Source organism: Pleurodeles waltl, chromosome 3_2, assembly GCF_031143425.1.
Source record: "Pleurodeles waltl isolate 20211129_DDA chromosome 3_2, aPleWal1.hap1.20221129, whole genome shotgun sequence".
Lineage (NCBI taxonomy): Eukaryota > Metazoa > Chordata > Amphibia > Caudata > Salamandridae > Pleurodeles > Pleurodeles waltl.
Window position 1 is genome coordinate 209,280,948 of NC_090441.1, and position 144,179 is coordinate 209,425,126.

Below are 144,179 nucleotides of genomic sequence, written 5' to 3' on the forward strand. Positions count from 1 at the left end.
CCTCATGGTCGGAACTAAGGCACCAAAGGCAGTTTTCGTGGGGGTCGGTAACCGACATCCGAACCCCGCACTGGCTACAAGGTTTAAAGCCGGATTTTCTAGGTTGCGACATCGTAACCGCCGTTGGAAACAGTAGCTCCCTGTGAGCCTCGAAGAAGTAACCGTTATTCGGGCACGGAAAAAAGGGAACTGACGTCTGCACGTCGACGAGGGCTTCTTATTGCCTGGATGACGTCATACGGCGCCGCGTGGAGTCGGGCGATTGTGACGTCATCGTCGCCGTGCAGAGCTAGAAGAAATTTCCGTCGAGGCTGGTGCGAGGGGAGAATTCTTTTGGTGAGGAATCCACAGGTAGGTGTATCCATCAGAATATGTACTAATATGAATCCTGGGATAGAGAAGATGGCGAGACTACAACAAGTTGAATCTCTACCAAACAAGGGTAGTTTGTCTTAATTCTATCAACTAAATAAATGCTTCTTTGTTTAACAGAGATGAGCTCATATTCCTCTGCATCAGGAACGCTCAGTGTCTTTCTGGTAAGCTGTCCATCAAGCTGGAAAAAGGCAGGAACACCGATGTATACCAAATGGGAAGTGCTTTGTGGTCATTTTGCATATTTTTACTAATTTAAAGGATGAACGATGGACTCTGCTCTCTACAGGAGACAACGGGAAAGATCACAGTCACTACAGAAGAGATTACACTCTGATAGCGCAAGAATGCAGTCCTGTGTATTGAGCATCGGTGCCAGGATGAATCCTCACATGCTTATTTTTCCAAGCAAAGTCCACAGTTTTGCAGTAAACTGTGGGCTCTTACAGACTGCGGGGGGAGCCTCAATTCCCCCGAGGCCCATTGCTCCCGCATGTGGGAGCAAGTGTTTCATCCGTTCTCATGCCCACTTAACAGTGGGCAGTAAAACACATGAAAAGTTTGCTCCCAGTGGGTGGAAGGAGTTTTCTTGGCGGGAGTTGTCATGGCTCCCGCCATTCAACAGCAAACTACTGTATCTCGAGGGTGGGCACCTCGGGACATAGGGAGTCAGCACCTAGGCAAGTGTAGTGTGTAGAGGGGCGCTGAGAGTACTAGAAAGACCCAAAGGTAAGTACCACAACCAACCCCAGTGACCAGGAAAGCAGGAGTAAATCACATTAACTTTCCCAGAACACACAGAAACGAGAAGCAGAATTATGCAAAACCCAGAAGAGACTGCAAAACACCAACAGTGGATTCCTGGACAAGAAGACCTGTGGAAGAAAGGGACCAAGTTCAAGAAGCACAGAAGAGTCCAGGAAGAGCAGGAGCCCCTGCTAACTTGGATGAAGGTGCAAAAGGAGAACCACCGGTGAAGAAGAAAAGTCATCACTGCACCCAAGAAGACGAAGTTGGGTTCCTGGAGGGTGCAAGTGATGTTCCACGCTGGATGGAGGACTGCAGTCTGGCTTGCATCACCGGAGTCCACCAACAAGCCTTGGTACATGCAAAGCTCACAGTTAGTGGAAAATGGCATTGCCTAGTACCAGGAAGGACCAGGTGGACTCTACCCAGGAGGGGGAGTCAGAGGGGGCCTCGGCAACTCAGAGCGCCCACAAAAGACCAGGCAGCGCACACAAGAGTCCCACAGCATGGGGACAAGAAAGTTGCATAAGAGGCCCACGCAACACTATGACAAAGGCTCCCACGTCACTGGAGAACCACTCAGGAAGCTGTGCATCGCAGGATGGAGTGCAGGGGGCCAGAGCTACAACATGCACGAAGGTCTTGGAGGAAGGATGCCAACAAGCCTTGGCAGCTACAAAGGACGCAGTGCACGGGGTCGTACCTCCACCAAAGTGGGACAGCTGGAAGAGAGGACCGTTGGGACCACTTCAGTCCACCACCCGTGATGCAGGATCCACACAGCTCAGTAGGAAAGGGGATCCACGCAGCCGGACCTCGTCGCAGTTGGTGCCTGCAGAAGCAGGGGAGTGACTCCTTCACTCCAGGGGAGATTCCTTCGCTCTTCTGATGCAGGCTGAAGACGGGCTGTCCACAGAAGATACACGACCGGGAAACTGTTGCAGTTGCTGGCAGGAGCCGGAGATACAATTTTGCAGAAGGCGCCTTGTTTTTTGTTGCAGCTTGGAGAGTTCCTGGAGGATCTAGATGCAGTTTCTTCAGTGAGAAGTCGAAGTGGAGGATGCAGAGGATTCCTGCTGGAGTCTTGCAATCCGAATCTGAGGAACCACCCAAAGGAGAGACCCTAAATAGCCCTGAAAGGGGGATTGGTCACCTAACCAGGTAAGCACCTATCAAGGGAGGGCTCTGACATCACCTGCTGGCACTGGCCACTCAGATGCTCCCAGAGTTCCCTGCCGACCTTAAATCCAAGATGGCAAAACCCAATGACCCTCTGAAGGAGCTCTGAGCACCACCCCTGGTGATGGACAGGAGAGTGGTCACTCCCCTTTCCTTTGTACAGTTTCGGCCAGAGCAGGGACTGGGGGGTCTCTGAACCAGTGTAGACTGGTTTATGCAAGGAGGGCGCCAAATGTGCCCTTCAAAGCATTTCCAGTGGCTTGGGAGGCTACCCATCCCAAGCTTGTAACACCTACTTCCAAAGGAAGAGTGTGTAACACCCCTCTCCCAAAAGAAATCCTTTGTTCTGCCTTCCTGGGCTTGAGCTTTTCAAGCAACAGGAGGGCAGAAACCAGTTAGTGAGGTGTCAGCAGCTGGGGCTGCCTGGAAAACCGAAGATGGCTGAAATGCCAATACTGGAGATCCTCTAAGGAGCCCCGAGAGCGCATGGATTCATACAACCAATGCTTGCAAAAGCCTTGAGGTTTGATTCCAACATGTTTGATACCAAACATGCCTATGTTCGGAGTTACCATTATGTAGCTGGACATAGGTAGTGACCTATGTCCAGTACACGTATAAAATGACGTCACGGGACTCACAAAGTCCAGGAAAATGGGCCTGGAGTTCATGGGAGCACCTCTGCTAGTGCAGGGGTGCCCTCGCACATAGATACTTTGCACCCTGCCCTCAGGGCTGGAGGGCCTGCCATAAAGGTGACTTACAGTGACCTGGTGCAGTGTAAATGGCAGTGAAAGGATACTTGCACCTTTTCACGCAGGCTGCAATGGCAGTCCTGCACAAGCCTTTGCATGGGCTCCCCATGGGTGGCGAAATATATGCTGCAGCCCATAGGGATCACCTGGCACCCCAATGCCCTGGGTACCATATACTAGAGACTTATAAGGGGGCACCAGTATGCCAATTGTGGGTGAAATACTGTGTTAACAGTAACCAACAACCAAATTTAAGGGAGAGAGCATAACTACTGGGGTCCTGGTTAGCAGGATCCCAGTAGACACAGTCAAACACACTGATAAACAGGCCAAAAGTGGTGGTAACCAAGCTAGAAAGAGGCTACTTTCCTACAGAGCAATTCTGAGATGTATCTTTATTGAAGCAGTGGGATCACTGTCAGAATACTGGAAACAAAAATATTGTGTAAGCAGAAGATTGTGTCAAAAATATCGAGGGCCAACATATTGAAAGATAAGTGCAAATAGTTAAGAATTGATGTACTATTCTTAACTCCACAATTATGTACCTTGAAGATATATATGTAGTCAAGGTACATACAGGAAGAGTTATATCTCGTTAAACTTTGCTTACCTATAGAAACATACCTTCATGATATTTTTGTCCTCAATATTCTTGACACAGTATTTTGATCCATGATATTTTTGTTTCGGATATTCTGTCTAAACACCGAAGGAGTGTGTAGGAGAATCTACACATCGACTTGGCATATGAGGGCTGTATGGAGGTGATGGTTGAGTAGGCCTCTGTGGCCTTTCTGGCTGACTGGGTAAATGCTGGAGACTAGCAATCCTTTGAAGTAAAGTAGGAGGAACAATTCTGACCAAAAGTCAAGTGCACTACTCTTCATCCATGTCCTCCTCGACCAGTTCCTGCTCATCTCCACTTTCCTCATCTTCTTGAGCAGTGCTGGCCACAGATCGCGATGAATGGAAAACAGCAGATGCTCTCCTCAGTTTGCCTGCTGCCCTCTGCTTATAAATGGTTCTTTCTCATTGGCCGACTCAGGGTAACCAGTACCTGAAAGAAGAAGATTACAACAGATGTAGTACTTCACATACAAGCTTAAATGCTAAAACACAACAGATTAATGGAATACATCTTCAGTTGTATTAGAAGTTACATTTAATATGGGGCTTGTGAAACACACAGGGCTTACCACCTTTGAAACTCGACCCCCAGGCCTGCTGCTAGCAGCAGATGGTCACCCCCTTGGCAAACTCCCACTTTTGGAGGGAGCAAAGGTGGGAAACTCCACAAAAGAAAGGAGGAGTGGCCCTATCTGGCATGCACCACCCCTACGGTGTTGCCTGCGAAGTGGGCAGAACATTTTATTTTTCTCCATCTTGGATGGAAGAGAAATTGCCAATCGGGGATAGGGAAGCGATGCTAACCACAGGAAGTGGTCACTTTTAGTGGAAGTAGCCACCCAAAGGTAGGTGACCCATTGGTCACTACCAGGTTCCCCCTAAAAACGCCCACTAAATTCAGTATTTAGTGGGCATCCCTAGACCAGGAAATCAGATTAGACAAACAAAAGAAGACCAGCACCAGTAAGATCCAAGGAACGAGAACTGTGGACCTGCTGCAACAAAGAAAAGGCGCCAAACCCCGCCTGCTGCACCCAGGACCGGACAATCGTCGCTGAGGATCTGCTGGACAACTGAAAAAACTCTAAAGAATGCGAGAGGACCCCCAGGCTTTGAAAATCACCATAGAACTCCCTCCAGAGTGGAGGTACCACTCTACAACAAGAAGTCGCCAGCAAGCCGGTGAGGGTCACTTCACTGACCTGCTAACTTCAGAACCAGAAGCTACAGCTAGACCAAATGACACTCTGAAGACCGCAAGGACAAACCCTGCAAGTGTGCCAAGTTTGGTGGCAGTGCTCCCTCCAGTGGTCAAACTGTACCTATACCCTTGGCATTGGTCAGCTAATGTTGGACACCATGAAAACTAGCCCAAGCACGGCTGAAAAAGAACCAGGAGGAAGCCCCAGTCGAGGGACTTCAGGAACACCCCAGAACTCCTTCCTCCCAGAGTGCTCACTTTGCATAATTACGCATAAGACTATTTTGTATTAAACTTCGAAAATTCTCAAAAAGTACTTAACCAATTTCGATAGTCTTGGTTTTAAAAATTACATAAAAATCTGAAGTATGAGTTTGAGTGTGTAAGTTGCAAGAATGATGCTGTAAATACAACAAATGTGTTGCACTTCTCCAAGATTGGCCTAACTGCTCAACCAGGCTTCCTTAAAAATTAAAGCATTAGGTGATCTAGGTTTTACCCATTTAAAGTAACATGTGGTTGCCTTTGACCCCCTCCACGGTGTGCCTAGCTTTGCACCCTACATAGAGGGAAAGCCTCCTACAATGAGTACTTAGATAGCAAGGTTTGTCACCTGTGAGGCTATCCAGGCGCTGGATTGCTGGGCTTAATTGAAGAGCCAGGTCTTGAGTCTCTTCCTGAATTCTGTCAACAAGGGTGATGTTCGGAGGTGGGGGCGTTCTAGGATTTGGCGGTGAGGAGGGAGAAGGAGTGGCCTCTACTGTGGCTAGGCAGATTTGCGGTCTGTGCAAAGGTTTCTGGATGGTAGGTGGTGTCGCGCCGCGCGTTCTCAGGACGCGGCGCGCCCGAGCCTTCTCTGCACAGCGCGAGGCCCCAGATTTTACTTGGGGCCTCGCTCTGCCTTCTGTTGCGTCCCTGTTTTCCCCTGACCCCTCCTTACCTGTTTCTTTTTCTTCTTTTTCTTCTTTACTTTCTGAGGCATTTTTCTGTCCTTTCTTTATGTCTTTCCCCCTTTCCCATGTTACCTTTTTCTTCCCAGCATTCCTTGTTCCCTATTTTCTATGGTTCCTGTTCTATTCTATTCTATGTACTTCTTCCCTATCTAAGATGGTGTCTTTTTACTTCCTGTTGGTCACTTCCTGTTTCTTGGTATATAAGGGCTCTGTTTTCTCCCTTTCCTTGCGCTGCAACACTATCTGCTCTGATTGTGTCTTCGCTCCTGATTCTTAGCCTTCGGTTCTGAGTCTTGTCAAATTTGTATTTACCTGCATTTTTGTTTCTTTTTGATTCCTGGTTTTGTTCTTGTTTCAGGAATCCTCTGTTTGGAGGTTTTTTCCCCTTTTTTGTTTTTTTTTCCCTCTGGCACTATTTCTAAAGGGCACGGTCTGTTCCTGGCGGTTCCATTGCCGACAGCACTGTGGCTACTAGAAAGAGTCGCCCCTTTCTGGGCCAAAGCCGAAGCTTCAAGACCCACGCCACTAGATCTGCGGTTTCCAGGTGCAAGCAGCACGTAAGTCGTGACAGGTGGAAGTTCAGGCGGTTGGTCATGTATGCTGGTCCTTGGTCGTGGAGAGGTTTGTAGGTGTGTGCCATTAACTTGAAATGGCATCTTTTCTAGATGAGGAGCCAGTGGAGGTTTCTCAGGTGTTAGGTGATGTGGATCTATTTGGGCCGATTGAGGATGAATCTGGCTGCTGTGTTCTGTATTGCATGGGGCCTTCTCATGAGTTTGGTGGTAGTCCCTGCGTGCAGTGAGTTGCCATAGTCCAGCCAGTTGGTGAGTAGGGCTTGCATGACTGTTTTTCTCATGCTGATGGGGGGGCCATTTGAAGATTCTTCAGAGCAGGCGGACAGTGGGGAAGCTGGTGGAGCAGACTTTGTTAATCTGTCATTTTATGGTGAGTTTGCTGTCCAGGATGATGCAGAGGTTGCAGGCATGGTATTTTGGTGTGGGAGTGGGTCAGAGTTTGGTGGGCCACCAACTGTCGTTCCAGGGGGAGGCGTGGTTGCAAAGATCAGCACTTTGGTCTTGTCAGTTTAGAGCTTCTAACAGTTGACCATCCTCCAGTCCATGACCAACTTCATTCAGTTGTGGAAGTTGGTCTATGTTGTGGCGCAGCCTGCTGAGACCGAGAGGATGAGCTGGGTATTGTCAGCATAGGATATGATGCTGAGATCAAGGGTTCTGACGATGTTGGCTAGAGGAGACATATAGGTGTTGAAGAGGGTGGGCCTGAGGAATGACCTAAAGGTATGCTTCAGATAGTACTCATGGGTTCTGAAGTGAAGTGAGGTAAGCAGATTCTCTGCCTTTGTCCCGTGAGGAATGATGCAAACCACTTCAGTGCACCTCCCCTGATCCCAATCAGGTGCGGTCTTTTGGTAAGTGTGTGGCGGGACACGCTGTTGAAAGCTGATGGAAAGGTTGCGGAAGATCAGAGCCATGTGTCATCAGTGATGGCAATCAGTGCGCTCTCGGTGCAGGGGTTGGCGAGGAATCCTCATTGGGAAGTGTGTAGCAGGTTGTTTTTCTCCAGGTGTTTGGTGAAGTGACAGTTGATGGCCTTCTCCAGGACTTTGGCAGAGAAAGGGTGCAGCAAAATGGGACAGTAGTTCTGGAGTTCGCTTGGGTGGCCAGAGGGTTTATTGAGGAGAGATCTGACTTCTGTGTATTTCCATGCGTCTGATAAAGTGGGTTTGGCCTTGGATGTGCGGAGGATGGTGGTTAGTTGCTGGCGGATCTTATTGCTGGCTGGGCTGATGAGGCAGTGTGGTAGGGGTCTGTGGGTGCTCCCAAGTGAATGGAGTTCATGATGGCTGTGGTGTTTGGTGTGGTGAGCTGTTCCCATGTGGTGAGTTGATGGACGGGGAGGCTTCCTTTAGGGTGAGGAGGCTGAGTGGGTCGGTGGGTTGGGGCTCGAAGTTCCTGTAGATTGTGGATATTTTGTTGTGGAAGTCATTTGCTAGAGTGTTGCAGAGATCCTGTGAAGGAGGACTAGTGTTCTAAGTGGCTGTTGGGTAGGAGAATTCCGACGATGCTGAAGAGTTCCTTGGTGTGGTTGGCACTGTTCTCAAAGTCGTCTGCAAGGGCACTGTTTTTCACATCTGAGTTGGTGGTGGTATTCGTTGAGGGATGAGTTTAATGTGGCTAGGTCTTTGTTGGCGCATCATCTTCTCTCCAGTTGCTTGCAGCTGCGTTTCAAACTATTTAGTTCTGGTGTGTACCAGCTGGCTTGTTCAGTGATTCATTGGTGATCCAGGTGTTGAAGTTCTGAACTGCTTGTTCCAGGCTGGTTGTGACGTCGGACTGGGTGGTGTTGAGGCATCCATTCACTGGGTCTCTGTACTTTACTCCAACTGCGGAAGGGGATTTTGGGGGGCTAGGCATGGTGCACCTGCAATGGTGAAGCGCACGATGGAGTGGTCAGTCCACGTGAGTTCTGTAGCATGGCTGAATTTGACCCTGTTACTGGACATGAAGACAGGGTCCAGTGTGTGTTCTGCTATGTGTTTGGGGTCTGTGACCAGCTCAGTGAGGTCTATGTTGTTCATATGTTCTTGGAGGTTGACAGAGTTAGTGTCTGTAGAGTCATCCAGGTAGATGTTGAGGTCACAGAAGAAGATGTAGTGCTTGGACTCAATGACAAGTGAGGCATGGAGTTTGATGGTGGTGTTTGAGGCCAGTGCGTGGTCCTGGGGGTCTGTAGGCGAGGGTGCCTTTAACAGTTGTTTTGTTACTGAGGTTTTCCATGATCAGTGTGGTGGCATCTTTGGTGGTGGTGCAGCAGATTGTTTCGTTATGGATAATGGTGATGCCTCCTCTGTGGTTGTTGTAGGCATTGGGCACTGTGGTTGTGAGGAGGAGGAGGAGAGCCAGGCCTCTGTGATAAAAGTTGCTGCGTTAGGGGGAAAAGGTGGAGATGGTGTCCCAGACTTTGGTGGCGTGTTTGCAGAGAGATCTGGCATTGATTGGGAGGCATCAGAAAGGTTCCGGGGTTGTCTCAGTAGGTGGAGTGGGAGTGGTGTGGGTTTCTGTCATGTTGGGTGGTCCTAAGTTGCAGGCGAAGTGACAGCTGTGGAAGGTGAATGGTCCTGCTGTGCAATGAGGAGATGCGAGGCCGCAGTTGTTTCGGCGTCGAGGGCTTGGAGATCTGCGGTGGGGAGCCTGATTGCTCCTGCCAGTATATCTCCTGGTGGCATAGATATAGATTTTTCAGAGGTTATGAGCAGGGACTTGTTCTTGATAGAAGCTGAACTTAAGGAGACACATACATATTGGGGCAACTAAGTGTAGGAGTTAAAGAAGACATTAGGAAAACTCACCTTAAAAAAACACAATATTAATTACTTGTAAAAACAGACTAAAATTTATGAGTGAAAAGTTAGGGCATACACTCACATTGGAGAACTTGTGATAAAACGAAAAAAAGGGTTCACACCATTTAAACAATTATCTTGCATACCGAGCATGGTGACAACAGGGTTGTGTGAAAAAACACATACTGCTAACATGTCAGACATTAAATCAGGAGACTGGTCATTTGAGAAATAATAAGTGCCAACTTACTAGTGTCTACCATCCCCCAGCTGTGTGGTGCCTGACCAGATGTGATCTCTTTGTGAGGAGCCGAAGTCACTATTGCCTGAGATGCGTGTAGGTCCAACATCACAAGGCCTAAAAAAATATAAGTGAAATTTTAATTTAAAAAAACATTTAAAATGTGAAACACATATATACAAGTAACTGTATGTTCAAAACAGACATGACAAAATATATATAACGAAGGAATAATATTTTGGTTCTATACTTATTGTTAACAAATGCACATACCAGTTCTTGCTGGTTATTGGTGCTGAACTGGTCCTAGATATTCAGTTCCTGCTGGTGCATGCACTTCTTCACCAGCTGAAGGATTTGCTCTCGCTGCATGGGAAAAATAAAAATAGAAAGGTCAAAAATGTTAAAATTAAATATGTTTTATTTTATAAATCAACATATATATGGTGTAAACTAAACAATGCAGCTATGACAGAAACACAAACAAGGATAAATGTATGAACCTTTAATTCCTGATTAATTTACAGGTAGAAAATTGACAGATTTTACACGATGAGCAAGGAACTTTGTTTTTTGTTTGCAAAGATTTCTGGGACTTGCAGTGTGAAAAAAACAGAAATTCACAATATGGTATAGATCTAATATGGAGGGGCTTCCATAGCCACACATTCACTTTCTTACATATATTATGGATGTTTGCTTAATGTGTTACCTGACACCACATTACAGTCATCTGTAACAGCCAGCCAATGTAGCAGGTGGGGGTGCATAGTGAAGAGGGTGGGTGTTCTTGTCGAGTGGGATGAGACAGAGACGACATCCAGTTTGCCAACCTGGTAGAGTTATAGCCTCCTTGATCAGTATAGGGAAAGGTGCGGAAGACATTGTGACGCAAAGGGTTAATTAGTTTGATCAGTGTAGATGAGCGTGATGCCTGCTGAAACCTCCGAACAACGTGGAAAAGTTCATGATATTATTTTCAAGCTTGTTTGTGTAGAAGACTCCGTCTCAACCTCGAGAACGAAAGTACAGGGAGAAGATGGAATGAAAACAATGGCTGGGGAAGGGCAGAGCAGCCAAGTGCTGATAACATAGCTAGAAAATACCAGAAAGAGATAGAATCCAAGCATCGAGTTATTTAAGCACTGAAGTGCGGGTGAGGGATTTGAAACTCGCAGATGGAGTTGTGAAAACTGTCATCACAGACCCAGAGCTGCCTCCCTGTTGTGCTGTTCAGAGACCGTGACGCTCGAGGGGAAGAGAGGTCCAAGCGGACAGTAGAGGGCTTCCCAGCATTTCGTGGACTAAGTTAAATTCCACCCAGGGATGAAAGGCATTTGTTTCTCTGCTCTATTATTATGGTTCATTATTATGCTTGCACTGTGTTTATAATCTGAACTATTCAGCTTATTTATATTTTGCTTTTTAAACATCGTAGTGTGAGCCTGCTACAGTAATTGAGATATACATTTTGGTATGCAGTTAAGCAAAGCTAATCTGAAGAATTCAGCTTGTTTATATTTTGCTTTCTGAACATCGTAGTGTGAGCCTGCTGCAGTAATTGAAACATGCATTTTGGTGTGCAGTAAATCAAAGCTTACCTGAAGTATTCAACTTGTTTATATTTTACTTCCTGAATATCGTAGTGTAACGCATTTTTGTATACAGTTATTCCAAGCTTATATCTGTACATGAACTCTTTGCTCATATGTATACCTAGATGCGCTTTTTCATTGTAGAGTACATATATATATATTATTGCTATTTTTATTCTGCCATTGTTGAAGTGCTAAATTAATACATTTCCCTGAAATTCTAGTAAAGCTAAATTGTATTCATAATTGGCGTGTGGTCCTTCATTCAGCGTCCTTTTTGACTTATACAAAACAGGTGTCAACCAATCACCTGGATAAGACACTCCTCTATCCCAGTGAACTTCTCCTTCACCCATCTCCTCCCATCCTATCATTTTTTTTAAATATCCCACACAGTCCAGACATTCTCCCCCAATGTTTTCACCCCATTAGCCAGCTGCTGCCATAAGGCTGCCCTTTGTACCGGGGCAGGCCATGTAACTTTGTTTAGTTACCCACTACAAAGAAGTCTATATTTTCTGTCTCCTTCTCAGAGAAATTATGCTTTCTCTTCAGCACAGGCAGCATATGTGAACACAAGATCCCAAGAAAGCAGCCAGATAGCAGTGTGGAAAAGATAAAAAGTGGTGGATGTAAATGATTTCAGTGTAATTAAATGATTTCAGATGTATGTCATGTGTAGTTCTTACCTTCATTGCCATCCGGAGTCCTCCGCCCCAAGAACGGAGTCCCTACCCTGGCTGCAGAAACTGTGCCATGAGTGCGAGTATCCGCAGTCGTACAAATACCACTCGTAATCTTACACCCGTAGTTTGTGAATACCAAAAATAGTAAACTTTTAAAAAAGTGTAAGCTTAACTTTGTGAATCAGGCCCTCAGTCTCAGAACTTTACTTGGGTGGGCTGATAGGAACCCCTCCAATGTCAAAGGTCGAAATACCTGTTCTCACTACTGCTTCCTATGAAGCTCAAACATATATACTGTGCTCATGTGACTGAAGTCCAGGTAATAGCTGCAACCCTCTAACATTCTGAGGATAGTACTTGGTGCGCCCCTCCCGGTCCAAGACTTCATCACTTTGAGACAGGCCTAGGTTGACATAAAGGGGGTCATTCTGACCTCGGCGGTAAAAGCCGCTTACCGCCGGTCAGAAGGCCGCCACAATACCGCCGCGGTCAGCCGCCACGGACATTCTGACCCACAACTGCAAAACCTCTGAAAATCCGCCCTCCACATCAGCGGCCAGCGGTAAACTGGAGAAGACCAAACCTCCACCGCCACGCCAACAGAAATACGCTCATCCCATTATGACCCCCAAATCCACGCGGCGGTCATTCAACCGCGGTATTCCATTGGCGGTACACACCGCCGCGGTCAAAATACACACACCTTTACAAACCCCTACCACATTGGACAATTTGAAAGGCACACACCTGAAACCCATACACACACCACTCCCACACATCCAATACCATATAAAACACACACCCACATCACCCACAAACCCCTACCAACAAAAACCAGAGACGAAGGAGAGAGAGACACACATCAGAGAATAGATAGCCATACACACAGAGGCACACCGCAACATCACACACACCACATAGAAGCACAAAGCACCACACACCAACACACACATCACATACACCACCCCACACCTCATACACACCACCCCATGGCACCACAAAGGCACCCACGCTTTTCGGACCAAGAACTCCGGGTCATGGTGGAGGAGATCATAAGAGTGGAACCCCAGCTCTTCGGCTCACAGGTCCAGCACACCACCATAGCGAGGAAGGCGGAGCTCTGGCAGCGGATCGTGGACAGGGTCAACGCGGTGGGACAGCATCCCAGAAATAGAGAGGACATCCGCAAACGATGGAACGACCTACGGGGGAAGGTGCGCTCGATGATCTCGCGACACAACATCGCAGTGCAGAAGACTGGCGGGGGACCCCCACCCACTCCACCCGAATTCACAACATGGGAGCAGGAGGTACTCAACATCCTGCATCCTGATGGCCTCGCTGGAGTACACGGAGGAATGGACTCTGGTAAGTACAAGGCCAACCACTTCACCCCACCCCCAGCATGCTAACCCCCACCGTCACCCCCAACCCCCCAGCACACATCCTCCCTGAGAATGTCTCCCCAGCACAACCCACCCAACACCAACCCCTGCATGCCACCCCCAAACTATGGACACCCATCACCTAAGCATGACCACTGCACATACCCATCACCCCCCCCCCACAAAACACCCTCACAACACCTCCCCCAAGGGAATGCCAGCACTGGGGGACAAGGGCACCTATAAAACGCAAGCTAATGCACACACAGAAACAATAACCATACCCTCTTACCCCATGCAGGACCCGAACGACAACACACCGGTCAGGAGGGACCAGAAATGTCCATCCCACCCCCGGAACAGGCCACTAGTGATGACAGCAGCTCTGTCGACCTGGAACCTGACGACCAGCCCGGACCATCGGGGACCTCTGGGCAGTCGGTTCCCCTCACCCAGACACAGGCCACTGCAGACCCAACCCCCTCTGGGAACAACCGCACAGCTCCCACCTAGCGGGCCCATGCCTCTGTCTCTAGGACAGGTCAAGCAGCGGTGTGTCTACCACTACATGGCCCCCAGGGTAACCCACCAACCCAACAACAACAGGGACCTGGGGGCAGTGGGAGTGGGCACACCGTCCAGGGGACAGAGGCCCAGGGAAACAGGGCAACTCGGAGGGCTGCTGTGCGACAGGGGGGGGAGGAGAGGCCCAGGGAACCCACTCTCCAAAAGGCCCTCACCACCATCATGGCTGCCTACCACCACTCACAAGAGACGATGGCGACGGTACTGGCCAGGTTCCAGGAGATCCAGGCACAGCAGGAGCAACGCTACATGGGGTTCAGCGACCAACTAACCAACATCTCAACCGCTATGGGGAGCATAGTCCAGGCCCTGAACCGCATACAGGACACGTTTCGGGACCATGTGGCATCACACCGGGCCCCTGTCACTACCCAGGAACAGGAACAGCCTACCACCTCCGCCGGCGCTAGTGGACAGGAGGCCCCACCACAACGACAGCCCCCCAGAACCCCACCTCCTGCTGAACAACAACCGCCCGCAAAAGGAGCCTGAGATTAAAAAAAACGACAGAGTAGGATGTCAAGTCCCCCGCCAGCATCACATACCCCCTGAAGTCCTCCCACTGTCCCACATGGCCACCCTGTCAAACCTTGAACTGCCCCTGCTCCATCCTGCCACAGGCGTATGGACAATGCACCTGTGAGACTGAGAACTGGACTCCGCCATGGACATTACTCCACCCCCACCCATCACTGTTTCACCATCATGTACCAATATCTATGCACTAATAATAAATCACACATTGCACTGAAATCAATCAGGACTCTGGCTGTCTTATTTACAAAAGTATGACACATTACATATCAATTACGTATTGTGAACATTGTGAATTACACATACCGAGGTAATTTAGCATTAGTCCATGGGCCAACCAAGCCGAGGTCACGCAGTGGCCCATACAGCACAGAAAAGGCAAGGGAAATTCAAACATCATGTCCATAGGTCTGGGGGGAAACCGACAAAGTTGAGATGCAGGAGGCTTTCAGGAAATGTAAAATGGCATGGGTGATCATTACCTGTGTGCTACTGGAAATACTGTGCTATTACTCTGTCCCTGTTGTCTGTGTCGTCCTCTGAGTCTTCCTCCTCTTCACTCTCCGCAGGCTCCACAGCTACTTCAACACCACCATCTGCACCATCCTCCTGCAGGAAAGGGACCTGACGTCGCAATGCCAGATTGTGAAGCATACAGCAGGCCACGATGATCTGGCACACCTTCTTTGGTGAGTACATCAGGGATCCCCCAGTCATATGCAGGCACCTAAACCTGGCCTTCAGGAGGCCAAAGGTCCTTTCGATGATCCTCCTAGTTCGCCCATGGGCCTCATTGTACCGTTCCTCTGCCCTGGTCCGGGGATTCCTTACTGGGGTCAGTAGCCAAGGCAGGTTGGGGTAACCAGAGTCACCTATTAGCCACACACGTTGTCTCTGTAGCTGCTCCATCACATAGGGGATGCTGCTATTTCGCATCACATACGCGTCATGCACTGACCCTGGGAACTTGGCATTTACATGGGAGATGTACTGGTCAGCCAAACAGACCACCTGGACATTCATCGAATGATAACTTTTTCTGTTTCGGTACACCTGCTCATCGTCTTTTGGGGGTACCAAAGCCACATGTGTCCCATCAATGGCACCAATGATGTTGGGGATATGTCCAAGGGCATAGAAATCACCCTTCACTGTAGGCAAGTCACCCTCCTCTGTACCATGGGAAATGATGTAGCTCCGCATGAGTTTCATCAGGGCAGACAACATTCTACTCAAAATCTTTGAAAACATAGGCTGAGACATTCCAGATGACATGGCCACTGTGGTCTGGAATGACCCACTCGCCAAAAAATGGAGGACTGACAAAACCTGCACCAGAGGGGGAATCCCTGTGGGTTGGCGGATGGGGGACATCAGGGCTGGCTCCAGCTGGGCACACAGTTCATGGATAGTGGCTCGGTCAAGTCGGTATCGTAGTATGATGTGGCGTTCTTCCATTGTCGACAGGTCCACCAGCGGGCGGTACACGCGAGGATTCCTCCTTCTCATCGCAAGTCCCAGCGGACGGTGCCTAGGAAGGACAACATGGAGCACAGAGTCAGCCAAACCACAGGTACGTACAGACAGCTTGCACAGTTAAAGAATGGCAATGGGTTGAAAGGCGTGTATGTGTGGCAATGCAAGGCCTAGGCCTGTGTGTCGCAGTCAAAATTTAAGCCATGTAGGCCCTTGAAATGGCGGCTGCCTGACCTGTGAAGTGGGACAATGGGATGTGAGGTCAATGCGCTGGCGGGGCACACCGTGGCGGTAGGCGGTCGAAGACCGCGGCGCAAAGCCGCATTGGTTAACATTGAGGCCTATGGGTTTCAGGAGCCAATGACGAAGTGCGCCGGCGGTCGCGGTACGCACCGCCGCGGGCGTGACCGCCATTTTCTATCTGCTTAATCACTCGAGACCTGATCATCCACAGGAGAGGACCTATACTGCAAGTGCTGCTGTGACCTCGGTCTGGAAGATACAATGGCTGCTGCGACTGGGGAAAGGGCCCCTGCCTTCACGTCTGAAGAGTTGGAGAAGCTCGTGGATGGGGTCCTCCCCCAGTATGCGCTACTCTACGGTCCTCCAGACCAACAAGTGAGTACACCGGGTGCACATGGAATGGGCTATGCCTGTGTGGATTGGGGTGGATTTAAGTTGGTGGGGTGGGGGGCGAATGAGGAGTGCAACGCCCGACACATGAGAGCATGTGCCATATGGCAAAGTTGGTGGGGGGGGCCAATCACATCTAACATGCAGGTCATTGATGAATTCCTCCTTTCCACCCTGTACATGTCAAATAGGTCAGCGCCCATCAGAAGATCGAGATTTGGCGTGCCATCGCCAAGGAAGTTTGGAACTTGGGGGTCCACAACAGACGGGGCACCCACTGCCGCAAGAGGTGGGAGGACATCCGCCGCGGAACAAGGAATACCGCAGAAACACTGCTGGGGATGGCCTCCCAACCTAGGAGGGGTGCCAGTCGCACCATGACCCCCCTGATGTCCCGGATCCTGGCGGTGGCTTACCCAGAATTGGATGGGCGCTTTAAGACATCACAGCAGACACAAGGGGGTGAGTATCAGCACATTCTCCTATCTTTCTGCGCAGTGGAGGCGTCTGGGTGGGGGAGGAGGGCTGTGGGTGACATTAGGCCAGGGCGCTTCCTGTAGTGTAGTCCTCTCCCTTAGGCATGGCCCTGTGACCCCGGCCCCCACCTCGGTAGGGTGACAAGTACAGCCATTGAAGGTCCTGCATCTCCCATGTGCGCGTTTGACGTCTCTTGGCCTGTTGTCCTAGTCAGTAGTACTGAGTAGTGTACCCCGAATGCGCGGCTTAGTGCATTAGGCTCCTGTGTCTGTCCTCTCCGCCAACGGTGTTGACATTGCATGCACTCAACCTGGTCTTCTTTTTCCCCCCCCCACCCTTTCTCTTCATCTTCTTGTGCATGTGTGCATTAGCATCATCAGGCGGAGGAGACTTGGCATCGGAGCACGAGGGAGCTGCAGGACACAAGGCCCCGGTGGGCCCAGGAACAGACACCGAGGGCACCAGTGATCCGGAGGGCGAGGGGAGCACCACGACGGGGACCGCTGGTGAGAGCAGCGAAAGCGACACGTCCTCGGACGGGAGCTCCCGAGCGGGGGCGGCAACATCCGTGCCCCCCGCCTCTACAGGTACAGCCGCCACCCAGCGCACCAGCCCCGCCCTCCCAGCAGCCCCTCAGTCTTCGCTCCGTGCCGGTTCGCCCAGGAAGGCGCGCGTCTCCTTCGCCCCAGGCACCTCAGCCCCTGCCCCTGTTGCCCCTGCTGCCCTCAGTGCGGAGCTCATTGACCTGGTAAGGACGCTCATTGTTGGGCAGACGACCCTTTTGAATGCCATCCAGGGTGTGCAAAGGGAGGTGCAACAGAGCAATGCGTACCTGGAGGGCATTCATTCGGGTCAGGCTGCCCATCAACGAGCGTTCACTGCTCTGGCCTCAGCACTGACGGCAGCCATTGTCCCTGTTTCCAGCCTCCCTCTTCTTACTGCCTCCAGCCTTTCTCTGTCTCCTGTCCCTCAGCCTATCCCATCCACACCATCAGACCAGCCTGCACACACCTCAACACCCAAGAGCAGCTCATCCAAACACAAGCACCACAGATCCCACAAACACTCACCCAAGCAACACCCAGATGCAGACATGCCAACAGCCACTGCAACCCCTGTATCCCCCTCCTCCTTGTCTCCCTCCTCCCTCCCTGTGACGTCTACACTCACACCTGCATGCACCCCAACATCAGCCAGTGCTTCCATCACCACCTCACCCTCCAGTACAGTCCACACTCGTGCAGTCACCACCCCCACTGCCATTTACACGTCCCCTGTGTCCTCTCCCACTGTGTCTGTCACCCCCTCTTCCAAGACACACAAACGCAGGCAGACACCCACCCAACAGCCATCCACCTCACGCCAGCCTACAGCACCAGCACCTTCACCCAATGACAGCACACCTGACTCTCCTACAACCACCTCCTCTACCTCCACTTCCATCTCTACTTCTCCTCCTTTTTACCTTGGCCCTAAAAAACTTTTCCTGGCTAACCTTGACCTCTTTCCCCCCGATGAGCTCCCCCATCCATCTTCAAAGAGTCCCAAGAGCACCGCAGCCACCACCAGCCCAGCTTCGGGTGTCACTGTTGTGCATGGGTTCTGGAGCCCACCCTTTGCCAGCAGTGACACATCCATCAGCAGCAAGGACACGTCCAGCCCCCCCCCCCGGCAAGAGGACCCGCAAAAACAAGGGCCGCCGTGCGAGGACCGACAGGGCTGCCCCCAAGGAGCAATGTGCGGCCACTTCACCACCCACACCATCTAGGGGAGGCAAGGGCCCGAGAGACCCATCAAAGGAGCGGAAGGGCAGCAGGAGCGCAGAGAAGGTGGACCCCACATGCCACATCCCAGCTGGGAAGGAGGACACTAAGGAGGCCAGGAGTCCGTCCCCGAAGGGTCCAGAAACGTCACGGTCCGAGGGCGACTGAGACGGGAGTCGAGGCCAGGTCTGGCTCCCTTGACCTGCTGGATGAGCACCGCTGAACCGGGCCCGCGGTGCAGAAGAGCACCGCTGAACAGGGCCCCGCCGTGGAGATAGGCACCGCTGAACAGGGCCCGCGGTGCAGAAGAGCACCGCTGAACAGGGCCCCGCCGTGGAGATAGGCACCGCTGAACAGGGCCCGCGGTGCAGAAGAGCACCGCTGAACAGGGCCCCGCCGTGGAGATAGGCACCGCTGAACAGGGCCCCGCCGTGGAGATAGGCACCGCTGAACAGGGCCCGCGGTGCAGAAGAGCACCGCTGAACAGGGCCCGCCGTGGAGATAGGCACCGCTGAACAGGGCCCGCAGTGCAGAAGAGCACCGCTGAACAGGGCCCCGCCGTGGAGATAGGCACCGCTGAACAGGGCCCCGCCGTGGAGATAGGCACCGCTGAACAGGGCCCGCGGTGCAGAAGAGCACCGCTGAACAGGGCCCCGCCGTGGAGATAGGCACCGCTGAACAGGGCCCGCGGTGCAGAAGAGCACCGCTGAACAGGGCCCCGCCGTGGAGATAGGCACCGCTGAACAGGGCCCCGCCGTGGAGATAGGCACCGCTGAACAGGGCCCGCGGTGCAGAAGAGCACCGCTGAACAGGGCCTCGCCGTGGAGATAGGCACCGCTGAACAGGGCCCGCGGTGCAGAAGAGCACCGCTGAACAGGGCCCCGCCGTGGAGATAGGCACCGCTGAACAGGGCCCCGCCGTGGAGATAGGCACCGCTGAACAGGGCCCGCGGTGCAGAAGAGCACCGCTGAACAGGGCCCGCCGTGGAGATAGGCACCGCTGAACAGGGCCCCGCCATCTCAAGCACCGCTCCGCTGGGCCCTTCATCTCAAGCACCGCTCCGCTGGGCACCGCCGTCTCAAGCACCGTTCCGCTGGGCCCTTCCTGTCATGCACCGCTGGGCACCGCCGTCTCAAGCACCGCTTCGCTGGGCCCTTCATCTCAAGCACCGCTCCGCTGGGCACCGCCGTCTCAAGCACCGCTCCGCTGGGCCCTTCCTGTCATGCACCGCTCCGCTGGGCACCGCCGTCTCAAGCACCGCTCCGCTGGGCCCTTCCTGTCATGCACCGCTCCGCTGGGCCCTTCATCTCAAGCACCGCTCCGCTGGGCCCTTCATCTCAAGCACCGCTCCGCTGGGCACCGCCGTCTCAAGCACCGCTCCGCTGGGCCCTTCATCTCAAGCACCGCTCCGCTGGGCCCTTCATCTCAAGCACCGCTCCGCTGGGCACCGCTGTCTCAATCACCGTTTAAGGTTCACTGTGCCCACCATGCCTCCTCCTTGACCAGTGGAGACTGTCATCCACCTGATGGACTGTGGCTTTGCACTCCCCAGGATGGTCCAGTGGGCAGCCCACCCACTGTAGAGACACTGAGAGACTGTGGCTTTGCACTCCCCAGGATGGTAAAGTGGGCATGGTGGCTCCTCGTGGATCTGGCGTCGTGGACTCATGTGGCTGTGGTGCACCCCCCTTACCTTCCCCCTGAGGTGCCTGTAGTTTTTACATCTGATGCCCCTGCAGTGTTCTCTCCAAAGGACTCAGGTCTCCTGTGTGGGCTTTGCCCTTATTTCTCAAGACTTTGGCCCACGGACATGATGAATTCGTAGGATGTGCAGGACTTGGTACTTCAGTTATACACTGATGTGTATGTCATTAGTTTTCTTGTGAATATCTTTCATGGTTGTACGATAATTTTCTGGAGCTTTTTGGTACATAAATATTTATTCCAAATTTGATTATGTCCTAGCATTTTTCAGGGGTGTTTGGGTGGTGTCACTGTGACTTGTTGCTCTGCATTGGTGTGTACATAGTTGGGGGGGGGGTCGCATATGTGGGTGCCCGTAACCTTTCGTCCTCCCCCTCCCGTGTGTCGTAGGTGCAGTACTCACCGTTGTCGTCTGCGCCAGACTTCGTACTCGTGGTAGATGAGAAGGTAGACGAGAGCAGGTAGGATGTTTAATTCGGGTTCCATGCTGTCCTCCTTCCTCCTGGAGTGCGTAGTGGTGAGCGTTTTCCCGTCCGTAGTCTTTTTCCGCCGTGTTTTTATCGGCGGAGCTCCCGCCCCGGAAAAGGTGGCGTATTGGTGAGTTGGAATAGTGTGGGCGGTACATTGGCTGCCGCCTGGCTGTTGGCGGTGACCGCTGCGCTGTTTGTTTGTACCGCCGTGGCGGTCGGAGTGTTAAAATGGCTGTCTGTGTTGGCGGTTCCCGCCAGGCTCAGAATCCCATATTTTTTACCGCCAGCCTGTTGGCGGGTTGGCCGCCGCTTTAACACCGACCGCCAGGGTTAGAATCACCCCCAAAGTCCCTAAGGCCTGACTCCATTCCGGTCAGAAACTCTAATCCATCTTAGACCACACTCCTTCCAAATGTTGTCATATCTCTTATGAACAATAATACTATGAATGTCTTCGATTCTTATAATTCACTGAACAGAGAAGGGGACAGAGAGTGCCAAGGCATTTTGATAATGACACAGATATAACGCCTGATGAGACATGCAGTCTGGAACAAGTATTCCTTTATCAATATGTCAAGGCCATTAATAAATATCTCTAGATAATTCATCAAAGAGGTCTAGTTCAGATTGGCATTCCTTTGTTTCTCATGTATTTGAAGATATTCCTAGGCCCCTTCTTCTTGTGCCTGTAATCTATATATCACATTCCTAATTCTATGTCATAGGTTTTCATCCCTGATAACGTTTAGTATTTAACGATCCCATTCATGATTTGTGTTTGCCTAGGACTAAAAATCAGTTGCAAGGAACCAGATATCCACGCAGTTGGGTCACTCAGTGCCAGGGTACACGTCTATCACCATGCAAGGGACTTCTCCATCCTAACAAATGTGCCCATACTCTGTCTATTAGAGAAAAATCCAGTGTGGAGTATATGCCATATGCTTCTACGTGATGTGAAAATCCCAGGATCCAAGTATGGGTCAACCAGTTGTCCCAGTCTGGGATAAAATTCCTGATTATCTGCATTTGGAGCAAATAACACAATTATAGTTAAATCTCTGCCGTCCATGGCGACATGAGAACGCAGAGATAACAGCCTATCACTATTTCACCGCGGAGGTACAAAGACAACGTAACTCATATGGCAAGGTGTAGGAAAGTACCATCTTGCCTGGCATGTTACCCCCATATTTCACTGTATATATGTTGTTTTAGTGTATGTGTCACTGGGACCCTGCCAGCCAGGGCACAAGTGCTCATAAGTGTGCCCTGTATGTGTTCCCTGTGTGATGACTAACTGTCTCACTGAGGCTCTGCTAACCAGAACCTCAGTGGTTATGCACTCTCTGCTTTCCAAACTGTCACTAACAGGCTAGTGACCAATTTCACCAATTCACATTGGCATACTGGAAGACCCTTATAATTTGCTAGTATATGGTACTGAGGTACCCAGGGTATTGGGGTTCCAGGAGATCCCTATGGGCTGCAGCATTTCTTTTGCCACCCATAGGGAGCTCTCACAATTCTTACACAGGCCTGCCACTGCAGCCTGAGTGAAATAACGTCCACGTTATTTCATAGCCATTTACCACTGCACTTAAGTAACTTATAAGTCACCTATATGTCTAACCTTCACCTAATGAAGGTTGGGTGCTAAGTTACTTAGTGTGTGGGCACCCTGGCACTAGCCAAGGTGCCCCCACATTTTTCAGGCCAAATTCCCCGGACTTTGTGAGTGCCGGGACACCATTTCACACGTGCACTATACATAGGTCACTACCTATGTATAGCGTCACAATGGTAACTCCGAACATGGCCATGTAACATGTCTAAGATCATGGAATGGTCACCCCAATGTCACTGGGGAGACAATTCCATAAGCCCCCGAGTCTCTAGCACAGACCTGGGTCCTTTCAAACTACCTTTCACTGGGTTTCACTGCAGCTGCTGCCAACCCCTCAGAAAGGGTTTCTGCCCTCCTGGGGTCCAGCCAGGCTTGGCCCAGGAAGGCAGAACAAAGGACTTCCTCAGAGAGAAGGTGTTACACCCTCTCCCTTTGGAAAAAGGTGTCAGGGCTGGGGAGGAGTAGCCTCCCCCAGCCTCTGGAAATGCTTTGATGGGCACAGATGGTGCCCATCTCTGCATAAGCCAGTCTACACCGGTTCAGGGATCCCCCAGCCCTGCTCTGGCGTGAAACTGGACAAAGGAAAGGGGAGTGACCACTCCCCTGACCTGCACCTCCCAGGGGAGGTGCCCCAGAGCTCCTCCAGTGTGCTCCAGACCTCTGCCATGTTGGAAACAGAGGTGTTGCTGGCACACTGGACTGCTCTGAGTGGCCAGTGCCATCAGGTGACGTCAGAGACTCCTTCTGATAGGCTCTTACCTGTGTTACTAGCCTATCCTCCTTCCTAGGTAGCCAAACCTCCTTTTCTGGCTATTCAGGGTCTCTGCTTTGGGGAATTCTTTAGATACCGAATGCAAGAGCTCACCAGAGTTCCTCTGCATCTCTCTCTTCACCTTCTTCCAAAGGATCGACCGCTGACTGCTCAGAACTCCTGCAAAACCACAACAAAGCAGCAAAGACGACTACTGCAATCTTGTATCGCTGATCCTGATGCTTTCTCGACTGTTCCCTAGTGGTTCATGCTCTGGGGGTAGCCTGCCTCCTCTCTGCACCAGGAGCTCTGAAGAAATCTCCTGTGGGACGACGGAATCTTCCCCCTGCAACCGCAGGCAACAAAAGACTGCATCACCAGTCCTCTGGGTCCCCTCTCAGCATGACGAGCGTGGTCCCTGGAACTCAGCAACTCTGTCCAAGTGACTCCCACAGTCCAGTGATTCTTCAGTCCAAGTTTGGTGGAGGTAAGTCCTTGCCTCCCCACGCTAGACTGCATTGCTGGGTACCGCGTGATTTGCAGCTGCTCCGGCTCCTGTGCACTCTTCCAGGATTTCCTTCGTGCACAGCCAGGCCTGGGTCCCCAACACTCTAACCTGCAGTGCACAACCTTCTGAGTTGTCCTCCGGCGTCGTGGGACTCCGTTTTCTGACTTCGGGTGGACTCCGGTTCACTCCTCTTCCAAGTGCCTGTTATGGTACTTCTGCGGGTGCTGCCTGCTTCTGTGAGGGCTCCCTGACTTGCTGGGCGCACCCTCTGTCTCCTCGTCCAAGTGGCGACATCCTGGTCCCTCCTGGGCCACAGCAGCATCCAAAAACCCTAACCGCGACCCTTGCAGCTAGCAAGGCTTGTTTGCGGTCTTTCTGCGTGGGAACACCTCTGCAAGCTTCTTCACAACGTGGGACATCCATCCTCCAAAGGGGAAGTTTCTAGCCCTCTTCGTTCTTCAGAATCCACAGCTTCTACCATCCGGTGGCAGCCTCTTTGCACCCTCAGCGGGCATTTCGTGGACATCTGCCCACTCTCGACATTGTCGCGACTCTTGGACTTGGTCCCCTTGTTTCACAGGCACTCAGGTCCGGAAATCCACTTTGATTGCTTTGCTGGTGTTGGTCTTCCTTGCAGAAACCCCCTATCACGACTTCTGTGCTCTGTGGGTTATAGGTGCACTGTACACCTACTTTTCAGGGTCTTGGGGTGGGCTATTTTTCTAACCCTCACTGTTTTCTTACAGTCCCAGCGACCCTCTACAAGCTCACATAGGTTTGGGGTCCATTCGTGGTTCGCATTCCACTTTTGGAGTATATAGTTTGTGTTGCCCCATACCTATGTGCTCCTATTGCAATCTACTGTAACTTTACATTAATTGCATTACTTCCTTTTACTATTACTGCATATTTTTGGTATTGTGTACATATATCTTGTGTATATTTGGCATCCTCATACTTAGGGTACTCACTGAGATACTTTTGGCATATTGTCATAAAAATAAAGTACCTTTATTTTTAGTATATCTGTGTATTGTGTTTTCTTATGATATTGTGCATATGACACCAGTGGTATGGTAGGAGCTTTGCATGTCTCCTAGTTAGCCTAAGCTGCTCTGCCATAGCTAACTTCTATCAGCCTAAGCTGCTAGAAACAACTCTTCTACACTAATAGGGATAACTGGACCTGGTCCAGAGTGTAAGTACCCCTTGGTACCCACTACAAGCCAGGCCAGCCTCCTACACAAGGTGAAGCAACGCCTAAGGGAGGTAAACCTTAAATATGTGCTCTTATTCCCAGCCAAAATGAGAGTAGTAGATGGTGAGGCTACTCGGATGTTCTCCGCCCCTGAAGATGTATGGACATGGCTACACACCAGGGGTTTGGTATGCACCCCAGGGGAAAAAAAGGATGTGACGACCTAGATGACTCCCCAAGATAAAGGACGACCTCGCAGACCGCAAAGAATCAAACCGACTCGAGCATAGACGGCTAAAGAGAGAGCAGAGGCGGTACTGAAGGCCTTGCAAATGACACTTAACCCTTTCCATGTCCTGGATGACTGACCAGCGGGAGACCCGGGCTCTGAGATAGACACTCTGGTTTCCTCACAGACCTCCGAAGGAGAAGGGCCGGTGCTTACTCCTCGTACAGCTGATGACCTATAGAGACAGGAACAATGATTCATGTTGCGCCCCATGGACTCCCTACCAGAAAGGTGCCTATGTTATGGCAGGCTCGCTTGCTGGTTGCCTGCATTCCCCCATGCGGGCACCGGCTGCCTCAGTGCTCTTCTTCTACGGGCCCGTCCCTGCGGAACTTCCTTGATAGAACGTCCTCTGTCGCACCAAGAAGGTGTGGAATAGTGTGTGGTCCGCTGCCCCCGCATGGACTAACAGTGTTTGATAATCACCGTTTTGCATTGGTTGCAGTTTGGGAAGTTTTGGCATGCTGCTTGTTATGGTTCACGCCTGGGATCAGGGACTTGTTCAAAACGTTTTTATAGTTCAGATGTGTCAGGTTGACCGGGGAAGCCTTCGACATCTGTGGAGCATGATGGGAGCAGGGGGAGGGGATTGGGGATTGCGATGGTCATTGTATACTGCTATTAGGGGTTCTGATTACGCTGCATTGACATGGAATGTTCGGGAATGGGAACCCCAGCTAAGAGAGACAGGGTGTACGCCTATCTCAGGCACAGGCAGGTACATTTTGCGTGCCTACAAGAGACACACTTGACACACGGCGAACTGCTTAAACTTAGTTGAAGGTGGAGAGGGCAGATATATGGTACAGGATACTCTGTCTATGCTAGAGGAGCTTTTATTTGGATTGGGCCAAAGGTGCCCTTTGTTAAACAGATGATTCATGTAGAGAAGGCCGTTACGTCCTTATAGAAGGCACATTAGATGGGCATTCTATTATGATTGCGTCAATATATGGCCCCAATACAGCACAAGGCGCCTTCTTAAATATGTTCTCTCCAGCCCTCCTGCAGAACCCCGGAGCACCGGGACTATGGGGAGGGGACTTCAATTGCATACATGATACAGAATTAGATTGGTCAGTACCTCCCCTCCTGAAAACCCCAGGTATACAGAATCATCAGATACTTCAGGCAGTGGTCTTCCTCTCTAAATTTACACAATATCTGGCGCCTCCATCACCCCAGTGACAAGGAATAGTCCTACTACGCACCGGGACACCAGATTCATACCTGACTACACTATTTTGTCTGTAATTTGGAGGGTTGGCCTATGATGCAAGACTCTATTTGGGCAGGACGTTATCAGATCACAACCCCCTTAAACTCACATTTCAGTGGGGGAAGAATCCGGCCTTCCATCCCCACGTGGAGAATGAGAGTGGAGGCCCTGCGTGATACTGCATGGAGGAAATCGATAAGGAATTGTATCACAAATTCCTTCACTATCAATTCAGGTTCACTGGATGACTCAAGGGTGGAATGGGATGCCGTGAAGGTGGTATTATGAGGCCACTGTATAGCTACTTCCTGGGGAGCGAGGTCTTCCCTCTTACACAGTGGCAGATTTAGAAGATAGTATTCATAAGCATGAAAAGGAGGCGATCCACTGCCCCTGCGCGCCCTCGCTTTACAGCTAAACAGTGCCTAGACCTTGAGAAGCTGCAGTGCCTTTGCAACATAGATTATAAGTCATATTTAGTTCTACAACACATGGAAGGCAATAAGCCTGGATGCACATTGGTGTGGCTGTTGCTGTCTGAGAGACCCCACACTATTCTGGGAGCAATCCGCGATTGTAGAGGCCAGGTGGTAAACACACAAGAGGCAATAAAACCCTTGCTCTTTATTATGAGCAACTTAACTCTTCACAAGCTTGCTCCACCCCCTATCACACCCAGTTGTTTTTGCAGGATCTCACCATACCTCATTTAACGCAGCCCCAGGTGAGGGAGTTGGAAAAACCTCTTGGAAATAGACGAGATTCATTTAGCAATTCAACAAATGGCTAGGGGGAAGACACCAGGCACGGATGGGTTCCCAGTTGAATACTATGCCATCTTCAGGGACATCACTACACTGCAACTATTGGACATGTATGAAGTTGCCCACCAATAAGGGAAACTACCAGACTCACTTTGTGAGGCACTTATAGTAGTGCTACCTAAACCGGGCAGGGATCCCCTTGACGGGAGATCATACCGCCCATTGTCAATGTTAAACATTGACTACAAAATTCTGAGTAAAATCCTTGCAAATAGATTGATACCGTTAACTCACCACCTGACACACCCTGACCAATGAGTTTGTATCGCGCAGGGCCACACATCATAACATTAGACGATTGTGCCATATTATGGACGCAGTGTCGAAGGAGACGGGCCACCCAGTAGCCATCTCTCGACTTCGAAAAGGCGATTGATACCTTGGGTTGGCCATATTTAACGAAGGTCCTTAGGCGCTTTGGGCTGGGTCCCAATTTTTGGTGCTGGGTGAAACTATTATACACCGCCCCACAAGCGCAGGTGCGCACCGGCACCCATATCTCTTGCTCATTTCCTATGCAAAGAGGTACACGCCAGGGCTGTTCCCTCTCACTGGTTATTTGCACTAGCAATGGAATCCCTGGAAATATATCCCCGGAATAGGAGACTTGATTGGGGAATCCAGGTGGGACGACAGTGGCACATAACCTCAATGTATGTAGACGATGTTCTGATATATTTGAGAGACGCAGCGGGCGCACCCCCGACTTTTTTGGACCTGTTGGATGGGTTTGCCAAGGCATCAGGCTTAAGGGTGAACTGGGGGAAATTCTGTGTTTTCCCGCTGTGTGCTACAGATAATCCACAATCTACGCACTTGGGATGCAGGTAACTTCCTTGGACACAAGGGACCTTCCGATACCTAGGGGTGCATATATATATATCATACTGGGGCCGCTCTACTTGAGGGCAATCATGGCAGGGCTCTGATGTCGATACTCCACTCCCTACCCTTCTAGACACGACTCCCCCTATCTCCCATGGGAAGAGCATTTATAGCTAAGATGCTGGTGCTGTCCCGACTTTTATATTTTTTCGCGGCACTGCCGGTAACCCCTATGAAATCCTTTTTTTCGAGCTTTAAGAAGCTTACTAACGGTACTTATATGGGGACAGGGTTGGAAGAGGGTTTTTCTCAATGCGCTCCAGGAACCAATGGGGGAGGGAGGAATGGTCCCTGACATGGAATGCTACTTTGCAGCAGCACAATTGCAATGGCCCATGCGTTGGATAGCCGGTGACCAGTCGATGGAAGGGGACATAGCATGGGCCGTGCTAGGCGAGGGAGGGGTGCTTGAATGACTACTAGACACTGGGTAGCGACGCCCTGCTCCCGGCCTGCTTATGTGGACAGCACGGTTAGTGTGGAAGCGATATATCCAACCATCAAAGGTATTGATGCCGTACTCCCCGCAGCTCGCGTTGTGGGAAATACCTTGATTGAGAAGCCTTCAGCGACTGTACAATTTTGCCCCCTGGGAAGTCAGCGAGATACGATGTCTAGGGGATTTGTACAGTGATGGTTTGCTGTTACCTTTCCAGGACCTTATGGAAACACATAGCCTGGGCCCGGGAAAATTCCTTGCCCACAATGCAGTGAGTACGGTGGTAGGCAAAATATGGCAGTTGGGACAAGCTGAACCTCCAACCCACAGCAGACTACAATTTATGTTATCTCATGCACAAAACCACAAAGCAATCTCTGCACTATATTTAGCACTGCGAGAACCTCAAACTGTCAGTCACCCGCGAAGTAAAGCCACGTGGGAAGATTGCTTAGGCATGAATTTAACGAACGAGCAATGGGAAATGGCATTTGAACGGGTGAAGTATGTTTCACGTAACAGTAGACTGAAGTATACACAATTCAACTATTTACACCAAACATACCTAACACCGCATTCCCTACATAAAATATTTCCGGGGACCTCATCCCACTGCCCAAGATGTGGGCACGATGATGCCACTTTTTTTTGTTGTTGTTGTTACACATGACAGGGGAGTGTCCTACATTACGCCCTGTGTGGTGTCTCTAGTCCTACTATATGTGTCAGAGATCAGATACGTCGCTCACACTAGACCCACTCCATTGTCTTCTAGTGCTCACAAAAAGAACTAAGACGACTAAACATTATCTAAAATTTGTAGACTTAGCATCAATACTGTTTAGGAGGATTACTGCCATGTCATGGAAGGCAGCACAACCTCCCAATATTGATAATTGGCTACATACAACCTCGCCATGGGCCACGGCAACCAGTGCAATGGAACACGATCACAGACCCCGAGGCGGGAGTGGAGTGGCCACATTATAGGACACTTACCTGCTCAAATTAGCAGAAATACAAGCTTCACAATCGACTGCTGTGGCTGGAACCCAGAACATATCCCCAGTAGCTGCAGCACTGCCGTCGCCCTAAACACTAATATCGCCCTGTTAAGGGCCTCGAAAACACTCTTCCTTATGAACCTCAACCAAAGACGTGATTCTTCCCATAACCCCAAAATAATGATACCACAGGCCTGGCGCATAGCAAGGGCCATCGCTACCCTCCTCCCCCCATTGTGTTGCTCCCACAGTGCAGAACCCCCTTATGAATAGGTGGTATTTCCACCATCTCTTATCACAACAGACTAGACACTAGTAAAGTTGTTTATAACCCCCGTTGATCCCTCCTATCTCCCACCATGATTGGTGGGGGCTGTCAACATGTATACATTCTAAAGATGCTATGATGGCACAAATTATTGACGCAGGGTGGTGATTATTGTTTACTGTTAAGAATTCCAAGTAGAGCCAAGATTATGTGTGGATTATGCTGGTTTATATATGTTGGCGTGTCATATATTATGTTCACCACCTAATGCAATGTTATAGCCATATGTTATCTAATTGTCATTGCTGTCAACTGATGTTGATGATTGTTTATAACCTTATATTGAAAATTCAATAAAAGATATTTTTTTTAAAAAATAGTTCGATCTCTGCCATTTCATTTATCATTTACTGTCACATAGCATCTTTTGCTTGTCGTTCTGACAACAGTGGCATATGTTATTTCGGACCCTTCAGTCCATGCAGCTTGCACTCGTCGACCAGGGTGGATGAGCTTTGCAAGTCTTCCGGTGACTTCTGCCCTAGTGTTTGGGGACCTGGGTTGGAGCAGAGCTTGGTGGACTTTCTGGTGTTGGCTTCACTACCAGGCCATTCAGTCCATGGAGCTCACTCTGGTTGTTGAGGGCAAGGGCCGGTGGAGGTTGGTGGATCAAGTACTGGAAGATTTTTTGCTAAGCCCTTCAACTCTTAGAGTTGTCTTTGTCATTAGTGGACAGGGGTTGGAGTAGTTTGGTAGATCCACTGGTGGCAGTATCACTGCCAGGATATTCAGTCCATGGATCTTGACATGTGTTGGTGAACCAAGTTAGGCCATATGCTTGGCAAATTCACCTGTGATGGTTTTGCTGCCAGACCCAGAGACTGTGAAGTTTGCTCTGGCATTGGTGCACTGGGTTAGATAAGGCTTGGCAGATCTGCCACTGGTGGTTTCACCATCAGGCTTTTCAGTCTGTGGGGAATGTCCTGGCACTGGGTTGGGGAAGGATGTTTGGTGAATCAGCCAGAGATGAATTCAAAGCTAGGCACTTCAGTTCATACAGCATGCCCAGTCTTTGGTGTTCCTGTGTGAGGTGGAACTTGATGGATTTACCAGAGGCAGTGTCACTGCTGGATCATTCAGTCCGTGGAGTATGTTCTGGTGTTGGTGGACAGGAGTGATGAGAAATTTAAAGGACCTGCTGGGGCAGTTTAAAAATAAAATAAAAAATGAATTGATTTTGCAAGTGTTACAATATCCATGGCCGAATGCTCACCATAAGCTTAGTCGTTCATATCATGTCACATCCAAAAAACATTCCAACACAAAAAAAAGGAGCACAGTTTTACCCCCTCCTTGTCTATCGATCCCAACTCTGATTACTACAGTGTTTCTTCAGTAAATTCAGATATGATTCTGGGCAGTCCGCTGCCTCTCATGGTAACCTGACAACCCTCCCTACTTCATCTCAGGTCTTGGTGGAGTCCTGCGATCCATCAGTGTTCACCATCCATGTTTCGCCACCTTGTTGGGTTGGATTGTTAATCCTCTGCTTTCTGCCACTCCCAGATTTTCCCCAAACTTTTTGGAGCACCCTCGGTTCTCATATACCAGTTTTTCTATTGTATGGCACATATTCATTTCTATCACCCAGTCCGCGACTCAAGGTCAGTTTGTCCTTCCCCATTTTTGTATAACTTCTATTTTGGCTAACAGTAGTCCCAGGTTGACTAGTAGTTTCTGCTTTGATGTAATGTCTGAGCCAATCCATACACCTAAAAGTACTGGTGTGGGCATGTCCTATTTGTGAGCCCACTGTGGCTTCTAGTTTTGACTGCAGCAAGGCACCCGAAGCGAGAGGGCCCTCGCTGCTGCTGCTGCCTGCCTCTCCTTCCACCCCTACGAGGTGATAAGTCAGCCCCAGAGCTCGCCGGCGATTAAAAGTCGGCCGCAAGCAGAGGCCAGGGCACCAGGAGCCACTAGACAAAGGAATTTTAACAGTAAGGCCCCGGGGGCACAAACAAAGATGCACATGGGATGAGTTTGCGAGGGACCCGAACGTCAATACAGCAGAGGGAGGGGACCAAACAGTTAAAGCGAGTGCTGGTGTAGGCCAGGCAGCGCGGTGAGAGACACACCTCATGGCCTGAACCCTGCTAATACACCGAGAGAGTGGGACAGGGGGAGATCCGCCAGACTGCATTCGGGTCAAACGGTGGGGCGGGGAGAGGGCACCGGGAGACACAGGATAAACAAAGCAAAACAGTGAAGGCCCCCGGGGCATGAATGACGATGTACATGCGGTGAGCCTGCGAGGGACCCGGGCACACGCACAGCTGGGAGAGGGGTACACATAGTAGAAAACATAAGCTGGTGGAAGCAACACCTTGAGGGCCTGATCAGAGAGGCATTTTAAGGGGGACAGAGCGGAGGCACGCAGCTACAAACAGCCTGGATAGGTACACAGTGTGAATGGAGCCGGCGGGGGGGCTCCTCCGAGAGAGGGCCTGAGTCCGGGGACAGACACCTCACTGAGAACAATCATGGCAGCCATACAGAAACTCCAGCGCTCCATTGCCCCCCCGGAACTGAAGCTAGACAGTCCAGATTGATGTCAGTCTCCTCAGGGCAGATATGAGCAAGATCTCCGCGAAAGTTGCAACCGCAGAAACTCACATAGATGGCCTACAGGCTACAACAAAACGACTAGAGGAGCAGGTCCGGTCACTTACCAAAAAGAGCGAAATAATGGAAGCCAGGCTGGAAGATCAGGAGGGACGATCCAGAAGGAACAATGTGAGGGTGGTGGGTGTTCTGGAGGGCATGGAAGGCCCAAGTACGGACCTATTTGTGGAGGACTTGGTCCTAAACAAGCTCAAACTGAAACGCCTGTCTAACTTCTTTTCGGTGGAGAAGGCACACAGGGTACCTGGCCCCCCACCAAAACCATGAGCACCTCCATGGATAATAGTCACCAGGATCCTCAACTATAGAGACAGAGATGCCATACTACAGGTGGCCAAAACCTTCGGGGACCTACGACAAGACACCGCTGTCATTCGCTTCAGGTACAATGCCAACTGAAACATTTTGAAGAAGTTAAAAGAGCGCTGAGGGCCAAGAAACTGAGATACATGATGCTATTCCCAGCTAAACGAAGAGTGGAAGCTGAGGGAAAGACTTGGTATTTTGGCACCCGTGAAGAGAAGAGGGACTGGCTGGAGGCCAGGAAACCGGCAAGGGGGTGGAAGGAGAGCTCGATCCGATGGTGCAACGGGAACGGGCAAACCCGGACCAGAAGGGAAGAATGGAAAGTGCCCAACACAAGAAGAGGACTAAGACCAACCAGATCATGCGGACACTGGTGTGACTAAATTCCTTCACGCAAGAGGAGTCGATAAGGAATGTTTGAGTTTGCCTCAATATATAGTAATCAGGGACATGGTAATTAGCCAGCGTAAAGGGGGAAGACATTGGGCTTGTGCCCAAATAAGATCCACAGAGCAACACCTCATAGTTGGCGGCACATCCCCGGTGAAGTATAGTTTGTTTAGGGCGACAGGTGTGCTACAAGTTGGTGGGGTGGGCAGTTCAGAGCTCACAGAGCAGAGTAGCAGGGAGGGGGGAGTTGGAGATGCGAGCGTTTTCAAGTAAGGGCTTAGGTATAGTTATGTTCTTAGAGCCACATTTTGGGGGCACCTGGGGTTCACACAGCACGGTTCAAATGGAGGGATTTCTCTGCAGGGAGTAGGAGGATGAATCAAGAGGCAGGAGGGTCATACTCTTTACGGAATCAACGATGGGAGATGGATGGTCCGGTACATAATTTGACCATATGGCCCTGGAACATAAATGGGCTGGCGAGCAGGATAAAGCGCACCTTAGTTTTACACCACACAAAGCGCCCCTCCCCAGACATAGTCCGGCTTCAGGAAATACACTTTAAAGGCAACCACTATAAGGTACTGGACAGATTTGGCTACATGCTCAAAGCACATGCAGGGTACACTACGGATAATAGGAGAGTGGGCATTCTGGTGAAAAAAAAAATACCTCTGATCATCCACCAGTTGTGGCATGACCATATCTGCCGCTATGTGGCTCTCTCGGGCACTTGGAAGGGCACTACGCTCAACCTGTGCTCCATATACCTCCCCCCTCGATTACAGGCAGCGACCCTAGCAGAGGTGGGGGATCTGCTGCTACACCTACTCTCAGGGATCCTTATCCTGGGTGGTGACCTAAATCTGACCATGAACTCAGAGTTGGATAGATCGGGGGGGAGGGGGGGTGGCGAGGTAGCCTTGAGGACACTTTCCCAGTTTGTGGGGGCGTTGGGTCCGATTGACCTCTGGAGGGAAGGTAACCCGCACACAAGACTACACATACTTCTCAGCGGCCCACAGGAGTTTCCCCAGCTTGGGCTACATTTTCACTTTGTGCGTGCATGCTCACCAGTTCCACGACACGACTATTCATGCAAGGAGTATCTCTGATCACTCCCCGGTTGGGGGCAAACTGATAGGCCCACAACGGGATTACACGTAGTCGAGAACACTGGATGTTTGGGGTTTGAAGGATCCGGGGGGGGGGGGTAGGGGGGATAGAGAGTCTGTGGGAGGGGGCAACCCTTTACTTCTTGGAGAATCGTGGTTGTCGTCAGCGGGGACGTTATGATGAGAGGCCTTCAAGACAGTCCTGAGGGGACAGGCGCAGGCGATCCCGGAGGGGTGGGGACACGGGGGGGCAAAGAAGAAGATGCGATTACCATGCGCTACCATAGAGAAAGACATGATCAGCCTGGAAGCGACAGTCCTGGCTTCCAACAATCCAGAAGATCTGAAAAATCGCGACTGCAACAATCAGAGCGGAGAGCTCTGGCAGAGAACCAAGCTAGGCAATATGCCATAGTGGTTCTGCGCAAGCTGTATGACATGGGCGATAAGACGGGCAAGCTACTAACATGGCTTGAGCGGAGGGATAGTCAGCGTACATGGGTACTGAGGGTAGAGACGTCAGAGCGAGTCACACAAACCACTGGGGTAGCCATAGCAGAGACCTTCGCAGATTACTATGAGAACTTGTATACCTCCAGGACAGATATGTCCGCCGAGGATTGCAAGGATTTCCTCAGGGATATTCAACTACCAGTACTGAAGAAAGACGATAGAGACTCACTGGAAGCCGTGATGACGGAGGAAGAAGTGACCCTGGCATTGCAAGACTTACAGATGGGGAAGGCCATGAGCCCAAGTGAGATCTCAGATGAACTGTACAAGAGAATGGCCACTGTAATTGTCATTCCAATACTGGAGATGTTTAAGGAAGCCAGGGACAAGGGCTGCCTACCAGGGCAGTGACAATTGTAGTGATTCACAAGGAGGGGAGGCATCTGGAGGTGTGCTGTCTATATAGGCTGATATCCCTACTAAAGATGGAAGATAAGATACTGGCCAAAGTATTAGCCAATGGGTTGCGGGAGTAATAGGATCCTTGGTACATCCGGATCAGTCGGGCTTCATGCTGGACAGAAGCACGAGACTCAATCTTCAGCGCTTGTTTGGTGTGCTGCACCCGACTGCGGAACCGGAGGCGGCTCAGGCAGCCCTGATGGCGCTGGATGCCAAAATGGCGTTTGACTCCCTGGAGTGGAACTAAATGTTTGCGGTCCTGGAGAGACTGGGGTTTAGGCCATAGTTTTGTACGTGGACCAAGCTGCTGTATGCCGTCCCCATTGCGCAGGTGAGGGTCAATGGAGTGGTGTCACGAGAATTCGAGTTGGGGAGGGGCACCAGGCAGGGTTGTCCACTGCCACCCCAATGCCCCCCCGCTCTTTGCTGGTGCCACTGGCAGCATGGATCCGTCAGGATCCCTTCGTGAAGGGAATCCAAACTTCGGGAGGCTGGGAGAAACTTATATATCCTTATACGCAGATGATATTCTTCTTTACGTCTCACGGCCCTCACTGACGATAGGCAGGCTCATGCAAATATTTAGAATCTTTGGTGACCATTCTGGATACACCATAAATTTTTCCAAATCTGTGGTATATCCCCTGGCAGTGGAGGAACCCAGCCTCCCAGGGGATGGTGGGGCCCCAGTGGTGACGGAGGGCTTTCGCTATTTGGCAATATATATAACCAGAGATCCCAGAAACTTCTTGAGGAGAAACCGGACTGTACAACTGGAGAAACTTAGGGGGGATGTGACTCATTGGAACAATCTCCCTCTGACCTTGATGGGAAAAGCTGTTCTTTATCAGATGATGAGCCTGCCGCGTCTTCTCTATGTCCTGCAAAACACCCCGTACAGCATCCCGCGTGAGGTATTTGGCACGATTGCCTCAGAGGTGCGGAGATTGCTGTGGGGGCAGGGGACACAGAGGATTGCTCTAACCAAGCTACAGAGGGGACCATACGAGGGGGTGATTGGCAGTACCAGACATTGAGAAATACTACTGGGCACTGCACCTTCTTGTGGTCAACGACTGGATGATTGGGGACCAACAGGACCCGGCATACAGGTTAGAAAGACATCTGATATGGTGGGGGTGGGTGGGGGTCCCCGAAGCCCTGTTACACGACACTCAACGGGAGCGGTCCCTGCCACACCACACAAGGGCACTGACCCAGGCCTGGAAAGAGGCAACTAAACACCTGGGGTGGATGGGAAACCTCACTGACCTTACCCCACTATGGCATAGTGAGGAGCTATCAGAGGTGCGAGGCAACTAGGGATTCCAGAGATGGGAGACAATTAGCACAGACCACCTGGGCGACGTGTGGAGGGGACAGGCATTCGTTAGTTTCGAGACACTTCGAGAGGAGTATGCATTGGCACCCAGTTAACACTTTCGGTACATGCAGCTCGGACACGCGTTGAGGAGACACATTAGGGAGGGGTATAGCCTGCTGGACGCTTCCCAGCTGGAAGATCGAGTCATACTTGAGCCAATCCATAGGCAGGGGTACTTCTGCAATCTAAAAAAGGCTAATTAACTACTCCCCTGACCTGTTGCGCAACCTGTAGGAGAAATGGGAGACTGACTTGGGACCATTAGAGGAAGAGGAGTGGAGGGAGGCCATTGGGAGCACAAATGACATAGCCATCAGGGCTAGATTCAGGCTGGTACAACTAAAAATCCTACACAGAGTATACTACCCGTGTACTCTGCTATTTAAGATTGCAGGGCAGAGAATCTGCACTGTCTGCGGCATTGTAGAGAAGATTGCACATTTATGCATATATTATGGGACTGTACTCACATAAGGGAATATTGGGCAGGGGTGGTCAGAGATATGTCACACATCACTGCACTTTTAACTCCGTTAGATCCTAAATGGTTAATCCTGGCCTAGACATACAGAAATATGGCTGAGGCTGGCAGCCAGAGTGGCTAAACGTAACATAGGGGAGCGCGGTTACCCCACAAATAATAGATTGGCAATGTGGTCTGGACTGGTGCCAGCGGATTGAGAAGGTCATATAAGAGGGTAGAAGCTGCCCCAAGAAATGGGATGAAGTATGGGGGGCTTGTGCAACTGGTCGGGGCTCAGGCATAGACCGCAGCCTGTGGGAGGGCAGGGAGAGTGGACAATGAGGTAAGGAATTCAATCCTTCGTTTACATAAATCAAATCAAATCAAATCATTAACATTTATAAAGCGCGCTACTCACCCGTGCGGGTCTCAAGGCGCTAGGGGGGAAAGGGGGGGTTATCGCTGCTCGAACAGCCAAGTCTTTAGGAGTCTCCGGAAAGCGGAGTGGTCCTGGGTGGTCCTGAGGCTGGTGGGGAGGGAGTTCCAGGTCTTGGCCGCCAGGAAGGAGAAAGATCTCCCACCCGCCGTGGAGCGGCGGGTGCGAGGGACGGCAGCAAGTGCGAGGCCAGCGGAGCGGAGGGGGCGGGTGGGGACGTAGAAGCTGAGGCGTCTGTTGAGGTATTCCGGTCCCTTGTTGTGGAGGGCTTTGTGTGCGTGGGTGAGAAGACGGAAGGTGATCCTTTTGCTGACTGGGAGCCAATGCAGGTGTCTCAGGTGTGCGGAGATGTGGCTGTTGCGGGGTACGTCGAGGATGAGGCGGGCCGAGGCGTTTTGGATGCGTTGCAGGCGGTTTTGGAGTTTGGCGGTGGTCCCGGCGTAGAGGGTGTTGCCGTAGTCCAGGCGACTCGTGACAAGGGCGTGGGTCACGGTTTTTCTGGTGTCGGCGGGGATCCAGCGGAAGATCTTGCGGAGCATGCGGAGAGTGAGGAAGCAGGCGGAGGACACGGCGTTGACTTGCTTGGTCATGGTGAGAAGAGGGTCCAAGATGAAGCCGAGGTTGCGGGCGTGGTCTGCGGGGGTCGGTGCGGTGCCGAGGGCCGTGGGCCACCAGGAGTCGTCCCAGGCGGACGGGGTGTTGCCGAGGATGAGGACTTCCGTTTTTTCAGAGTTCAGCTTTAGGCGGCTGAGCCTCATCCAATCTGCGACGTCCTTCATACCCTCTTGTAGGTTGGTCTTGGCGCTGGCGGGGTCCTTGGTGAGGGAGAGTACAAGTTGGGTGTCGTCGGCGTAGGAGGTGATGATGATGTCGTGCTTGCGTACGATGTCGGCGAGGGGGCTCATGTAGACATTGAAGAGTGTCGGGCTGAGCGATGAGCCTTAAGGTACGCCGCAGATGATCTTGGTGGGTTCTGAGCGAAACGGAGGGAGGTAAACTCTTTGGGAGCGGTTAGCGAGGAAGGAGGCGATCCAGTCCAGGGCCTGGCCTTGGATCCCGGTGGAGCGTAGGCGGGTGATTAGGGTGCGGTGACAGACGGTGTCAAAGGCAGCCGAGAGGTCGAGGAGAATGAGGGCGACTGTTTCACCGTTGTCCATCAGGGTTCTGATGTCGTCTGTGACTGAGATGAGGGCGGTTTCCGTGCTGTGGTTGGTTCGGAATCCGGTTTGTGAAGGGTCGAGCAGGTTGTTGTCTTCCAGGAAGGTGGTCAGCTGTTTGTTGACAGTCTTTTCTATTACCTTGGCTGGGAAAGGTAGAAGAGAGATGGGGCGGAAGTTTTTCAGGTCGCTTGGGTCAGCCGTAGGTTTCTTTAGTAGGGCGTTGACTTCAGCGTGCTTCCAGCATTCGGGGAAGGTAGCAGAAGAAAAAGAAGAGTTGATGACGGTCTGGAGGTGCGGGGCGATGATGTCGTCGGCTTTGTTAAAGATGAAGTGCGGGCAGGGGTCCGAAGGGGCGCCGGAGTGGATAGAGTTCATGATGGATTTGGTTTCTTCCGTGCTGATGTGGGTCCAGTTGTCGAGGGTGATGGTCGGGGATGTGGGTTCAGTGGTGTATGGTTGGGTCTGGTGTCCGAAGCTGTCGTGGAGGTCGCTGATCTTGCGATGGAAGAAAGTGGCGAGGGATTCGCACAAATCCTGTGAGGGCGTGACGGCGTTGGCGCTGGCGCTGGGGTTGGAGAACTCTTTGACGATGCTGAAGAGTTCTCTGCTGTTGTGGCTGTTTTTGTCTAGTCTGTCGGTGAAAAAGTTCCTTTTGGCAGTGCGGATCAGGTGGTGGTGTTCGCGTGTAGCGTTCTTGAGGGCGGTCATGTTGTCAGCGGTGTGGTCCTTGCGCCAGGCCTTCTCAAGGGCACAACAAGTTTTCTTTGATTCTTTGAGGGTGTCAGAGAACCAGAGAGGTTTTTTGGTGTTGGTCTGTCGATGCGTGCGTTTGAGGGGAGCAAGGTTGTCAGCGCAGTTGGAGATCCAGTTTGTGAGGTTGAGAGCTGCGTCGTTGGGGTCGGTGGTGAGGGTGGGTTGGTTGGCGGCGAGAGCGGAGAAGAGTTGCTCTTCAGGGATCTTGTTCCACTGTCGACGAGGGATGGGTTGAGTGCGGAGGTGGGAGGTCTCGCGTCGGAATGTGAAGTGGACGCAGCTGTGGTCGGTCCAGTGTAGGGCAGAGGTGTGGCTGAAGAAGACGTGTTTGCTGGCGGAGAAGATAGGGTCGAGCGTGTGTCCGGCGATGTGGGTGGCGGTGTTCACCAGTTGTTTGAGGCCGAGGTTGGCGAGGTTGTCGAGCAGGGTGGTGGTGTTGGGGTCGTTGTTTTGTTCCAGATGGAAGTTGAGGTCGCCTAGGAGGATGTAGTCCGGTGAGGCGAGGGCGTGCGGGGAGATGAAGTCGGCGATGGCGTCGCTGAAAGAGGCGCGAGGTCCGGGAGGACGGTAGACGAGGGATCCTCTGAGGGTGGTCCTTGGGTCGGTGCGAATCTGAAAATGCAGGTGTTCAGCGGCGAGGGGGGGGTCTTCGGTGGAGGTGGTGACGCTGATGGAGTCTTTGAAGATGATGGCGACACCTCCTCCTACTTGGTTGGTGCGGTCTTTTCTGGAGATCTTGTAGCCTTCGGGGATGGCGGTAGCGATGTCTGGAGCAGAGGAGGCGTTCATCCATGTCTCCGTGATGAAGGCGACGTCCGGGGCTGTGGAGTCCAGGAGGTCCCAAAGTTCAACGGCGTGCTTGTGGACGGAACGAGCGTTGACCAGGATGCACTTGAGGTGGTTGATGGCGCGTGGGCTTGTGGTCGTGGTAGTTGCGTGGTGGAAGATGCGTTTGCAGGAGTTGCAGGCGAAGGGTCCATGGGTGCGTTTGGGGTGAGCTAGGAAGCAGGTTTTGGAGCGCCCTGGGTTGAGGGCGTGGAGGGTGGTGGGGTCGTAGCGGATCAGCGGGGCTTGGGGGAGCTGGGGACCAGGGGTCGTGGCGCTGGGCGCGGGCCAGGCGCGGACGGGCGCAGACGGGCTTGCCTCTGGCGCGCCTGCGGCGTGCCCGCTGCACGCGCCCGCTGCGCAGTCGCGCAGCGGCCGCCATAAGAGGTAGGAGGGGGGGGGGAGGGGTCAGCTGGGGGCGAATGGGAGCTGGGGGGCGGGGGCGTGCAGGAGGTCGCGGCGGGAAAGCGCGAGGGAGGGGGGGGACAGGTAGAGTGAGAGGAGCTGGGGGAGGGGGTTTAGGGTGGAGGAGGGTGAGTGTTAGGAGGTTTGCATAGCAAGAAGACCAGTAAAGGGACACGAAAGACTGGACAATAAGTTCTTTCATAACAATGTATGATGCTATGTAACTCATGTAAGTACCCTCTGCATTGTTTGACGTTCACAGTTTGAAAAACAAAAATAATTATTTAAAAAACAAAAAAAGCATTGGGCCATCTCATAACGTGTGAAGAAAGGACCCCTGCTGGCCACACATGCAAAGGCACTTACCATGTTCTGCCTGTCGTATTTTGTGTGAGAGTGCTGTGCCGTAGTAAATCCTGTGTAGTATTCAGAGTTGTATTAAGTGGAAGTGAGCTTATCTTGCTACCCCTCGGGGGAATAGGGCATCCCTCCAGTTATCATCTTCTATGTCTCCCAATCCCTCTGCCAGCACCCACTTAGTTTGCTCAGGTCTCCTTGGGTGTTCACCATTAGTGTGCCATGAGTTAGATATATTTCCTTGGCAGTCATGTGGCTGTCCTGCAGCCGTCTCTCCAGGGGTGACTCCTCCATGGTCTAGTGTCCAGGAGAGCTTTGGAAGTGTAGTATGTATGGAACTGTAGGTACTTAAATAGCCGTCTTGGAGCCATGTTATGTTCCTGTCTCAAGTGGTCGAATGTGCCATACTGTTTACATCCCATATGTCCTCTAGGGTGGAGAGGCCTATCAAGTCCCATTTCCTGAATCCAGACAGGGTACTAACTGGGCCCAGCTTTGTCCTCCGCCATAAAGGGGCCTTCGTTGTCAACTGTTTTCCCCAACCCCATCACCCTTAGTAATCTATGCCAAGTGGCAACTATTGTGATTGTCGCCTGCAGTGCATCATTCATCATTTTACCACTGTAGAGGGTGTGGTGATCGCCCTTCTCACCCTTCGTAGATCGGTCCAATTGGAATGCCAGGTCAAATGGGGGGCGTACGTCCAAGGGTTTACTACACTAAGGGCCAGATGTAGCAAAGGGTTTTTCCCATTCTGTGTCAATGGGAAAATGTGTTCATATATATGGCCCTAACTTGTGCCGCCTCCTAATATTTTGGAACATTTTGCCACTCTTGGATGTCGAGCATGGAGCCTAGTGAGTGATATGTGCAGCAGTCCATCCTGCCACAGCAGGGACTGCAATAATCTGTAAGCATTTGGAAAAACATGTGCGGTATGGCATGGGGGCTGTTCTGTAGTCTATATGCAAATCTGGGCAGTGTAATCATTGTAAAAAGGGCTGCTCAGCCCACTATGGGGAGTAACAACAGTTTACAGCCGTTTTATATTTTTGTCTAATTTGATATGTAGTGGGGCTAAATTATCTATATAGTGTGTTTTGTACCTGTAGGAGATCCATTGTCTCAGGTATTTAAAGTGGTCTGCCACGGTCTTCAGGAAGATGGGCAATGTGCTTGGTTGTGTCCAGACACCCATTGGGAAGAGAAGGGAATTGTCCCAGTTTGTATTTAATCCTGAGTATTCCCCATATATTCGGAAGACCTCGCCCCCCTAGGACAAGGACCTTTCTGGTCCTGCAAGGTATAATAGGATATTGCCCGTATATAGCATAATCCGCTCCTCCCATGTGTGTTCCCATCTTCATTCCCAGATCTGGGCATCCACTCTTATCAATTCTGCTAGTCCCTCCACTGCCAGCACGAATAGCATAGGCGATAGGGGGCAGCCCTATCTTGTTGTCGTGAAATGAAATGTAACTAGGTGAAAGGGCACAGGTCACAGGCACATTATTTTAGCCCTGGGCCAGGACCCGTGCCCTTTCACCAAGTTACATTTAATTTTTTATTCCTCTTATTATTTTAGCAAACCTTCATTTTAGTGGAGATGTTTCATTATTTTAAATCAGTTGCTGTTCCATGTACAATTTGTTATTTCATTTTTGTGCACAAATTTTTTATCCTGTGCACACAATAGTTTACTGGGTATTGCAGGCACAAAGAGTACGATGTCTACCCTACACAGAAAAATGTGTTGTCACGCCAGGGCAGTTATAAGAACATCAGATGTTTCATTATAAAACACCACACTCCCCCACCACCTTAGATGGGACATTCCAGTCAGCCAGCCATCTCATGCTGCAAGTTGTTGTTCCAGTTTCTGCTGAAACTCTGCGTCTTCTATTCATTCATGCAGGAGGACTCCCAGTAGACCAACAGACCTCTTCTCTACCTACAGAACAGGTATTGGGATTGGGTTTCCTTCCAGGGACTAGATGGGCAGATCGGGGCTAACTGGGGGCTATTGTTCTCATGTAGAATCTTAGTAGTAGAAGACGGGATTTTAGATTCATTACTGTGACAGTACGGTGGGACTTTTCTTCTGTTTCAATCTTCTAGTCACTACAATAATGGTGTTGTGTTTCATTATCCTAATAATTGCAATTAATGCCTTACTAGATAGGATGCAGTTCCTTAAAAATGTATTGAACCAAATCCTATTTCTGTTTCTCCTTGCATGCATGAGACTTGTATAACTGAGAGAAAGGGGTAAGAGCTGTTCCACCACGACTTCCTTGAAGAGTCTTAGATTGTCATGCTATAGGCTGCCACAAATCACTGAAAATGTTAGGCCCACAGCTATCATATGGTGTGGGATCAGACTCAGTCCCCGATGAGGGGTGGTGCTGTTGCCCAAAATCCAGCATTCTCGTTCCTACAATGAGAGTCCACAACATTGTACCCATCGTATCGGGAATTCCCAAGATACGATCGCGTTTACCTTCACGTGGCCTCTCGGGTTTGTGTGTAGTAGCTGTATAACATATTTTCTTGAGGATCTCAAATAGGAAGAGCCATTCTATGGAGTTGAATGCTCTGTTTGCATCAAGGGAGGCAATGGCCAGCTGCACTCTCAGACCTCTCGCCATACTATGTTGTTGTACAGGCAGCGCAGGTTGAGTTTTGTGGGGCATGAAGCCATTCTGATCTGGATGTGGATGAACCAGATCCAGTATCAAGTTCTGGGGCACTATTCACCAAGACGTTTGCTAGAATGTTTGTATCTGCATTGAGAAGCAAGATCTGTGGGTATGATTTCCAGCATTCTCTCCTCTCAGCTTCCCTGTCTTGGGTATGGATACTGTGTTGCCATTTCAATGCCATCAGGGAACATGCCTCTCCAATGGCCCTCTGTGAACATTTCATGTAGCAATGCCACTATCTCACTGAATATTCATTTGAGAAAATTAACAGGGAATACATTGGGGGACAGGGGTTTTCCACAATTGTTGTTGTGTGAGGGCTTGTTTGATCTCCTGTTTTCGGTCCTCCTCTAGTGAACGCATCTCATTGCTCACTAGCTTCCTGCCCAGGCATGTGTGAATAAATTCCCTCATGGCTTCAGTGTTTGCAGCTCCTCCTGTTTCAGTCTCAAGCAAGTTTTGTGTGCCATTGAGGGCTGCAGGAGGTAGCCCCTCTCTAGCTCTAGGATCTCTCCCTCAAGTTTATTCCGTTGTGCTGCCATTTTCTGCATCTCTCCCACCTCCCCTTATATTATCACTCTACTTATCATGCCTTTATAGGCTCCCCAGGGCATAGATGCCTCCCTCACTGTGTTTATGTTCTCTATGAAGTAGAGTTTGATGACCTCTCACAGACACTGTACCACTTTTGGGTTGGCAAGGTGCCATGTCACCATTCTCCATCCTCCAGTCTTCTAGCCTGCAGGATATATAGGTGTATGCTGAGAGGAGAGTGATCTGAGATCCCCTGTGCCATGTATTCTGCCTCCATGAATTTGTGTAGGTTGTCTGCGGTGTAAAGAAATAATCGATGCAGGAGTGAGTTTTGTACGTCCCGGAGTCATAGGAATACCACCAGTGCTGTGCATGCAGTGTTCTCCAAATATAACCAAATAAGAAAATTAACTGTCCCAAGGACGCCATGGGTACCGATGCGGAATCCCAAGGGTCCCTAAGGAGAAGAGGTCTCAAAGAAAACTGGGCACAAACCCAAAAAGAGTAAAGAAACATGTATATAAACAGATACAGTGCAAAATGTATTTCATTGTAAACATCATTACAATTATATTATAAAGCAATACTTCAACCTGATATATATACATATGACACTATAGTGAAATTAATACAAAATGAGCACCCTCGAAAAAACAAGTTATAAAATACTAGAAAAACTCAGTCACACCTCTCCATTCACACAATTTAAAAAGAAGATGAAGTTTGAAATAGATGTCTTGAAACCAATACGTAAATAGTCAAAGAAGGACTATAAAATATAATGTGCAATCATGCCTAATAGGATATTTCATCTAATACAATAATTACATAACTCTATGGTTATCCACCAATTTCATGATATCATAATTGTAAAAGGCCCAACATAAAGGGTCCACAATGTCCAATATATATGTACCAGTAGTTATCAAACTTTGAAGGTCCTGCTTAATCTTTGGGATCTTTAGTCTCTTTCGATGAGGATGAATTGATTGGTCTTGAATTACCAAGTAATTTCCCTGTTGGCCATAACAATTATCTCAATTGTTTTATACGGTGCCGACGTACATTTCGGTGACTGATGACCAAACAAAGGTCGCCCACCTTCTTCAGGGCACTGACATTAGTATATTAAAATACAATTCCAGGGAGCAATAAATGGCATAACATCCTCCTATAAAAATGGAAAACATGTGTCTGTAATCTTGAGAACTCAAACCCCTTATGCTCCACAAATAACAGACATAACACACAAGCAACAATTAAAAAAAGACTGAACAAACCAGACAAAAAAATAAGTAGAGACAGATGCAAAACATAATGCCCGTGTTTGAAATTCGAAGTGCAAGAACCACTCAAGTCCAAAATGTCACTATAGAATAAACATAAATTAAGGAAATGAACACAGATAAAAGAACGGGGCATGCCAATGATAGTGCTTCATCCCACAAGACTACTGCATCACAGGTAACTTTCTCGCTATTCACCCAAAGTGCTCAATAAAATAAATATCATGAGCACATAAACAATACCTAGATTTATGCCGGCAATGTCATAATGTCACATAGAGGATAGGGTCACTATTAGCCCGATCTTGATGGCGCTGTGAACGGCATCTGTAGTGAGACAACACAAAACTAAGTGTATAACCTTCCTAGAGAAAACTATATCTACTATGACACGGTATGCATTACATCCCAAATGATGGGGCATCTCCTTTAGCAAATACCGTCAAATATGGGAGATAAAAAACAATACACAGATGTTTCATGTCCTACCTGATATGATATTCACTGGAAAGGAAGTGAGAAGACAACAGTTTCCCAAAAGGATGCTCCGGCCGAGTCTATTCAAGTCGCTTTAACGAGCATGCAGCAAGAGAGCTCCTGTTGTATCGACTCACCCTCTATAGTGAAATAATGAAATCAGGGTGTAGTGAGAAGCTGTGCGGGCGTACGCGTAAACAAACAACTCTTTCTAGGGAGGACGCGGTATTGACTAGAGCGGGGCTCCTGGTGCTGCCTAATTCAAAAGCCACGCCGCCCTCTCCCAGATTTGAATGCATAGGCGGGTCGGTAAACATAGACAGAGGACTAGGGTGTTTAAAGCCATAGTCTAAGGTGAGAAGATGGGCGCCATCTTAGAGTGTATCATGAAAATATATGAAAGGCCATTATCTTCCAAGAGTCCTCAATGGAATGCTTCCCCTCAACATGTACAAAAAAATAAAGAAAATTGATAAGGAATAAAAGAAAACTTTATAAAATTACTGATTTATAATCTCACCCTTACCAGTGTGAAATTGCTACAACCGCACCATTATATTAAGTCATGGGTACAGACCCATAAATAGGTATGAAAGAGATGGTATAAAGTATACCTATATTGTTGTACTACATAAGTGATACAAACTCATAAGAGGGTAAGAGAGAATATATTTCATTTGCCTATGTTATAAGACATAAAGGGGACACAGCATAAGCGATAGATAAGCAAATGCTTACGATCAGATAATTATAAAGAAATAGGGAGACATAACCTAGACAACTTATAGTTAGAATGTCTCACATTGTATTACAAAAAGGAGTTCTCCCATGGAATACGTTCATTGAGACCTTTGTATACTGTGTCAAACATATAGATCCCGAAAACTTCACTTTTTTCTAAGTTTCTCCTGGTCTTCATGTCTCGAAATAATTTTCTCTAGGATGATCCATTTTAATTCACCTGCCTGATGTTGTTTTTCCATGCAATGGTACACCAGAGGTGCTTGTAGACGTTCTTTCCTAATTGCTGACTTGTGTTCACTGAAACGTAATTTGAACTGGCGTCCTGTTTCTCCTATATAGGCTAGATGACACAATGTTCTCCAAATATACCTCAAGCCCAGTGCTTGTGCAAAGGAGTGCGACTTTGCCAGGCGTGGGACTCCCTGCCTAGTCTTAGAGTGGTCAAGGTCCGAAGCTAATGCCAAGTTAAAGTCCCCACTAAGGCTAATCAGGGCATCTGGCAGCTTAATTTGCCCAGTATGTTCATTTGTAGTCCCGGTGGGGTATATACATTTACCAGCGCCGCCTGTTCCCACTTCTGCTAGCCCAGTGGTTCCCAACCTGTGGTCTGGGGGTCCGTGAAGCCTCCTCAGGGAGTCCGCGACTGCTTAGAAAATGAAATAATATTAACAGATTAGGTCTCCAGCTTTCAGTATTGACTCAGTGGGGGTTCCTAGGTTCCAGTAATCATAAAGTTGGGGTCCACAGAAGTCTAAAGGTTGGGAACCAATGTACTAGCCCACTGCCGCTGTGTATTGGCCTAGGTCCCCAGCCCATGTCTTAACATGAATTGGTGTTGCTTTCTTTATTAGGATCGTTAGCCCTTTAGAGCCTGTGGTGTAGCCTGCATGGCCCACCACCATATACTTCCCTGTTTTTTTTAGCTCTTTGCCTTTAGTGCCTTTCACACGCATTTCTTGAAGGAAGATATTGTCTGCTGCATAGCTACTGAGGCATTCATCACCTCTTCATTTTGATGCCGAAGCCGTTGACACTCCAGTTCAGTATTTTCTAGGCACGGGTCATCATGTTTTGTTTCTGTTCCCTATACCGTGTGGTTCCAATTTAAGTTCTGTGCAGTGAGTTATGTATGCACTGGTGAACTGATCCCCAACTCCCATCCCACCCACCCTTGCGTGCTGCCGTCTCTGAACTGGTCACCTCCCCAATTCACAGTACGTCTGTCGCCCCAACTTGATGCAATTCAACCTTGTGATGCCTCAGTCATGCTCTGTGGGTTTCGCAAGAGCAGTGGGGTGCCATGGTCATGAGTCCATGTTCCCTTGCTTGTCAGATTCCTCAAGGCATCCATCTATTTTCTGGTATGCTGGTCTTCTCCTGCAGGATCCCAGGTCAGACGATTTCATCTGCTGTCATTGGGGAGAGACTGGGTGTTTTCCTTGACTGTCTTCCTTGTCCCCTGGTAGCCCGTTGTCCTCATCCAAGGTCTCCTCTTTCTGCGGAAGGGCTTCCCCGCTGTTATTAGTGTCCAGGGAGCATTCCCTTTGTATGTCTGTCAGTTCTTTATCCCTTCTATTTTGGCCTGATCTTAGGCGGGGGGCACTGCGGTGCATGTCCGAGGCCTTCGACGTCTCTTGCGCACCGGTCAGCGCTCGATCAGGCGTGTCTCTTCCGACAGGCAGAGGGTAGCCATGCCATTCCAGACAGTTCCACAGTCTCAAAAAATGTGGGTGATTCCAGTCTCAATTATTTTCTGTTTCAAGTTTCACCAGGAATAGTAGGGCATACATTATGTTCAGCTTATGTAGAGGTCATTTGATGCTGATGAACTTTTCACGTTGTTTCTGGACCACTGAGGTGTAGTCCAGGTAATGTGGACTACACTCCTTTCTGCTCTCCATGAACAATGTACCCATGCTCCTTGTAGGATTGCGTCCCTGTCTCACAAGTTTAGGAGTCTCGGTACTATAAGATGCAGTGGTCTGCCCAGGACTCAATGTGCATATTATACCGAAAACCGCAGAGATATTTTCCACTCCAGGACCACTGGCTTGAGCAATTTCTCCAGGTAAAGCTTCATGCTGGGGCCCTCTATCCCCCATGATAGGCCCACAAGGTGAAAACTATTGCTCGGAAGCGTCCCTCCTCATCATCCATTTTATTCTACAGTGTGCATATCTCTTTTCCAAGGTGGCGATGCAGGCAGTATGGTTGAGGAGGTCCAGCTGTGCCTGCGCCAGCACAGATTCCGCTTCCGTTACTCTCTCAGTGAGCTTTCTTTGGTCTGCCCTTAGCATTATTACGTCTTAAACCTCTGTCTCAATTTTGTGTTCCAGGGCTGATTTTTGTATCCTGGATAGTCGCTAGTATGATAGTTGTGTGCCCCCAGGTCCTGTGTCTTGGGTGCCACCACCTGTGGGGATTTGTCCTCCTGTAGGCAGGGTTTTTCCACTTTAGGTTGCACCATTGTTGCTATGGGGGTCCCTCCCATGGTCAAGAGGCTTGTAATCACTGGTCTCCTGGCGAACCCACTGAGTGACTTGGGCCAGATCTGGTCCCAGGTCCCGCCTCCGTTGGGTGTCCAAAGCTGAGGTTGGGCATGTCACTGCAGGTCCCAGTAAAAGCGTGCATCTCGTACTGAGTGAAGGCCTGATGGGCTCTGCAACCCTCACAGATTGGCTTGGCTATCAAACCCCTGACAAGAGCACCCTCGCCTGCCCCCAGCACCCCACCACTGTTCTCTGGTGGCGTTGATTGCTCCGTCTCTGTCTACAGAGTCTGGGATGTTCCATTGTCACTCGGATGGCAGGAGCTTTTGACTCTGGAGCTCCAAGTAGGGGGGGGAGGCCCTGGGCAAGTTGGCCTACCGATCCAGGGGGGGGAAGACTGGCTGCAATTTGTATCGTTTACAGCCATTATGCATCTGGGGAAATGGAGGAAGAGTCTTTGTAGGGTGCCTATTTGAGGGGGGGTGGGGTGTCTATGCGGGGCCTCAGCACCAATGCACACGCTGTTTCCGAGCCCCCACCTATACGGCTGTGAAGCTGGAAGGGAATTCCACCCATCTCAGGGGCTCAAACTGTGGCGCCATAGGTGCCCTAGCCGCCCCCTAGTCTGCCCCACTTCAGTCCTCTACCATCGGCAGCCCCAAGAGAACCTCCGGGATCTCCCACGCTCCAGGCTTCGGACAGCTGGCCCCTATGGGAGCCTTGCAGCAGCCACCATGCTGCCTGCTGTGGCTCCGGGTTTGCTCCCGCCATGCAGCTCATGAAAGAATAGGGCCGCAGCTGCAGTGGTCATCTCTCCGGCTCAGTCGGTGCCCCAGCAAGGCTCTCCCCTGTCTGTGGTCTTCAGAGGGCCTCATTGTCCGCAGGGTGCTTCCATCGGGGGCCTTTGGGTGCCAGAGATTTGTTCTCACCTGCCGACTCCATGCACCTCAGGCTGCGTCCCTGGGGCCAGTTTTGGTACCAGGCTCTTCAGCCCGTGGAGTCTGGCCTTACTTTGATGGAGCAGGGAAGCTTGGCAGGTTTATCACTGCTGGATTCACCCTCTTGACCTTCAGTCCATAGTGTTTGCTCTGTCTTTATTGGTCCTGTGAGGGAGACAGCATGTCCGATCAGCATACAGCATTTTCACCCCTGAACCCTTCAGTGCATGCAGCTTGCTCTGGCGTTGATGGATACAGGCGGGAGGAGTTTAGATTATCTGCCAGTGATGCACAGTATCATGCATATTAATTAAATTGCTTTGTGTTGGAAGCTACAAACAAATTCAACACTGAAACACATGCAAACTTGCTATACCAGGAGTTCAGTGGACCCTCTCTAAAAACAGGAACATTTGCTACATTGCCTCAAATTTTCCAAAATTGAAGGCAGAGGAAAGATGTGAAGTGTTCGCTAAAAAAAAAAATATTCTCCTGGCAGGCAGCACTAAAATGAAAACATGGACACTGCGTCTTTTAAAAACTTGACATTGAATTGTAAGAGATGTTGGCACAAATTTAATTCTAACAAAAATAATGCACATTTTCATAAATAATCCATCTTCTTCTCTGCATGCTGTGAGGCAGCTCAGAGGAAGGCTTTTGCCTTGAAAATCAGCTGAGGGTTTCCCCAGATGCCTATTTGGCCCTCTTTAGATTGTACTGTGCTGTTTGATTGAAACGCTGCAGAATAATAGGGAAGTGTTAAACAACTGTAGCATAATTGGCGATAGCCAAAGGAAATGTAAACCGGCACTCAGTTTTCGATCTAATGTGTATGCTCACCCGACCCTCTCCCCAAAACCAAAACATGTGTTAGGAACACTGGGAGGCCATGAAAAACATGACCCTCCAGGGAAATCCAGGGTGTCTGGTCACTTCACCCATGAGCCTACCAGTCTGTGCAGCTTGCCCTGTTGGGGGGCCAAAGTGGGGTGGAGCTTGGAAAATCTACCAGTGGCAGTTTCATTTTCAATCTGTAGAGCTTCCCCTCTCACTTGATGGATAGGGAAAGGAGGAACTTGGTGATTTACGGGAGATGGTATTCCTGTTGGGGTATTCAGTCCATGCAGCTTGCCCCTATGTGTATGGACCAGTGTGGAGGGGAACTCGTTGGATCTGACAGTTTGTTTAGGCCACTCATGCTGTGGACCATTCCATCACATTGGCAGACTGTCTTCAGGGTTGGGCTTTGCAGATCTAGCGGTGATGGTTTTGCTACCTGGCCCATCAGTCCAGGGATCTTGCCCTCGTGTTTGTGGAAGGAACTTAGCAGATTTGCCTATAGCGGTTTTACAACCACGTCTTCCAGTATGTAAAGCTTTAATCTGACACTGGTGGACCAGTTTGGGGGTACTTAGCTGATCTGCCTGTGTCAATGTACAGCAGAGCCATTAAGTAGGTGAGAGGTCATACTGATTGTTGTTCTCTGTAACATTCAATGAGAGGTAAAATGTTGAGCTACAAAAGGTAAACATTCTATTATTATACATTACACGCAGGGTTGCTGGGAACTTAAATTGGGCTACTGCACCCATCTTTTTAAATTCTTCCAATCCTTCTCCCAGCTCCCACTGCCTTTTTAGCGTTACGCTAGATAAATCCGACCTAATCTCAAATTAAAACTCCTCAAATTTCAGGGGACCCAGTCCCAATGCCTTCGCCAATATTATTTCTACCAACTGATAAGTCTGGAAATTAACCAAAATCTTCTGCGGCAGCGACTGGTGCTGACTCTTCCTGCGATCCTCCGGAGTGGAACACGCGTAGCTGCCTGCTGGCTCCTCCTGAGCTCCAGGGCGGCACAGGTCCAACCCACGGTTCCCGCCGAGGAGCCACCGTGAATCTTCGTGGGACTGGAGCCCCCACACACAGGCCTGCAGGTAAGGCCCCTCTACTGACGCACCTTCACCAGAAGGCAAAACACTGCACTCGACGTCCTTCGGGGAGCTCAGTAGGACGCTCAGCGCGCGGCGAGTCTGCCACCCGTCATGTTACTCCAACTTAGGTTCAGAGACCCAGCCTTAGCTCATGAACACTGCGCAGGTTATGCCGGGGAGCTCAAAGGGGCTCTAAATGAGACCAGTAGGATGGGGTGTTCCCCTGGGTTGGGAGGAGGGAGGGTAAGGGAGGGGTTGTAAAGGGGGGTTAGGGGGATGGGGTTTGCACTGAAGGTGGGTTGGTTGGGAGGAAGCTATAAAATGTCCTTATGCACCCTAGGCCACTTACGCACGAATGTATAGGGTCTTAGAGAGTCAGGGGGAGGGTTTATTGCAAATAATGTCTTGGAATGTGAACGGTGTAAGGGTGAAGGCTAGGGCAAGAAAAATTTTGTTACTTAGAGAATGTCCAGCACACAATAGTTTTGCAAGAGACGCACTTAACTAAAGAGGAGATGTTTGGTTTGTTTTCTGGTCACAAATGGATTCAGCACTATGGCCCTCATTACAACATTGGCGGTAAATCCCGCTTACCGCCGTGCAGAAGACTGCCAACACACCGCCGTGGCTGCAGAATCCGGCCACAGCTATTAGGACCCACAGCTTAGAAACTGCCAAAATCTAGACACCCACACAAGTCCGCCACACCAAAGGTCAGTGATAAACTGGCAATAACAAAACCTCCACCGTCACGCCAACAGGAATACGCCCACACTATCACGACCCACAAATCCACGCGGCGGTCTTTCAACCGCGGTATTCCATTGGCGGTACACACCGCTGTGCTCAAAATACACACACATTTACAAAACACAACCACATTGGACAAATCGAAAAACACACACCTGATACACATACACACACCACTCCTGCACACCCACTACAATATAAAACATACACCCACATTACCCACAAACCCTTACAACCAAACATTTGTGAGAAGCAGAGACAGCAAAGCAAAGACCACACCAGCATACAGAGGCACACAACACCATCACTCATACCTTCCACGCACAAAACACCACACCCCCCTGAACATCACCCCACACAGCACAACACACACCACCTCACACATCACCCACAACACCCCATGGCACCGCAAAGACACCCCAGGATTTGAGGAGGAGCTCATGGTCATGGTGGAGGAAATCATTTGGGCAGAGCCACAGCTATTTGGATCACAGGTGCAGCACACCTCCATAGCTAGGAAGATGGAGCTATGGCGCAGAATAGTGGACAGGGCCAACGCAGTGGGACAGCACCCAAGAACACGGGACGACATCAGGAAGAGGTGGAACGACCTATGGGGGAAGGTGCGTTCCGTGATTTCAAGACACCACATAGCGGTTCAGAGGACTGGCGGCGGACCTCCAACTTCTCCCCCACAACTAACAACATGGGAGGAGCAGGTCTTGGCTATACTGCATCCTGAGGGCCTCGCAGGAGTAGCAGGAGGAATGGACTCTGGTAAGTCAAAGTTTTAACTACTTCATCCCCCACCCTACCTGCATGCTATCACATACCCCCACCCTCGCCCTCATCCCCATCACTCCAACTCCTCACATATGTCCCACTATCACAAACCACACATCCCAACACCAAGCCCTGCATGCAACAACAAAGCATGGACACCCATCACCAATGCATGTCCACTACACATACCCACACAGACCCCTAAACAATTACCACACAAGGTCCTACACAAGAAGGAAAGCACTGGGGTACACGGTCACCCACCCATTGCACACCATGGCACACACAGCTGCAATGATCATGCTTTTACACCCCAGCAGGACCCCTACCCAACATCACCGGACAGGAGGTTCCATACATGTCCACTCCCCCCCCACAGAAAAGGCCCACAGTGATGACAGCAGGTCTGTCCAACTGGATCTAGAGTACCAGCCCGGCCCATCTGGGAACTTGGAACAGTCATTCCCCTCACACAGTCACAGGCCACCACAGAGCCTCCCCCCCTCAGGAAACACCAGCACAGCACTCACCCACCGGACCCATACCTCTGTCCCCAGGACACGTCAAGCAGCAGTGTGTCCACCACTACAGGGAACCCAGGCTAACCCACCACACCAAGAACAGCAGAGACCTTGGGGCAGTGGCAGTGGGCACACGGTTCAGAGGACAGAGGCCCAGGAAAACCGGAGAACTGGGAGGTCTGCTGTGCGATAGGCGGAGGACAGGCCCAGGGAACCCACTCTACACGAGGCCCTCTCCAACATCATGGGAGCCTTTCATCATTCCCAGGAGACTATGGCAACGGTACTGGCCAAGTTTCAGGAGACCCAGCGGCTGCAGGAGGAACAGTATTTGGGCTTCAGGGAGGAACTCAAATCCATCAACACCACCCTGGGCACCATTGTAGGGGTGCTGAAGGACCTCGTGAACACCAGGAGGGACACTGTGGCAAAACAAGGGGCCCCTGACACTAGCCTTGATGATGAAATGCCCACCACCTCCACCGGCGCTAGTGGACAGGTGGCCCTGCCACAGGACCACAACACCAGCACCCCACCCCCTGCAGATGGAGAACCACCCCGCAAGCGGTCCCTGAGATCCAGGACAAAGACAGAGAACAATGCCAAGACCCCGATAAGAAATGAGACCACCCTGAATGTCATCCTTCTGTCCCACTTTGTCACCCTGTCCATCCTTAAACTGCCCCAGCTCCACTTCCTATGCCCCTTTGGACAATGCACCTGTGAGACAAATAGACTGGACTCTGCCATGGACATTCCACCACCATCACCCCTGACCATTTTACAACCCCTCCACTATTTTGCACTTATATAAACACCCTTGAATCACAAAACAATCTGGAGTCAGTCTGTGCTTTCACTAATGTGTATTTGCAATAACTGAGGAAAATAGCAATGTCCATTGTATTGTCAACATACCTCATGGTCTAGAGCTGTGTGACATAGGTAGCATAGCAGAGGTCCCAAAGTGGGGCCCACATCTGTGAAATCGAAAGGGAAAGTGACAAATCAGGGTCCATACACAGGTTGAAAGTGACAGACAGATGAGAAGTAGAACTATTTTATCAGATGTAGGAGCCAGTGATGTCTTCTTACCTGTGTCTCACTGGAAGTATTGCTGGATCACGGTGTTTCTGTTGTCTATGTCTTCTTCTTCTGCCTCCTCTTCTTCACTGTCCACAGGCTCCACAGCTGCCACAAGACCTCCTTCTGGACCATCCTCCTGCAGAAAAGGCACCTGTCGTCGCAAAGCCAAGTTGTGCAGCATACAGCAGGCCACGATGATCTTGCATACCTTCTTTGGTGAGTAGTATAGGGAACCACATGTCATATGGAGGCACCGGAACCTGGCCTTCAGAAGGCCGAAGGTCCTCTCTATAAGCCTCCTAGTTCGCCCATGTCCCTCATTGTAGCGTTCCTCTGCTCTTGTCCTGGGATTCCTCACTGGGGTCAGTAGCCATGACAGGTTGGGGTAACCAGAGTCACCTGCAAATGTCGAGGGAAAACTGTTAGACACACACTAACCCTAAGGGACAACCCCAGACAACTATTCACAGGGTATATGGTCCTTGTCCTCACCTATTAGCCACACACGGTGCCTCTGGAGTTGCCCCATCACATAAGGGATGCTGCTATTCCTCAGAATGTAAGCGTCATGCACTGATCCAGGAAATTTGGCATTCACATGGGAGATGTACTGGTCGGCCAAACACACCATTTGCACATTCGTAGAATGGTAATTCTTCTGGTTTCTGTACACCTGTTCACTCCTGCGGGGGGTACCAAGGCCACATGTGTCCCATCAATGGCACCTATGATGTTGGGGATATGTTCCAGGGCATAGAAGTCACCTTTCACTATTGGCAAGTCCTCCACCTGAGGGAAAACGATGTAGCTGCGCATGTGTTTCAGCAGGGCAGACAACACTCTGGACAACACGTTTGAGAACATAGGCTGGGACATCCCGGATGCTATGGCCACTGTAGTTTGAAAAGACCCACTTGCCAGGAAATGGGAGTACTGACAGGACCTGTACTGGAGAGGGTATCCCTGTGGGATGGAGGATAGCTGACATCAGGTCTGGCTCCAACTGGGCACACAGTTCCTGGATTGTGGCACGATCAAGTCTGTAGGGGACTATTACATGTCGCTCTTCCATTGTCGACAGGTCCACCAGCGGTCTGTACACCGGAGGATGCTGCCATCTCCTCACCTGCCCCAGCGGACGTGCTCTATGAATGAAAACACTGATCAGAGGGTCAGCCAACACTGCGGTACTAAAAAAAAAAAAAAAAAAACTTTATTGCACACATTTGTCAATCCGCTATGTGCCTGTCTTAGTGTGTATGCAAGGCCTAGATATGTGTGATGCATTTCAAATTAATGCCATGTGGCCCCCTGAAATGGCGGCTGCCTCACCTGTAATGTGGGAAGAGGGGATATGAGGTAACTGCGCCTGCGTTCTACACCATCGCGGTAGGCGGTCGAAGACAGCGGCGTTATCCTGATTTGGTAAACATTGGACCCTATGGTTCCCAGGAGCCAATGACGATGTACGCCGGCGGTGACGGTACGCACCGCCGTGGACGTGACTGCCATTTTCTCTCTGTTGACTCACTTGATAGCTGATCTTCGACAGGAGAAGACCTACACTGCAAGTGCTGCTGTGACCTCAGTCTGGAAGCGACAATGGCTCATGTATCTGGGGAAAGGGCCCCTTCCTTCACTTCGGAGGAGTTGGAGAAACTAGTGGATGGAGTCCTCCCCCAGTACACGCTACTCTACGTTCCTCCAGACAAACGGGTGAGTACACTGTGAGCATGCTGTATGGGCAATGCCTGTTTGGAGTGGTGTGGATGGCCGGAGGGGAATGAGGCGTGCAAGATACCATGGTGAGTGTATGTGCGTCAGGGCAAGGGTAGGAACGTGGGACAATGACTGTGACGGTCCGGAAGGTTAATGTTTTACCTTTTCCCCTGTACTATTCCTGTAGGTCAGCGCACACCAGAAGAAGGATATTTGGCGTGCCATCGTCAAGGACGTCCGGGCCCTGGGGGTCCACCACAGACAGAGCACCCACTGCCGTAAAAGATGGGAGGACATTCGCCGCTGGAGCAAGAAGACGGCGGAGGCCCAGCTGGGGATGGCCCCCCAACGTGGGAGGGGGCCCATCGCACCATGACCCTGCTGATGTTCCGGATCCTGGCAGTGGCGTATCCAGAGTTGGATGGGCGCTTGAGAGCATCACAGGGTGAGTACAGTCACATCCATCTGACTATGCACGCATTGGAGGTGTCTGGTTGGGGGAGGTGGGCTGTGGGTTCCCCTAGGCTAGTGCGAGCCTTATAGGCAAGGATCCCTTGTGAGGCAGGCTACTGTGACTTCCATGTGTGCTGCAATCAGGCATAAGCCAAGTACCCCATGTCCCTGTGATCAATTAGGGAACTCAACGTGCATGGCGTAGTGCAGAGGGCTGCTGTGTCTGTAGTGTCCGCCAACGGTAGCAGTATTGCATGCACTGAACATGTCTTTCTACTTTCTTTCCCCCCCTTTTTCCGGTCTCCCTGTTCTTGTGTGCATTAGCATCATCAGGCAGAGGAGCAGTGCCACCGGAGCAGGAGGGAGCTGCATCCCACATGGCCCTGTAGGGTGAGACTACGGAGTCAGAATTCACCAGTGGGACGGAGGGCGAGCTCCACGGCCGGGACTGGAGCAGAGACCAGCGACACCGACTCCTACTCCGATGGGAGCTCCCTTGCGGTGGCGGGCCCCTCTGTGCCCCCCCATCTACAGGTACAGCCGCCACCCCCCCACCAGCACCGCCCTCCCAGCAGCCCCTCAACGTGTGCCTGTGGCCGCTCACCCTGGAGCCCAGGAGGGTGGGCATCTCCTTCACCCCAGGCACCGCAGGCCTTGCCTCAGTCAGCCCTGCTGCCCTCAGTGAGGAGGCCATTAACCTCCTGAGATCCCTCACTGTTGGGCAGTCTACCATTCTGAATGCCATCTAGGGTGTAGACAGGCAGTTGCAACAGACAAATGCATACCTGGAGGGCATTCATTCTGGCCAGGCAGCCCAGCAGAGAGCATTTCCGACTCTGGCCTCAGCACTGATGGCAGCCATTGTCCCTGTGTCAACCTCCCCCCTCCAACTTCCTCCACCCAGACCCAATCCCCTGTACCTCAGCCTATCCCAAGCACACCATCAGACCAGCATGCACACACCTCAACACACAAGGGTAGCTCTGGCAAACATAAGCACAACACATCCCACAGGCACTCACACAAGCATCATACCCATGCAGACATACCAACATCCACTGCCTCCACTGTGTCCCCCTCCTCCACGTCTCCCTCCTCGTCACGTCTCCACTCACACCTGTATGCACTACATCCTCAGCCACTACCTCTATCACCAGCAAGCCCATCACCACACACCGCTCATGTGCAATCACCACCCCCACTAACATTCACACATCCTGTGTCCTCTACCAGTGTGTCTGTGAGCCCTCCTCCCAAAGTACACAAACGCAGTCAAACACCCACCCAACAGCCATCCACCTCACGACAGCTTCCAGCCCATGCACCTTCACCCAAAGTCAGCAAACGAACACCTCCTACAACCACTACCTCTTCCTCCACTCCCAAACCCCCTCCATCTACCCGTCACAGTGTGTCTAAAAAAACTTTTCCTCTCAAACCTTGACCTCTTCCCTTCACCTCCCCCCCCCCCTTCCGTCCCCTAGGGCCCGCCTTTCCAGGTCCCAACCAGCATCTCAGCCACATCACCGGGCACAGTGGTGCCAGCAGTTACCGGCTTCTGGAGTGCGCCAAGCAGCAGGCCTGCCAGTGTCCCAAGGGTGGAGGCCAAGGACATTCCACCACCTCCAAAACAGAAGAAGTTGCCCACATCCCGGAGGGAGAAAGCCAAAACACCTGCCACCAAGGGCTCAGCCAACACAACAGTTGGGAGTGGCAAGACAGCTGCGCCACCATCCAAGGTGGGGAAGGGCCTGAGAAAGAAAGGTAAGTCGCCGCCAACCTGCACGGCAGACAAGACCTCATGACACCACCGCCAGCACCGGGGTCAGTGAGCCCCCCACCAGCACCGCCGCTCAAGACACCACTGCCAGCACTGGGGTCAGTGAGCCACCCACCAGCACCACCGCTCATGACACCGCCACCAGCACCGAGGTCAGTGAGCCCCCCACCAGCAACGCCGCTCATGACACCGCCACCAGCATAGAGATCAGTGAGCCCCCCACCAGCACCGAGGTCAGTGAGCCCTCCCCCGCCCCCCCCAGCACCGCCGCTCATGACACCGCCGGCAGCACCGAGGTCAGTGAACCCCCCCACCAGCACTGCTGCCCAATGACCACTGCAAGCACCCCCGCTACTGAGCTCGCCGCCAGCACCTCCAGCGGCCACACCACATCCTGTACCAGTGGCACCACTGCAGATGACCGCCGCAAGCACCGCCGCTACTGAGACTGCCGCCAGCGGCCACACCACATCCTGTACCAGTGGCACCACCGCAGACATGGCTGCCATCCCCAGTGGTCATTCGTACGAGGCTGGTGGTCAGTTCCAGGGGCCTGGACAGCTTCCATGTTGCCCCACCGTCAGTGGAGTGTCACATCCACTACCTCAGTCCTTGGCAGGGTGAAGCACTCTGGGCACAAAGCCCCATCCAGAACCAGTGGAGAAAGGCATCCACTACCTCAGTCCTTGACAGGATGAAGCACTCTGGGCACAAAGCCCCTTCCAGAACTAGTGGAGACTGTTATCCACTTGGGAGACTGTGGATTTGCACTCCCCAGGATGAAGCAGTGGGCAAACCACCCACTGGATAGACTTGAGACTGTGGCTTTGCACTCCCCAGGATAAAGCAGTGGGCAAACCACCCACTGGAGAGACTTGAGAGACTGTGGCTTTGCACTCCCGAGGATACATCAATGATCATGGAGCCCTCTCGTGGAGCTGGCGTTGTGCACTTATCTGGCTGAGGTGCCCCCCTTTCCCTTCCCCCTGAGGTGCCTGTTTTATTTCGATCTGCGATCTCCGTTTGGATCGGGTATCTTGTGTGGGCCTCGCCCATGCATTTTGGGCCCAGTGGTCCACAGACTATATAGGTGCAGGACATGGACTTGAATTCTTGGTGTACATATTTGTTAATAGTGTATATATATTTTTGAGTAATGGATTTTTCTTGATTGTTCTTCCAGGGGGGGGGGTGGGAAATTTAACGTTTTAGCATGTATTGGTGTGTTTGTTGTTGTGGGTGAGGGTGGGGGTACTGCGTGTTGCGGGTGTGTCACTCTCTTTTCCCTCCCCCCTCCCCTGTGTTGTAGGTGCAGTACTCACTGTGGTCGTCGCCGCCAGTCGTGCTCCTGGTAGAGGAGGAGGAAGACAATTGCTGGGAGAATTTGGAGTTCCAGCTCCATGGCGTCCTGGTTCCTCGTGGGGTGTGTAAAGGTGAGAGGTTTCCCTTCCAAGTCCTGTTTCCACTGTGTTTTTGTTCGCGTTGAATCCGCCCCGGAAAAGGTGGCTGATTGGCCTCTCATAATGGTGTGGGCGGTACATTGTCTTCCACCTCTCTGTTGGCGGTGACCGCCATGCTGTTTGTTTCTACCGCCGTGGCAGTCGGAGTGTTGAAGTGGCTGTCTATGTTGGCGGTTTCCGCCACGGTCATAATTCCATTTTTTTGACTACCGGCCTATTGGTGGTTTTACCGCAGCTTTACCACCGACTGCCAGGGTTGTAATGAGGGCCTATGTTTGTACAGATCACAATTTTAACACGGGGGTAGCGATTTTAGTCAAGCGGCGGGTAAATGTGTCATTGATAGGAACAAAAACGGATAAGACAGGTAGATGGCTTTTGGTCACCCTTCAATTAGGAGGAAGGAAACTCACACTGGTAGGGTTTTATGGCCCTAATTGTGATGTTATAGAACCTCTGCAGAGGGTTTTTGCGAATCTCTTGGATTGTATGGATCCGATTATTATGGTTGGGGATTTTAATGTGGTCCTGTATAATACGTTGGATAGATCAGTCAGTTCTAGGTCAGTGGGTACACCAAAATCTCAACAATATCTTAATGATGAATGAGTTTCAATTATGTGACTTATGGAGGTTGAGAGCAGGGGAGCTTCAGGAATTTTCTTTTCATAATAGTAAGTATGGCCATGCATCACAAATAGATTATTTTTTAATAGATAGATCTGTGTGTGCACTAGTAAAAGATATTACTTATTCTCCTGCACATTTGTCCGATCATGCTGCAGTGGTTTTAAGAATGTATTGTCCTCAAGAGATGAGCAGAAGAAGGTGGACTCTCGACAGAACTCTGTTGCTAGAAGAAGATATTACAGCCCGGCTTCAGAAGGACACCGAGGAGTTCTTTAGAATGTATTATGATTCAGCTTCTATAGGTGTAGTGTGGGATACTTATAAGGCAGTAATGAGGGGAAGGATTATAAGTGTCGCTAGGTATAAAGGAAGGCAGTATGGGGACCATTCGTAGGGTATTGAGAGCTAAATACGGTTGTGTGATTTGGAGTTACAGAAGGGGGGTGATGAGGAGTTCTTGAATAACAAGAGAAGGGGTTTGCGGCAGCGGTTGGAGTCGGCCATACAAATTAAAATTGATAAGAGATGGGAGGTAAACAAGCAGACATAGTTTGAGATTGAGATAATATGGGGAAGTTACTGGCATGGAAAATTAAGAAAGATCAGGTCCGGGGCAATATATAGATGAACTTGTGGATAGCTATTCGGGGGTTAGATTGACGACATCTGATGAGATAGAAGAGGCCTTTCTAAAGTTTTTTTCCTCTCTATGTAGGGAGGATGGGGGAGGTGAGTTGGAGACAACGAAGAATTGGCTAGATATGGACATCCTCCCCCAGCTTACGCAGGACAAGCAGTCATATTTAAGTGGACCTATCATGGAAGGGGAGTTAAGGGCAGTTCTGAAAAAAAGAGTAGTATGGGGAAGGCGGCAGGACCAGATGGTATCACCGTTGAAATCTATCAGATATTAGGAGACTCTATAATACCTCAGATGGTCCAATTGTTTTCGGAGATCTTTGAGGAGGGCGTTCTGCCACCAGTTTCATGGCAGGAAGCTACTATCCCTCTTATTTTAAAACCAGGTAAATCTCCACTGAGGTGTGAATCATATAGACCAATATCCTTGCTTAACACTGACTATAAGATTTATGCTAAGGTTTTGTCAAACAGGCTGAGTGGCGTAATTGGTGAACTAATACATCCAGATCAGAAAGGCTTTATACAGAATAGGTTTATGTATGAGCAAACATTTAATCTAATTGGTGCTATCGACTTAGCTACTACGTATCAAGAACCGTTAGCAGGTATAGCCTTGGATGTTATGAAAACGTTTGATAGGGTCTCCTGGAATTACTTGAACTTAGTTCTTCAACTGTATCATTTGGGTACTAAATTTTGCCGAGCAAGTCAGTTGATTTACCAGGCACCAGAGGCGAGGGTGTTGGTGAATGGGGGACTTACGGATTAATTTGAGATTATTAGAGGTACTAGACAGAGTTGTACCCTTTCCCCTTTGTTATTCAATCTATATATAGAGCCATTTGCGAGAAGGATTAGGCAAGATTTAAGATTTTCTACCTTTAGCAGTACAGGATGGGTGAAGTAAGTTGCCTTATTTGTTGATGACCTCTTAGTTTACACTTCAAATTTAGTTGACTCTTTCCCAGCATTATTGCGTTTGGTGGAGGGCTTTGGGAGGGTTTCAGGTTACCATATTAATCTGGATAAAACAGTAATTATGGTATGGAATCTGGGGGCCGATAATTGTCGCACGTCAAAATCTATGAGATACTTAGATTTGGTAATAAACCAGGAGGTGGAGCGAATCGCAGAGGTTACCCTCAGGGCTGTAGTAGCAGAATGTAGTAAGTTAATGTTAAGATGGGCACATTTGCCTCTTACGTTGTTAGGGAGGGTGAACTTGGTTAAAATTATGATGATCCTGCCTAAGTGCAATTTTCTTTTTAACTCTATCCCTTTATCAATGGATAGTAAGCTTTTGGGTACGTTTCAACAAAAGGTTAATTTGTTTATTTGGGCACAAAAAGGTTCTAGGATCGCATGGAAGAAACTGCGCAGAAGAAAGGAGAAAAGAGGCCTTACACTTCCCGATTTACAATATTACACATGGGAATTCCATCTGAGGAATGTAAGAATGTTATTTAGTGATCCAGCTAATCCGGCAGTTAGAAAAAATGCTTAATTATATGCTTACAACAGTAAAAGGCGCAGTTACTCATTTTTTGTATAGTTTGGGGATCCCAAGTTTTTTAAGAAAGTGAGACTGAAGATACTGCAGACTGCAGCTAAAGTTTGGTATATGGTACGGCAATTGGCAGGTATCGAGTATTTAGGTTTTGGGCACTGGTTTGGGAGTCCCCGGGGACGCCTGAATGTCTTACTGATGTGCTAGCGTTGCCCTGGCACTGGAGGTCTGGATTGGTTGGGGGGGGGGGGGGTTGTTCAATTCGCTGGTGGGTTCTCTGCATGGACCTTTAATTCTTGGAGATTGCCCCATCATTCGTGGAATGGGTTGGGAGTGGAACCTGGAAAATCTGCTGGTGGTGATTTCAGACACAGGCTCTTCAGTTTGTATAGCTTGCACTGTTGTTGGTGGACTTGGGTGGGAGAGAGGGGCACTTAGTGGACCTGCTTGTGTTGGTTTCACCTCCAGGCCCTTCAGTCCTTTGATCTTGTTCAGGCATTGCTGGACTGGGTTGGCAGGGACTTCACTGGATTCGCTGGCTGTGGTATTGTAAGATGGGCCGTTCAGTCCTTGGATCTTGCCTTAGGGTTGTCGAACGAGGGTGGGGAAGAGTTTGGTAGACCCACTAGTGCCAGCTTTGGTTTCGCTGAAATCCTTCAGTCTGTGGACTTATCCCGTCATTGGTGGACTGGGGAGGGGGAGTGGAGCTTGGAAAATCACCAGTTGTGGATTTGTCACTAGGCCCTTCAGTTCGTACAGCCAGGCCTGTCATTCATGGACTGGGATAGGAGTGCTTGGAGGCTCCACACGGCTAGTCAGTCCATTGTGCTTGTCTGGGCGTTTGTGATCCAGTGTGAGGGAAATCTTGGGGGTCCACCAGTGGCAGCTTTACTGCCTGGACTATCAGTCTGTAGATTCTACCCAGGTGCGGGTGCACCCAGGTAGCATGTGCACTTTGCAGATCCTCTGGTAGTGGTTTCATCCGTGGAACTTACCCTGGAATTGGTGGTGGGCTTGCCAGATCCACTAGCAGCAGATTCGCTAGTAGGCCCTTCAGTCTGTAATGTTTTCCCTAGATTTGGTGGACTAGAATGGGGGAGGAGTTTGGCTGATCATCCAGTGTCAGTTTCATTGCTGGGCAATCAATTTGTGGAGCTTACCTACGCACTGGTGCACTGCGATGTGGGGCAATTTAGCTGAGCTTGGCAGGTCAGCCAATGGCGGATTGCCACCAACTTCTTCAGTCAGTGCAGCTGTTACGACTCGGTCGTCACATTTCCAGGGGGCGCTGTAACGGGACTGTCAGAAGCCTAAGAATCACTTTGAACACCTATCTAGAGTCCCTTGCTGACCCCTGTTTGTTTCTCTTTTCTCTATGGTACACTTGTATAGTACTACATTTGCTTCTTGGGACTGCAAATCCCATAATGCACAGCTTGGTAGTCAGGAAAACCCGGATTCTGTTTCCCATTGTTTTCAATGGGAGAAGTCCAGTTGCTCCTTTTCACTGGATCCTCTCCTCCAGGACTTGCAAGTGTCCGAAACCACACACACCTGAAACCTCTCCTGTGCAGCCCAGCTTGGAACTGCTTATAAGCAGCCATTTCCTCAAGCTCCCCGTCGTGCATCGGACTTCACTTCCTTTGTGTTACAGACCCCTTGTCGGATGGTGTTCCAGTTTTGTTCCTGTTCTGTTCCAGCCTGATCCTGTTTCCTGTTTCTCTGCCCTGCTCCTGATTGTTCCAGCCAGAGTCTGCTCCCTACTTCTTAGCCTTGTACCTGTTTGTTTCTTCCAAAGCCTGCTCCCTGTTTCTCTGCCCTGCTCCTGCCTTGTTTCAGCCTGAACCTTCTCTCTGTTTCCCAGTCCTGTTTACTGCTCATTTCCTACTCCCTGTATTCCAGTCCTGTCCTTGCCTGTTCCAGCCAGAGCCTGTTCTCAGTTTCCCAGTCCTGTCTCTGTCTGTCCCAGCCAGAAGTTTGCGCCCTGTTTTCAAGTCCTAGACCCGCCTTTGCTTCAGCCTGAGCCTGTTCCTAGTTCTTGCCTCTGCCTCTTTGTTTGTTCCCTTCTGTTTCTTCTTGGTTCTTTGTGTCTGGTAAGTGTTCTATCAGTCTTCACCAGTGTATACGTGTCCTCCTGTGTACTGGGGTTGGCTCCTGGTTTCCAGGAGGCAATTCCAGCCCCCATCCTTGTCCAGTGTTATACGTTGTATTTCGTGCCTAACAGTGACAGTGTGCTATTGCTGTTTTCTCAGGAACCGCCACTGTGTTTCCAGCTGGACCCACAAGAGCGTGTCCTGTGTATGTAAGTACTATCCTTGTTTGTGCTCTAGGGTCCAGAGACAGAATCACTTCTGCTGCCTCCTTTCTATGGGGCTGGCAGGGTGACTATCTGTAAGAGCAAACTGCACAGAGGCATTGAGATTCCCTGTCACTGTGGGAGGTTCTGCGCCTTACTCTGTGTACAACCCCAGCGTGTTTGTCCACTGGTAATCCGTTTCCTGTTTGTTCACACAAGGGTTGCTCTGCTTTTACTTTCCTGTTTCCTGTGCCTGTCCATAGCTGTCCTTTCTGTGTATGCCTTTAGCTGCTCCTCTGCCCCAGTGTACTACCTCTTTAGGATATTCAGTGACCTCAAGGGGTGTCCCAACCAAAGTCCTGATCAGACCCGCCCGAAACCGTGACAGAATGCACGACCCAAACATTTCAAGCTCCCCTGGCAGTAAAGGCACACACAAACCTAAAGGGCTTTCCTATCATGTTAAGACACCCCTTTCTAAGCCTAAACATTCTCTGAAATCCTCTAAAAAAGACCTTAGTTTAAAGGATAGACTTGTTAAAGAAAACCATAACTTGCAAGTTCAGTACTATAGTGAGTGGCTTGCTAATCTTTCAATGATAGACTATTATGTTATTTGTGGCTATGACCCCCAGTCCCTGTCTGTAGAAGAATTACAAGGACGTAATGAGTTTTTGCAATATCTATTAGCTGAAGCCAGTAAGAATGTTCGTAACCGTGGAAGTGCTTTTGCTACCTCTGCACAAGACACTCACACTCAAGAAAAACTGGTTAATTCCTTGCCTCATGCTAGCGCATCCCAAATTCACTTCCAGCACTCTGCCAAAACAAAGAACCCTGACACTGTTCAAGAAGCCACACTAGGGATTCCCTTGTTTTCTGTTGAGTGCTTCAGCCCATCTAGGCCAGTTTCTCAGAATTCAAAGTGCAGTGCTGACTCTTATAAAGACCTTTCAGTCCCTCAGAGCTTTCAAGTCAGCAGGCTAGACCCTGTATCAAATGGATCAGTAAAGACTGTGGGATTCCTTAGTTCCACTCATAAGGCTTGTGCTCTTCCCAAACTAGATGATAATACACCAGTCTCAATCCCTAAAAGCTCTGCTAAACCCTTTTCTATTCTGAGTGGGTTTGATAACAATATGGACATACACACCCTAAAAGAGCAGTTTTGGCAGATTAAAAGGCAGATATTGGACTTCTATGATGAATATGTTGTAATATACACAAGAAATCGTGCACGTGGGCTCTTTTCATCAATGCATATTTCACTGTTGCCAGAACCAGATATTCTGTTTATCTGTAAGGTAGAAGAAGTAACAGAGCAGCTGATGGAAACTACTGCAAGGCAATTTGAAAACCTGAAAAAAGAAAATGATCACCAGCTTTGGCTCAAAGAACAGTATGCTACCTCATGTGCCTCTCCAAAGACTACTATAGAGCATATTGTCCCTTCTATTACTGACAGTCAAAAGACAGCTCCAGTTATAAATATATCAGCCTCTTCTTCAGACTCTCTCTCAGCTTGTAGTTCTCCAGAGAATATCCCAGTACAGTTGACTGAATCTCAGACATCTCTGAGAGATTTGACACCTCTTGATTCAAAGGATGGATCAGAGTCTTCAGAAGGAGTTGTCTCAGCCCCTCTATCAGAACAAATAAAGCCAAAGGACGAAGAGAGTTCTGACTCCAATAGCTGCACCTTAAGAAACCAAGATATGACTTTACTGGAGATTAATGGCAAGTTGTGCAACAGTGTTGAAGAGTCTGAATCTAGTGATGACAGTGGTTTCTGCCTTGCCGTGAACAAACCTGTAGATAGTGCTGTTCAAATAGCCCACACACCAGAATTTTCAGACTGTGGGGATACTCCTGCCCTTTCAAACAATATCATAGCATTTTCAGATAATGAAGAGACAGTTACTGTTTCAAGTGAACTAATGGATTTTTCTGACCATGAAGAAATACCCGCAATTACTAAGAATGTAATGGACTTCTCAGAAAGTTTAAAAATCTCTTCTGTGTCAAAGCAAACCATGGAGAATTCAGACAAGGAAGAAAGCCAGCAATCTGAAACTGAACAGCCTGTCATAAGAAATGAAAGCCTTCTCCTAGAACTGGACACAGTTGCAGCCTCAACCACTGATCCTGACCTGCTGATCCCTGCCAATGTGTATCCTGTTTCCAGCTCCACGATTAGTGAAGACAAGATCTCTGAGCTACTGGTATCTGATCTTGATGTGAAACCAGCCACACCAATGTCACCTGCTGTGTCCCTGAAACTAAAGACTCCTAAAAACCAGCAATCTGAAAACGAAGCTCAAGTACTGAAAGATGTAATATTTCCCACTGAAACTAAAGACTTGAATTTGAATCTTGTATTCGAAGATCTGATGATAAGTACTGTTCTTAGTGTTTTATTACAAGAAACCCTCATCAATTCAAAGGCTAGAGATGAAAATGTAGGTAACAGTGTAAAGGTGATTTCTGAAGAGACTCCAGTTCTATTTCTTTCCAAAGAACAACCTTTCAATGTTAACAGAGTTGAAGATGAACTACCTGTAGTAGAAACGCCTTGCAAAGAAACCATTTCTGATACCACGAACACACCAAAGAGCACTTGCAATGAAGAAATCCCAGTCTTGTCTGAAGATCACCCTAAAGAATTAGTTTGTGGACCTTCTACATTCTCAGATGTCAATCCAGTTTCTAAAGACATGAAAACTCCTGTTGCTCCTGAATTTGATACTCCAAAGTCATCCAAGATGAAAGATAATTCTGACTTTTTCATGTTTACCTTGAGAACACCAGTTACCCATGTCTCCCAAGTCTCTATGCTTTGCAAGCCTCAGACCACAATCAATGCAAATACTGCTGCAGAGACAGACATTTCCTGCTTGTCAGAAGGTGTTACAGACCTGACAGTTACTAATACACAAATCAGTTCCTCCAAAGAAGAAAGTATTGAACAGGAAACTAATGTCATAAAGAATACCGCCCATAATGCCATTCCAGATCTCCTTGCTCCTGAATCCACTTCACCAGAAACCAACTCCATGCACTCCTCCCGTATCACTCAAACAATAAAGAGGAAAGACATCGGAGCCCATATGGGTATTAATACATGCTTTGCTCATTGGATGATTCATCTGTGGCAGGACTGTAAACTTATCAACCAAGGTTGGTGTTGGATTTTCTTGCTTTGGCTTTTCCTCTTCAACTTTTTTCAGCCAAAGGATCGCCTTCTCTTCTTGAGCGGACTGGTGGGAGGGGGTATACTGTTACGACTCGGTCGTCACATTTCCAGGGGGCGCTGTAACGGGACTGTCAGAAGCCTAAGAATCACCTTGAACACCTATCTAGAGTCCCTTGCTGACCCCTGTTTGTTTCTCTTTTCTCTATGGTACACTTGTATAGTACTACATTTGCTTCTTGGGACTGCAAATCCCATAATGCACAGCTTGGTAGTCAGGAAAACCCGGATTCTGTTTCCCATTGTTTTCAATGGGAGAAGTCCAGTTGCTCCTTTTCACTGGATCCTCTCCTCCAGGACTTGCAAGTGTCCGAAACCACACACACCTGAAACCTCTCCTGTGCAGCCCAGCTTGGAACTGCTTATAAGCAGCCATTTCCTCAAGCTCCCCGTCGTGCATCGGACTTCACTTCCTTTGTGTTACAGACCCCTTGTCGGATGGTGTTCCAGTTTTGTTCCTGTTCTGTTCCAGCCTGATCCTGTTTCCTGTTTCTCTGCCCTGCTCCTGATTGTTCCAGCCAGAGTCTGCTCCCTACTTCTTAGCCTTGTACCTGTTTGTTTCTTCCAAAGCCTGCTCCCTGTTTCTCTGCCCTGCTCCTGCCTTGTTTCAGCCTGAACCTTCTCTCTGTTTCCCAGTCCTGTTTACTGCTCATTTCCTACTCCCTGTATTCCAGTCCTGTCCTTGCCTGTTCCAGCCAGAGCCTGTTCTCAGTTTCCCAGTCCTGTCTCTGTCTGTCCCAGCCAGAAGTTTGCGCCCTGTTTTCAAGTCCTAGACCCGCCTTTGCTTCAGCCTGAGCCTGTTCCTAGTTCTTGCCTCTGCCTCTTTGTTTGTTCCCTTCTGTTTCTTCTTGGTTCTTTGTGTCTGGTAAGTGTTCTATCAGTCTTCACCAGTGTATACGTGTCCTCCTGTGTACTGGGGTTGGCTCCTGGTTTCCAGGAGGCAATTCCAGCCCCCATCCTTGTCCAGTGTTATACGTTGTATTTCGTGCCTAACAGTGACAGTGTGCTATTGCTGTTTTCTCAGGAACCGCCACTGTGTTTCCAGCTGGACCCACAAGAGCGTGTCCTGTGTATGTAAGTACTATCCTTGTTTGTGCTCTAGGGTCCAGAGACAGAATCACTTCTGCTGCCTCCTTTCTATGGGGCTGGCAGGGTGACTATCTGTAAGAGCAAACTGCACAGAGGCATTGAGATTCCCTGTCACTGTGGGAGGTTCTGCGCCTTACTCTGTGTACAACCCCAGCGTGTTTGTCCACTGGTAATCCGTTTCCTGTTTGTTCACACAAGGGTTGCTCTGCTTTTACTTTCCTGTTTCCTGTGCCTGTCCATAGCTGTCCTTTCCGTGTATGCCTTTAGCTGCTCCTCTGCCCCAGTGTACTACCTCTTTAGGATATTCAGTGACCTCAAGGGGTGTCCCAACCAAAGTCCTGATCAGACCCGCCCGAAACCGTGACAGCAGCTGGCCTAGGCATTGGTGGAGATGAGTGGATCAGCTTGTGGCAGTTTGCCCACCAGGCCATTGGTGAACTGGAGTGGTGTGCAAACTAAGCAGATTCACCCATGGCAGTTTTGCTACCTTGACCTTCCTTCTGTGGAGTTTACAATGGCATGTGTGGACTGGGTGGGGAGAGCCTGACTAATCCACCTGCAACATTTTTGCCCTCGGCCCTTCAGTCCATTGAGATTGCTCTGACATTGGAGGACCGGGGTGCGCGAGAACATGGCAGATCTACCGGATGGCCATTTTGCATTTTGAATGGCTTGGTTGATCCACAGTGGTTGTTTTACTGCCGGCCTCTTCAGTCCATGGAGTTTTTTGGGGTTTGGTTGACCATTCATGAGGAAGAGATTGATGGATCCATGGGTGGCGTTTCAATACCAGGCCCTTAAGTTCATGGAACTTACCTTTGTATTGGAGGGTCTCAGTTGGGGTAGCCTGGGGGATCCCCAGCAGCGATTGTCATGGCACTGGTGGAACTGGGTGGGAAGGCTTCATTGATCTGTTGGTATTAATTTGACCTCCAGTCACCAGGCTAGAGCTTGGTGGGTCCGTCTATGGCGGTTTCACCACTGAGCCCTTCAGTCTGTAAAGTTTGCCTTAGTGTTGGTGAACTGGGGTGTTGGGGTGCTTGGTGGATCTGTTGGTGGTGGTTTTGCTGCCAGCCCATTCAGTTTGTGAAGACTGCCCTAACATTGGTGACCAAAGATGGACTGCTTGTCAGATCCGCTGGTGACTTATTTTGGTGTTGTAGTTTGGGTTGGGGATCAGTGTAGTTGATCAGTAGATGATGGCTTATTCCATCCATCCATCCATCCCATTGAGCTTTCCCTATAATTGGTGGATGGTGTGGGGTGGATCTTAGCAGATTGGCAGGTGGTGGTTTCGCTACCAGGCCATACAGTTCTTGTAGTTAGCCCGTTGGCGAACTGATGTGGCAGAGGAGCTTTGTGGATCCACTAGCTGCAATTTTGCCACCTTAACTTTCAGTCCGTGGAGCTTCCCTGGCATTGGTGGACCAGAGTGCGGCGAGAGCATGACAGTTCCACTCATAGCATGTTCACCCCGCTGGCCCTCAGTCGATGGAACTTGCTCTGGCATTGGTGGAAGTTCTACAGTGCTTGGTGAATCCAGATGATGGAACATGACGAATCCACAAGTGGCGTTATGGCTGACGTGCCCTTCAGTCCTTTGAGCCAGCCCTTGCATTTGTAGACTGGGTTGGCAGGAAGCATATCGGACTTTCAGGTTGCAGTTTGGTTGCTGGGTCTTTAAGTCGATGCACCTTGCTCTAGAGCGGAGGTTTCAATTTGTGGGGCGCCGTTTTACTTAAATCTACATTTTGGAAGCACCATTTTATCTTAAACCTTTGTGTAGCGGCCTATCTTATACTGTATGTAATGCAAGTATAAAATAATGGCTTAGATATTCACAGAGCTTTCTGTCACAGGGTGTGACCTCATGGCACTAAAAATACACACGTCACTATTCTCCACTGCACCAACCAAGATTTAATTCTGTTGCTCTCCGGTTACACACAGACCTCTGCGGTGCATTAAGTAAAAGAGGTTTTATAAATCACTAAAGTGAATTTCCCACTCAGTAACAACTTTTTTATTTGTGCTGACATCTAAGCTGACTTATTTTGTATGTAGCTACTGACAGTGAAGAACCTTTAAAAAAAAAAAAAAAAAAAAAACTTACAGAATATCTTGGGGCCTATTTATGAGAGGCTTGCGGCAGATCACTTTTTTTGATGCTCTGCGGGCATAACCTTCTCAAGGACACCTATGAGGTGACGCAAAGCCACCCTGTGTGGCTTTGTACGGCCTCATACATATGGAGTAAGGCAAAGCAGCCTCACTCTGCGTCAAGGAGGCGTTCTATGGGCGTTGTGGTGGGTCTTCCCACAGAACACCCATGGATTTTTAACACTGCCCCAGATTTACAAATCATATAAACTGGAACAGTGCCAAAACCGTTCGTCTCCCCAGAGCAGGAGTAAGGAGGAGAAATGTTTTCACTTCTCATAGGTTTTTAACCCTTTCCATGTGTGTAGCATTCTGCAGCACATATAGAAAGAGGAAAATGCCTCCCAGGATTGATTTTTTGCAGGAAGCTGCCCTTTCCTGCACAAAAACTATCCTGCCTATGTTGGCGCTAGACAGGAATTTGTGAGCCAGCGCAGGGGGAAAGGACAGGAATGCACTATTTCATAAATGTAGTCCATTCCTGCCCTGTTATACTGGTGTAGGGCACTGTAGTAAGAAGACTACGCCAATTCCTCATATATTAGGACCTTTGTTTTTAGTCATACCTTTGACCACGCCCCCCACACTCACTGACCTTTGGTTTGCTAAACACTGTTTAATATTATTTCATCACCGTAAAACTGATGAGGAGTACCATGTTCTAGAACTTTGTCAGGAGGGGGGTCCTTACACCTAAATATATTTGAGGGGGTCCAGGCATCAAAAAGTTGAAGACCTCTGCTCTAGAGTTAGCTGACCAGAGTGGGGGAGGGGTTAGGCACATCCGCTAGTAGTGGTGTCTGAGATGGGCCATTCAGTCTATGGAATTTACCCTGTCAGTGAACTCGGCTGGGTTGGGAGCTTGGTGGATGTGCTAATGAGAATTTCACTGCCTGTCCCTTTAGTCTGAGGATTTTGCCTATGGATTAGTTGACTGGTCTATTGAGCAGCTTGGGTGACCTACCAGTGATGGTTACTGCCATCCTCTTCAGGCTGTGCAGCATGTCCTTGCATTGATGAACTGGGTCAGGTGGGCCTGGCAGATTCACTGGTCTGTTGACCTGCTGTTGGGGAACTGGGAGTATGGCAGGTCCACAGGTGGCAGATATGTCAGCAGTTCCTTTAGTCTGTGGACCTATCATTGCTGGACAGATGTGGGCTGGAGCAAGGAGGATTGGCTTGTGACAATATCCATGGTAGGACATTTAGTAACTGGAGCTTACCCTGGCAGTGGTGAAGCGTGGTGGCAAGGAAGCATGCCAGATCTGCCGGTCAGTTATGCCATCTTGAACTTCAGTCTTTGGAGCTTGCCTTGACATTGGTGCATCTGGATGTAGGGGAACTTGGTGGATCCATTGGTGGCAGTTTTACTGCTATGCCCTTCAGTCTATGGGATTTGCACTGCCGTTGGTGGACTAACATGAAGTTGAGCCTGATGGATCAGCTGGTGGCAGTTTCACTGTCAGACCCTTCAGTCGGTCATGTTTGCACTGGTGGGATGAGAGGAGAGGGGAGCTTTGCAGACCCGCTGGTGGTGAAATTACCACTCGCCCCTCCAGTCCAAAGTGTTTGCCATGACATCGGTGGATCAGGATTGAAGGAAAGTGGGGGTTCCAGCAGTGGGGGATTTTAAAATGTGTAATACATTTCTAACATATAAGTCATTTTTAATGTAGAAGTGGGTTGTTGGATTTGTAGGAGAATATGGTAGGAAGATATCAATTAATGTTTTTTTTTTTAATTTCATTTTTAATGTAACAAATGTTTAATTGGTTATTATTTAAATTGTTTATTTGATTGTTATTTTAAGTTTAATTGGAGATTTTTTAATGTATATTTTATTAATGTCTAGTTTAAATGTATTGTTGGCTAAGTAGGGGAATAGGGTGGGAAAGTATCTAAATTCTAATTGTTTTATTGCTTTTTATGGTAATTAAATATTTGTTAATCAATTATGTAAATGGTGTAGTTGTTTATTTGTTATGTAAAACTTTGCAAAATGTATTTTATATATTATTTTTATCTTTAATTGTTTCAAGTAGTATTTCAATTTTATTATTGTTTGATTTAATTTGTGTGTTTGTATTTTTGTGGTTTAAGGTAAGTGAATCGTATTTACTTTTTATTTAATTGACCATTTAGTTTTGTAATAGTAGTGTTATTATTATTTCAATGTTATTTTGTTTAGCTCTGCAGTATGCATTACATTTTTTTAATATATTTAAAAATGTTATGTTAAGAATTTAAAAACATTTTTTAGAAATGATTAGGAGTTGGAATGTTATGCGCAACTCTTCTGAAGGTTCCCTGACTTACTAAATTGGACTGGCAACAGCAAATGTGCCCAGTTTGAATTTCAACACTTTCCCGCTGTTGCTTAAATTGCAGTGGCAATAGTAAATTAACCACTCTGAACTCAAACATCTTCCCTACCTTTGCATAGATTGCAGTGTGAATAGCAAATCTAATCCACCAAAAGTCCAAATGTACTACTGTTGGTTAGGTTGGAGTGGGAATAGTATACCCTACCCCAGGGTTCTGCAAAGTCAGTCCTAGAGAGCCGGGTCCATGCCAGATTTTCAGCATATCCACATTTAGAAACAAGCATTTGCAATGCAATGGGTCTCGCGTTTGCTCATGTTAGAGCTGATCGCATTGTAAACTCCTAACCCAACTTTTCATCTTTCGGCAAAAGTGCTTTTATGTACGTAACCCGAAAAAGTGAAATTAACTGTGTAAAGCGCTCGACTTCTGCCAAGCGAAATCGCACTCGGAAAATAGAGAAAAAGTAGTCCACAATCCGACAGAAAACAGCGAGCCTCACATGTTTTCTGTACTTGGTCGCTGCGCTCGAGGAGGGCTAACCACCGGAAAAGGCATGACGTGTGCATGCCTTCAACTAATGAAAGCAAGCAGATTTTACTAGGCAAGCCCACGAACCAATGAAACACACTGACATGACGTCGACAGGGCTCCGAGCCCTTTTCTAATAACTAAAGCATCTCGCTGTGATACGCATATGCGAGCGCATGCAACGCAGGCTCGACCCTAAAAAGATGTTTCAGAAATCTACATTTCTCTAAATGTGGATATGCTAAAAACCTGGCATGGACCTGGCTCTCCAGGACCGACTTTGCAGAACCCTGCCCTACCCTTTCAAAGTCTATCACATCTCGGCTGGGAATTGTAAACGTAACCCCTCCTACGTGTAACACTTTTCCTTCTTTTATAAACATTTTTTTTTTGCTATTTTTGTTTTTAGATTATATTTTTTAAATTGCACATTTTAATGTATACTCTCATTTTAAAAAAATATATTTTTAATGAAATTTAATTTCTTGATATGAATTTAATTACACATTTGGCTAATTTTTCATTACTTTTAATATTAATAATGTAGTTTGTTTAAATATTTTTATATTATTAATATATATGTATACATTATAATGTATATAGAGTTTATCGGTTTATAGTATTTAATAAAATATATATTATTTTTAATATTTAAGTTGAGTTGTGTATTTAATTATATATGCATTTTTACTTAAATTATGGTTTATATTTAAAAGTTGATTAACCCCTTTGCTACCAGGCAGTTTCCCCTCAGGTGCAAGGCTTTTCTTTAGCAATTTGGGGCAGTTCGCGCTTAGGCCCTCATAACTTTTTGTCCACATAAGCTACCCATGCCAAATTTACGTCCTTTTTTCCCCAACATCCTAGGGATTCTAGAGGTATCCAGAGTTTGTGGCTCCCTTGGAGGAGACCAAGAAATTAGCCAAAATACAGCAAACATTTTGTATTTAAAAAAATAAAAATGAGAAAAAAAGGACTGTAGAAGAAGGCTTGTGTTTTTTTCCCCTGAAAATGGAATCAACAGGTTTGTGGTGCTAAGATCACCATCTTCCCAGCTTTCAGGAACAGGCAGACTTGAATCAGAAAACAACATTTTTCAACACAATTGTGGCATTTTACTGGGACATACCCCATTTTTAAAAAATGTTGTGCTTTTAGCCTCCTTCCAGTTAGTGACAGAAATGGGTGTGAAACCAATGCTGGACAGCTAAACATTTCTGAAAAGTAGACAAAATTCTGAATTCAGCAACGGGTACTGGTGTAGATCCTACAAGGTTTTCCTACAGAAAATAACAACTGAAATAAAAGAATATTTAAATTGAGGTAAAAAAAAACAAAAAAAGCCATTTTCTCCACTTTTCACTCTGTAACCTTTTCCTGTGATGTCAGATTTTCAAAGTAATATACCATTACGTCTGCTGGACTCTTTTGGTTGCGGGGCTATATTGGGCTTGTAGGTTCATCAAGAACCCTAGGTACCAAGAGCCAATAAAGGAGCTGCACCTTGCAATGGGTTCTCATTGTATACCGGGTATACAGCAACTCATTTGGTGAAATATAAAGAGTGAAAAATAGGTAACAAGGAAAGCTTCGTATTTCCAAAATGGGCACAAGATAAGGTGTTAAGAAGCAGTCGTTATTTGCACATCCCTGAATTCCAGAGTCCCCATATTAGCATGTGAATTACAGGGCATTTCTCAAATAGACGTCTTTTTTACACACTGCACTACATTTGGAATGAAAAAAATGTAGAGAAACTCAAGGGGCAATAACACTTGTTCTGCCATTCTGTGTTCCTCCAAGTCTCCCGATAAAAATGGTACCTCACTTGTGTGGGTAGGCCTAATGCCCGCGTCAGGAAACGCAACATGGACACGTCACATTTTCACACTGAAATCTGACATGTTTTTTGGGAAGTGCCTAGCTGTGAATTTTTGCCTCTAGCTCAGCATACCAAAACTAAGCATTTTTTTAAAACTAGACACCTAGGGGAATCCAGGATGGGGTGACTTGTTGGGCTCTCACCAGGTTCTGTTACCCAGAATCCTTTGCAAACCTCAAAAGTTGGCCAAAAAACACTTTTTCCTCACATTTCGGTGATAGAAAGTTCAGGAGTCTGAGAAGAGCCACAAATTTCCTTCCACCCAGCGTTCCAAGTCTCCCGATAAAAATGGTACCTCCCTTGTGTGGGTAGGCCTAATGCCCGCAGCAAGAAATGCCCAAAAACACAACATAGACACATCACATTTGCCCAAAGAAAACAGAACAGATTTTTGCAAAGGGCCTAGCTGTGGATTTTGGCCTCCAGCTCAGCCGCTACCAAGGAAACCTACCAAAACTGTGCATTTTTTAAAACTAGACACCTAGAAGAATCCAAGATGGGGTAACTTGTGGGCCTCTCACCAGGTTCTGTTACCCAGAATCCTTTGCAAACCTCATAATTTTGCCAAAACACACTTTTTCCTCACATTTCGGTGATAGTAAGTTCTGGAATCTGAGAGGAGCCACAAATTTCTTTCTACCCAGCATTCTCCCAAGTCTCACGATAAAAATGGTACCTCACTTGTGTGGGTAGGCCTAGTTCCCGAAAGGAAGTGTCCGAAAACACTATGGCCCGTATTTATACTTTTTTAGCGCCGCATTTGCGGCACTTTTTAACGCAAAAGTGGCACAAACTTACAAAATGCAGTTGTATTTTGTAAGTTTGCGCCGCTTTTGCGTCAATAAAATGACACAAATGCGGCGCTAAAAAAATTATAAATATGGGCCTATGTGGCCCCATCAAAATTATCAAATACAAAACTACCTGTTTTGGGGGGGGTGGGAGGAGGCCTTAATTTTTGGTCCTGGGCTCAGCAGCCGTATAGGGAAACCTACCAAACCCAAACATTTCTGAAAACTACACACCCGAGGGAGTCCAGGGAAGTGTGACTTGCGTGGATTCCCCAGTGTTTTCTTACCCAGAATCCTCAGCAAACCTCAAATGTAGCTATAAAAAAAACACACACATTTCCCCCACATTTCTATGAGGGGTCACAGCACCGGTGCAAATTTCCTACCACCCAATGTTCTCCTCAGTCTCCCAGTCAAATTAATGATATCTCACCTGTGTAGGTGGGCCAAGTGCCTGTGAAATGGAAGAGCCAAAAACATGTTGAAAATGGGGGGGGAACCAAAGCAGGTCCAAAAGGGTAGTTTGAAAAAAAATGTTTTTAGGCTGAGAAGTGGGGCAGAATTTGTATCAGTATAGATGAGACAACGCTGGGTAGTAGGAATTTGGAGGTTCCTGAAGGTTCCATCACAAAAATGTGGAGAAAATGTGTGATTTCCAGCATATCACATGCGGGGTGCATGTGAAGCACACCACCCTGGACTCACCCAGATGTTTAGTTTTCAGATGCGTCTACGTGTTGGGGATTTTTCTACATTGCAGCATCCCAAAGTCAAAAAGTGCAGCCCTCACCATTCCAAGTAGGACGATTGAGAGTTAGACAAGCTCTCATGGCCCAAATATAAAACCAAAACCCAAAATAATCACATGTCCTCTCGTTTCCTGTGGGATAAGATGTTTCAATGTGCAGGGGGAAAGCTGAAAGACCGTTACCCCCTTCAGTTGGGGTGGGAGCATAACCATGCCTATTCTGGTTGGTAGCCACCACCCCACTATTATTTATTATTTTTTAATTCCCTGGCATGTATTAGGCTTTCTGTATCATAAGAAACACAATACTCAGAGTTACTAAAAATAAAGATACTTTATTTTAGTGACAATATGCCAAAAGTATCTCAGAGGATATAGGGGTCATTCCAACCCTGGCGGGGGTCATTCCAACCCTGGCGGTCATCGACCGCCAGGGTGGATGGCCACGGAAGCACCGCCAACAGGCTGGCGGTGCTTCATTTGGGATTCCGACCGCGGCTGTAAAGCCGCAGTCGCCCAGCCGGGTCCGGCGGTTTCCCGCCAGATTTCCCCCGGCTGGGAGAATCCTCCATGGCGGCGCTGATGGGGATTCCGACCCCCTTCCCGCCAGCCTGTTTCTGGCGTTTTTTCCCGCCAGGAACAGGATGGTGGGAACGGGTGTCCAGGGGCCCCCTAACAGGGCCCCAGCATGATTTTCACTGTCTGCATAGCAGACAGTGAAAATCGCGACGGGTGCAACTGCACCCGTCGCACCCCTGCAACACCGCCGGCTCCATTCGGAGCCGGCTTCTGTGTTGCAGGGCCTTTCCCGCTGGGCCGGCGGGAGCTCCCTTGGCGGGCGCCCGTCAGCCCAGCAGGAAAGTCTGAATGGCCCCCGCGGTCTTCTGACCGCGGAGCGGTCATTTGACGGGCGGCAAACGCCGCCCGCCAAACTTGGAATGACCACCATAGTCCCTGAGGAGGTAAGTAAAATACACAAAATATACACACAGACCAAAATCAGTTAAGTAAACAGTTAGCAAAGTAGTGCAAATACTGTAGAACACAATAGGAGACAATAGGCCTAGGGGCAACACAAACCATATACTCCAAAAGTGGAATGTGAACCACAAATGGACCCCAGGCCTAGTGTAGTGTGTAGAGGGTCGCTGGGAGTGTAAGAAAACACTAGGAGTTAAGTTACCCTACTACCCCAGAAAGACAGTAAAGGAGAGATAGTTGTTGTCTTTGCAGAATCCCCTAACTGCAAAGCACTGAAGATGGATTCCTGGACCTGAAGACCTGCAAAGGAAGGGGACCAAGACCAAGAGTCACGCAAGTGTCTAGGGGGGCAGGAGCCCAGTCAACCCCGGATGAAGGTGCAAAAGGGCTGCCTTCGGGTGGAAGAAGCTGAAGATTCTGCAACAACGGAAGGTGCCAGGAACTTCTCCTTTGGTCAGAAGATGCCCCACGGCGTGCTGGAGGATGCAGAGTTGTTTCCACGCAGAAAGACTGCAAACAAGCCTTGCTAGTTGCAAGAGTCACGGTTGAAGGTTTTGGGTGCTGCCAGGGCCCAGGAAGGACCAGGACGTCGCCCCTTGTAGGAGGTGACAGAGGGGGCGCTCTGCAACACAAAGAGCTCACGCAGAAGCAGGCAGCACCCGCAGAAGCACCTAAACAGGCGTTCAGAAGATCTGAGCACAGTGGTTGTCTCAGCACAACAAAAGGGAGTCCCATGAAGTCGGAGTCCAACTCAGCGAGTTGGGCAATGCAGGACGGAGTGCAGGGGACCTGGGCTAGGCTGTGCACGAAGGAAGTCTTGCAAAAGTGCACAGAAGCCCTAGCAGCTGCAGTTCACACAGTACACAGGATTACTGTCTGGCGTGGGGAGGCAAGGACTTACCTCCACCAAATATGGACAGAAGGGCCACTGGACTGTCGAGGACACCTGGATCCAGCTCCTGTGTTCCAGGGACCACGCTTGTCAAGATGAGAGGGGACCCAGAGGACCGGTGATGCAGAAGGTTGGTGCCTGCGTTGGCAGGAAGAAGATTCTGTCGACCCACTGGAGATTTCTTCTTGGCTTCCAGTGCAGGGCGAAGGCAGACAGCCCTCAGAGCATGCACCACCAGGAAACAGTTGAGAAAGCCAGCAGGATGAGGAGTTACAATGTTGCTGGTAGGCTTCTTGCTACTTTGTTGTGGTTTTTGCAGATGTCCTGGAGCAGTCAGCGGTCGATCCTTGGCAGAAGTCGAAGAGGGAAGTGCGGAGGAACTCTGGTGAGCTCTTGCATTCGTTATCTGATGAGAAACCCACAGGAGAGACCCTAAATAGCCCCCAGAGGAGGATTGGCTACAGAGAAAGGTAAGCACCTATCAGGAGGGGTCTCTGACGTCACACTGGAGGAGGTCTGGGCACCTCCCCTAGGGAGGTGCTGGTCAGGGGAGTGCTCACACCCCTTTCCTTTGTCCAGTTTCGCGCCAGAGCAGTACTAGGGGGATCCCTGAACCGGTGTAGACTAGCTTATGCAAGGAGGGCACCATCTGTGCCCTTCAAAGCATTTCCAGAGGCCAGGAGAGTCTACTCCTCTCAGGCCCTTAACACATATTTCCAAAGGGAGAGGGTGTAACACCCTCTGTCAGAGGAAATCCTTTGTTCTGCCTTCCTGGGACTGGGCTGCCCAGGCCTGAGGGGGGCAGAAGCTTGTCTGAGGGTTGGCAGCAGCAGTAGCTGCAGAGAAAGCCCCGGAGAGTTAGTTTGGCAGTACCCGGGCTCTATGCTGGAGACCCGGGATGCATGGAATTGTCCCCCCAATACCAGAATGGTATTGGGGGGACAATTCCATGATCCTAGACATGTTACATGGCCATGTTCGGAGTTACCATTGTGACGCTACATATAGGTATTGGCCTATATGTAGTGCACTCATGTAATGGCGTCCCCGCACTCAAAGTCCGGGGAACTTGCCCTGAACAATGTGGGGGCACCTTGGCTAGTGCCAGGGTGCCCTCACACTAAGTAACTTTGCACCTAACCTTCAGTAAGTGAGGGTTAGACATATAGATGACTTATAAGTTACTTAAGTGCAGTGAAAATGGCTGTGAAATAACGTGGACGTTATTTCACTCAGGCTGCAGTGGCAGTCCTGTGTAAGAATTGTCTGAGCTCCCTATGGGTGGCAAAAGAAATGCTGCAGGCCATATGGATCTCCTGGAACCCCAATACCCTGGGTACCTAGGTACCATATACTAGGGAATTATAAGGGTGTTCCAGTGTGCCAATCAGAATTGGTAAATTTAGCCACTAGCCTGCAGTGACAATTTTAGAGAGTAGAGAGAGCATAAACACTGAGGTTCTGGTTAGCAGAGCCTCAGTGACACAGTTAGGCACTATACAGGGAACACATACAAGCCACAAACTTATGAGCACTGAGGTCTGGCTAGCAGGATCCCAGTGACCCATACCAAACACACTGACAACATAGGGTTTCCACCATGAGCACTGGGGCCCTGTAGGAGGATGGCCTGGCTTATAGTGGGTACCAAGGGTACTTACACTCTGTGCCAGGTCCAGTTATCCCTTATTAGTGTAGAAGAGGTGTTTCTAGCAGCTTAGGCTGATAGAAGGTAGCTATGGAAAAACAGCTAAGGCTGAACTAGGAGACATGTAAAGCTCCTACTATACCACAGGTGTCATATGCACAATATCATAAGAAAACGCAATACACAGAAGTACTAAAAATAAAGGTACTTTATTTTTTATGACAATATGCCAAAAGTATCTCACTGAGTACCCTCAGTATGAGGATACGTTATATACACAACATATATGTACACAAACCAAAAGTATGCAGGTAATAGCAAAAGGAAGTAATGCAAGCAATGTAAAGTTACAGTAGATTGCAATAGGAGCACATAGGTATAGGGGCAACACAAACCATATACTCCAAAAGTGGAATGCGAACCACAAATGGACCACAAACCTATGTGAGCTTGTAGAGGGTCGCTGGGACTGTAAGAAAACAGTGAGGGTTAGAAAAATAGCCCACCCCAAGACCCTGAAAGGTAGGGGTAAAGTGCACCTACTACCCCCAGAGAGCACAGAAGTCATGATAGGGGGATTCTGCAGGAAGAACAAACACCAGCAATGCAACAACAGTGGATTTCCGGACCTGAGTACCTGTAGGACAAGGGGACCAAGTCAGAGAGTCGCAACAGTTTCGAGAGTGGGCAAGAGCCCAGGAAATGCCAGCTGAGGGTGCAAGGAAGCTACCACCTGTTGGAAGAAGCTTGGATTTCTGCAAGAACGAAGAGGACTAGGAACTTCCCCTTTGGGTGGTGGATGTCCCACGTCGTGAAGAAGCTTGCAGAGGTGTTCCCACGCAGAAAGACCGCAAACAAGCCTTGCTAGCTGCAAGGGTCGCGTTAGGGTTTTTGGGTGCTGCTGTGGCTCAGGACGGACCAGGATGTCGCCACTTGGAAGAGGTGACAGAGGGGGAGCCCAGCAACGTAGGGAGCCCTCACAGAAGCAGGCAGCACCCGCAGAAGTACCTGAACAGGCACTTAGAAGAAAAATTTACCGGAGTCCACCCAAAGTCACAAAAGGGAGTCCCACGACACCGGAGGACAACTCAGAAGGTTGTGCACTGCAGGAAGGAGTGTCTGGGACCCAGGCTTGCTTGTGCACCAAGGAAATCTTGGAAGAGTGCACAGGAGCCGGAGCAGGTGCAAATCATGCGGTACCCAGCAAAGCAGTCTAGCGTAGGGAGGCAAGGACTTACCTCCACCAGACTTGGACTGAAGAGTCACTGGACTGTGGGAGTCAATCGGACAGAGTTGCTGAGTTCCAGGGACCACGCTCGTTGTGCTAAGAGGGGACCCAGAGGACCGGTGATGCAGTCTTTTGGTGCCTGCAGTTGCAGGGGGAAGATTCCGTCGACCCACAGGAGATTTCTTCAGAGCTCTTGGTGCAGAGAGGAAGCAGACTACCCCCAGAGCATGCACCACTAGGAAACAGTCGAGAAAGCCGGCAGGATGAAGCGATACAAGGTTGCTAGTAGTCGTCTTGCTACTTTGTTGCGGTTTTGCAGGCGTCCTGAGCAGTCGGCGGTCGATCCTTTGGCAGAAGGTGAAGAGGGAGATGAGCTCTTGCATTCGTTATCTGGTGAGATCCCCAAAGCAGAGACCCTAAATAGCCAGAAAAGGAGGTTTGGCTACCTAGGAAGGAGGATTGGCTACTAAGAGAGGTAAGAGCCTATCAGAAGGAGTCTCCGACGTCACCTGCTGGCACTGGCTACTTAGAGCAGTCCAGTGTGCCAGCAACACCTCCGAATCCAAGATGGCAGAGGTCTGGGGCACACTGGAGGAGCTCTGGCCACCTGCCCTGGGAGGTGCAGGTCAGGGGAGTGGTCACTCCCCTTCCCTTTGTCCAGTTTCGCGCCAGAGCAGGGCTGGGGGATCCCTGAACTGGTGTAGACTGGCTTATGCAAAGATGGGCAGCATCTGTGCCCATCAAAGTATTTCCAGAGGCTGGGGGAGGCTACTCCTCCCCAACCTTTCTCACCTTTTCCAAAGGGAGAGGGTGTAACACCCTCTCTCTGAGGAAGTCCTTAGTTCTGCCTTCCTGGGCCAGGGCTGCCTGGACCCCAGGGGGGCAGAAACCTGTCTGAGGGGTTGGCAGCAGCAGCTGCAGTGAAACCCCGGAAAGGCAGTTTGGCGGTACCCGGGTTCTGTGCTACAGACCCAGGGATCATGGAATTGTCTGTATTGGGGTAACAATTCCATGATCTTAGACATGTTACATGGCCCTGTTCGGAGTTACCATTGTGAAGCTACACATAGGTGGTGCCCTATGTGTAGGGCACGCGTGTAATGGTGTCCCCGCACTCACAAAGTCCAGGGAAATTGCCCTGAACAATGTGGGGGCACCTTGGCTAGTGCCAGGGTGCCCACACACTAAGTAACTTGGCACCCAACCTTCACCAGGTGAAAGTTAGACATATAGGGGACCTATAAAAGTTACTTATGTGCAGTGTAAAATGGCTGTGAAATAATGTGGGCATTATTTCACTCAGGCTGCAGTGGCAGGCCTGTGTAAGAATTGTCAGAGCTCCCTATGGGTGGCAAAAGAAATGCTGCAGCCCATAGGGGTCTCCTGTAACCCCAATACCCTGGGTACCTCAGTACCATATACTAGGGAATTATATGGGTGTACCAGTATGCCAATGTGAATTGGTAAATTTAGTCACTAGCCTGTTAGTGACAAATTTGGAAGTAAAGAGAGAGCATAGCCACTGAGGTTCTGGTTAGCAGAGCCTCGGTGAGACAGTTAGGCATCACACAGGGCACATACTTATGAGCACTGGGGCCCTGCCTGGCAGGATCCCAGTGACACATGGACTAAAACAACATACATACAGTGAAATATGGGGGTAACATGCCAGGCAAGATGGTACTTTCCTACAGGCCCTGGCTAGCAGGATCCCAGTGAGACAGTCCAAACACCCTGACATATACTCACAAACAGGCCAAACGTTGGGGTAACCAGGTTAGAAAGAGGCTACCTTCCTACACCACCACCCTCATTTTTTTTTTTTATTCTTCTCTGGTGTATGGTGGGCTTTCTGCCCCCTCCCCCTGCCCCCCCCCCAGGGGAGCGACCCTTGCCTAAGGGGTCGCTCCCCTTATACAAGACAAGTAAACAAAAACAAAAAAACTCCCTGGTGTCTAGTGGGCGATTGTGCTGCAGGAATGCTCAGAGAGACATAAAAAGGGAAGGAAAGGCCTTTCCTTTCCATGACTGACCTCCCCTACCCGCACAGAAAAGAAACTAATCTGTTTCTCCTCGGATCACGCTGGAAGCATGCTCCGAGCTGTGAGGAGACTTCTGATGAGGTCAGCGCGCAATTGCGCGCTGATGTCATTAGACCTCGCGGTGGGGTTAGGGGGAGGGTCGGTGGTCTGGGGAAGTGATTCCCTTTTCATGCCTGCCCATGTTGGGTTGGGGGGGGGTGCGAGGAGGCCCATTACTGGACGAGGTGGTTACGTTCCTGGCCCCTTAGCAGCGGACGTAACCACCTCGTCCACACTACACGAGGGGTTAAAATTGCTTGTTTTTATATAAAAATTATATATATATGTACACACACACTGTTCATATTTATTTAAAATGTTATTATTTACTACTTTAACATTTGAAGTAAATTACTTATGATGAGATATATTAAAAAGATATTGTTATATTGTTACCTTTTGTGGTGCTATTCTGTGCAACAATATTTTTGTAGCTTATATAGAAAGTATGGAAACTTGTAGATTTTTTACATAATATTCATGTCATTTGATACTGGTGTTCTTGATAATCTGTCATACAACCATTTCAGCACTATGCAGGTGAACGCATGACACAAATTTCCTTAAGGCCAGATCCTCTTGTGTGTTCACAAAAAGCATTCTCTAGTACATTGCTTAAGACTCCTTAGCAAAGTTGACACACCAGTGCTTTACTTGCTACAATGTATTCCAATGCTACTGATTCTACCAGTGGACATACAGACAAGTACTTACCAATGATCGGATTTATTTTGAAAAGTAACTTGCACTTGTGAGCAATTTAAACATGGAATTTACTTTATACATTTTTGAGTAACTTTACTACTTTTGGCTATGCACAAACTCTGAGTGAAATCTCTACCTCCTGCATAGGACTAGGGTGGCTTTCTTAAAGCACTGAAGCATAACTTATATGCTCCTTGGAAATGTTATCTGGATAGACCTGGAATCACCTAGAAATATACTCCTACTAGCGGTGACCATATTTTGCCTTACTGAGAGCCTCTCCCAGTAAGCAAGTCTATGGGAATATCACAAAGGCAAGAAACCTGCAACCATACATTAAAAGAGAAGCTCATATACATGGTCATAGAACAATTAGACAGAACCCCATACTACACTTTTCTTTAGGACAAAGCATCAAAAAAAAGATCTCAAATGCCCCCTAATATCAACCAGTAATATGTTTCCTACACAGTATTCCGATGCTCTACTTTTTAATAATACTTATAATGTGTTTAGGAGTTTTAATTTAAGTGCCATCAAAACTTAATAGGCACCCGACTCGCCAGTCTTAACTTGTGTATGATGGAATCATATTTCCGTAGTTTAAAGGACAAATTTTGCAAGGTGACTCAGTGAGTTGAACTTTGTCAGAGGGATATTAGGTGCTCTGAAATTATGAGTTCAAATCCCAGCAATGCTGATTCAGCTTTCCAAAATTCTTGGGACTGGTAAATTGAGCACCATTATATTAGGAAATAGTAACACCGTTTGTTTACACTTAAAAGAACAGAAGTATGGCAGCAAGGTTGCCCTCTGCAACAGAAATGGAGTTGTTCAGAGGAAGCAGAAGGTATGACCTTCGTGTCAGAGAAAACAGTGTGGGGCACTTTAGGCAGGGTTGGCCTTTACCATATGCAGACAGGGGCTACACCAGGGGACAGACCTGTAGAAGGGCACATGAGATGTCTGCAGCAGTCTTGCTCTGTTCTAAAGGATGCTGGGGACCATGTTTGTATATTGTCGTTTTTGTTTTTTTCTTTTCATGGTTTTCCTTAATTTTTCCACTCATCTTCATCCTACTCCTCCAAACTTTTTGACAAACAGGCAATTAAAGAAGACAAGTGAGAGGCGTGCCAAATTTAGGGGCCGATTACAAGTTCATTGGACTGGAAGATCCGTCTCTTGAACATCCGACGGGGAGGTTGCCGCCTTACTGGCGACCTTTCCGCTGGCCCCATTATGTCTTTACCATTGGGCTGACCAAGGTTTCCACCTATCAGCCCAGGAGGAAAATTGGCGGCAGCTTTGTCGCTGGCTTGTAATCAAGCCGCAGGGGGCACCAGCACCCTCGTAATGTGCAAGCATTACGAGGGTGCTGGGCAGGGGGACCCCTGCACTTCTTCTTTGACAGCCTTTTCATGGCGGTGAAACCGCCATGAAAAGGCTGGTGGAGAACTAGGATGTGATCAGCAGAGTGGCGTTGTGTTCAGCACCACCCAGGCTGATTACAACCAGCAATGCCATCAGCCCATCTGGATATAGGATCCTGCCTGATTCCAACCTGCACCACGGTCAGCATGTCGGGAACATTGTTCCTAGCAGAGATGGCAGTTGTTTGGCAGTCCAACCGCCGAACTCTTAATATGGCGGTCGGACCACCAAACTGGCAGCGGTCATGACTGCCACTGCGAGACAGACTGACTGTTAATGAGGCCCTTAGGTTTGTCCAGGCCACTGTCACAGCAAGAGCCACTCACCTAAATTCCCAGGACTTCTGCACAAGCAAACATCGTCCATCACTTGCCCTTGAGCGTAATTCTTAGTATCAGAAAAGATGACTGGCACCAGACCTTGGGTGAATTGTGGGGTGGGGAGAGAGTGATGGTTCTGGTGTACCTAAAGTTTCTGTGGAAAGTATGACAGGTATGTGTTGTTCCTTTTAAACAAGATTCTGCAAGTTCTAGTGGTTAGGTGAACTCCTTCTGAAGAGAGGTACTCTGTGGCAAAAGAGCACAATTACTTTGGTCACCCATACATGAAAGCATGCGAGTAGTCTTTTCTTGCCCTCGCTTCAGTTTCTTGTGGCTTACTTCCACAATCCCTAAACCCACTTGTGGAGACCGCAATCGAGGTTTCCCTTCTAGTCTCCAGAATGGTAAAAAAAAAAAAAGATTTAGGGTCTAATTAAGAGTTCACCGAACTTCAGACGGGGAGGCTGCCGCCATACTGGCTACCTCCCTGGAGGGCCTATTACGACTGGCCCCTTGAGCTGATGGGCAGAAACCAAGGTTTCCACCCGTCAGCCCAGCAGGAAAGTGGCAGCAGCATTGTCACCGGCTCGGAATCGAGTCATCGGCAATGCTGCCACCCACAGGGTGCACAAGCAGACAGTGAGCATTGCGAGGGTGCTGGGCAGCGGGACCCCTGCCAAGTGCATGACCAGTGCAGGGGCCTCCCTGTGGCATTCTGCACCTGTTCTCAGCCAGTCTTTTCATAGCAGTGAAACTGCCATGAAAAAGCTGGTGGAGAACCAGGTTGTAAACAGCAGGGTGGCACCGACTTCAGCGAAGCCCTGGCTGATTCCAACCTCCGCCATTGTCAGCCTGTCGGGATCGAAGATCCCAGCAGAGACGGTGGCAAGTTGGTCGGGCAGTCAGACCAACACAGCCGCGGTGGTCCAAGGACCGCCATACTCATAATCAGACCCTTTTTGAAAAAGTTAATTTAAAGAGTTTTTTGGATGTGTGTCCTTGGGAAAATATTAAACAAAAATTACTGAAAGGAATCAGAGTCCACTTGCAGGTCCTACTAACTGTTTTATGTTGTGTTACTTCACACAATTCAGACAAGTTGTCATTTTATTTTTGTTCAGCTAAAAGAGGGTAAGGTATTGCGATTATATATAAAAGGATTTTTCAATGTAAAACTTTTGAACTGGGGGAGTTGTTAGGAGCAGAAACTCTGGGTTTTACTATCTCGGTTGGGGGACAGCACTCCTTTTCAGGAGCCTTGCTTTACCAGTCCCCTGGATATGCAGGCGACTTTATAGGTTCCCTGGATCAGGCTTTAGCTCCCAAATGTATTGCTTATGTCAATTTCACTATTCTTGGCGATTTCATGATATCAATTTGGATAAGTCTGAGGATCATATGTCATCACATATAAAGCACTGGCACGGACACATCAAGCTCTTCACAAAAGAGGGCATTTGTACCTAACGGGGAGGATAAAGAAGTATAATCCTGTGAGGTCCCTGTGTTCAAATAGTGCCAGTCTGATTGTGGCACCCCGATTTAAAATACAACATAGAAGAGGCTCCTTCTTCACAGTTAATGCAGCTAGTCTGTGGAACCAGCTGCCTGGGCCTTTGAGATCCATTAAGGACAAAGAAAAAGTCAAGAAGGCTCTGAAAACATTTTTATTTAAACTTGAGTGATTGCATGCTTCCCGTTTTTTGTTTCTTTTCCTTCTTCAGTGCCTATAGCACCGGGACACTCTTGTTGAGTAGCTGTGCACTATAGAAGTTCTTTTCATTCATTCAAGACAGTGTCTGAGTTGATTTCACAGACGGCGGGGCTCTGAACCTACGAGAAGTAATGACAGGGGACACAGCTTTCTCTTCAGCCTGACTGACATAGTCAAGTGAGTGGCCACACTTTAAATGTGGCATTCATTCACTTTGAGAGTGCTGCCTGCCAATCAGAAGACAGTCTCTGGCAGAAAACAGGGACAGGAAAAAGAGACCCTTAAATGGTCATCAGTTGTTGTACAAACTGAAACAAAAAAACACATATGCTGGTAGGAAACAAGAAAAGCAGGAAACTGAAGTCTTTAACTGTCCAGCAGTGTAAAATTAGTCAACAGCTGTAGTGCAAACAAAAAGAAAATACCAGACACTCTGGGAGGAAATGAGAGCAGCACGAAATTGAGGTACTGAATTGTTCATTAGTGTGCAATTAATGAGCATCCATTTTGTTCAATACCAGCCACACTGGCATGACACAAGGACAGTAGGGAACAAAGACGTAATTGATTACTCAGCAGTGCCTGTTGTTTTAACAAAAATACCTATCACCTGATGGATACTTTGGCCTCTTTCAATTTAGTCTGGGCCAATACAAGCCCAACTCATAGGGCTGGACATACCATTGATGGCATTTTTCCAATGCACATTTAGAGTGGGAAATGCCCTGACAGGTGCCCAGGTCAGATAATTATTTACTCCTTTTCTCCTTTCTCCTGGCACTTTGAGAGCCAGAAGGAAGCCAGGAGGCTTCACCCTCTGGCTGGGCATATAAATTAGAGAAAGGACTCCAAAACAGACCTTAGGAGAGCCATGACGAACTGAAGCCATCTATCCCTGACTCTGCCCTTGAAGGTGAGATAGGGGCTTATTACGACTTTTGAGGACGGAACATCCATCCGCCTCACTCCCAACGAGGAGGCTGCTGCGGTGCTGGCGACCTTCCCCCTAGCCCCATTACAACTTTCCCACTAGACTGACTGGCAGAAACCAAGGTTTCCACCCGTCAGCCAAGTGGGAGAGGTGCGGCAGCACTGCCGCCAGCTCATAATAGAGCCTGCACAGATGCTGCTACATGCAAGGGGCACCTGCACCCTTGAAATGTGCACTGTCTGCACAGCAGACAGTGTGCATTTCAAGGGTGCTATGCAGGCGGACCCCTGCACTGACCATGCAATACAGTATTTAGTGGGCATCCCTAGACCAATAAATCAGATTCTAAGGACACAAGAAGACCAAGGCTCGAGAACTGAATACCTGCTACACTAAGAAAAGACGCCAAACCTGGCCTGCTCCAGCTAGGACTCAAAAATCGCCGCTGAGGGGTTGCTTGGACATCAGATGGACTCTAGAGGACCTCAATGCTTCGAAAATGGCCAAAGATATCCCTGCAGAGTGAAGGCATCACTCAACAACCACAAGGCCGGTGAGGTCCACTTCACTGACTGACTGCCGAACCAGACGCTGCAGCCAGTCCAAACTCCTCCCGACGGACCACAAAGACAAACATTGAAAGTGTGCCGAGTTTGGTGGCACTACGCCCTCCAGCGGCCAACTGTGCCATTGCCCTGGGTAGTTGTCACCTCACGTCGGATACCAAGAAGGACAGTCCACTCCGGACTGTAAAAGGACCAGGAGGAAGCCCCAGTTGAGGAACTTCAGAAAACACTAGGACCTCCCACCATAGTGCCCCTGCTGACCTGTAAGTGACCCTTAAAGCGACCTACCTCCTGCTTCCAAATGGAATCTATGCGCACAGCTCCTGGTTCACTGATTTGCTCTGCATCCGGCTGACCTGTGCCTTGCACCGAAGAGCCAGCTGTGCTCTAAAGGTCTCCCACCCCTTGTGACTTAACTCTCCAGGGGGACCCACCGGACTTACATTTAAGTCCGTCTGTGCAGCTCTTTTCCAAGTGGCCTTTGCAGTGGCATGGCATTAGCTCCAAAGACCACTTCTCGTTGCTCCTGCCAGGACCGGAAGCCGCCCGAACTTCTGCATCTGACCGATAGTGGCCATCGACAACCTCGACTTGCCTGCATAAGGAGAACTTGGTAAACGCACTGCCTGATTTTACAGCATATCCACCATTATTCCTATGGTGCATAATTACACACAAAAAGACTAATTTTATTAAACATCAAAAATTCTGAAGTTAAAAAGTACTTACCTGATTTTGATGATCTTGGTCTTGGTTTTATGTAAATTGGTCGAGTTATTCTTCTGAGTGTATGTCTTGATTTATTGATACTGCGAGTACAACAAATGCTTTGCACTTCTCCGAGATTGGCCTAACTGCTCTACAAGCTACCATAAAAATTAGAGCATTAGGTGATCGAGATGTTACCTCTGTAAACCATGTGGTTGCCCGGACCCTCTGCACAGTGTGCCTAGGTCTGCACACTACAGAGGGCCACCCTCATCCGGTAGCAGCAGAACTTCAATCGCAACAGCTCCTCTTCAGCACAAGGAACTCTTGCCTCATTTTCCCAGGTGTCAACAACGGAACAACGGAACAACAGACTTTTCATACTCCGTCATGAAGTTTGCTCTCTACTCCTCCATAGGTGTTGGGGTAGTAAAACCTCCTGCTCCTAGTCCTGCAACTTTATTCCTGTCCACAGTGCTCCTTGTAATACAAAGGTGAACTTGAATAATAACTCACATGGTAACCTTATATTTACAAGAGGTTGCTGTTGGGTCTAAACCAAATGACCAGTCACATTGAAAGTTATAGTCAAAGTTTGACGAGATCCAATAAGAACCAAGTGCATCTTCTTTACATGTTTCTTTGTTCCATGAAAACCAACTTCCCAAAATGTGCTCAGAGACTCAGGCTAACTGGTGATGGCCAGCATCCCATAATATCCACCATCTATATAGTCAGTCCCATAAAGTCTTATACCAATCAAATGCTTTTGTTGGGTCCAGCTCTCTTGTCAGATATATGCACAGGATATGCAAGTAGTATAATTTCTCCTTTGTAAATTGGTTCACATTGGTATTGCCCTTGGAGACAGCTCATTTGTTCAGGTGTCCCCTCTCTGAGGCCAAAGGCTGAACTACTGGAATTGGCTTGAAGGTGGACACAAGAAAATCTTTCTGCTCAATTGAAGGAGTGAATCAAAAAACATACACATAACCAAGTGGGTGATGCATGGATCACAAACTTGGGGTCACAAACATTCAGAAGAACACCAAAACTGTGTACCTACTGGTATGAATAGAAGCCATAAAAAAAGATACACATGTCCCACACTAAGGGGAAATTAGAGGCCTTCCATAATAGACAGAAAGCCAGAAGGCAGCACCCCCCTGGGGTGCAGATAAAAAGGCCTGAACCCCAGCGTCATAGTTCACCTGCCAACAAATGTGGGTCATGTCATGGCCTTGTATTGGGGCGGAGAGTATACTATGTTGGCCAAATTGATAAGCAGGTTGAAAGTACAGTGTGTGATTGGGTGTCGTTGGGTGCCTAGTGAGCAGTCTTGTCTGTAGCTTTCTTGCACATTGGACCCGGCTCTGCTGCTTCCTATAGAGTTATCTGCACTACGTGGAGCAATCATAAAAATGCTAGAAGGTGGTAGGGTGTGTTATGTACACATTACTATCTTTGAGTACAAGGCTCTGCATTCCTCCAATGTGGAGTGCCAGGATGTACAGGAGCTTTACTTGAAGCTGTGCTTTCCATTTCATTAGGTGTCATAAAATAAGCAGATGTTTACTCAGTCGAGCACTTGAGGACTTTTATCTACAGCTGAGCAGGGAACTGTAGATGTAAATTTCAGATCAAGTCACTACAGTCAGCGCTTGGTACATTTGTGATGAAACCTGCAGGTGGTTTCCTCCTGCTGCTTGATGTTCCTGAGCTGATGGACAGCCCAAGAGTATCACAGTGGGCCTGGGAGTAGCAGCGAGTGAGCCCCAGCTGGGGTGAGCTGTAGCAGTCCAAGAGGCTCACAGTGGGCCCAGGACTAGGAGGTGAGTCCCTGCCAAGAAGAATACCAAGTAAAACTCTGCACAGATGGCAACGTTGAGCGCACGAGTCGACGCAGTGACAATGAAACAAGGTCACCCCTGAAAGCCAGGTGCGCACAACCAGGCGTTCGCACATGTAGCGCAGACCAAGTAGTATTGATTACAACAAAGAGAGACTGTTATATATATAATTGGCATGTGATGCTATAGAAATACTATAATGGCGTTCGCGCCGCCATAAATTTCCATCTGAAGAGGGTGTGCAACGTTTCTATCTGTTCTTTGCGGGTATGAGGCAGATGGGCTTACCAAGTAACAGCACAGTTCCTAGAAACTAGATAACCCATATATGTCCCCACCCCAATGGCTTGAAAAGACCCACAGCTTGCTTCTCAGCACTTGCGGTGTCAGGGGTGCTCTAAATAGAGTGAAACAGCAGTGCAGGAAGCCCTGCGGTGCTATACAAGATCTCTTGCAGGATTGGTGAGTTTCTCTTTTTGAATTCCGTGCAGGCACGTGTGGTGCCCCAGGCATGCTGTCTGCGGCTCGGCAGAGTAGAGTGCTTATGCTCCGCTCGGGTGAAGACTGCTGGAAGAGTCGCTGGCGGATGTGTGCGGTCCCAGACGAATTTAAAATAAGAAGATATTCAAGCGAAATATAACGTGCAGCAACTTAACACTGGCGACGAGCGAAACAACCCTGAACCGCGGGTATACCCCAGAAGGAGGCTTCTTTACCAGGAGCTGTGACCCAACCAGCTGCACCTGGACTTTACCACAAGCGCCCCGCTCGGTAACGCCGGCGGCACGTGCTTGCTGCGCTCGCTGTATTTACGGGTGTAGCGCGTCACTACTGTACTGATAAACGAAAACACTATTTAGCGCGAGGGACCCAACCGCCGGTGGCTTACCGACTCGGCGCCCGTCACCGCTCGAGCCTTTCGACGCTATCCTCGCGCTGAGGAGTCTCGCGCGCCCGCTGTGCTAGCACCAGTGTTGCCAGATTTTAAAAGCCTTCTATAGCCCAAAGCTGTTGAACGACCAGCCCAAAGTAAGCCCAAATGAACCGGTCCCAGCCCAAAAAGTAGCCCAAGCTTTTAACACTGAACTAATGCAGTGGTAGGCTGAAGCAAACATTTTAAAGCATAAATCTAATTTCTAATGTAAGCAAATATGTGAAACTCACAGTGCCTAGATTATTCATTGCATTACACACGCCGGGCAAGTGCTTGGTTTCAGGGCAGACAATTGACTCTTTGGATTTGTCATTTTTTGAAATGAGGAATGAGCCAAAGGATGGCAACTCCCTCGTATTTAAGGTTAAATAAGAGGTATGCTCTAGCTTTCAAACTGGTTTTACAATAAGGCAACAACTCACCGATAACAGCAAAAAGTTATACATCTTAATGGACTACCCCTCATACTTACTCAACTTTTCATGCCAAACTCAAGTTTGTGGAAAGCAGACCCAATGCTGTTTTCCCTTTGCATTTTACAGTTCAAGTCCTGTTAATCCCAATATGTCAGCCCCAACATGCAAAGATAACATTTGCTACATTAGCTCAGTCATTAACCTATGATAATCAACACCCCCCAAATGGATTCAAAGCACAACCTTTGTTATTTTCACTGCCTTTCAGATGCACACGGTAGATAAATGTGAAATGCAAGTAGCCATCTAGCATTCCCAGTGTGTATCTGTACTCTGCTCTACTGCTGTTCTACTTTCTGGACTTTTCATTAAATGGGCAGCAGACCAACATTTCACTCATTTCCTGCCTCCTTCGGACGTACTCAGGCACTACCCCTACACTTGTTTTAGCGGGCTACCTCTACCCTGGACAGTGGAGGTCAACAGGGCCCCTCAGAAACATACATCCTTCTGTGAGGTGAAAAAGGCTGTTTGTGTGAGGCGATAAACACCCTTCTGCAAATTGCTACCAGAGGCCAGAACACAGTGACCCAAACTCCGTGAACTTGAACTTAAATTATTGGTAAAGGCTAGTGTTTTGTGTCAAATGCAAGCAATGGCTACGCTGAGCAGAGCATGACTACAAGTGATGTCAATAATTTAGGCACTAAGATCATGTACAGAACCATGCAGTGAGGCTGTGCACTGACCATGTACCCTCATTTCGCTTAGCTCAGCCAATGAGACCACATTTGTCCATCTCTCCAAATAGTGGCCACCCATTCGTAGATGCCACTTTCAGTTGAGGGTCAAATGGTGCGTCCTTCTTGGTTAAGCATTTCAACTCTGCCAATACTATGTCCCCTTGACAAAACTGTGAGGATCTGGCTATTCTCCTGTCTTCCGATTCGTTTGTTTTGCTCTTTTTTGTGGAGATTACTCAGGGATACTTTGGTGTAATCCTGTTGGGAAATAAAGGTTACATGTTTCAGAAATCAAGCTCAAGGAAGGTAATATGGCAAAGGCCTAGCTGGAGCAGGAGACTGTGGAGAATGGGACAGTGGAAACTGAAGAGACTGAACACTAAGCCGCTAATATACTTTTACATTCACTTTCTGCTTACTGGTACACTTCTGAAGCATAATGAGTAAAGTCTTTTAGAGGCATAAGGGGGTAAGGTCATTCTGACGTGGAGTCCCTGTCTGGCAACATGTCGTTGGCTGTTGTGGCTCTCAACTTCACACAAGTTCACGTCCATTTACTTGTTTCCCACGTTTGTTATCTTTTGCCTTACCCGTTCCCTTGTATTCGCTCAAAAAGAAAACCGAATTTCACGAGAAAAAATGAGCCCAAATAGTCCTGAAGACAGGGGGCCTATAGACCCGGTAGGCGGAGTGCCAGTTCAGTGGATCTTCCTTTTGTGTTGAGCTATGCCAGTCAGCCTTGAGGGGATCTCCCTGTGCTAAGTGCTACTGTGGGATACGTGGATGCAGAGCAGCGCTGAATGCCCAGGGATGGCCATGCTGCTGTCTGCTTGGTATTTGTTTCTAGTTGTTATAAACCCCCAAACTGGATGTTTGTGTTCAAAATAGAGAAAAACACTGGCCCTGGCACAGAGCTTTCTCTAGCAGAAAGCTAAAGGCATGGCTCTCAACTAACCCACCTTTGAGGGGTGATACCTATTCTGGAGAGGGGCGGTGGATCTCAAACCCACCCATTTCCCCTTTTCACCTGCCTTGCTGCTGTTTACTAGACATCCTCGCTGCAGTTCCGAATCTTTGACACTGGACAACCAGACTAACCGCTGAGTGTTTACATAGCCAGACGTTGACTGTGAAGCATAAGTTAGGCAATGTGTCAAAACAGTACTATTTTGTTAGAATCAATGTTTATTGAATATAAATATATAAACGATAAGAATGTTGATTAGCTCATCAATATCGTTATAAATATTTGTCAAAGATTCAGTTGTAACATGCGTTAAACATAGGGCTTCAGATATTAGTACACTTGTCTGCAGTTGCTTGCTGCTTTTACATATAGCTTGAGTGTTGCATGTTTTTTTATTGGTGTTGGGGTTCTAATTCATGGAAGCCCCCAATGACATTAAGAAAATGATGTGGCGGCTCATCTGTGATTACTTACTCCACTTGAGATGCGAAGTCATAATGCCTGGTGCCAAAGCCAGCACCCAAAACCTGTGACGTCCGTTAAATGGATTTTCGAAGTAATCGTGGAGTTCCATGGCCTTATAAGGGAACTCTGTCTTCTACCCCATTGTTTTAAATGGTCACAGATCGCCTCTGTGACTTGCGATATCCGTAAAATGTACGGTTTGAGGTGCGTTATCTCATATACAATTATCAGTTGTTACATGGCGAGTGTAGACAGCACAGTAATGCTAATAATTACAAACTATGGATTTCAGAAAAAATATTGGAGTAGTTTAATTTTCACATTAGCTTGCACTGAAAGCATTGTGCAGTGTCCCGGCGTGTAATGCTTCCGCAGATGGTGTACAAGACTGAGTAGAATGCCGAGTGGTGTAGAAAACAATGAAGCTGAAGCTATCATACATAACATTTGGGAACAAAGGGAGAATTTGGAAACACACTGGGGGGGGGGAATATTATTTCGATTTAATAGCCCCCTTTTCCTCTTAAAAGATCGGGCGACCCCTACAAGGAATTGAGCTAAAAAGAGTGAGCTAAAAAGAATCCGATTGTGCCTAGAATTTGTTCAAACAAAATCTGGGCGTGATGCAGAGTAAGGTAGAGTGAATGTGACGTTTAGAACGTTGGCTTGCAGCAGCTGGGTCTGAGGTAGGTGGGCAGAATATGATGCTTGGAGTACTGGGACGTGACCCTGGCAGTTATTTACTATTGGACGGAGGATAATTTCATGGTAAACCCCTGTGCAGTAGATGCTTCACTTTTGATCTTGTTATGAGCTACGCTGCTGCCTGTCATCGGGTTTCTTGCGAGGACGGACACTTCCCTACCTATCTTCTAACAGTTCCACTTGCGGGTGACTCCTCTCTCCCCATATACCGAGAGCAAAACAAGAGGAGGATTACTCAGTACTTCCTAGAAATTGGCTCCGATGTGTTCAGCACATTAATGTGGCTAAGACCGACGACTACAATAAGGCCGACAAAAAGTAGTACTAAATACTAAAATATAAGCTTACCTTCTGCAAAAAGCTCAGCCTGTCCAACACCGCCATCACTAAATGCCGGGAAATCTTCCAATCAGAGAACGACATAGACAGGATCCTACCAATCAGAACACCTCACTAGCACCAGGAAATAATATTTTCCAGTTTCAAGAAATAAACATGACTGTGGCCAATCGCAGACAACGTTCTGACGTGGGAAAATGTAGCGTTCCAATCAAACCTTGGAAACTAGACAAGCACCTCGGTCAAGGCACTGTCATCCAGCAGTATCTCCGGCGGCGCCGCCCCGCTGCGATTTTAGCGCACACAGGGCTAAAAATAGCCCAACAATCGGGGTCCCGCAATTGGGTTTTTTTCCCGCACAAATGGGAAAAATATCACCCATTTGTGCGGGAAACCGCCCAATCTGGCAACACTGGCTAGCACCGCGCTGAGGTGTCTCGAGCGCACGCCGAGGTGACGTTATTCACGCCCGAGCGCACTGCGTTCCCCGCGCTCTAATTATTGCCTGTACACGTCATCACGTGGTGGCGGCCATATTAAATTGCGGCTGCACGTGCGCTCAGTCAAATTAATGGTGCAATCAGCGTGTCAACGGCGGCAAGCACATTTTTGTGAAGGAGCCACAGCTCAGGATGAAAAAAAAATCTACCAATGGGGTCAATAATTTTTCAGTTCTGTTGACGAGGAGGCAAAGATTATTCTTCTCTTTGAATGCTTTAATCTTTCAGTGGCAAATCAAAACAAAGATTAATAACGAACCATAGAGCCCATAGAGCCCTAGCCCTATATAGCTCCCATGGTACATAAAGCCTCCTCTTTCTTTGTGAAAGTCTAGCTAACCGATAAACAGTCTTAAGAAAACCCTGTAAGGACAGGATTAAACCAAACTGGAACTCCAATGAGAGAGCAGAAGATATAGTATCCAGCAGAGCTCCAATGAGGGACGGAAGATCCCAGAGGACAGTAGCGGTACATCATCTCGGAGACATCCTGGAAGACTCCAGCTCGCTTACCTTCATTTCCTAAAAAGTAAAATAAACCTAGCAGTAAATGCTGGTCCGTAAAACCTTCAAAACCTCAACATAACTTCATCAGGGAGGGCAAAGAAGGAAACTCACAAACGTCACATATGAGACAACAACAAATCCATAAATCAATTCTCAAGGAAATATACAGTTGAGTGGGATAAGCCTTGCCTCTGTGTCCTTAATAGAATTGAAAAATTGAAGCGAATTCTAGAGAATTTTTTAATTCTATGTCAGGACCATATGCTCCAATAAGGCTAGTTTAAAGCTGATCAACCACCACGGAAGCGATATCCATAATAGGCTTATAGTAAACATACTTAAATGTGGATTCGGAAGACCAATCAGCCGCCTTTAAAATGTCCTCAAGACGAGAACCCAAAGAAAAAGCCTTAGATGCCATGGCACTCCTTACAGAATGAGCCCCAAACTGAGATCTATCAATACTTGCCTCACTCATCAGCCACCGCATCTATCTGGCCAACGTGGCTGAAGAGACGGGCGAAAAGGTTTCTGCAATAAATTAACAACTGACCACCCATGTCAGAACGAAATTCCACAATACTCAACTCCTACTTCTTCAAACACTGCATCACACATAGTTTGGAATTATCTGGGAAACTAGGGTATGAGACTGACCTAGTATTACATTTTGTATGGCGAGTAATGGAAAAGGACACCCATCAGGAAAAAAAAACTCCACCTGACAAATCCAAGGCCTTTACGTCAGAGACTCGCTTACAAGATATCAGACACAAATCATTATAACCTTAGCGGAAAGCTGTTTTCTAGAAAGATATTTATTTGCAGAACAAGATTCTAAGAAACATATGATGATATTCACATCCCACAGGGAAGAATAACGCGGACAAGGGGGACTGGAAAACCGAATCCCGCATAACAGTTTGCACACAATAGGGAGCTCGCCCACAGGTTTGCCATCAATAGGCAAATGACCTGCAGGAATGGCTGACCTGTAATTGCTTGGTGAAGATGGATCAGCACCCCGTTCACCGCACCAATTACACCAGCGCTTCCAAGCTGAAGTGTACCGCTTAGTGTGTGCTTGAGGAGCAGGCCTTGGTGATGAAGTCATCAAACTTGCGCAAAAGCCCTGGGAGAAACCATTGTTCCCTGAAATTCTCTTTGTCACTAGTGAGAGGTTGTGTGATTGAACCAGAGGATGAGGAAGACCAAGGGGTCCAAAAGAAGAGTCAACAGTTGTGGAAAAAGGACTGTGGCCAACTCATTTCCAGAACCAAAGGAAACCAAGCCTCAGCCCTCCAGAGGGGAGTCACTAGAACCAGCTCTGCTCTCTGACGAAAAGATTGGGCTAGAACCTTGGGGATCATCATGAACGGGGAAAATGCATACCCCAGGAACGGAGACCAGTCCTGGAGAAAAGCATTGGTCGTTAACGCCTTTAGATCTAGGCGCCAGCTAAAAAACTGTTTCAGCTGCCTATTGAGCCGAGAGGCAAAGAGAGCCATCAAGAAGGGGCCCCAAAGGCGTTGAAGGGAATGGAAGACTCTCGGGTGTAGCCTCCATTTGCTGAAGTCTCAAAGGTGAGGAAACTGCCAATCCGCCACAGAATTGTTCTGACCTGAGAGATATTCCGCCACCACAGATATCCGATAATGGAGGCAAAAGTGCCAGAAATCCTTGGCAATCTCCCTAAGGAGGGGGGACCTTGTCCTACCCAATCTGTTGACATACCGCACCGCAGAGATGTTGTCCATTCAAAGGAGAATGCACCAGTTCAGCTTCTCCGGGGAGAGGCTGTGGATTGCAAAAAAGCCCGCCAATCGTTCCAAGTAATTGATATGCAGGTCCAATCCCCAAGTGTACATTGGGCCACATCGGGCTCCCCAACCCAACAGCTGGCATCGGACTCAATCACGATCTCTGGAGACGAGCCAAAGATCACCCTGCAATTCCAGGCCTCCATGTGTGCTAGCCACCAGTGGATTTCTGTATTGGCTTCCGAGGAAAAGGGAATGAGAGCCAAGTAACTGAGACCTTTCTGAAGGTGAGAGATCTTTAGAAGCTGAAGGGTCCGATAATGAGGGGGGCCTGGGAAAAAACACTGAATCGAGGACGAGAGCAGGCCCACCATACATCTCTATACATCTCAAAGATACCGTCTGTTTGGACAACATCGATTTCAGCTCTCTCTTTATGTTGCGAATCGAGAGAGGGGTAAGAAGCAACTGGGCCAGAACAGAATCCACCAAAATCCCAGAAACTCCATCCGGTGGGAAGGAATCAGAATGGACTTCTGACTGTTGATAATGAAGCCCAAGTCCTGAAGAAGAGAAATTGCCCATGAGTCAGGATTAGAAGGGGACATTGGGCCATGATGATGATATCGTCCAGCTAGATTATCAGACGAACGCCCATGGCCCTAAGTGATTCCACTATCGGGCGCATCACTTTCATGAAGCCCCAAGGGGCTGAAAATAGGCCAAAGAGGAGAAGCTTGTACCCGTAGCAACGACCCTGTGAAAGGAGTTGCAGGAACCTCTGATGAGGAGGAAAAATAGGAATGGTCAAAAAACCATCTTTTACATCTATGTAGCCCACCAAGTCCTTTTCCCGTAGGATTTCTCTTAACAAGTGGATGCCCTCCATCGTGAAATGGCAGTAGATAATCCAGCCATTGAAATCTTTTCGATTTAGAACCAAATGGGATCGGCCGCCCTTCTTTTCCACGAGGAAGGTGGGACTGAGGAAACCACGAGGATGAGAAAGCATTTTCACTATGGCCCCTTTGACAAAGAGATCTGAAACCTCGGAGGAGATGAACTCCTGATCTCATAGGGAAAAATACATCTCAGGAGGGGAAACACTCTGCAGTGGGGAATCGAAAAATCCCAACTTGAAGCCCTGAATCAATTCCAGGACCCAAGAGTCCTGAGTAATCTTCTGCCAATTGTGTAGAAACAATGCAGTTATGCCCCCCAAAAACCACATCTGAAATTGAAATTAGGCTCACCTATAGCACAGGTGTCCTGATAGGAGGCTTGGGAGCCTCTGGATTTCCCTCTTTGAAAATAGTTGTGGGTCACTCGAGGCGGGACGGATAGATAGTGGAGGAGGAATCCTGGTAATCTCCACTGGATTGATGGTAGTAGCCTCTGGGAGGATCTTGGTAATAGCTGCAGCCGAAGGCTCGCCCTCTAAAGCGTCCGGCCCAGGTAAAAAAAAGGTACAAAGAACTTTATGGACCCCTGGGCTTTATCCAAGTTCGCATATGTGGCAGCTAATTTAGCAAATTCTCTGAGAAAAAGAGTTCCAAAGACTAACCCTTGAGCCAAGGGTCCTGACTCTGAAGAGGCCAGATCCATCAATTTTGGGTCCATCTAAATAAGAATGGAATGACGCCTTTCACTAGAAATGACACACTTGGAGTTCCTTAGAAAACATAAAGCCTGTTGAGCCCATCCCACTAGAACTTCAGGGTCAGTTGGAGTACCGGATTCTTTGGCCTGAAAACCCAACTTTAGAATTTTTGATAGAGGGCCTGAGACATCCAAGAGCTTGTTTTGACATCCGCGCCAAGCATGGTCAATGCCCTTCTTAGGAAATTTTTCTCATATAGGTCACTGGAGTAGGGTCTATCTCGGGGGTCTCGGTGACATTGGAAGAGAAATCAGGTCTGGGGCCTTACAATTTTTTGAGTTCATCCTTCGCTTATGGGGGAGGGGGAATCAGCTTCCCTCTCAGGGCTCTGGGAGGAATAAGAAGAGTCAGAATCACCCTTAGTACTTTCTCTAGGGACAGACTGAGAGGAGGAAGAGTTGTGGTCCTTAGCCAAGGACCTGACCAACTGTTCAAAATCGGCCACATGGGGGTTAGTATTGGAATTTGAGCTGAGAGACTATTGAGGGATTGAAAGATCTTCATAGCTGCGAGACACAGTATTGGGGAGCCAGCAGTGTTGTTCTGCAAAGCCCAATAAGTGATGCTTAATAGGTTGGATAGCCTGAGCCAAGATCCCATTGACCGTGTGGCAAACCCCAGGTCAAATTCATATACTAGGTCTTGTTTGAGGACATAACCAGCCATAACAGATGAAGAGTCCACAATAGTAGCAAGAACATGGATCTCAGAGAGCTTCTATCAGTAAATAAACTTCAAAATGAAGCGGAGAGACAATACTTAATAACATTTCCCCCAGGCAGGTGAAATGCAAGGAAAATCCAAGGATATGGGTGTCAAAACCAAAAAAAAGTAAGGTGTGGAGGGAGACCTGTCTTTAAACAAGTACTAGGCAGAGCCTAAATTCTAATTATCATAGCCCACGAAGGAGCACAACTGGGCGTATATGGAGAGCAAAACCATTGCAGGGTTCATATACACCAAGAATTATAAGTTGGCTGAAGTCAGCTGTGTGTGCATGCGTGCAAGGCCCGATCACAGGAAATAAAAAGAACACAGCTCAAAGGATAACGCATGTGCTCGCTCCTCAGTCTCCCACTCCCCAAAATGAAAAGCGAGACACAAGCGCCTCGCGGGGAAGATAAACGCTCCCCAAAGCCTGTGGAATGGAGCAAAGCTATCAAGACATCATGCACGCGTGCATAAAAGAACCTAAGGGCTAAAGTGCAAAGCACAAAGCGCATGCAAATAATGGCAAACATAGTAATAACAGAGGTCAAAGGCACTTAATAGGCTGTGAAGCAGCAAAGAAAGAGGAGTCTCTATATCTCATTGGAGATATATAGGGGTAGGGCTCTATGGTTGGTCATGTGATATGTACATGTTCATGTGAGGTGTAGTTGTTATTAAACTTTGTTTTGATTGGCTGCTGAAAAATTAAATCATAGAAAGAGAAGCATAATCTGAGCCTCCGGTCCTGACATAGAATTTTCAGCGATTCTTTACTGTTTCCAGCTCCATTTGCAGACATTGGTTGTAGGATACCTGTTGGTTTTGAAACACTGGTGGTCATTTGTATATTCACATATTGAAGTGGATTTGGAAATTTTACTTCAACTAACATTGTAAATAATTGTTAAAAAAAACACAAGTTAGTAATAATTGTAAAATAACCTGTGCAGTGTTGCAAAAGTAGTTTTTTTTTTCAGGCAAGTGAGTTCGCTCGGGTATCAAGTTGGATACCGGTGCTTTCATCCAACAAGTATTGGATTGATCGATGTCAATGCACACAGCAACACATTTTTATAAACGAGTGCCACACTTTCATACACAAATGAAGTTGCTTCACCATTGTTAGATTACCCTGTCGAGAACTCTCCATCAACCCTAGCCCTAGCCCAAGTCAAAAAGGAAGATCATTTGAAGTCATCTGATGACTTCAGCTGGGCTTTTCCTGTAATTCGAAACCATCCTGAAGTATGCCTATAAGGCGAAATCTTTAAATGAGATAACTCCTGAGTCATCACAGTAACTACTTCAGGATGGTCTTTTTTTTCCTTGGAAAATGTGTGATTATCTTTAAAGACTACTGGATGACGCCATGACAGCTAGGGGATGAGTGCAGATTAATTCATGATCGCTCCATGACAACTAGGGGATGGCAGCAGATACAGTCACGATGACTCCATAATGACTAGGGGATGAGTGCAGATTACTTCATAATGATTCCATGACAACTAGGGGATAGGGTTATATTATTCAATGAGGAATTCATGATTACTTCAGGATTTCTTTGTATTACTTCACAATGACTTTATGACCACTTCTGAATGTCATGATTTTATGACCTCTCAGGATGTCACCTTATTACTTTTCTAAAGCCCCACAAGCGCTTCTGAATAGGCTACTACAACATGATTTTATGATGATTGCTTCACCGTCACTTTCTGTGATTGATAGGTCTCCCTCCTATGGTAGTTTCTGTAGACCTGAATAGAACTAGAGTGTACTATTAAGCAAAAAGAGCCCTCAGTTTGAGTATATCAGACATCTGCCAGACACAATGTTGTGGTCATACTACAATTCTAGTAACCAATTACAGCAACTACTAACTGTGATAACTGTAAATGTAGAAATTAATTAGGGATAACATAAAAATCACATTTTCATACATCATTCTCAATTTAACACCTTCACAGCCAAAGACGTAACTGTTAGATCCTAGGCCAATCTGCCCCCTAGGAGGGCAAAAACCACTAGACACCAGGGATTTTTTGGGGGTTAGTTTCCCTTAAGGGGAGAGACCCCTTAGGCAAGGGTCGCTCCCCTCGGGGGGACAATTCATTTTAGGCCATTTCTGCCCCCCTTGGGGGCAGATCAGCCTATTTTAATTAGGCCGATCTGCCCTCCAATGGGGGCAGAAACCAATAAGCACCAGTGATTATGGGAAGCGCTCCCCTTAGGCAAGGGTCGCTCCCCTGGGGGCAATTTTATTTGAGGCCATTTCTGCCCCCGTTTTTTATTAGGCCAATCTTCCCCCAAGGGGGGCAGAAGCCACTAGGAGGATACCAGGGATTTTTTTTAGGTCAGTTTCACGTAAGGGGAGCAACACCTTAGGCAAGGGTTGCGGTCCGGGGGGGGGGGGGAATTTATTTTAGCCCATTTCTGCCCCCCTTGGGGGCAGATCAACCTATTTTTATTAGGCCAATCTGCCCCCAAGGGGGGCAGAAACCACTAGACACCAGGTATTTTTTGCATCAATTTCACATAAGGGGAGTGATCCCTTAGGCAAGGGTCATTCCCCTGGGGGCAAATTTATTTTAGGCCATTTCTGACCCTCTTGGGAACAGATCGGCCTATTTTTGGAAAGCCTACCAGAGACCAAGGAAGATTTCTTTTTTTTTTAAAGGGTGGGGGTATGGTCATACCCCCACCCCAAATAAATGGGGCCAAAGTTCTTCTACCCACCAGTGGGCAGATGGGGCAATTACCCCCAATCCACTCCCAGAGGGAGCAGAAAGCCTACTAGATGCCAGGGAATTAAAAATAATAGTGGGGTGGTGGCTACCAAGCAGTGTGGGCATGCTTATGCCCCCACCCCAACTGAAGGGGGTAACAGTCTTTCACCTCTCCCCCGCACACTAAACCACCTTATCCCACAACAAGCAAGAGGACATTTGATTATTTTGGGTTTTGGTTTTACCTTTAGGCCATGAGAGCTTGTCTAAATCTCAAAATCGTCCCACTTGAAATGGTGAGGGCTGCACTTTTTGACTTTGGGATGCTGCCATGTAGAAAAATCCCCAAGACCTAGACACAGCTGAAAACGGTAGATGGAAATTTGGGGTTCCTCTCAGATTCCAGAACTTTCTGTCACCAAAATGTGAGGAAAAAGTGTTTTTTTGGCCAAATTTTGAGGTTTGCAAAGGATTCTGGGTAACAGAACCTGGTGAGCGCCCCACAAGTACCCCATCTTAGATTCCCCTAGATATCTAGTTTTCAAAAATGCACAGGTTTGGTAGGATTCCTTAGGTGCCGGCTGAGCTAGAAATCGAAATCCACAGCTAGGCACTTTCCAAAACACACGTCAGTTTTTAATGTAAAAATGTGATGTGTCCATGTTGCATTTCCTGTCGCGGGCATTAGGCCTACCCATGCAAGTGAGGTACCATATATATCAGGAGACTTGTGGAAACACCGAATAGCAGAACAAGTGTTATTGCCCCTTATCTTTCTCTAAATTTTTTCCTTCCAAATGTAAGACAGTGTGTAAAAAAGACATCTATTTGAGAACTGCCCTGTAATTCACATGCTAGTATGGGCACCCCCGAATTCAGAGATGTACAAATAACCACTGCTTCTCAACACCTTAACTTGTGCCCCTTTTGGAAATACAAAGGTTTCCTTAATACCTGTTTTTCACTCTTTATATTTCACCAAATTAATTGCTGTATACCAGGTACACAATGAAAACCCATTGCAAGGTGCAGCTCTCTGGGTATCTAGGGTTCTTGATGAACCTACAAGCCAAATATATCCCCCAACCAGAAGAGTCCAGCAGACGTAACAGTATATTACTTTTCACCTCAATTTCAATATTGTTTTTATTTCAGCTGTTGTTTTCTGTACGAAACCTTGTAGGATCTACACAAATGACCCCTCACTGAATTCATAATTTTATCTACTTTTCAGAAATGTTTAGCTTTCCGGGAATTAGCATTGGTTTCACACCCATTTCTATCACTAACTGGAAGGAGGCTGAAAGCACAGAAAATAGTAAAAATGGGGCATGTCCCAGTATAATACCGAAATTGTATTAAAAATTTGTGGTGTTTTGATTCAAGTCGGCCTGTTCCTGAAAGCTGGGAAGATGGTGATTTTAGCACCACAAACACTTTGTTGTTGCCATTTTTGGGGAAAAAAAACACAAGCCTTCTTCTGCAGCCCCTTTTTCCCATTAAAAAAAAAAAAAAAAATTTTCGCTGTATTTTGGCTAATTTCTTGGTCTCCTCCAGGAGCACCCACAAACTCTGGGTACCTCTAGAATCCCTAGCATGTTGGAAAAAAAGGACGCAAGTTTGGTGTGGGTAGCTTATGTGGACAAAAAGTTATGAGGGCCTAAGCGTGAACTGCCCCAAATAGCCAAAAAAAAAGCCTGACACCTGAGGAGGAAAAGGCCTGGCAGCGAAGGGGTTAAAGGGATTACCAGCAGCTTTCGGTGTTGTATAATATCATCTTTTTTCACTAAATTGAAACTATCTTGTTAATTTCACAGATGCGTAAAGCAGCCCTGGGGAGAAATGGATGACAGAGCATTGCTAATATTTCTGAGTGGACTTCATATGAGTTCTGAGTCGGGTGAGTGGTTAATATACTCAATGCAGTAGGGTGACAGCTGAGAGTTTTATTTGTGAATGGCTTTGGTGTGTATGTGCAAGTTTATGGTGTTGTGTGGCTGAATAATACAGAGTGAGTAGTGAGTGGGTGTGAGCAGCTGAGGAAAATGGTGGTCTCTACAATGACTGTTTGGTGTGAATGGTGTTATGTTGTTATGGCAAATGAAAAGTGTGAATAAGTAACATAAGTGGTAGTCAAAGAGTAGAGGGTGTCCCAAGTGGTATTCTAATTATCTCTTGGCAAGTGTTTATGAAACTAGTTTTTAATAAGTTGTGCTGTGCGTGGCACTCTATTGGGATTACACAAATGGTAAGCATATGGCTTAAGTGGTGAGAGAGCGTAGCTTATATACTCAATATTAACAATGAAATGTTTTTGAATTAATGCACTAATGCTGCATAGAAAATGTACTAATGTATTTTGCTAAATGCGTGCTTGAAAGTGCCCACAGGGAGTGGCCGTCAATATATACAAGGACTAATGAAACTGACTAATAATGATGAAATGCTATGTTATAGTATGGTTTTACACTAATATTAAAGGGTTATATGTTAAAGTTCTGCTAATAAATCATTAGGCCTTAGTTAGCATGAGTCGAGGCCTAGCTGCTGGTTTCATATTAAATGTGTTTTTCTATCGTGCAGTGTGCTGACTTGCTGAAGGACATGAACTTGTGTTTTTCCAAAAGCTAGAAGATGAATGTAACTGTAGTAGATCCGTTCTCATGAAATTCGACTTGCCCAAGGAAACATTCTTGCTGAATGCAACAGTGTAGACTAGTCCCAGGTACAAGGTCGCCTGAACCGATACAGACAATGGAGCCACTGACTGAAGATGCGCAAAGGACCACGAGAGTATGAAATTATACCAGACATTCTACCCACTGGAGACGTCAATCATAAGGACCAATAAACTACGTGAGAACTGTTATGGGGTGACAATTTTGATGAGCTAATTGGTAACCTATTGGATGGCGATAGTGGGGTGCCAACCCTCAACCAATGGAAAATTAGGGGACTGTACAACAGAAAAGGGATAAAAACCCTTGACACAAGGAAGTAGTTTAGATCGAGGGGAGATGAGAGATTAGGAGTTAGGGAGATGCTATTGCGGATTGCTATGACCCAGACACTTTGTCACTCTGCACATAGACTTTGCTGTTTGGTTCTTAAAACCATCCTTGCCCTTATATTGCCAGTTTATACTTTACCTCCTTATGAGGGAAGTACCTTTTACTTTGCCTTACCGAGCTTCGCTGAATTCCTGACTGATGGCGAATCAACTGATGTCCTGAGGACGAAGACTGAATCTGTATACTGATCCAATACGAAGGGTAACTATATGACAATTAAATTGTAATTTTCTGTTTGCTTTTCCTTTCTAGGTACCAACTGCTTCTTTTGACAGAGACATTAGTTAGATGTTTTTCGAAATTGATGTTGCTAAATTGTTTTGCATGAAGCCCAACATGCCGATGCTAATTCGAGGTTAGTTGAGAGGTTCATTACAAAGACGCATATGGACAAATGACTGAATCTATGCTTTGTTGAAATAATGCGCTAATGTTACTCTGCCAAGGATAACCTATGTTGACGTCGAGCTATGTTCTAATATTCGTGATTCTTGCTTTGATGAAGTCTTATCAGAGTTGCCATATCGTGATTATGCTAATGTGTTTCTTGGTTTTGAGAATAATAAACTTGCTAGTAGAATTCTAATCAAAAGGAAATAAATATCACAAAATCGTACTAAACTGGTGTGGGTATTCATGACTGAAAGGTCATGGTGGTTTCTGAGTCTTATTAATGTCTTCAACTAATCTGAATTGTCTTGTTATGGTAAATATTGATTACGTTATTGACATGTTGATTAGCTATCTCGTCCTAAGGTGTCTTCAATCAGGGTCTAAAGATTCATTGGCCTAAAACGAGTCCCAGAGTGAATAAATTAGTCATAAAGGGACGCGTTAACAGTTCTGGTAGCAGAGCAATGGTTTGGCTCTTTGGGGGCCCTAGAACGAAGGACCATTGTTTAAAATTATTTTTCGAGATAATGCAAATTGGAGGTATGATGTGTTTCTAAATTCCCCATGACTTTCCCGGAATCTCGGGGCTTGCCTAAGTGAGTTGGGTATGTTCTCGGCGTTTTAGTATGTGTGGTGTAGAATTTGCGGTTGCTCAGCTTATGCATATTGCAGGTGATTTGTGAAGTTTGTGTGGATTTAGGCCAGGTAATGTTGTTTTAGTAGGAGTGGGCATACTCCGCAGTATGAGAGTAGGGAAGTTGGCGAACTTCATGTGAATGTGGCGCTTTGTGCTAAAAAATTATCCACGTGGTTGTTGGTGATGTACGGACCCATCGTGGTCTACGACTCCGGAGTATATTGACAAGTGTAGGAGACACTTGGTTTATGTTGTAATTTGTGCAGTTTAATAGGTCAATCGGGCGTGGTTGACAAGTCGAGTTTGAGTCAAAGTGTGTGAGTGAAACCTTCGATAGAGATTTGGCAAGTTCTAAAGTGCACTAGAACGAACCATTGACAAGTCGAGAGTAGGATTTGCGGGTCGAATTCTGCTTGCGAGTGCGGGAGCTGAGAAGGAGAGAGTAGCGGCAGAGGCTTCAAGTGAAATCTCTGTAAAGTTCTGAAGCGATTGTGTTACCCTTCCTGTAGTAAACCGGCAAATTTGGTTTTTTTTTGTTAAAGGTGCTCGCAATATATTGCATTAGTTTTGTATGGATCTAGTGTGAGGAGGACAAGCCGCAAGACTTTGTCAGCCGTAGTGTGTGTGAGTGTGACGTCATTTGAGCCGCGCTGGGATAGGTCAGTTGCCGAAAGGGGTGGCGCACGGATTGGCAGCCATCCGTGAGAGCCAATTGGTTGAGAGGGTGGGTGAAGAGTGTTCTGGGAATTAAAGTCACTTCCTGAATAGATTCTAAACAAAATAAAAGACGCAAAAATGAAGTTTTCCAAGGCTTTAAAGTGTGCCTTGAGGGGAGATACATTAATTGCAGCAAATGTGGGGGAGCCTACACCGCCTGAGGGTACTCCAGCTTATATCGTAATGGAGGAGAAGGGAGTCGCGCCATGCCTTTGGTTACAGCAATGATGCAAACTGACAGAGAAGGAGGGATGTTTAGCGTTTCCGGAGCACGGAACATTTAATACAAGAATTTGGGAGAATTTGCGATTAATGTTAAGTATACAAAAACCGCCCCCAAGACCAACTCAGTATGAGGCATTATCAATCTGGGATTTAATGGCCATACGACGGAGACAGCAGAAATTTGAAAGGAGAATGAAAAGAGCAGAAAAGACTTTAGCTGAAGCTAGATGGGATAATGAGACCAAAATGTGGAGAAGGGGAATAGTTGACGGAATTAAGATGTTTCCGGCAATAACTCAAGAAGATGAGACACAGGGGAAGAAAGCCACTTGTAAGACAGACAAAGGCTCGAGTAAAACAAAGGAGACTCAGAGGTCTTGGGTAGATGAAGATGATTCAGATGACGAAGTTTCTTAATCAGTTGTTACATGATCGCCGGCCACCATATGCCATGAATGACAATACACAGAGCACTAGTGTGGGTCCTGAAGGTCCGGCACAAAATAAAGGAATCACAAATGCAGTGCAGACAAGTGATACAGTTTTGATACAAAATGGTGTCAGTGTACCCACTGCGCCAGACACCCAGATACAGTTGCAACCTCCGCCGATTCAGAGGCTTTATCCTGATGTCAGAGTATAGGAGACAACTACAAGCTTAATGGTGCCGCCTGATCCAGTATATACGAGATCAAAGTTAGTGAAGATTTAGCCAACTCCACAATTGCTGCCCCAGCCGCAGCAACAGGTGGTTCTGAATTACACTTCTGTTGCAGGATCGCAGTCAGTAGCCACAGCACCTATGATGAATCAAGCTATGGGAGTTAATGCTCCGCAGGGTTTGGGAATTGGGCAGTCACCAGCTGCCATATCATTGCCAATTACTGTTGGTCCACCAGTACCGCTGTATGCGCAAGGTAAGCCTGGCGTATGCGATTAGGGGGTAATGACCCAAGAGGCAATAAGAGGAGGGTCTCCTGGAAACTTGCAGGGAATAACAAAGGGAGGACAGACAGCCGGAAGGTCTAGATCCTTGTTGGATTTTAGTCCGATTGGGGTTCCTTTGGAGACAATGAGGCAAGCAGGGTTAGGGACGCTAACCCCACAGGTAATGAGTACAAATACAATACAGACACCATTGGTGCAGTCTGGAAATGACTCGTTGCAAGGCTTGACAGCGCAACAATTAAATGAGTGGTTAGACAAGCTCAACACTCCGCAGACTACTACAGTGACCACAGAGAGGTCAAAAAGAGACGAATATCTGAATTTTGTGAGACTGGGTGTAGAAGCTACAGAACTAGTAGAAGGGACAATGGGGGTGTAAGGAAATGCCTCCTTGGCATGGTTGCCCCCTGACTTTTTGCCTTTGCTGATGCTATGTTTACAATTGAAAGTGTGCTGAGGCCTGCTAACCAGGCCCCAGCACCAGTGTTCTTTCCCTAACCTGTACTTTTGTATCCACAATTGGCAGACCCTGGCATCCAGATAAGTCCCTTGTAACTGGTACTTCTAGTACCAAGGGCCCTGATGCCAAGGAAGGTCTCTAAGGGCTGCAGCATGTCTTATGCCACCCTGGAGACCTCTCACTCAGCACAGACACACTGCTTGCCAGCTTGTGTGTGCTGGTGAGAACAAAACGAGTAAGTCGACATGGCACTCCCCTCAGGGTGCCATGCCAGCCTCTCACTGCCTATGCAGTATAGGTAAGACACCCCTCTAGCAGGCCTTACAGACCTAAGGCAGGGTGCACTATACCATAGGTGAGGGTACCAGTACATGAGCACTGTACCCCTACAGTGTCTAAGCAAAACCTTAGACATTGTAAGTGCAGGGTAGCCATAAGAGTATATGGTCTGGGAGTCTGGTTTACACGAACTCCACAGCACCAGAATGGCTACACTGAAAACTGGGAAGTTTGGTATCAAACTTCTCAGCACAATAAATGCACACTGATGCCAGTGTACATTTTATTGCAAAATACACCCCAGAGGGCACCTTAGAGGTGCCCCTTGAAACTTAACCGACTATCTGTGTAGGCTGACTAGTTCCAGCAGCCTGCCACACTAGAGACATGTTGCTGGCCCCATGGGGAGAGTGCCTTTGTCACTCTGAGGCCAGTAACAAAGCCTGCACTGGGTGGAGATGCTAACACCTCCCCCAGGCAGGAGCTGTAACACCTGGCGGTGAGCCTCAAAGGCTCACCCCTTTGTCACAGCACCGCAGGACACTCCAGCTAGTGGAGTTGCCCGCCCCCTCCGGCCCGGCCCCCACTTTTGGCGGCAAGGCCGGAGAAAATAATGAGAATAACAAGGAGGAGTCACTGGCCAGTCAGGACAGCCCCTAAGGTGTCCTGAGCTGAGGTGACTCTAACTTTTAGAAATCCTCCATCTTGCAGATGGAGGATTCCCCCAATAGGGTTAGGATTGTGACCCCCTCCCCTTGGGAGGAGGCACAAAGAGGGTGTACCCACCCTCAGGGCTAGTAGCCATTGGCTACTAACCCCCCAGACCTAAACACGCCCTTAAATTTAGTATTTAAGGGCTACCCTGAACCCTAGAAAATTAGATTCCTGCAACAACAAGAAGAAGGACTGCCCAGCTGAAAACCCCTGCAGAGGAAGACCAGAAGACGACAACTGCCTTGGCTCCAGAAACTCACCGGCCTGCCTCCTGCCTTCCAAAGAACTCTGCTCCAGCGACGCTTTCCAAAGGGACCAGTGACCTCTGCATCCTCTGAGGACTGCCCTGCTTCGACGACGACAAGAAACTCCCGAGGACAGCGGACCTGCTCCAAAAAGACTGCAACTTTGTTTCAAGAAGCAGCTTTAAAGAACCCTGCAACTCCCCGCAAGAAGCGCGAGACTTGCAACACTGCACCCGGCGACCCCGACTCGGCTGGTGGAGAACCAACACCTCAGGGAGGACCCCCGGACTACTCTACGACTGTGAGTACCAAAACCTGTCCCCCCTGAGCCCCCACAGCGCCGCCTGCAGAGGGAATCCCGAGGCTTCCCCTGACCGCGACTCTCTGAAACCTAAGTCCCGACGCCTGGAAAAGACCCTGCACCCGCAGCCCCCAGGACCTGAAGGACCGGACTTTCACTGCAGAAGTGACCCCCAGGAGTCCCTCTCCCTTGCCCAAGTGGAGGTTTCCCCGAGGAAGCCCCCCCTTGCCTGCCTGCAGCGCTGAAGAGATCCCTTGATCTCTCATTGACTAACATTGCGAACCCGACGCTTGTTCTAACACTGCACCCGGCCGCCCCCGCGCCGCTGAGGGTGAAATTTCTGTGTGGGCTTGTGTCCCCCCCGGTGCCCTACAAAACCCCCCTGGTCTGCCCTCCGAAGACGCGGGTACTTACCTGCAAGCAGACCGGAACCGGGGCACCCCCTTCTCTCCATTCTAGCCTATGCGTTTTGGGCACCACGTTGAACTCTGCACCTGACCGGCCCTGAGCTGCTGGTGTGGTAACTTTGGGGTTGCTCTGAACCCCCAACGGTGGGCTACCTTGGACCAAGAACTGAACCCTGTAAGTGTCTTACTTACCTGGTAAAACTAACAAAAACTTACCTCCCCCAGGAACTGTGAAAATTGCACTGTGTCCACTTTTAAAGTAGCTATTTGTGAATAACTTGAAAAGTATACATGCAATTGAAAGGATTCAAAGTTCCTAATGTACTTACCTGCAATACCTTTCAAACAAGATATTACATGTTAAATTTGAACCTGTGGTTCTTAAAATAAACTAAGAAAAGATATTTTTCTATAACAAAACCTATTGGCTGGATTTGTCTCTGAGTGTGTGTACCTCATTTATTGTCTATGTGTATGTACAACAAATGCTTAACACTACTCCTTGGATAAGCCTACTGCTCGACCACACTACCACAAAATAGAGCATTAGTATTATCTATTTTTACCACTATTTTACCTCTAAGGGGAACCCTTGGACTCTGTGCATGCTATTCCTTACTTTGAAATAGCACATACAGAGCCAACTTCCTACATTGGTGGATCAGCGGTGGGGTACAAGACTTTGCATTTGCTGGACTACTCAGCCAATACCTGATCACACGACAAATTCCAAAATTGTCATTAGAAATTGATTTTTGCAATTTGAAAAGTTTTCTAAATTCTTTAAAGACCTGCTAGGGACTTGTGTTAGATCCTGTTTAGCATTTCTTTTAGAGTTTAAAAGTTTGTAAAAGTTTGAAATTAGATTCTAGAACCAGTTTTAGATTCTTAAAAAGTATTCCAACTTTTAGAAGCAAAATGTCTAGCACAGATGTGACTGTGGTGGAACTCGACACCACACCTTACCTCCATCTACAGATGAGAGAGCTAAGGTCACTCTGTAAACTAAAGAAAATAACAATGGGCCCCAAACCTACCAAAATACAGCTCCAGGAGCTTTTGGCAGAGTTTGAAAAGGCCAACCCCTCTGAGGGTGGCAACTCAGAGGATAAAGATAGTGACTTGGAGGGAAATTCCCCCCCTCCAGTCCTACTTAGGGAGAACAGGGCTTCTCAAGCCCTGACTCCACAAATAATAGTCAGAGATGCTGGTTCCCTCACAGGAGGGACCAACAACTCTGAAATCACTGAGGATAACCCCAGTGAAGAGGACATCCAGTTAGCCAGGATGGCCAAAAGATTGATCCTAGCCATAGAGAGGGAAAGACAAGAGATGGGCCTAGGACCCATCAATGGTGGCAGCAACATAAATAGGGTCAGAGATTCTCCTGACATGTTGAAAATCCCTAAAGGGATTGTAACTAAATATGAAGATGGTGATGACATCACCAAATGGTTCACAGCTTTTGAGAGGGCTTGTGTAACCAGAAAAGTGAACAGATCTCACTGGGGTGCTCTCCTTTGGGAAATGTTCACAGGAAAGAGTAGGGATAGACTCCTCACACTCTCTGGAAAAGATGCAGAATCTTATGACCTCATGAAGGGTACCCTGATTGAGGGCTTTGGATTCTCCACTGAGGAGTATAGGATTAGATTCAGGGGGGCTCAAAAATCCTCGAGCCAGACCTGGGTTGACTTTGTAGACTACTCAGTAAAAACACTAGATGGTTGGATTCAAGGCAGTGGTGTAAGTAATTATGATGGGCTGTACAATTTATTTGTGAAAGAACACCTGTTAAGTAATTGTTTCAATGATAAACTGCATCAGCATCTGGTAGACCTAGGACCAATTTCTCCCCAAGAATTGGGAAAGAAGGCGGACCATTGGGTCAAGACTAGGGTGTCCAAAACTTCCACAGGGGGTGACCAAAAGAAAGGGGTCACAAAACCTCCCCAGGGGAAAGGTGGTGAGACAGCCAAAACTAAAAATAGTAAAGAGTCTTCTACAGGCCCCCAAAAACCTGCACAGGAGGGTGGGCCCAGAGCCTCTTCACAAAACAATCCTGGGTACAAGGGTAAAAACTTTGATCCCAAAAAGGCCTGGTGTCGAAACTGTAGTCAGTCTGGACACCAAACTGGAGACAAGGCCTGTCCCAAGAAAAGTCCCACTCCAAACTCCAATCCAGGTAACACTGGAATGGCTAGTCTCCAAGTGGGATCAACAGTGTGCCCAGAGCAAATCAGGGTCCACACTGAAGCTACTCTAGTCTCTGAGGGTGGGGTGGATTTAGCCACACTAGCTGCCTGGCCGCCTAACATGCAAAAATACAGGCAGCAGCTCTTTATTAATGGGACAAGTGTAGAGGGCCTGAGGGATACAGGTGCCAGTGTCACCATGGTGACAGAGAAACTGGTTTCCCCTGGCCAATACCTGACTGGAAAAACTTATACAGTCACCAATGCTGACAATCAAACTAAAGCACATCCCATGGCAATGGTAACTTTAGAATGGGGAGGGGTCAATGGCCTGAAACAGGTGGTGGTCTCCTCAAACATCCCAGTAGACTGTCTGCTTGGAAATGACCTGGAGTCCTCAGCATGGGCTGAGGTAGAACTAAAAACCCATGCAGCCATGCTGGGTATCCCTGAACTGGTGTGTGTAAAAACAAGAGCACAATGCAAGGCACAGGGTGAAAAAGTAGAGCTGGAGTCTGGAAAAATGGCCCAGCCTACCAAGAGAAAAGGAAAGTCAGTTGGGAAACCAACTGCAACACAGTCAGAAAAAGGGAACCTCTCTTCTCAGGAAGAAGTTCTGCCCTCTGAGGGAACTGAGCCTTTGGAGCTTGAACCTTATCAGGTTGAGCTCTTAGGCCCAGGGGGACCCTCAAGGGAGGAGCTGTGTAAGGGACAAGAAACCTGTCCCTCTCTTGAAGGCCTTAGGCAGCAAGCTGCTGAAGAGTCCAAGGGCAAGAAAAATGGAACACATAGGGTCTATTGGGAAGATGGACTCCTGTACACTGAGGCCAGAGACCCCAAACCTGGTACCACTAGGAGAGTGGTAGTGCCTCAGTCGTTCAGAGAGTTTATTCTGACCTTAGCCCATGATATTCCCCTTGCTGGGCATTTGGGACAAACCAAGACGTGGGAGAGGTTAGTCAACCACTTCTACTGGCCCAATATGTCCCAGAAGGTTAAGGAGTTTTGCCTCTCCTGCCCCACCTGTCAATCCAGTGGTAAGACAGGTGGGCACCCAAAGGCCCCCCTCATTCCACTTCCAGTGGTGGGGGTCCCCTTTGAAAGAGTGGGTGTGGACATAGTTGGTCCACTGGAACCTCCCACAGCCTCAGGAAATATGTACATCCTAGTAGTAGTGGATCATGCTACTAGGTATCCTGAAGCTATTCCCCTTAGGTCGACTACTGCCCCTGCAGTAGCCAAGGCCCTCATTGGTATCTTTACCAGAGTGGGTTTCCCTAAGGAGGTGGTGTCTGACAGAGGTACCAACTTCATGTCAGCATACCTAAAACACATGTGGAATGAGTGTGGAGTGACTTACAAATTCACTACACCATACCATCCACAAACTAATGGCTTAGTTGAGAGATTCAACAAGACATTAAAAGGCATGATCATGGGGCTCCCAGAAAAACTCAAAAGGAGATGGGATGTCCTCTTGCCATGTCTGCTTTTTGCTTACAGAGAGGTGCCACAGAAGGGAGTAGGATTCTCACCCTTTGAACTTCTGTTTGGTCACCCTGTAAGGGGACCACTTGCTCTTGTTAAAGAAGGCTGGGAGAGACCTCTTCATGAGCCTAAACAAGACATAATGGACTATGTACTTGGCCTTCGCTCTAGAATGGCAGAGTACATGGAAAAGGCAACCAAAAACCTTGAGGCCAGCCAACAGCTCCAGAAGTTTTGGTATGACCAAAAGGCTGCACTGGTTGAGTTCCAACCAGGGCAGAAAGTCTGGGTTCTGGAGCCTGTGGCTCCCCGGGCACTCCAGGACAAATGGAGTGGCCCTTACCCAGTGCTAGAAAGGAAGAGTCAGGTCACCTACCTGGTGGACCTGGGCACAAGCAGGAGCCCCAAGAGGGTGATCCATGTGAACCGCCTTAAGCTCTTCCATGACAGGGCTGATGTGAATCTGTTGATGGTAACAGATGAGGATCAGGAGGCAGAGAGTGAACCTCTCCCTGATCTTCTGTCATCAGACCCAAAAGATGGCTCAGTAGATGGAGTGATCTACTCAGACACCCTCTCTGGCCAACAGCAAGCTGATTGTAGGAGAGTCCTACAACAGTTTCCTGAACTCTTCTCCTTAACCCCTGGTCAGACACCCCTGTGTACCCATGATGTGGACACAGGAGACAGCATGCCTGTCAAGAACAAAATCTTTAGACAGTCTGACCATGTTAAGGAAAGCATCAAGGTGGAAGTCCACAAGATGCTGGAATTGGGAGTAATTGAGCGCTCTGACAGCCCCTGGGCTAGCCCAGTGGTCTTAGTCCCCAAACCTCACACCAAAGATGGAAAGAAAGAGATGAGGTTTTGTGTGGACTACAGAGGGCTCAATTCTGTCACCAAGACAGATGCACATCCAATTCCTAGAGCTGATGAGCTCATAGACAAATTAGGTGCTGCCAAATTCTTAAGTACCTTTGACTTGACAGCAGGGTACTGGCAAATAAAAATGGCACCTGGAGCAAAAGACAAAACAGCATTCTCCACACCTGATGGGCATTATCAGTTTACTGTTATGCCCTTTGGTTTAAAGAATGCCCCTGCCACCTTCCAAAGGTTGGTGAATCAAGTCCTTGCTGGCTTGGAGTCCTTTAGCACAGCTTATCTTGATGATATTGCTGTCTTTAGCTCCACCTGGCAGGATCACCTGGTCCACCTGAAGAAGGTTTTGAAGGCTCTGCAATCTGCAGGCCTCTCTATCAAGGCATCCAAATGCCAGATAGGGCAGGGAACTGTGGTTTACTTGGGCCACCTTGTAGGTGGAGGCCAAGTTCAGCCACTCCAACCCAAGATCCAGACTATTCTGGACTGGGTAGCTCCAAAAACCCAGACTCAAGTCAGGGCATTCCTTGGCTTGACTGGGTATTACAGGAGGTTTGTGAAGGGATATGGATCCATTGTGACAGCCCTCACTGAACTCACCTCCAAGAAAATGCCCAAGAAAGTGAACTGGACTGTGGAATGCCAACAGGCCTTTGACACCCTGAAACAAGCAATGTGCTCAGCACCAGTTCTAAAAGCTCCAGATTATTCTAAGCATTTCATTGTGCAGACAGATGCCTCTGAACATGGGATAGGGGCAGTTTTGTCCCAAACAAATGATGATGGCCTTGACCAGCCTGTTGCTTTCATTAGCAGGAGGTTACTCCCCAGGGAGCAGCGTTGGAGTGCCATTGAGAGGGAGGCCTTTGCTGTGGTTTGGTCCCTGAAGAAGCTGAGACCATACCTCTTTGGGACTCACTTCCTAGTTCAAACTGACCACAGACCTCTCAAATGGCTGATGCAAATGAAAGGTGAAAATCCTAAACTGTTGAGGTGGTCCATCTCCCTACAGGGAATGGACTTTATAGTGGAACACAGACCTGGGACTGCCCATGCCAATGCAGATGGCCTTTCCAGGTTCTTCCACTTAGAAAATGAAGACTCTCTTGGGAAAGGTTAGTCTCATCCTCTTTCGTTTGGGGGGGGGGTTGTGTAAGGAAATGCCTCCTTGGCATGGTTGCCCCCTGACTTTTTGCCTTTGCTGATGCTATGTTTACAATTGAAAGTGTGCTGAGGCCTGCTAACCAGGCCCCAGCACCAGTGTTCTTTCCCTAACCTGTACTTTTGTATCCACAATTGGCAGACCCTGGCATCCAGATAAGTCCCTTGTAACTGGTACTTCTAGTACCAAGGGCCCTGATGCCAAGGAAGGTCTCTAAGGGCTGCAGCATGTCTTATGCCACCCTGGAGACCTCTCACTCAGCACAGACACCCTGCTTGCCAGCTTGTGTGTGCTAGTGAGAACAAAACGAGTAAGTCGACATGGCACTCCCTCAGGGTGCCATGCCAGCCTCTCACTGCCTATGCAGTATAGGTAAGACACCCCTCTAGCAGGCCTTACAGCCCTAAGGCAGGGTGCACTATACCATAGGTGAGGGTACCAGTACATGAGCACTGTACCCCTACAGTGTCTAAGCAAAACCTTAGACATTGTAAGTGCAGGGTAGCCATAAGAGTATATGGTCTGGGAGTCTGGTTTACACGAACTCCACAGCACCATAATGGCTACACTGAAAACTGGGAAGTTTGGTATCAAACTTCTCAGCACAATAAATGCACACTGATGCCAGTGTACATTTTATTGCAAAATACACCCCAGAGGGCACCTTAGAGGTGCCCCCTGAAACTTAACCGACTATCTGTGTAGGTTGACTAGTTCCAGCAGCCTGCCACACTAGAGACATGTTGCTGGCCCCATGGGGAGAGTGCCTTTGTCACTCTGAGGCCAGTAACAAAGCCTGCACTGGGTGGAGATGCTAACACCTCCCCCAGGCAGGAGCTGTAACACCTGGTGGTGAGCCTCAAAGGCTCACCCCTTTGTCACAGCACCGCAGGACACTCCAGCTAGTGGAGTTGCCCGCCCCCTCCGGCCGGGCCCCCACTTTTGGCGGCAAGGCCGGAGAAAATAATGAGAATAACAAGGAGGAGTCACTGGCCAGTCAGGACAGCCCCTAAGGTGTCCTGAGCTGAGGTGACTCTAACTTTTAGAAATCCTCCATCTTGCAGATGGAGGATTCCCCCAATAGGGTTAGGATTGTGACGCCCTCCCCTTGGGAGGAGGCACAAAGAGGGTGTACCCACCCTCAGGGCTAGTAGCCATTGGCTACTAACCCCCCAGACCTAAACACGCCCTTAAATTTAGTATTTAAGGGCTACCCTGAACCCTAGAAAATTAGATTCCTGCATCAACAAGAAGAAGGACTGCCCAGCTGAAAACCCCTGCAGAGGAAGACCAGAAGACGACAACTGCCTTGGCTCCAGAAACTCACCGGCCTGTCTCCTGCCTTCCAAAGAACTCTGCTCCAGCGACGCTTTCCAAAGGGACCAGCGACCTCTGCATCCTCTGAGGACTGCCCTGCTTCGACGACGACAAGAAACTCCCGAGGACAGCGGACCTGCTCCAAAAAGACTGCAACTTTGTTTCAAGAAGCAGCTTTAAAGAACCCTGCAACTCCCCGCAAGAAGCGCGAGACTTGCAACACTGCACCCGGCGACCCCGACTCGGCTGGTGGAGAACCAACACCTCAGGGAGGACCCCCGGACTACTCTACGACTGTGAGTACCAAAACCTGTCCCCCCTGAGCCCCCACAGCGCCGCCTGCAGAGGGAATCCCGAGGCTTCCCCTGACCGCGACTCTCTGAAACCTAAGTCCCGACGCCTGGAAAAGACCCTGCACCCGCAGCCCCCAGGACCTGAAGGACCGGACTTTCACTGCAGAAGTGACCCCCAGGAGTCCCTCTCCCTTGCCCAAGTGGAGGTTTCCCCGAGGAAGCCCCCCCTTGCCTGCCTGCAGCGCTGAAGAGATCCCTTGATCTCTCATTGACTAACATTGCGAACCCGACGCTTGTTCTAACACTGCACCCGGCCGCCCCCGCGCCGCTGAGGGTGAAATTTCTGTGTGGGCTTGTGTCCCCCCCGGTGCCCTACAAAACCCCCCTGGTCTGCCCTCCGAAGACGCGGGTACTTACCTGCAAGCAGACCGGAACCGGGGCACCCCCTTCTCTCCATTCTAGCCTATGCGTTTTGGGCACCACGTTGAACTCTGCACCTGACCGGCCCTGAGCTGCTGGTGTGGTAACTTTGGGGTTGCTCTGAACCCCCAACGGTGGGCTACCTTGGACCAAGAACTGAACCCTGTAAGTGTCTTACTTACCTGGTAAAACTAACAAAAACTTACCTCCCCCAGGAACTGTGAAAATTGCACTGTGTCCACTTTTAAAGTAGCTATTTGTGAATAACTTGAAAAGTATACATGCAATTGAAAGGATTCAAAGTTCCTAATGTACTTACCTGCAATACCTTTCAAACAAGATATTACATGTTAAATTTGAACCTGTGGTTCTTAAAATAAACTAAGAAAAGATATTTTTCTATAACAAAACCTATTGGCTGGATTTGTCTCTGAGTGTGTGTAGCTCATTTATTGTCTATGTGTATGTACAACAAATGCTTAACACTACTCCTTGGATAAGCCTACTGCTCGACCACACTACCACAAAATAGAGCATTAGTATTATCTATTTTTACCACTATTTTACCTCTAAGGGGAACCCTTGGACTCTGTGCATGCTATTCCTTACTTTGAAATAGCACATACAGAGCCAACTTCCTACAGGGGGTGAACAGATTAGAGTCATACACAGAGGCAGAATTGAGATATCTGTGCCCCAAAATAACCAAATAAGTGAGTAAGGTGCACCAGAGGGTGGCAAACCTGGCAGACAAATACGGCATAGACATAGAAGGTACTAAACATTTGAAGAGGAGCTACAGGTTAGACTTTGAGCCTAAAGATTTTGAACACTTGAGATCTACCGGAATGAAGGCACATCTTAAAGAGATACTGCAGAGTGCTCAAATTTGGGGAGCATTAGAGAAGTGGGAAGGCAGATGGGCAAAGAAGAGAGATAAAGAGAAAGGTGACGGTCCGGAACCGAAGCAAGCTAAAGCCGCACCGGACACGGGGACAATAAAGATGTTACCAGTGAGAGAAACAGCTGGAGGGGTTCTAGTCCATGTACCATGGTGTAGAGGTGACATTCTGTCATTCACAAATGATTATCCCAGGTTGTGGGAGAAGCCGATAGAATGGTACCAGCAGACGGACAGGTTTGTGAAGCTTGCGAAATGTCTGTGGGAAGACTTGAATACCCTGTTTGAGATCATAGTTCCACCTGACTTATGGCTTGAGTGCAAGAGAGGTGTGGATTGGCCGACAGAGGAGCCAGCAAGGGATAAGGTTACAAGAGCACCGTCGGCAGAAGTGATGAGGTATTATCATAAGGTGATTGAGTTTCTGAAGCAAAAAGTGTCGCCGAAAGTTACTGATTGGCAGAAAATTGATCGGACATCACAGGAAGCCAAAGAGTCGATACATGCTTACTATGAAAGGTTGCTGAAGGAATTTAAACATTATAGTAGTACTGAAGTCATGGAACCGAAAGACATGAATCACCCTGTGTTCCGATTTGTTGAAGGGCTGAGACTAGAGATTAGCCAGATGATTAAGAATCATTTGATCTGTTGGCAAGCGAAGCCGATTGATGAGGTTTTGCAGTATGCAAAATACTGTAGTGACGAGATTGAGCTGAAACAGAGAAAGTTGAAGGAGAAAGTGATGGTGATGCAGATTAAGGCAGCGCAAGCAGGGATGCAGGGAAATGGAATACAACTGATGGTACAGCAGCAACCGCAGGGAAATGGAATGTTTCAGGCACAACCAAGAGGACGAGGTCGAGGAGGTTCTGTGAACAGGGGTCCAGATGTGCATACCGTTGTGGTTCAAAATGATGTGCAGGGGATGAAAAAAGTGTTGCCATGTCACGCGTGCGGGGCACTGGAAGCGGGAATGTCCAATGGTGGTGCAGGATGGTGTTGTTCAACAAAGCAATGATGTCGGTACATTTCAAAATGTGAGGGGTCCAAAAGTGAGGTGTCAAAATCAGAACTTCCAAAATAACATGGTTCAGATGCAGGGTTTACAGCCCATGCAACAGATACAAATGCCGCGTGTTCAACCATGGTACCTAGACAGCAAATGCAGATACCATTAGCTCCAATGGGACAGCAACAGGTGATGCTTCCTCAACAGGTCAAAGAGCAAACAATGAGTCAAAATAACACAGTACAACAGTTCCCATTATGTGGTGAGGATGGAATAAACGATGAATGGTCGGATGATTGTTCAGATAGTGAGGAGTGAAGGCTTGCAGCGTCCCTAGAGGTAAATCAGAGGGGTCCCTATGTAGAGGGAAAGGTAATGGGACATAAGGCTTCATTTCTAGTTGATACAGGAGCTACACGCTCTACAGTCAGAAGTGCAGAGGTTCCGAAATTACCACTTTCGGGCGAACCATAAGGGTGGTACGAGTAGCAAACCAGTTCCTGACAAACCCGATCACAGATCCGGTCCAAGTTGAGAATGGTAACTTCCAGGGACTACACAAATTTGTAGTCTGCGACTCGAGTCCCATAACCCTACTGGGAAGAGACTTAGGCCCTCATTACAACATTGGCGGTAAAATCCGCTTACCGCCATGCAGAAGACCGCCAACACACCGCCGCGGCCGTGGAATTCCGCCACAGCTATTATGACCCACAGTTCGGAATCCGCCAAAATCTAGACACCCACACAAGTCCGCCACACCAAAGGTCAGTGATAAACTGGCCAAAAAAAAACCTCCACCGTCACGCCAACAGAAATATGCCCACACTATCACGACCCAAGAATCCATGCGGCGGACTTTCAACCGCGGTATTCCACTGGCGGTACACACCGCAGCGCTCAAAACACACACACATATACAAAACACAAACACATTGGACAATTCGAAATACACATACCTGATACACATACACACACCACTCCCACACACTCACAACACTATAAAACACACACCCACATCACCCACAAACCCCTACTACCAAAAATTCTGAAAGAATGCCAGAGAGAGACAGCACCAGAAAGAACAACAGCATCTACAGGCACACAACACCATCACCCACAGAACTTCCACGCACCTCACAAAACACCCCACTACATATCAGCACACTTATCACCACACACTCCACCCCACACATCACCTACACCACCCCATGGCACGGCAAAGACACCCCAGGTTCTCGGAGGAGGAGCTCAGGGTCATGGTGGAGAAAATTGTCCGGGTAGAGCCACAGCTATTCGGATCACAGGTGCAGCACACCTCAATTGCGAGGAAGATGGAGCTATGGCGAATAATTGTGGACAGGTTAAACGCAGTGGGACAGCACCCAAGAAATCGGGAGGACATCAGGAAGAGGTGGAACGACCTACGGGGGAATGTGCGTTCCGTGGTCTCAAGACACCACCAGGCGGTTCAGCGGACTGGCGGCGGACCCCCACCTCCTCCCCCACAACTAACAACATGGGAGGAGCAGGTCTTGGTGATAATGCATCCTGAGGGCCTTGCAGGAGTAGGTGGAGGAATGGACTCTGGTAAGTCAAATCTTAACTATTACATCCCCCACTATACCTGCATGACAGCACATACCCCACCCTCACCCCCCCATCACTCCAACTCCTCAGATATGTGCCAACATCCCAAACCACACATCCCAACACCAAGCCCTGCATGCAACAACAAAGCATGGACAACCATCACCAAAGCATGCCCAGTGCACATACCCATACAACCCCCTAAACCATCATCACACAAGGTCCCACACAGGAATGCAAGCACTGGGGTACACGGTCACCCACCCATTGCACACATGGCACACACAGATGTAATAACCATCCTTTTATACCCCTGCAGGACCCCTATCCAACGTCACTGGACAGGAGGGTCCACACATGTCCACACCACCAACAGAAGAGGCCCACAGTGATGACAGCAGCTCTGTCCAACTGGATCTAGATGACCAGCCTGGCCCATCGGGTACCTCTGGACAGTCGGTTCCCCTGACACAGTCACAGGCCACTACAGACCTTCCCCCCTCTGGAAACACCAGCACAGCACCCACCCAGTGGGCCCATACCTCCGTCCCCAGGACACGTCAATCAGCTGTGTGTCCACCACTACAGGGAACCCAGGCTAACCCACCACCCCAACAACAACAGGGACCTGGGGGCAGTGGCAGTGGGCACACGGTCCAGGGGACGGAGGCCCAGGAATACAGGGGGACTGGGAGGGCTGCTGTGCGACAGGGGGCGGACAGGCCAAGGGAACCCACTCTCCACGGGGCCCTTTCCTCCATCATGGGAACCTACCACCAGTCCCAGGAGACGATGGCAACGGTACTGGCCAAGTTTCAGGAGACCCAGCGCCTGCAGGAGGAACAGTATATGGGCTTCAGGGAGGAACTCAGAACCATCAACTCCACCCTGGGCACCATCGTAGGGGTGCTGAAGGAACTCGTGAACACCAGGAGGGACACTGTGGCACTACAAGGGGCCCCTGACACTAGCACGGACGATGAACTGCCCACCACCTCCGCCGGCGCTAGTGGACAGGACTCCCCGCCACAGGACCACTACACCAGCACCCCACCCCCTGCAGAGGGAGAACCACCCCGCAAATGGTCCCTGAGATCCAGGACAAAGACAGAGCACGATGCCAAGACCCCCGCCAAGAAATTAGACCACCCTGATTGTCATCCTACTGTCCCACTTTGTCACCCTATCCATACTTAAACTGCCCCAGCTCCACTTCCTATGCCCATATGGGCAATGCACCTGTGAGACTAATAGATTGGACTCTGCCATGGACATTCCTCCGCCATCACCCCTCACCATTTTACTACCCCTTCCAATATTGAGCACTTAAATAAACACACTTAAAGCACAAAACAATCTGGAGTCTGTCTGTGATTTCGAAATAGTGTATTAGCAATTACAGTGACAAAATGTTCTTACAATTGTAATGTCAACATACCTATGTCACACAGCTCTAGTCCATGAGGAATCTAAGCAGATGTCACACAGTGGGACCCACATGTGTGAAATCGTAAGGGAAAGTGACAACTCAGTGCCAATGCACTGGGTGAAAACGACAGACAGTAGAGAGGTAGTAGTGTTAAAGTACATGTAGTAGGCAGGCCTGTACTCTTACCTGTGTCTCACTGGAAATATTGCTGGATCACTGAGTCCCTGTTGTTCATGTCTTCTTTCTCTGCTTCCTCGTCTTCACTGTCCACAGGCTCCACAGCTGTCACAACATCGCCATCTGGATCATCCTCCTGCAGAAAAGGCACCTGTCGTCGCAAAGCCAAGTTGTGAAGCATACAGCAGGCCACGATGATCTGGCACACCTTCTTTGGTGAGTAGAATAGGGATCCACCTGTCATATAGAGGCACCGGAACCTGGCCTTCAGGAGGCCGAAGGTCCGCTCGGTCACCCCTCTAGTTCGCCCATGGGCCTCACTGTAGCGTTCCTCTGCCCTTGTCCTGGGATTCCTCACTGGGGTCAGTAGCCATGACAGGTTGGGGTAACCAGAGTCACCTGCAAATGGCGAGGGACAACTGTTAGACATGCACTAACCTGTAGGGATATCCCCAGACCCAGACAACCATTCCCACTGTCTTGCTCCCAAGTGCCCACCTAAGAGCCACACACGGTGCCTCTGGAGTTGCCCCATTGTAGGATAGTACCATTTTGCCTGGCATGTTACCCCCATATTTCACTATATATATGTTGTTTTAGTCTATGTGTCACTGGGACCCTGCCAGACAGGGCCCCAGTGCTCATAAGTATGTGCCCTGTATGTGTTCCCTGTGTGATGCCTAACTGTCTCACTGAGGCTCTGCTAACCAGAACCTCAGTGGTTATGCTCTCTCTGCTTTCCAAATTTGTCACTAACAGGCTAGTGACTAAATTTACCAATTCACATTGGCATACTGGTACACCCATATAATTCCCTAGTATATGGTACTGAGGTACCCAGGGTAATGGGGTTCCAGGAGATCCCTATGGGCTGCAGCATTTCTTTTGCCACCCATAGGGAGCTCTGACAATTCTTAAACAGGCCTGCCAGTGCAGGCTGAGTGAAATAACGTCCACTTTATTTCACAGCCATTTACCACTGCACTTAAGTAACTTATAAGTCACCTATATATCTAACCTTCACCTGGTGAAAGTTGGGTGCAAAGTTACTTAGTGTGTGTGCACCCTGGCACTAGCCAAGGTGCCCCCACATCGTTCAGGGCAAATTCCCCGGACTTTGTGAGTGCGGGGACACCATTACACGCGTGCACTGTACATAGGTCACTACCTACGTACAGCATCACAATGGTAACTCCGAACATGGCCATGTAACATGTCTAAGATCATGGAATTGTCACCCCAATGCCATTCTGGCATTGGGGTGACAATTCCATGATCCCCCAGGTCTCTAGCACAGAACCCGGGTACTGCCAAACTGCCTTTCCGGGGTCTCCACTGCAGCTGCTGCTGCTGCCAACTCCTCAGACAGGTTTCTGACCTCCTGGGGTCCAGGCAGCCCTGGCCCAGGAAGGCAGAACAAAGGATTTCCTCTGAGAGAGGGTGTCACACCCTTTCCCTTTGGAAATAGGTGTGAAGGCTGGGGAGGAGTAGCCTCCCCCAGCCTCTGGAAATGCTTTGATGGGCACAGATGGTACCCATCACTGCATAAGCCAGTCTACACCGGTTCAGGGATCCCCCAGCCCTGCCCTGGCGCGAAACTGGACAAAGGAAAGGGGAGTGACCACTCCCCTGACCTGCATCTCCCAGGGGAGGTGCCCAGAGCTCCTCCAGTGTGTCCCAGACCTCTGCCATCTTGGAAACAGAGGGGTTTCTGTGGCACACTGGACTGCTCTGAGTGGCCAGTGCCAGCAGGTGACGTCAGAGGCTCCTTCTGACAGGCTCTTACCTCTCTTGGTAGCCAATCCTCCTTCCTAGGTAGCCAAACCTCCTTTTCTGGCTATTTAGGGTCTCTGCTTTGGGGGTCTCACCAGATAACGAATGGAAGAGCTCACCAGAGTTCCTCTGCATCTCCCTCTTCACCTTCTACCAAAGGATCGACCGCTGACTGCTCAGGACGCCTGCAAAACTTCAACAAAGTAGCAAGACAACTACTAGCAACCTTGTATCGCTTCATCCTGCCGGCTTTCTCGACTGTTTCCAGGTGGTGCATGCTCTGGGGGTAGCCTGCCTCCTCCCTGCACCAGGAGCTCTGAAGAAATCTCCTGTGGGTCAACGGAATCTTCCCCCTGCAACCGCAGGCACCAAAAGACTGCATCACTGGTCCTCTGGGTCCCCTCTCAGCATGACGAGCGTGGTCCCTGGAACTCAGCAACTCTGTCCAAGTGACTCCCACAGTCCAGTGACTCTTCAGTCCAAGTTTGGTGAAGGTAAGTCCTTGCCTCCCTACGCTAGACTGCATTACTGGGTACCTCATGATTTGCAGCTGCTCCGGCTCCTGTGCACTCTTCCAGGATTTCCTCCGTGCACAGCCAAGCCTGGGTCCCCGACACTCCTTCCTGCAGTGCACAACCTTCTGAGTTGTACTCCGGTGTCCTGGGACTCCCTTTTGTGACTTCGGGTCGACTCCGCTTCACCTTTCTTCTAAGTGCCTGTTCAGGTACTTATGCTGGTGCTGCCTGCTTCTGTGAGGGCTCCCTATGTTGCTGTGCGCCCCCTCTGTCTCCTCTTCCAAGTGGCGACATCCTGGTCCCTCCTGGGCCACAGCAGCACCCAAAAACCTCTACTGCAACCCTTGCAGCTAGCAAGGCTTGTTTGCAGTCTTTCTGCGTGGGAACACCTCTGCAAGCTTCATCGCGACGTGGGACATCCATCCTCCAAAGGAGAAGTTCCTAGTCCTCTTCTTTCTTGCAGAACTCCAAGCTTCTTCCAACAGGTGGCAGATCCTTGCACCCTCAGCTGGCATTTCCTGGGCTCCTGCCCACTCTCGACACTGTCGCGACTATTGGACTGTTGTTGCATTGCTGGTGTTTGTTCTTCCTGCAGAATCCCCCTATCACGACTTCTGTGCTCTCTGGAGGTAGTAGGTGCACTTTACACCTACTGAAGAACCAGAACCTTTTGGGCCTGGCGGCGCAGGGTACGCCTAAAATCTCCTTGGATTCACCTGCCTCAACTAACAGAGACACGGGACACTCTGTCAGGCGTAAAAGATCAGATTTTATTAGCTGCAGCTAGTACAGTTGTCCAAGAAGTACACAAGGTATGTTCTCAGGAGACTGCCACTTTACTTTGTGGCGCACAATCTTATATACCGTATAAAAACATTCATTAACTACATACACTCCCAGAACACATAGAAAGGAGCCAGTAAGAATGATGTAAAGATAGAACAGAGTCAATAGAAATGTCGGAAAACAAGACAGAACAAAGTATCAAGTGACTTAAGGCTGCCTTCCCTCCAGCTGTGTTTGTCACCCCTCCCTTGAACTAATTCATTAACCGATCCACAACGAAGTTGCATGTGGTGCGATAAGTTTGTGTGCGTTTGGAGGACAGTTGTGAAATGAGAGAATACTAGCAAAGGACAGCGAAGGCCAGACGATAAGATAAGATCGGCGGAGAATAGTGTGAGCCTACAGATAGTTGAAACAAGGATTAGAAAACCAGACAGGGATTAGTGTACTCGGTCAGACCTTAATACCAGTCTTGTAAAGATAGAGGCAGAAGGCTGTTTTGAACACCATGTTGCAGAATAAGCAGAAAAGGCAGAATGGACTTCGTTCGCTGTGCTGCCTGAGTGAAGGCAACATAAAATGGCGGCGGGCCACAAAATGGCGGGTCGATACGATCGTATTAAAAATCGAATTTCCTCAGACCCTCCTTTTGCCAGAACTCAGGCAAGATACACAAACTCATGTTAATCTGAGTCGATGTCTATGGCCATGAGGTCATCAAGCTGTTGCTGTACCATCATTTTGATATTCTCTGCTCTTTGTGACTTGGGTTTGGGAATACATGCAGTAGCACATAGGTTGCAGACGGCAGGACCGCAGTGCATACAAAGACAACAAGAGAATATAAAAGCTAAAATTACTCCAAAGAATGTCAATACCTTCCAACCCCATTTGGACAGTAATCCCCAAAACCACTCTGAAAAGGACCAATCTCCTTCGTCCTGATGAATCGACTCGGAGATTATGTGTAACTTAGAGATAGCTTGGTATACTGTCGGAGCGTCATTAGGTATGAAAATACAGCAACTTGATCCGATCAATTTGCATACTCCACCACGGTCCGCAAGAACAAAGTCTAAGGCAACACGGTTCTGCAAGGTCATAAGACGATCAGCCTGTAGTTCAGCTGTAATGTTACTTAAAGCTCCTACAGTGATGTCTATGGTGGTTTCTACGACACGAACCAATTGCCTTATATTTCTGCTGTTGGCCATTGGACCCCAGAAGGGAAGAAATCCTTTGAGGAAATCTCCTCCCTCTTGTCCTGCTGTGTCTTTCGAATCCACAATCCCTCTGCCATATCTATTTTTATGATGGTTCGCAGGAGCGGTGTATGTAGGGGGAAGAAGAAAGGCTATATAACAAGTACCAGAGAAATCAGCTGGCAACCATGTATAAGCCCTATCGTGGCAAACGAAGTATGTACCTTGAGATGGTACTAACGGCAGTGGATTCAGGGCTGAATAAACATATGTATGGGAACATAAACTTTCTCTTTGTCCGGTGTTTGGAGTTCTTCCATTTATTTGCAGACAGAAATTTCCTTGTTGGGGTATGACCCGTATCGGAGGAGATTTTCCTTGCTCAATCTTATCATTGAGGCTGGAAATGTAATCAGTTATGTTCCAATTGGTATATGCTTTTCTTTCATCTATGGAAGCTTCACTTTTTTCCATGATTTTAGCCATAGCTACCATTCCCTTTATCAATAAACTATGACTGAAATCTGAACCAACACTATGTGAACTGACAGGTTGTTTAATTTTACTTTGATATGCATTATTGAAAATGACAAAATAAGCCCAAGCGGAACCTTCATAGGAGAATGGAAGAACTAAATATGGCATTCCTTTTTCTACCGTATGTGGTATGAGTCCACACACCCAACAGTCAGTTGTGTTGATCACTAACTGATGTTGATGTAACAACTGGACGAAGGAATTGTTAAAGTATTCAGTTCTTCTGATGAGTTCATGCTGGGGAAGAGTGTGAAATAGGTGCGGAGAGATAGTAGAAGAAGATGTAGAGGTAGGAGAAGAGACAACTTTTTGCTGCAGAGTAATAATGATCCAGTTTACAGATGCCAAAAGAATACACGACAATATAATGACGCATAGAGCAATACTACAACGACTACATATTTCTTTACAATTATTCTTTACATTTTTACTTTCTCTTTTATCTAATGTAGCCTCCATCTTTCTAAGTGGATGCTCACGGCAATCTTCCTCAATCACTGTAGTCACGATTATCTACCGTCCTATGACACTGTGAGGTCCTGCAGGCCTATTGCCACTTACTCAGGTCGTGACTAAGACTCCTACCGTGACCCTGCAACCGGGATAGAGTACTACATAGGAGAGAAAGTTACAAGTTCTTTGGTCTTGGTCTCAAATTATAGCGTTCCTGTCCAGAGGCAGTCTGGTTTTGAAACAATGTTCCTGGATTTGTCGTGTTCAAGCGACGATGCGATGGTATTGCTTCTTGAAGGATGTCGTCGTCCTCTTTCTCAGAAAGTGTTCCAATTAGACGCGCATCACTGAATGGTACAAATTGCGGAACTTTCTCACTTTCAGAGTCACTGATGCCTCTACGGACCCACTGATCGAAAGGCAAGGGCAAAGGCACTTTCTTGCAGTGCACGGCATGCACCCAGTTTTTCTTTCCTTCGACTTTAACTGCTGTTCTTGTGGTCAAAAGAACCAGGCGTGGCTCTCTCCATCTGGGCTCCAAATTTCTCTGTCGTTGGAAATTTTTCGTGCAGACCCAGTCACCGGGTCGGATGGAATGACCTGGGTCTGTGGAAGCCTCTGGTAGAGCACTCTGAACCTGTTGATGAAGAACACGCAATTTAGTTGTAAGGTCATGCAAGTAGTCAATCAACATCGGGTATGGCAAGTCTGAGTATTTCTTAGGGCGAGGAACTCCCCATACATTAGCTGGGCGACCAAATATCACTTCGTAAGGGCTAAGCCCCAAACGAGAGTGTACTGCTGTTCTGGTGGACAGAAGAGCCAATGGTAAAGCATCAGGCCAATTAAGTCCTGTGCTAGCTTGCACCTTAGCAATTTTAAGCTTCAAGGTTCCATTGTAGCATTCTACTAAACCAGCCGATTGTGGGTGATTCGCCGCGTGGAACTTCTGTTTTATGCCAAGACCTGCACAAACTTTTTGCATGACTTGACCCACAAATTCGCTCCCATTGTCACTCCAGACAATGCGCGGCAAACCAAACCTAGGGAAGAATTCTTTCAAAAGTATTTTGGCAGTTGATAAAGCAGTATTGTCCTTCAGAGGGTAGGCTTCTACCCATCTAGAAAAAGCACATACTACCACCAGAACATATTTGAGGTTGTTGCATCGTTCCATGTGAATATAATCGATCTGCAACACCTCAAATGGATATGTTGGAGGAGCAAAATGACCTGCTGGAGTTGGGGTTCCCTTTCCCGGATTGTACATCAAGCAAACAATACAATGTTTTACTACATTATTTGCACACTTTGGGATTCCCTCATTTTGCCACACTGGAGCCAGAAGTTTACATATTCCTTTTGCACTTAGGTGAGCTGGACCATGTGCCATAGTAACTACAGGTAGTACATAAGCATCTGGTAACAGCCAACGTTGATGTTCTGATAATTCAACCCAACATCCCATCTCATCTAACATTCCTGTACTTTCCTTCCACTTTCTCAACTCATTCTCCGTAGCCTCTCCTTGAATTGATTTCACACTCTCTACTGTATCTTCACACATTCCCTTTTCTCTTACGCAGTTTGCGGGACCTGCAACATACATTCGACTTGTGTTGTCTCTGGCTGTCTTTTTCGCTACCTCATCTGCAAATGCATTTCCTCGACCAACATCGTCCACAATCTTTTTGTGTGCACTACACTTCACAATCGCTATCTGAGTAGGCATTGTAAGTGACTCAAGAAGTTCAGTCACTAATTGACCATGTTGTATCTTAGTACCATGGGAAGTAAAGAATCCTCTTTCCTTCCATAAGCGCCCAAAGTTAAACGCTACACCAAAAGCGTATTGGCTATCAGTGTACACGTTTACTCTTTTTCCTTCGGATAACACACACGCTCTAGTTAAGGCTATCAATTCAGCTGCCTGAGCTGAATTATGTCTAATGCGTGCTGTCTCCACAATCGTATGCAAAGTAGTAATAGCGTAGGCTGAAACTGTATCTCCATTCGGGAGCTTGAAACAAGAACCATCTACCCATAGTGTTCCATCTGGATTCACTAATGGCGTGTCTTTTAGGTCAATTCTACCCTTAGTCTCTTCTTCAGTACGGAGAAAACAATCATGCTGTTCAGAAACATCTCTCTCTTCTGGAAGAGGCAACAAAGTAGCTGGATTCAGGGTATTACATCGTTTGATGTGTATGTGACTAGCCAAAAGCGTCAGCTCATATCCGGACAACCGAGCACTCGTAAGATGCTGCGTTTTTGTCCTATTTAGTAAAATATCCACTGCATGTGGCACCATAACAATGAGAGTATTATCTAGCACTACTCCAGCAGACTGTCGGATAGAAATTGCTGCTGCCGCTGTCGCCTTAAGACAACTAGGCAATGCTTTAGCTACTGGATCTAACGTAGCTGAGAAATATGCGCATGGTCGCTGTTGATCTCCAAAACGCTGCGTTAAGACTGACAATGCACAACCCTCTCTTTCGTGGACATAGAGCGTAAAGGGCTTACTGTAATCAGGAGTACCCAATACAGGAGCAGAACACAAAGCAATACGCAAATCAGTAAAACTCTTCTGACACTCGTCAGTCCACGGAAGAGGCTGAGGCGTATCTTTTAAAGTTAGCGCCAACAGCGGTTTAGCCAATAAAGAGAAACTCGGAATCCACTGTCTACAATAAGAAGTAATGCCCAAAAAGGCACGTACCTCTTTTTGTGTGGATGGCACTGACATTTGTGCAATTGCCTGAATTCGTTCGGGGGTCAATCGTCGTCCCTCCTTTGACAAGAGATGACCCAAATAAGTCACCTCGCGACAGACATACTGTAATTTAGAAGGAGAAACCTTGTGATTCAGATCAAACAAATGACGCAACAGTGCAACGGTCACGTTTTTGCAAATCTCCTCTGAATCAGCTGCAACTAATAAGTCATCCATGTACTGAATGAGAGCGGCACCGGACGGTAAGGAAAAAGCATCAAGATGACATTTTAGAGCTTGACTGTAAACAGAGGGACTTTCACAATAACCTTGAGGTGCGCGTTTAAACCGGAAGCTTCGGCCTCCGAGGGAAAAACCAAAAATATCTCTACTCTCTTCGGCGATGGGAATACTAAAGAAAGCATTCTTTAAATCGATAACTGAAAACCAAGTCGCTGTAGAAGGTATCATCGTCAACAGAGCAGTGATATCTGGGACTACAGGAAACTGCGGTACGACAATCTTGTTTACCTCCCGAAGATCAATTACAAAACGATAAACAGGAGGCTGAGAAGGATCAGTGCGTTTAAGAATCGGAAGAACAGGACTGTTACATGTATTTCCTCTCGTTTCCTCAACCACACCCTTCTGAATCAAATCATGGACAATTTCCAGAAGTGCTTTCTCACCTTCAGTAGAGATTCTGTATTGCGGAATACGTGGCATTTCAGCATTGGGCTTAAGAGTAACAACATAAGGTGGGATCTCAAGACAACCAACGTCATTCGGACCCGTAGCCCAAAGCGTTTCGGGAAGAGAAAGCAATTCAGGTGGGAATTGATCTTTTGATAAGAACATTGGACTAGTCATTTTCTGTCCTAGAGTGAGGTATACACCAGAAGGTGAACAATATATCGTAGCATGCATTCTTTTTAATAGATCTAAACCCAACAGATTTTCACCACAACCATTCGTCAGAAGAAGCGAAGCTTCTAAATCATAAGGGCCTATTGAAACAGGCAAAGGGCAAGAAACTGGATTGCGAACAGGGGCGCCAGAAAATCCTACAGATACATTCGTTAAGCCAGACAAAGGTGCGCCAGGGAGTTTAGAATGAATGATAGAGCTTCTCATGGCACCAGTATCTAAAAGAAATGGCTCTGAAACACCCATTGTAGTGACATTAACATAAGGTCCATTCTGATCCACTGGAATTGACGTAACCCCCTTACTTTGTCCATGGCTGTCCTATTCAAAATGAAGACTTTCATTCCCTCCTTCAATATACTGATCCTCACTGTAATACTGTGTAGACCTAACATTTTGCTGGTCAAAGTAATTTCCGGAATTTGGAGGAACAAAAGAACGCTGCCCTTGGGTTAACACACCTCGACCTCTACCTCTATTTGCTGACTGAAGACCACCACGACCTCGTGAAGCAGATGTTGCTCCATTACGCTGCAACAATGCCGGACAACTGTTCTTAAAATGACCTTCCTCCCTACAATAAGCACATTGATTGGGACCTAGTAAAGGTCTTGGAATGAATGGTTCAGGCTTTTGATACAACCTCTGAAACTGCGGAGGCTGTTGAAACTGAGGCTGAACATAACGAGGAGGATAAGCCTGTTGCAAGAGAACTTTAGTTTTTAATTCTTTCGTCTTTTTCTCTTGTTTTTCCCTTTCTTCTTTGTCTCTATTTTCATAATATTGTGCAGTAGCCAATATCTGGGCGGAAGAAGAAACTGCCCATGAACTCTCGGAGTCTTTTAGCTTGTGTGATAGTTCAGGAAGCAAGTTATATACGAACTTATCCACAAATAATCGCTGTCCCCCTTCTGTAGCCATATCTTGACCACTGTGATCAATGAATGTCTCCTCGAATCGGGTAAAGAAATCGGAAACACTTTCATCTTTCTTTTGTTTACATGCTGCTAGCTTATCCCAATTAACTCTCAAAGCAGGCATCATTGTTTTCATTAATGTAATAATCCTACCAGGGAGTTCTGAGATCAAAGCATCGGGCTTTGCACCACCTACTTGACCTCTATCTGCGGCAATAATAGCGTTCCAATCGCCGCCTAATTCTTGAGCGTGATCCTCTCTACGAATTTTAGCCCATATTGTCTGTGGAACTACATTTCCCATCAACATGTCAATATCTGCTAGATTCATAGTACATGCATCAACTGTTTGCGACAACTCTTTATAGTAACCAGCAGGATTTTTGCGTGGATCTGGTAGTGACTGTTTAAGTGCTAAAACTTCAGACCTTTTCCAGGGGACATGTATCCATATGCGCTGAAAATGCGCAGGAATAGCTGGATTAGCACCTGCTGCTGCAACTTCTTCCTTCCATATTGGAGAAACCTCTCTCATGGGATAGTTTTTCAGTGCTGTCCTAACTGAAGGATCAGAATCAGGAAAAGTCTGTGAGAACAATAGGGATCTGAAAGAAATAAGTGTTCTGACAGCGTTTTCAACCTTAGGACCCACAATAAGTCCTTTGTCAAAGTCAGCCTGAACATCTAACAGATCCTGTGGGACCGAACCCAAATTCATATCCTCCCATTCTTTAGCGAGAGTATCGCACATAACTTTAAAAACATATCTCTGCGTAGGTGCATTCCATTGCAGAAAGGTGGACATAATATCAGACGTACTATATTGGGGACCCTTCTTGATCCATCTACAAGCAAGTGAGTCCAATTTTTCTCGCTCTTCGGAGTCTGGGAATTGACTACGAGACTGTCTTCGAGAAAAAGCTGGAGACACGTTTAAAGCTTCAAAGAAAGGTGATAAGAGACCAGAGACAGTATCTGCAAATCGCTTACGCATAGATGGAGAATTTGACATAAGGATAGGGGACAAGGTATTAGGTGAATTAACTAAAGGAGCATTAGGAATTGCCAAAGGAGCAGAAGGCAAAGGAGTTAAAGGCAAAGCTGGCATAGGCAATACTTGAGGAGGCAAATGTGGAAAAGCTGGAGCAGGCGGAAGCACAACTGGCGGCTGAACAGGCTGTAACATCGGGGGTGCATTAGCACCTTGTACATAGGGCGGAGGCAATTTCAATAAGTGGGACATTAAGGAATCTTCCTCGAAATCTTTTCTCTTATCAAGGGAAGAGATAGGCAACGTCGGATAGCATTTATCTATTGCCATTCGATGCTGTCTGTCTGAAATTTCCATTGCATTATCTATTTCATCATCTTTGAATTGCTGAGCAGCCTGTATAATCGTCATTCCCTGTGTTTTCCTATCTCGTTTCGCTTGTTTAATTTCTCTCTGTTTGGCTTCCTTACGCCAAAGGCGAAAAGAGTCAAACATTGCCGGCCGGGCTTTTCTTTTAAATAACGTTGCTTCTAAATTATCTAGCACATCAGTTTCGAAACTACCATTTTCTGGCCATTTTAAAACACCATCTTTCTTTGTATATCGGGTCCATGTCTTATTAAAGGCAATAGGACCAACACCATGTTTAGAATAGAGCTCATATGTGGGAGTTCCAACCGAAGGAATCGGACAGGAGTCCTCAAGCTGGGAGTCCCTATTACAACCAAAGCAACAAAGTTTTCCAAACTTAGTCAGACCAGACATCTCACGATTTTCACTGGCTGTTCACAAACATCAAGGGGGTAAAACTTTCAGTTTACACAGCACAAATGCACTTACCCCTCGGCTTTGGCCACTGCAATGGCCAAATCTAAGGACCTAAGGACAAAACAAAGACCGAAATTTGTGGGCGCGACCCACCAAATACTTAACTAAGGATGTCTTCTTACACCAACAGAGGCCCGTCTATCGTCTCGCTTTACCATACATCATCAAAGAAAGGGCCAAGGCAGGGCGGCAGTCAGGGCAGCAGTCGTCAGTAGCCGTCAGGAAGGAGTAACCGCGCTGAAAAAGACCTTCGGACCACTTCGACATACAGGGGTCGCTTGACGTGGCTCGCGATTCCTCCAGAATTTTCTTGCGGGGTTCCTCACGACCTTCAGGCAGAACCGGTACCGCTGAAGCCGCCCCACGTTGGGCGCCAATTGAAGAACCAGAACCTTTTGGGCCTGGCGGCGCAGGGTACGCCTAAAATCTCCTTGGATTCACCTGCCTCAACTAACAGAGACACAGGACACTCTGTCAGGCGTAAAAGATCAGATTTTATTAGCTGCAGCTAGTACAGTTGTCCAAGAAGTACACAAGGTATGTTCTCAGGAGACTGCCACTTTACTTTGTGGCGCACAATCTTATATACCGTATAAAAACATTCATTAACTACATACACTCCCAGAACACATAGAAAGGAGCCAGTAAGAATGATGTAAAGATAGAACAGAGTCAATAGAAATGTCGGAAAACAAGACAGAACAAAGTATCAAGTGACTTAAGGCTGCCTTCCCTCCAGCTGTGTTTGTCACCCCTCCCTTGAACTAATTCATTAACCGATCCACAACGAAGTTGCATGTGGTGCGATAAGTTTGTGTGCGTTTGGAGGACAGTTGTGAAATGAGAGAATACTAGCAAAGGACAGCGAAGGCCAGACGATAAGATAAGATCGGCGGAGAATAGTGTGAGCCTACAGATAGTTGAAACAAGGATTAGAAAACCAGACAGGGATTAGTGTACTCGGTCAGACCTTAATACCAGTCTTGTAAAGATAGAGGCAGAAGGCTGTTTTGAACACCATGTTGCAGAATAAGCAGAAAAGGCAGAATGGACTTCGTTCGCTGTGCTGCCTGAGTGAAGGCAACATAAAATGGCAGCGGGCCACAAAATGGCGGGTCGATACGATCGTATTAAAAATCGAATTTCCTCACTACCTTTCAGGGTCTTGGGGTGGGCTATTATTCTAACCCTCACTGTTTTCTTACAGTCCCAGTGACCCTCTACAAGCTCACATAGGTTTGGGGTCCATTCGTGGTTCGCATTCCACTTTTAGAGTATATGGTTTGTGTTGCCCCTATACCTATGTGCTCCTATTGCAATCTACTGTAACTTTACACTGCTTGCATTACTTTTCTTGCTATTACCTGCATAATTTTGGTTTGTGTACATATATCTTGTGTATATAACTTATCCTCATACTGAGGGTACTCACTGAGATACTTATGGCATATTGTCATAAAAATAAAGTAGCTTTATTTTTAGTACTTCTGTGTATTGTGTTTTCTTATGATATTGTGCATATGACACCAGTGGTATAGTAGGAGCTTTACATGTCTCCTAGTTCAGCCTAAGCTGCTTTGCCATAGCTACCTTCTATCAGCCTAAGCTGCTAGAAACACCTCTTCTACACCAATAAGGGGTACCTGGACCAGGCACAAGGTGTAAGTACCTCTGGTACCCACTACAAGCCAGGCCAGCCTCCTACATTGGTTGTGCAGCGGTGGGATATGTACTTGTAACTACTTACCACTTTGTCATTGTGTACTTTTCATAAGAGAATAATATACAAAACAAGTTCAGTGTATGTACACCTAACCAAAATGTTTTGCTTTTCTCCTCTTACACTTTCTACTAAGTGCTGAAAAGTATTCTAAACCTTCTAAAAGTTTCTAAAAAGTTAGAAAAAGTTTTCTCTGTTCTTTAAAAAGTTCTGAAACTTTTTCTTCCTTCTCACTATTTCTAAACCTTTTTCTATCATGTCTGATGTAGAGTCTGCTCTTAAAATGATCAATACTACTTATGACAATTTAAATTACAAGAGCCTAAGGAGTCTCTGCTTAGACAGAGGTTTAGTGATAGGAAAGAACCCTACAAAAGAGTTTCTGTTTAACATGCTTATTGTGAATGATGAGTCCCAAGCAGGCACTTCAAATGAGAGGTTAATAGAAGGTTCCCATTCTGACTCAGGGGATCTCCTTGAGGGAGGTGGGGAGGGTTCTGAACCAGATCTGACCCTAGCAAGACACCCAGTAATGTTGGTAGTAATGGAGGTTCCCATCATAGTAGGGGAGTCTTTCTTCCTGGAGGCCAAGTTGCTAGGGTTCAGTCAGTTAGAGACAGATCGCCCTCTGTTGTATCCAATTTTTCTTCTGTGTCCAAGCATTCCCAACCCACCCACCCTGAAAACAATATGTTAGAAAGGGAACTCAAAAAGATGAGAGTTGAAGAGACCAGGCTGAAGCTTAAACACCAACAGCTGGCCTTAGATAGGGAATCCTTGGACCTGGAGAAGGAGAGACAGAGAATGGGGTTAGGACCCCATGGTGGCAGCAACAGCAGTATTCCTGATAATAATCCTGTTAGAGAGCATGATTCCAGGAATCTGCACAAGATAGTCCCCCCTTACAAAGAGGGGGATGACATCAACAAGTGGCTTGCTGCACTTGAGAGGGCCTGTATGGTACAGGGGTTCCCTCAAAGGCAGTGGGCTGCTATATTGTGGCTATCTTTCACTGGAAAAGGTAGGGATAGGCTCCTTACTGTTAGAGAAAGTGATGCTAACAATTTTGCAGTTTTGAAGGATGCACTCTTGGATGGAATTGGCTTAACCACTGAACAATACAGGATTAAGTTCAGAGACTCCAGAAAAGAGTCCTCACAAGACTGGATAGACTTTGTTGACTGTTCAGTGAAGGCCTTGGAGGGGTGGTTACATGGCAGTAAAGTTTCTGACTATGAAAGCCTGTATAATCTGATCATGAGAGAGCATATTCTGAATAACTGTGTGTCTGATTTGTTACACCAATATCTAGTGGACTCAGATCTGACCTCTCCCCAAGAATTGGGAAAGACAATAGACAAATGGGTCAGAACAAGAGTGAACAGAAAAGTTCATACAGGGGGTGACAAGGATGGCAAGAAGAAGAATGGTAAGTCTTCTGACAAGGGTGGGGACAAAAGTAAAACTGAGTCTTCATCAGGCCCACAAAAATCCTCTGGTGGGGGTGGTGGGTCCAAATCCTCTTTCAATAATCAACCTAAAACGCCTTGGTGTTAATTGTGTAAAGTCAAAGGCCATTGGACAACTGATGCCAGTTGTCCAAAGAAAAACACCAAACCTCCCACTACCACAACCCCTACTGCAAATTCTATTGCCCCTAGTAATAGCAGTGGTGGTGGGAGCAAACCTACTAATAGCCAATCCAAGGGAGTAGCTGGGCTCACTTTTGGTAATTTAGTTGGGGTTGGTCTTGTTAGAGAGACCACAGAGGCTGTGTTAGTCTCTGAAGGTGCCATTGATTTGGCCACCTTGGTTGCTTGTCCCCTTAATATGGATAAGTACAAGCAACTTCCCCTAATAAATGGTGTTGAGGTTCAGGCCTACAGGGACACAGGTGCCAGTGTTACCATGGTGATAGAGAAACTGGTGCACTCTGAACAACACCTACTTGGTCAGCAGTACCAAGTGACAGACGGTCATAACAACACTCTTAGCCACCCCATGGCTGTTGTGAATCTCAACTGGGGGGGGGGGGGGTACTGGTACAAAGAAAGTTGTGGTTGCCTCAGATTAACCTGTAGACTGTCTTCTAGGGAACGATTTAGAGACATCAGCTTGGGCAGAAGTGGAGTTGGAGGCTCATGCAGCAATGCTGGGCATTCCTGGGCATATTTTTGCTTTGACAAGGGCTCAGGCCAAAAAGCAAAAAGGATAGGGTAACTTGGATCCTGGAACAATGTACCAAGTGGTGTTCCCTAAAGCTAGGGGGAGCAAGGGTAAATCCCTACCCACTATCCCTCCCTCTACAGATGATTCTCCTTCTGAGGAAGAAGAATGTCTTCCCTGTGCAGAACCTTCACCAGATGAGCTGGCAGCAGACCCTGCTGAGCTTTTGGGTGGAGGGGGGCCTGCCAGGGAAGAGCTGAGTGTGGCACAGCAAACCTGTCCCACGTTAGAGGGTCTCATACAGCAAGCTGTCAAGCAGCAAAATGGGGATGTCAGTGACTCACATAGAGTTTACTGGGAGGACAACCTCTTGTACACAGAGGCAAGGGACCCAAAACCTGGAGCAGCCAGGAGATTGGTCATTCCCCTGCAGTACAGAGAGTTCCTCCTAACTCTGGCACATGACATTCCTTTGGCTGGGCATTTGGGCCAGATCAAAATATGGGAAAGGCTTGTCCCCCTGTTTCACTGGCCTAGGATGTCAGAGGACACTAAAGATTTTTGCAAGTCTTGTGTGACCTGCCAAGCCAGTGGCAAAACTGGTGGCACGCCAAAGGCTCCCCTTATTCCACTACCTGTGGTTGGGGTCCTCTTTGAAAGGGTAGGGGTTGACATAATTGGCACCCTTGACCCTCCTACTGCTTCAGGCAATAGGTTTATCTTGGTGGTTGTGGACCATGCCACCAGATATCCTGAAGCAATTCCTCTAAGGACCATTACAGCACCTGCAGTGGCAAAAGCCCTCCTGGGAATCTTTTCCAGGGTGGGTTTTCCAAAAGAGGTTGTATCAGACAGGGGTAGCAACTTTATGTCTGCATACTTGAAAGGTATGTGGAAGGAATGTGGTGTAACCTACAAATTCACCACTCCGTTATCATCCACAGACTAATGGACTGGTAGAGGGGTTTAATAAAACTCTCAAAGGTATGATAATGGGACTCCCCGAAAAACTCATGAGGAGATGGGATGTCCTGTTACCTTGCCTCCTTTTTGCTTACAGGGAGGTACCCCAGAAAGGAATGGCCTTCAGCCCCTTTGAACTCCTCTTTGGACACCCTGTAAGAGGTCCACTAACACTTGTGAAGGAGGGTTGGGAACAACCTTTAAAAGCTCCCACACAGGACATAGTGGACTATGTACTTGGCCTAAGATCCAGAATGGCCGAGTACAATGAAAAAGGCCAGTAAAAACCTTCAGGCCAGCCAAGAGCTCCAGAAGAAATGGCATGACCAGAAGGCTGTTCTGATCCAGTACCAACCAGGACAGAAGGTGTGGGTATTGGAGCCTGTGGCCCAAGAGCATTCAAGGACAAATGGAGTGGACCCCATCTAATTGTTGAGAAAAAGGGTGAGGTCACCTATTTGGTAGACC

At 48.1% G+C, this 144,179-nt stretch overlaps 1 long non-coding RNA gene across 3 annotated transcripts; it reads right to left on the minus strand.

The window, feature by feature from the left end:
• Positions 1-3,434: 3,434 nt before the first annotated feature.
• Positions 3,435-94,514, minus strand: LOC138286784 (uncharacterized). Of its 3 annotated transcripts, XR_011202064.1 has the most exons (5): positions 94,411-94,507; positions 45,971-46,098; positions 9,719-9,811; positions 9,455-9,562; positions 3,435-4,116 (listed from the first exon to the last, which is right to left on the minus strand). It is a non-coding gene; the product is annotated as an uncharacterized lncRNA (long non-coding RNA). The 3 variants fall into 3 exon arrangements; XR_011202062.1 differs by lacking the exon at positions 45,971-46,098 and having other exon boundaries at positions 94,411-94,514; XR_011202063.1 differs by lacking the exon at positions 94,411-94,507 and having other exon boundaries at positions 45,971-46,230.
• Positions 94,515-144,179: the final 49,665 nt, after the last annotated feature.